Below are 144,179 nucleotides of genomic sequence, written 5' to 3' on the forward strand. Positions count from 1 at the left end.
TTTTAGAAGGCCTTTTTTTAATCGGCCTCAGGTAAACACCACTGCCAAAGACCAAATGGGGGGATTTTATCTGCAATGGTTCTTCTATACATAGCACTACTTGACAAAGGATCTATTGCACCTTAGCCTGAGATCCATGGGATCAATACCATTTTCGGGTTTCTGATCCGGTTGGAGAGGAAATAACCTTACGTCATCAGGCGGCCGGAACCAATGACCGGAACCTCCGGTGTCGTGCAAAATTATTCCCCTCAGTTTAAAATGTGTTCAGTTTGGTATAATCGTTTTGTTTCTTTTGGTATAATAATCGTTTGGTATGTCCATCTCTTATTCCAACTCGTAGCGCGACTAGTGAGACTAAACTAATTGATTCGCAGTATGTGGGGCACAAAAAAATGACACCAACACGATTACCTTTTTCCGTTTTTTTAAACCGGAAAAGAAAACGAATAAACGAATACCAGGCTTTATTCCTCTGCGGTGGAAAGGCTGGTGATGTGGTGAGCTTATAGCACCTTTATAAGATAATAGTTACTATACATTAACCAAAGAGATTCCCCTATGATTATGAGCCAAAACTAAACAAAAACACATTTTACTGGTATTTAACAGCGTCCGTAGACTGTAGAGTGGCATGTTTCATGTCTTACTGCAGGAGTCCCGGGCCATACTTACTGTAGTCTGAGTGAAGCAGACACCAAGATGATACAGCACGTGCCAACTGGACAGATGGGTTCAGTGGCTGACAGTCGAGTAGACACATGTCAAGTCGAGCTGCCATAAAAGACAATTATTTTCTAACATGACTATTGCAGTTGATAATATCTGAGCGAGCGCACCCATTCTTAATGTTGACAGACAGACTGGAAACGAGATTGAGAGAGAGAGGGGGGGGGGGGGGGGGGGATAGAGGGAGCGAGAGAGATGACTGACACATCATGAAGCAGCTGAATATTAATTGAATTAAAAGGTCTAAGGACTCAGGGGAGAGAGAGCTGTTTGCCTGCAGCAGCTTGGCATGGTGTGGCTGTACTGAATTCACCACAGTAGACTGAATCACTGCTTTAGCTCAGTGATTTGCAACCCCTTTCATATGAGGGTCCATTAATTATTCGGCATTTGAGCCACGCACCATCAGTCACCATTTGAGATTTAGCCTCACAGACCCCAAGCTTAGAATAGTATCGTTGGATACGATTTTGTCCACAATTCAATGCTGTATTGATGTTGGTACCATTAGGAGAGAGTAACAGGCAAACGTTGATCAGAATAAGAATTATTTTATTAAATCTGAACCCTATACAGTATATGGTTGACCGGAGTCCCTCAGGGGAGTTTTCTCTTTAGTAACAGACAATACATGTTTAGGCCGGGTTGCCAATGTTGTCCAATCAGAACTCAATACAGGATAAACTAGTGGCAGTGGAAGTGATGACACAAAGAAATGAGCCGACAACATTGGACCTGGAACAGTAAAACCGAAGCTGATAAATGGGTACTCTCTCTTGATTGGCTGAAAATAGCAACTTACCTGAAAATGCATTTTCCGGAGCTGGAGAGATGGGCAAACCCCTGTTACTGAACAAACTCTCTATAGCAATTATATATCAGAATGTAGTGCTGTAACCTCTTCACACACAAAAAAACTGTTTTATTTAACCAAAACATATCACTTACCCTTACCCATAGGCGTATACCTTCGATTAAGGGGGTCTTCAGTGTTTTTCAGGCTGCTGACCTGGTGACCCCTTAACTGAGGGGGATAGATGAAGCAGGTGGGTGGGACCCATTAGGGCATAAAATTGTGTTGCAGATTAAACTTGTTAGTCATAGATAGCTTCATAAACTAAACAGCAAAACCATCAGTGCTAATGGTTAGAAAAGGTTATAGAGTTCACTGCATGAATAGCAAAAAAATGGCATAATTAGTAACTGCTAGTCTAGGAACAAACTGCAGGTTGAAAAGGCCCTCAGCTCTGAACTCGGTAGAATCTGCACCTGGCTCGCTGATAACAAACTATCTTTACACCTGGGAAAAACTGAATCCATTCTCTTTGGCTCTAATAGTAATCTCAGCAAGGCAAATGGCTTCTTGGTTAGAGTGGGTGACAATGTTATCACACGTAAAGATGAAATTACCTACCTATAGTTCCATCCTGGAGGCTAATCTTTCCGGTGATAAAATGGCCACCAACGTAATCAAAAAAGTCAACCAAAGAACAAGATTCCTTTACAGGATCTCCTCACTGGTCAACAAAAACACCTTGAAGACCTTAACAGGAGCCCTCGTACAAGTTTTTTTGACTATGCATGCACCTCCTGGTACCACAGCACCTCAAAGGCCCTTAGAACTAGGCTCCAGACTTCCCAAAACAAACTGGTCAGGCTCCTACTTGGCCTCACCCCCCGAACCCACCTCACCCCTGCCCACTTTGACAGGCTGGAATGGCTTAGGGTCGACGACAGAGTACAGCATCTTGCAATGGGTCTGGTCCACAAGATTCGATACACCACCAAGATACCCATGTACCTGTCTAGATACTTCCTTAATGTTAACGAAGTCCACACCCACAACACCAGAGGGAGTGCAACGAACCATGTACAACCCAGATTCGGCACAAACAAGGGACTAAATTATTTTCGCTCCTATGCCACCAAAATGTGGAACGCCCTACCAACAGTCATTAAGACATGCGAATCCCTTGACTCCTTCAAAGCCGCTCTCAAAGGGCACCTACGGATGGCTGCAATTCGAAACTGGCCGCCGTAAAATCTGAATTTAGCTTATTTATTATATAGTTATTTACCATACTTCACAATACTACTTTTTTACCTCCAAAAACGTACGTAGAAAATAGCTAAACCTAATAATTCAATATTTCGTTCTTTCACAGAGAAGCTGAGATTTGACAGTTTGTAGCGGTCGACAGTACTTGTGCGCTCTGCTTGCGCACTAGGCCTACTTGTGTGCAACAAGCAAGTATAGGCACTCGACCGATTGCAGTTCTAGTTAATTACTGTGGTCAGTGTGAAACATGCATGTAACATGAGACCAGGCCAGGCCTAGTTAGCCTATTAATTTGCTTCATGTAAGTTCGGTGGTTAATTAATGTTGTTGATTAGAAACAGGTGCTGCCTGCCATGTGCCATCAGTGTGACTTAGCCTAGTCAGTCAGAGCAGTTGGAACCTATAACGCTATGGTTGGAGAAGCATAAGGTGCTTACCACGCTATTTTGTAACAGGTCTGTGGAATAATATATTATCTTTTTGAAAGGGGTTCATTTTTTATATCGCCTTGGACTAGGACTCTGGGAGTAGGCCTACGGATTTTTAAGAAGACAGCGACCTTTGGAACTAGGCCTATAAGTCAGTGATCGAGTATAGGCTATGCCTATAGCCACAGCCATCTGCTATATCAATTTAAACCCTCTACAATAACACTGGAAACATAGCATTAAAGTTCCACTCATTTTCAACAAATCTTCTATATTTCCACTAATCAGGAGGAATCGCCATTTCTTCTACAATAGACACGATAACATTCTGTTCCTCTGGAGCCTATGGGCTAATTGGCTGCGGACCCCCATCTGAAACTATTTTGTTCCAGGGGCGTATAGCCTATAGGTGTGTTTGTGTTGTTATATAATGTTTCGGCTAGCCTATATATTTTTTAAGTCCCAAAAATATATCACCATGGACAGCAATTCACAACATGGACAGTCACATGGTAGATAGCTGATTTAGATGCTTAACACATTTCGCATGAAGTGATCCCCTAGACCTAGATCACCCCGTGACACGCGCACAGCACTGAGCACTGTCCATGAGAGAGAGAGAGAACGGGACACACCCGCCCGCGTCCCATTGGTAGAAGTAGAACGTCACGTACGCCGAGAGAGAGAGAAAGAGACGAGGAGGATGCAGATCTGGTCCATGACACCATCATCATAATTCATAATCATCATCTCTCCAGTCTCCCCTCCAACCTCCGCATCAAAAGCTAAAGCCTCGATATAACCACCACACATCATCAGTGCAACTTCCAGTTCCTCCACCTCATCATCCTCCTCCGCGCCACGTAGCCTACGGTCGACCCAAAAAGATGTGTCCGCAAATAAAGCTTTGATTTCGAGCCCTTCTTCTACCGAGGAGGAGCGAGCATCCCCCTCTCTCCTTCCCCTCCCTCCCTTCTCACGCACCACCACCACGCACAGTTCAACCGTCCCCCCTCCCCCCCCATAACTCCTCTCCCCTCCTCCCCTACTCTCCTTTCCTCGCCTGGGCAGCTCCTCTCCTCCTCGCTCAGCTCCTCCGACACACAAACAAGCAGCAGAAGGCAGCAGGATGTCTCCTCCTCATCCCCGCTACGGGACAGCCGCCGCCGCCGCGATGGGATTTCTGTTTGTGCTCGCGATGAGCCGCCAAGCCGCCGCAAAGCAGGAGGGGAAGATACTCACCAATCACCTGCTGGTTGGGCTGCACGGCGAAGGAGGCGCAGCGCAGGACGAGGCGGCCGGCCAACTCGCCGCCGAACATGGGTTCCAGAGTGTCCGAAAGGTAGGGATGGCACTGTCTTCTATCTATAGCCTCCCCGGTCGTTCTTAAACATTTACATCACGTCGAGAACCCGTATTGATATGCAATTCAAGCTATTTGGTGGTGACCACGCAGACCCCCACCTGAAAACATTTTTTTTGTCAGTTACAAACAGAAGAATCTTTATTTTTTTTTCTTTCACATCCCCCCAAAATATCAGATCTACAAGCTCCACTGTGCTATATTTACTGGATAGCCCCAGAGTTATAAATGCATGGGCTTCAAAAGAGGTTGCACTGATTTAGATGCTAACTCATTTAGCTGAGGGACCCCCTGTGGAAACCCCTTCTTTCAAGGACCCCTGGGGGTCCCTGGATCCACTGCTGTAGCCAAGAGACACAAATACAATTGTTTGCTTACATGTCAGCAATAGTCATGGCTTGGCTACAGCCTATACAGGCTATATGTTTGATGGCATACATTTTTGTAGCCTACTATTTGTTTAATCACCGAAGCTTACAGGCTTATTATTTTATAGAATTTAATGTTAACTGTAGGCTATTAGTATTACCAAAACAAGGCTATTGTGCAACGGTTCTGCCATCCTCATAAATTGCTTGGTCGACTGTATTTAATGACGCATGACGTATGTATCATATTGATCAAAGAGTGATGGGGAAAACCTAAAGGGCAGTTGTTTCAAAAGGTTTCTTCCTCATCATTGATTTTGATTTTTGACTATTGGTATTTGACTTAATTTAAATAATTGGTTCTCAACCTTCTCTGGATCAGGGCTCACCCATCTGACCATTAACAGTTGAGTGGTCAGATCTGTTCATTAATCATCATATCAATTGATTGTGTTGCGGCTTGGAACAGTGGAACTAACATAGTAGCCTATATTCTCTGGTATTACAATGAAAAGGAAATTGCAAGTGTGGTTTCAAAGTACATATAGTATGATGATAGCCTAAGATTCTCTCGTAGAAGTCTCCTCCCCCCTGTGTACACTGTAGAGACACCATTTCAGAATTAGCAACTCCGAACAAAAATGTACAAATGCAAAATATAAGGTGCTTACCCTTTTGCCCCAAATGTTAGAGAGGTGGCCGGAGTTCTTAGTCCGTAGTTTTCAATACAGAAGTGTTTTAATCCCGTAAGTGGCCGAACACAATTTCCTCCTCCTTGTTTACTTCCTGTTCACGTTGAGTGTTTTACCGGATGCGCCTGCTCACTAGCGCCATTGGGAACGTCCGACAGAATCGGCCACTTAAGGGACTAAAACACTTCTTTATTGAAAACTACAGACCCACCTCTCTAACATTTGGGGCAAGAGGGAAAGCACCTTATATTTTGCATTTGTACATGTTCGGAGTTGTTAATTCTGGCCTGGTCAGCCTGTGGACCTTGGGGGGTCCTGCCCCCCTAGAGTCTTATTTGGATAGACAGAATTGTTTTTGTGTAGACCTTATTTGATGGACACAATGAATGCATGTGACATCACACACACACACACACACACACACACACACACACACACACACACACACACACACACACACACACACACACACACACACACACACACACACACACACGAGTTGGGAGTGGAGCTGGGTTCACTGTGTCTAGTATCTGGTAGAAATCTGCAGTAATCACCGTACCTACATCCCACCATGTTGGATGCTATGCCTTTCACTGTTCGTTGAGTAATACGCTGTGTCCTCAGACACCCCACCCACCCCCAACCCCCTGTATTACATCATTGTCTCCACCAGGCCGAAGGCATGGGGAGAGAGTATGTTTTGCACTCCGTCCGTCCGTCCGTGTGTGTGTCCATCCGTCCGTCCGTCCTTCCGTCTGTGAACAGCTAATCTCCGGCACCGTTAACCCGGTCGATGCCAAATTTTGCACACACACTCCCTGGATGCCAACGATGAACCTCTGCCCCAAAATTTCCAGAACGGCCTGTTATAGCGCCACCAGGAGGCCGCTTTGTGCAACACAAGTTTTTGGACAGTACACCTACAGATTTTGTCCAAACATCACGCAAATTGGTACATAGTCTCTCTAGAGCCATTCAACGAAACGGGTCTTTCAGATTTCTCAGACTCCACCCTGATTGGCTAAGATTGGCTTCCAAAGTTCGCAGGAGTGCTCAGTTTCAAACAAAATGCTGCAAATCATGAACACATCGTGTGATTTCCGTGAAATTGTGCACGCACATTCCCACTAGAAGAAATGCCACATGAACATTTTCAACTCGGCCTCATGGTGGCGCTATAACTAGCCGAAAAGTGTTTTTACCTCTAACTGCACGGATCTGTGGATAACTTTGTATGCCAACTCCCTAGAGGCCAAGGAAAAACCTTTGCCTGGAATTTCTCACATCTGCTCTTTATAGCGCCACCAGGAGGCCGACATATGTAAAACACATTTTCTAATATTACTCCTTCAGATTTTATCCAAATTTCACACAAATCGGTACACATGCTCTCCATAGTCATGTGATCAAGACGGGTTTGTTTGATTTCTCATAATCCACCCTCATTGGCTACAATTGGCTTCTAAACTTTTCAGGAGTAGCCCGCTTTGTACCCGTTTTGTACAAATCGCCACAACTACTCAACGCAGCGTCCGATTGTGGTGCATTGTTGTGCATGCATATTCCCACTAGGCTTTGGAAGAAATGCCACTTGACAGTTTTCAAATCAGCCTCATGGTGGCGCTACAACAGGCCAAGCCATGTCGTTTATATTGCTCCTAAACATTTTGCCAAACATCACACACACACACTCCTATCCTCCTGGTGGAGACCTGTGCCCAGAAGGGCAGTTTTTCTAGTTTCAATTTGCTTTATGGGATTCGGGGCCACTTGATGAAATTGACTGTTGTGTGTCATAGTAAATAAGTATACAGTAAAGTGCAGGTGGTTGCACACTGGACGCGTTTTTCGGAAAACCGATGGAGAAACGCAGCTAAAAAACGCGCAAGACTTGACATTCAGAAATTGGGTCTCATGATCAAAATAAGAACATTATAATGTTGTGTAAAAACGAACAGTGAAAGGCATAGCATCCAACATGGTGGGATGTAGGTACGGTGATTACTGCAGATTTCTACCAGATACTCGACACAGTGAACCCAGCTCCACTCCCAACTGTGTGTGTGTGTGTGTGTGTGTGTGTGTGTGTGTGTGTGTGTGTGTGTGTGTGTGTGTGTGTGTGTGTGTGTGTGTGTGTGTGTGTGTGTGTGTGTGTGTGTGTGTGTGTGTGTGTGTGTGTGATGTCACATGCATTCATTGTTTGGATGTTGTGTTGTCAGCGCGGTGGGGCTTCGCTGCATGAGCGCGTCTCCGCTCTCCAATCAGCCACTTGGTTTTCCTCTACACACTGGGTCGCTCCCGCCCTCCGCCCGTCTCCTTGCCTGCCTCCTAGGTTATGTAATCGGCTGCTATATTTGCCTTGATGGGGCCACGCGTCATTAAACAATGTCTGTGCGGTTTGAATTATCTTCTATCGGCGCTTAATTAACTAGACTCAGGGCACAACACTGGTACCACAAATGTGCGCTATGGTGCTCACGCACGCACGCACACACGCACACACACACACACACACACACACACACACACACACACACACACACACACACACACACACACACACACACACACACACACACACACACACACACACACACACACACACTCTGGGGTACACATAGGACAAGGAATATCAGACTCTGTTTTATTTTTGTCATAACACAGATTTGCAGAGTGACACACGTTAAAATATAGCCTATTTATATTTGATACAGAGGCCTTGTTGTTTTGTGTTCAGTAGCTCCAACACAGCCTCACTGTTTTGCCAGTGATCTACGTTGTTTTTAAGGCATATGGTGTCAGGGAATTCCAGGTCGTTGTTGTCGCTAGCCAGGTGTTGACATTAAAGTCTCAGAGGCACTTGCCCATGTACAGCTCATGTCCACTTGCCTCAAAAGTACATTCATTCAGTACATTCATTCAAAATGTTTTGCTTGTAGAACAAATTAATGTTAAAACTTTGAAAAACGGAATGAGTGAAAAATCTGTTCATGAATAGCCAATAATAATTAATGAAGACGGAATGCGCTTGCCCGTCGGGCAACCTAGCTGGAAGCAAACTCCACTTGCCCAAACGTTTTCATTAGTTTCCCCGGGCAGTCGGGGAAACGTTAGTGTCAATCTCTGCACTCCTTCTAGTGTTGTGGGTGTCACTTAGGCTACTGATAATGTCTTCATCCAGAAATGAAATAATATTTTCCCATCAGAGATTTCTCAACGTACCTGTTTACATAGACTCTAAATAAAGGTAATCCTCAATTTACATGCTTCAAAGCATTTAATCATTTAATTAATTTAACATGAACAAAGTGATTCTGCCTGTTTGTTTGTTTGTTTTCTGTCGATTTTCCAACCAGACACCAAAATGTGGCTTTTCAAAATAAGAGCTCTACTGGAAAAAATGCTGGCATGAATTAGTCAATCAATCAATAAATGATAGCGCTAAATGGGTTAAGAAGCAAAGCCCAAATTAGCAACCTCACTGTAGAAATAGCCCCCCAAAAAACGCAACCAGCAAGTACAAAGTATTTTATTTGATTATAAGTGACTTTACAGAAAAACAAAACAAAAACAAGTCACTTATAATAAGTGGACTTAGCAACAACTGGCTGTTACCAAATCACAGTGTTTGTGAGAGTGTTTAATCTTTGATCAGTGCCTCAGGCAGGGCTACTTTCTATGCTTTTGTGTGATGCTGTAGTATTATCAAGTAGGGCGTTCATTTATTTAACACAAATGTGATTCTGACATTTACTCCCCCTCCTCCTCTTCTCCTCTCTCTCTCTCTCTCTCTCTCTCTCTCTCCGTAGCTTTCCTTTGGAGACGGCCTCTATCACTTCTATCCCCAAGACACCTTTACCGGGAGGAGCAAGCGAAGTATCCGCCACAGACAGCGGCTCCAGAAAGACCACAGGGTACGCATTCTAATGTTGTGCACACGCACACACACGCACACGTTAACATAATAGCAGATCTACACGTTCACAATGTGTCATGTGTCGCATAACGCATTGTGAGGCTATAGATCGGCTGTAGATCAGTTATTTTCAAGATTGTAATACATTTTATATATTTGCAAACTTGTGAAATGGGACATTCTGCATAATGACTACTCTTGGTACTTTACGACGTACTTGTAACAGAGTATTTCTACATTGCGGTAATGATACTTTTACTTAAATATTTTACTGCAGATTCACTTTTCCCTTCTCAATGGCGCTCGCTGCGCTGTTGACATGTTTCACGTGTTTTTAGGTTTTTTATTGACTGACTTAAAAAAAGGCTGTTAAATGAAAGAATGTACATCAGTGGGCAGCAGCAGCAGCCTCGACCCTGGAGGAGACGGAGACATACCGTAAATGAAAGAGAGACAGCAGAATGAAAAGGAGGAGAGAAAGAGAGAAAGGCAGTAGCTGAAAGGAAGCTGAAGCTTTGAGGCATGGTGGTGTGGTGCTGTGAGTATAGGCACTGTTTAGAGAGGCAGTGTGGAGCGTGGCATCTGTTTGATGTGAGTGGGTGGTGGACAGTAACGAAGTACACTTGATATATCTTGCTCTTTTTTTATGTAAGTAGTAGCCTTGCCGAGCCATGAGGCCCATAGGGCAGGAGCCTATCTCCTGTTTCTGTAGCGTGAGGCAGCTAGTTGTACAAGTACACCCCCTGGACATGACGCTAGTATGTCGCAGGGATTTACCCCCAATCCAACCCTTGATGCTGAGTGTCAAGCAGGGAGGCATTGGGTCCCATTTTTACAGTCTTTGGTATGACCCGGCCGGGGATCGAACCCCGACCTCCCAGTCTCAGGGCGGACACTCTAACCACAAGGCCACGGAGCTGGTTCTTTCTTTTTTTATGAATAAACTCTAAAGCCCTAACCACACCAAAGGGTCGAGACGGTTTTAGCGTTGTCCTGTTGCGCGTCGTCCCTAGTGATTCAACGCATGGAATTCAATGGTCCAAACCACACCAAAGGGTCGAGACGGTTTTAGCGTTAACTCCTTGCAACCGTTTGGACCCAAGGAGTTGCGTGACCCTTTGGTGTGGTTAGGGCTTAATCTGTATGATAGAGAAGGCTATGCTAATATAACTTACACAATTGGGATTGTTGTGTACTTATACTGCTCTTCTATTGAGACATTTTTTTTTTAAAGATATTTTTGGGGGCTTTTTCTGCCTTTATTGATAGAGATTCGATCTTCATCAGGACATGTATATGTATATGTCCTGTCACTGTACTGTATGTATCCTGATGAAGACTGAATAAGATCGAAACGTTCACAAGCAATACAACTTCAGAAGAGCCTTTTCAGCACCACTAGTGTTCTTTTTGATATTTATTTTGTTTGTCTTGCACCCGGGCCACGGACGTGTGTGCAATACCTTGTACCTTCTTCAAGATTCAATTTATCCCCTGAGCAAGCAGGCAGGTTCTATTAGCTTAATGGTAAAATTGCAGGAAACCGGAAAGTTTTGTTTCATCAGATCATGATGAACATTGTTTTGTCCCAAACACGTCAAAAATATATTATGAATGAATCAATTAACATGTTTCAACTATAGTGACAATAGCCAAGCGTGTAGTTTTTTTTCATCCCCCAAGCATGTTAAAAATATAAATGAGAAGAAGACAAAGGAAATACAAAGGAAACATTTGATTGTTAAATAAGTAGCACCACAATGTTCTTACATATTCCTTAATAATTATGTTCTAAATGTCAATACAACGATTCATTGATATTAACAAGAAAATGCACTTCGTAATTTGTACTTGAATCGGATACTTACTATATATTCAATACTATATCATATATAATTCTATATTATATACATATACATTATAGTATATTGTCCACCACTGATCGTAAAGAGAATAAAGAAAGGCGGTTGAATCTCTTTGAATGTTGCAGAAGGGAGCTGTGAGGGCATGCTGGTGTTGTATAGACAGTGGGCAGAGAGAGGTGGGGATGGAGCGTCACATCTGTTGTGAGTGGGTGTCTTGACACACGGTGGGTGGATGTGTGTCCCTGGGGAAACACCTGCTCCACAGCCACGTGAGGGCAAAGCCCCGGAGGAAAGAAAGACACAGGCTGGGAGGAAAGACACGGCTCTATATGCTCATTAAATGTAGACGTTAAAGTACGTTTACTTGAGTACTGTACATGTAAGTACATGTTTTAAGAATCTGTACTTTACTATTCTATAGGCCTATTTGTATTTTTGGATATACTTGACATTCACTCGAAGTGCGAAGTACGAACATATTTGTACCCCCAGCTATGGGACGTTATCTGCCACGTACGAACATGTTCGTACCCCCCCGTATACTCTGTGTATATAATGGTTGATCTCCACAGCAGCTTTTAATGTTGATCCGGTTGCTATGCAACGCCTCCGTCACCACCAGCTATGGGACGTTACAACTGATCTCCGTTTACCTCAGTTCAAAGCAGGATTTTCAAACCTCCATATAGGAATCCAAAGTCTGGATGTCATTTGTGACTTTGTAGTTTGTACCGCATCACAGTGTGACTGTGCGCTAATGCCAATGATAGCCAATGTTTACAGTGTGTGTGTGCCTGGGGCTACAGGGGGGAGGAAACAGATCCTGTTAAAGTGGACGCAGCCGTGGCACAGTTTAGCAGCTTAAAATTACACAGGGGAAAGGGAAAGAATAAATCACTTGTAGATCGTCTATTTTCACTGGGCTTAACGTAAATAAAGCTGATTAGGCTTGATTAGGCTTGTCTTCCTTTCATCTCCCTGAATAACAGGGTGTTTCTGATTGTTCCATTTTAACAATGGTCTGGGTCTTGAGTGGATTTTGTCTTAAGCGTTTCCACCGGACAGTTTAAACGCTACCTCATTTAGTCACTCAATGGGCATTTAATGCAGTCCCTCAAAATGTGTGTGTGTGTGTGTGTGTGTGTGTGTGTGTGTGTGTGTGTGTGTGTGTGTGTGTGTGTGTGTGTGTGTGTGTGTGTGTGTGTGTGTGTGTGTGTGTGTGTGTGTGTGTGTGTGTGTGTGTGTGTGTGTGTGTGTGTGTGTGTGTGTGTGTGTGTGTGTGTGTGTGCGCAAGGTCATGCGTACGTGCACATGTGCACTACGGCAATAATCCAAACAGAAAAACAGGGGGAAATATAGCTGCAAGCAATTAAAAGACGGGGCCAATCAATAAGAAAAATGAGCGGTGCAGGCTGCTGAACAACACCACTGGCTGGCTACAGTTAGAGTGCTTCACTGTGAATGGGCCTTGTAGGCTGATCAACAATGCCACTTTAGGTCACCCAGCGGTGTTGCAGCTGTTCCTACCCCAAACATGTGTATTGCATATAGTCTTTTTTCTAAAAAAATTATTCACGTACAAAGTGACAGATGTGTTCCACATGAGTCAAGGCACATGTGTAAACAAGTTCCATGGCTTTTGGCCAAACGAGGCATGAGTTATGCCTGGTTTCATTTTCAAAGATTGCTATAGTATAGTCCAGATCCCAGGAGGAGATAGATCCCAGGAGTAGATAGATTTGAACTGTTTTGCATATAATTCAAAATTGTGGGTGATCAAAGGTCAAACGTCAGAACACGAAAGGTTTTCGGCATGAGGAGACGCAAACAAATGACGGTCAAACAGTTCATGAGCTATGCCTGTTCAAAGTTTGCATTTTCAATTGAGTGCTATAGCGCCACCCTTTGGCCAATGGTTGTGTGCTTCGCGTCCTCACCGTTTGGCATAGCCCTCTACCATATTACCAAAACCGATTGCACGGTTAAGCCAGAACTACTATTTTTGGCTGAAGGAGAAGAAGAAGAAGAAGAAGAAGGACCAAAGTCGCTTCGGGCTTGGCCCCTTAAAAATATCTTTCATTCATTACATACTGTAGTGCATCTATCCATCCATTAATGTATTTGCTGTTTTTACTCCATCAGGTGAAAAATGTGGTGGAGCAGGAGGGCTTTAACCGTCAGAAACGAGGCTACAATGAACTCAACACTATGCTGGAAGTGAACATGACTGACCCGCTGTTCACCAAGCAGTGGTATCTGGTGAGTAATCCGCCAGGCGACCGGTCTGACTTTTAGCATTTACACACACAATCCAAATCCCTCTGTCATTATTCATCCATTTTGTTCGAGGTCCAAGGTTTGTAGCAGATCTACGAGCTGAGCTCACACTCATCTTGGGTGTAGGGGTACCGTGAGGGACCGTGTCTACAGATAGTGCCTTTTGAGTTGGCATAGAGCCAGTCTGCCATTTATTTCTATTGTAAAGACAATTGTACAATTGCAGAGTTAAATGAAGACTCTACTGACTAATGACCTTAATGTGCAGTTATCAGTGGTTCTCAAAGTGGGATCCTTGAGGGGGTTCCAGGGGGTCCCCAGAAAATGTAGTTAACCCTTTAAAAGGCACACCAAGATGAAAAAGCTGAGTAAATAATTTTTTTCTTTGAAATTTGTATTTCTTTATTTGGGGCATTACTAACAACAACAATTCATTATATATATATTTTTTTAACAGACCCAACAGTTTTCTAAATATTCTGTAGGCCTACCAAACGGTTGAGATGTCGCTTAGTGGGAATAGTAATCAGCTTGAGCACTTTAGCCCTGTGCATAACGACTGCTGGAAAGTAGTCGATCTACAAGCTCACAATGCGTCTCATCGCAATGTGTTGTGAGCTTCCTTGACATATAGACCAGGACCAATGGCCGTAGATCTACTTTTCCTCTCGGTCTTGAGTCTGCACCTATTATTGAAGCACTGCTAGCTGGACCAATGCTATTGTTGTTGTACAGTATTTCTCTAATTGGCTCCAAAGCAACGCTGCACCACACAGCTGCCTCGTCGCTACATCGATGTCAGCTAGCCTCCGCCCCTCCTATTTACCCCGACGGGGCAAGCGAGCGTGACTTTTTGCGGCGGGCCGAGCGAGACGCCAATTATCTGGTGCATCAGATTAAACTGCACAGAGAGCCAGTGTTGACATTTACTTCGTTCCCACGTCAGGCCTCCCATCCCTTCCCTCTATGCACGCACGCACATACACACGCACACACGAACACACACATTGTATTAACATGTGCACACACGCACACACACCTTCCGTTAACACTGAATTGGCGTGAGCTAATGCAGTTGTTAACATTAATGATGTTCAAGTAGAGTACATTATTGACAGAGCATCCGGTTGCAGTGCGTTCTGGGTAGCTCAGGGTAGTACCGTACTACATTTATTTTGGTACCACAGTGTGGTACTGCGTTCTACGAGCATGACACCACTGCTGCTGAAGTTTAAACCGAGTAATAGAGGGTATGCGCATGCATAAAGTGAATGGCAGAACGAGTGGCAAATCGAGTGGCAAAGTGAGTGACAAAGTGAATTTAATGTTGTTTAAAGTAATTTCATGCAATCAAATAGGACTTTTCTGTGTGTGTATGGGCTGTCAAGGCCAGAAAGTAGTTTTTTGCCACTCAGTTCCCGCATAACTTCTGGGTATGATGATGATGTCACGCGCATACCCTCTATACACTGTCTGGATGTCATCTTGAATGGGATTAAAAACTGAGTAGTTTGTAATCAAAACCACCTGTGTTTGGAGGACGATGCAGCAATGGGAATCAAACGGATGAGCTTCATTTTTATTGCATTTATTGATGTGGGCCTCGACACATCATCACACAGGACGTTTTCGTGCTCAGACGCACCCAGCCACCCACCACTTAAAAATTCACAAAAATTAAAAACATTCTATTTTTTGGCATCCATTGTTAGGTATGCCCATATGATGACCACAGATGTGGTCTAAAAGTGTGAAAAACGTATTTTTCATTTCACTAGTTAACTGTGTAACTGTGTAAACTGTTTTTGTGAATATTCAGGTCAACACGGGCCAGGCAGACGGAACTCCAGGGCTGGACCTCAACGTGGCGGAGGCCTGGAACCTGGGCTACACCGGCAAGGGAGTGACCATCGCTATCATGGACGACGGTGGGTGTGCCATACCGTCATACTCTATCCGAATGGTTTAAAACCCATTAAGACCTGCAGGCCGATTATACAAAATACCTTCTAAATCAGTCATTCTCAATGTTTTTCTTGCCAATTAAGGCCCAAGGACCCCCAAATTGATATGGCCGCAGACCCGGACCCCCACATCTGAACATTTTTTGTGCCCAGGAGACTCAAAAATAGCACATGTAAAAGTATAGTGTATCTGCTATCTTTGAGAACCACTGTCCACACGATTTATTTATTTAGCACAGTATAAAACAATACAAAGAAATAGGAAATACATAGAAAAAGAATAACAAAGGAAAGTGCTAGGAGGAGGCAAGAAGCCCAAAGGTCTTATACGGGGCCTCAACCTGTGTACAGTAACCAGACATTAAAAAACATGATTTGAGTGCAATTAGATATACATATTATTAATAGAAAACATGATTGCATACAGAAGAAGTCTAGAACAAAACACAGTTCTTAGTTATTTACAGAATTACAGTTATTTACAGCATGGAAATTGATTGTCAATATGTTATCTATATTTATAATAATACAAAACAGGTCAAAAGTTATAAAAAGTAATTGTTGCTACATTTAAACGACACAGATACTTTCCCGCTTGAATGGGTTAAAGGCAAGCCCCATGCATTCTCCACTAGGAAAGCCGAAAAACAGATTTGGTTCGGCTCTTTCCAGACAATAATATAACGTCATTCTTGTGACTACCCGAAAACCCAGTTTGGCTGTTGCGCATTGTTTCCTCATTCATTCAGTTCATTCTGTCAGCATTAGCAAGTGAAAAGCAGGGGTAGTTTGTAAGAGACACGAGCCAACTTCCAGGAGGTACAAACTAGAGTTGTTCCGATACCAATACGAGTGTCTGGAAAAAGTGCTGATACTGCCTAAAATGCTGGTTTCTGTATTGGCGAATATGTCAGTCTATGCCATTACCAATACCATGCAATTTATGTCATTTACAGTCATCAACTGTTTTGTATTTTGGCTGCTTCAGTAGGCTACTACTGTTTTATTCTCTTACTGTAATATTTACATTATCTTACTAAAGTTGTAGCTGCACTTTAACAATTATTAATGGAATTTGGATGTATTCCTAGATATGTGGTTCTCAAACTTTTTAATTTCACGGACCCCCATTACTCAAAGTTACAGACCTCTAACGTTCCATTTGGAACCACCCTCAAGGAACCCAGAGAGTCTCTGGACCCCCATATTGAGAGCCACTGTCTGAATCCAGTTATTGGTATCGGAATCGGTATCGGCTCAGGAAGGAAATTCATGCTATCGGTACATCTCTAGTACAAACACCTGTGAAATCCATGACCTGACCAAGATGTTATAGATACATCGAAACCTTGTCGTTTTATTGCCTTCACCCTGTTGAATAAAAAGGCTTAAACTGTCCGAGTTGCTCCAGTGCCTTCCTTCATCCTGCTACCAGTCCTGCTTCTGAGATCCACCAGACCAGCCTAGCACAGGCTTGAGGCGCGGTGGAACCCCCTTGTGCTTACCCTCTGAAATCCTTATCTTGTGGCCATCCATGAACACAACCTCTCCCCACAGCGCATCTCGGTTGCAATACCTAGGTATCAATCTAACCATCTGTTCCACTTCCAGCAGTGCTGCTGGTTGTGGTGCAGCCTATGCACACACAGAGAGAGAGAGAGAGAGAATGTGACTTGAGTGATTTTAGAGGAGCCCGACCGAAACAAACCGGCTTTTCTGCTGGAGTATGCATGCAGCTACCTTGAGTTTAACTCAGAGAATGCAAAACAAAAATATAATACCCGTAAGGGGACTAAGGATATTGTGCAATACTGGTTTCATCATCATCATCAGTTTTCGACTGCGGTCGAGATCATGGATTTCACAATGCCACGCCAGACTTTCCGGTCCTTCATTGCCATCCCCAGTTCCTGCTTACTGATGCATGTGTCCCTAGTGATGACATCAAGGAACGACAGTCTTCTACCTCTGGTCTGCTTTGAGGTGGGACTCCAGAGAAGAAGGGAAGATATAACCTCATTGTCAGCTCTGTAGCAGTGGCCGGCAAACTGTGTTCTTCTGGATCGGACTAGTGAAGTAACACAGGGAAAGTTGCCGTATATTAGATTAGTCGATGGGTGGCTCTTCCAAGACAGATTTTGCGCTCTCATTAGAAGGCGGGTGTAAGTGCCATCCAACCGTTTCTCTAATTTCTTTGAAAGTGTCCATGTCTCTGAGCCATAGAGTAGTATCGGCTCAACGGTCGTCCTAAATATTTTTTACTTTTAACATTGTAGGCTGACCAGGCCATACCCTTCCTAGTTTGAAAGTCCTTTTGGGAAGAAGATATATATGAACCCAAATACTTGTAGTCATCAAGCTGTTTCAGAGGAGTGTTGTTAAGTGTTTTTATAATGTGGTTACTGGTTTAGTGTATTTCAGAATCACATTCATCTAAATAATACAATTGTATATTCAATGTATGCATACAATATCATATTCTAAACGTAATCATCAAAATATAATCATTGTAATGAAAGTGATGAATGTTTGTTCTGAAAGAGTTTGTTTAACTGAGTAAGGAAGCCATGATGTATGCACTGATGACCATGAATGCATGTAAGCATAAACATCTTTAAAGCCAAATCACGTTATGTTGTTTACTGACTTGCGCCACAATCTGATTTTCAGGCATCGACTATCTGCATCCGGACCTTGCACCGAATTATGTAAGTACAAGATTATACAAATATATGTTTTATTTTATTTGGTCACGGTGTGACGTGTTGTGAGCTTGTAGATCTGCTATTTTTTGGAAATAAGCCATTGTCCATTGGCCAACCACCAGGCTCTCGGGCCATCGGCGCCCGAGCACCTGGTAGTCTTTGCGTAAAAATAAATTACATAAATGATAAAACTGCCTCCTGTGCAGAGCCCAAATTAGGTTCTTAGAACCTTATCTGAAAGCGAAACATCTCCAGAACCTGTGAGATACGTTTTCATGGCAGCTTTCCACAGCATGTTGACCAAGTTGTGCACGTTGAGGAACATGGCGTACGAGGCCAGCGAGAGTCCAGCCACTCCATCATGACCATGCTCTTGATGGTCAGGTTGTTGTAGGAGTCCACAAGATTGCTCTGCAGCGCTGTGAGTTTGTAGATCTTGTAGATGATGAGAAGTGCACCGAGCGCAACCAAAAATAAAATGACTTGTCTTTTAGTTCTACTGGATCTGTTCTCCACTAGTCCCTCCCTAACATTTGTTTGTAGACAAAATTCTCAATATATTTAGTCTTAGTTTTAGTCATCATAGCTTAGTTTTTTATTTCGTTGCAGTGAAAAAGGCGACGACCAATTTCCATCATAGTTTTACTCGACTAAATCAACACTGTTCACCGACACCGGGCCTATCATAACCACAAAAGGCTTTGTTCTGTCAACAACAGAACGGTCGCTTCACGGCATGTTTTGAGCTCATGGATCTGCTGCTATTGATACTTGTGTGTCATCAAGTGGGGCGTTAATTTACGGAAAAACACACATAGTTAAAACATGGCGATACAGTGAGGCTTCTGCCCGACAGCAACGATATTCAGGTTTTACAACTTGAACCCTCTATAGTCGATACGTTGTAAACGAATACTTGGTTGATTGGGGTCGACTCTGTACTTTGTTCCCACCCCCCGTGAGATATTTCGAATGTTCTCCCCAAAATAGGGAAGCATACAAGTGTTTAGGTGTTTTTTTTGCAGTGATCTATCTATGACAGACGTGGGGAAGGTAGCATGGCTTCCCTGTGGCTTTTCATGCGGTACGTGGGCCCATAGCAATGGCATAAGGTGTATTCCTTCCAAGTTCCCTTCATGGCTGCCGATTCCCCCCGTATACCCAGAGGACGCAGGCAGACGGCACAGCCAAGCTGTTTAATGTTAATGCACGCTGCACCGTGACAGCTAGGCGCCAAGGCACACCCATCTGTCACCGGCACAGATAATGCCAGGTAGCTGGCGCCGCATAGATGTGAACCTATGAAGTACAAATTACAATGTACATTTTCTTTTTGATTGGTGCTATAGACAGCAATGTGTGTCCCTGGCTGGCTCTGTCTGTTCGTCCGTCCGAGCACGGAAATAGCGTTTGGTTGACCACCAAGTGTCACTGTTGCGCAGCCTAGCACGCACACACGCACACACACACGCACGCACGCACGCACGCACGCACGCACGCACGCACGCACGCACGCACGCACGCACGCACACACACACACACACACACACACACAGGCCAGGGAGGAGGGCTTGTACAGTACAATACTACAGCACGAGTACAGTACAGCACCACTCGGTTCAGACTGGTCAGATTTTTTTATATATTTATATCAATGTGTCGCTGTATTGAGATTTGGAACATTTAGCCCCCAAATTAAAAGAAGGGAAATTATCAAAATTATAATATTTCTATAGGAAATGTAGCAGGGAGGAAGCCACAAGCTTACAACTCATAAAAGATAAAAAGTCCAAAGTACAACCACTTTCCACCACTTGCCAGGTAGCTGACATCACATACTATACTGTAAAGCACTGTTTCCCAAACAGTGGAGCCAACTAGTCTGGGAACAAATGCAGTTGAAAACTTTTCCAGGAAGAAGAAAATTAAACTTTATCTGGATTCTGTTTCACCTTTGTGGGCTCTCTGTCTGTAATACGGCGGCTGGCTTAGTTCGCCAGTTTCACTTACAGACGCCGGTTGCACTACATAATGTATTGTGCTACAGCTGCTTCGTTCAAGGCTTGTCGATGTGACTTTCATTTGAATAGATAACTACGTCATGCTATGGATAACTCTGGATCATATCCTTGAACACTGTGACTCCCAAGTGTACAAAGAATACAAATAAAATAACCCTAATATCGCCCATCTCTGTTTAGTTACTCAACAGCTGTGTGGGTGTGTAACATTGACCTGAAGAAGATCCCTAGAGGGTTGAAAGGTTTTTTTTGTAAATGAAGTGGTTATTTATTTTCTATGTAGCTGGACTGAAGTACGGCCTCTACTTTACTCAATTCATCTATAATTTCCCTTTCAGAAATACTCAATGCAGTATACTGCTAGAATCAACTTTATCTCGCCACAGGTTTACGGGTGTAAAGAAGTGTTGTTGTTTTCAGAAAGAGAAAAGAAAAAGAAGAAGATATCTACACACGTACGTCCATCCAGGCATCCATCCAGGCTTAATCCATTCTGGACGAGAATCCCTTTTGGGGTTTGAAGCATAGTTATACTTTTAGCTGTTGAAAAATAGCAGACCTATAAGCGGGCTGATCTGCTATTTTTGAAAGATCGTGAAAATGTGACGCAAATCTTTGAATATATATTCTTTCAGAGCGAACGTTTGAACTCAAACCTTTGCTTCTGGGTGGGTCCCTGGAAAAACACATTTTCAGATGGGGGGCCAAATGCAGATAATTCTGGGGGTCCTTGACATGAAAATGGTTGAGCACCACTGACATAGAAACATAAGTTTTTCAGAAAACTGTCCTCACATGGGTTAAGAGCAGGATCACGCCTCAGTGGGTTGATGGATCACGCTGTGCACAGAGAGACACAAACACTCTCTATGTCATCCTCAGTGGCGCGTTGGAAACCTTGTATGTGTCTGTTGTAAATGCTGTTTGTCAGCTTTCCAACAAATCGTTGACAAACTCACTGATGCACTCATTCTGTGGTTGTAGGCTTACGCAGGCATAAAGAATTCCAATGTCCACATGCAGGTATAACTCATTTTTGCTTTGCTTTAATATAAATAAAGTGCATATGACATTCTTTCTGCTTTCTCTGTGCTGGTAAAAACTGTGTCTCCACGTAGGTGCATAATTTCCCCCCCACACCTGTCCATAATTATAGCCTAGGCCTGGGAGGCGTGCCCGTTTGTGCCCAAAACAATAATTCAATTAGCCAATACATTAAATTATCTAAATAATACTCTCAAAACTACTAAGGCTAAATAACGGAAATAAGAAAATACAAAAACAGTTAAATGGCTTCTACAGTGTCCAAAATGGAGGAAAAACAAAATAACTTGTTTTTGTAATGCTGTGGTTCTCCTTGTGAATCGTAAAACTTTAAAAAAGTTAAAAAAAGAACATTCATGAAAATAAACTAAAAACTAAATCTCTTGAAATATATAAGGTTGACTGACTGCAACAATATCACATTTCCTGTGTGTGTGTGTGTGTGTGTGTGTGTGTGTGTGTGTGTGTGTGTGTGTGTGTGTGTGTGTGTGTGTGTGTGTGTGTGTGTGTGTGTGTGTGTGTGTGTGTGTGTGTGTGTGTGTGTGTGTGTGTGTGTGTGTGTGTGTGTTCTTTAGCAGTCCCCACAAAGGTCTTCCATCAGCTGAATAATAAAAGCGCATACAAATATATAAATGAAATGCCACGGTATAGGTCACATAATAAAGCAATTTGTTCAGATGCAGTGCGATTAAATCGATTATATTGTGTGTGTGTGCGCGTGCACGTGCGCGTGTGTGTGTGTGTGTGTGTGTGTGTGTGTGTGTGTGTGTGCACACGCGTGTACTGTGCATGTGTGTGTTTCCTCATGTGTGTTTCCTCATGCTATTCTGCCAACAGAGGAGTTCATTTATTTCCCTGCAACGCTGCTCTCAGCAGGGAGGGAAATCTAAGAGTAAATTAAAAACGAGAAACATGTCAAGGAGAGAACATATCTATACAAATAGACGTAAACCAGGAGATACTGTATGTGCATGACGTTAAATATGAGGTGCAAAGTGGTAACACTGGTCATAGACATTAACCACATTAACATATTCCAACAGAAGGTTAAGGTTCATTTATCGATTTCCCTGCAATGCTATTGTCAGCCATTATGGATCATCCTGTGTCAATGGCATTTTTGAGTGGTGCAACAACTCCCTTACGGAGCTATGTGTGTGGGTGGGTGGCTGGGTGTCTGGGTATGAGCACGAAAACAGCATGGTTGTTTTTCACCACCTGTGCGCAACCTAACGCACACACAAACACACACGCACGTATTAACTGTACATATGGTGCTTTCGGGGGTGCCAGTACATTACAGTGACAGTACAGTACAGTACAGTACAGTACAGTACAGTACAGTACAGTACAGTACAGTACAGTACAGTACAGTACAGTACAGTACAGTACAGTACAGTAGAGGGACCCCCACGTGGTAACTCTGTAATTTATCTACCGTTTCGGACACGGGGAGGCTCGCCGGAACCGGGCCGGCACCCTGGGTGCGTTCCTGTGGGTCTGGAACTCTCCCCCCCCCCTGGGAACCCCCACACGGAGTTGCACCACTCACTTCACACGGGTGTGATTTTTATGTTTGTGTTGGGACAAACGCTCAAAGCTGGCCATTCATTATCAATGGCATTCAGTGTTTGTGTTCGGAATGTTTGTGTTTGCTATCGCAAACCCTAGCCCTAACCTCAGTCATAACCGGCCACGTAGGACGTTAACCATAACCTCAGTCTTAACCGGCCACGTAGGACGTTAACCATAACCTCAGTCTTAACCGGCCACGTAGGACGTTAACCATAGGTCGGCCACGCCTCAGTCTTAACCGGCCACGTAGGTCGGACTAAAGGGATGTCAGACTTATCGGCAGTCCCCCAGGTTGCGAGGGCATTCATTCACAAAAGGTTGAAATGGAGAAGATATGAGGTTTAATGAAAGAATACGTTTGCGAATACAAGCGGCCGAAATGAGTTTTCTTCGACGGGTGGCTGGCATCTCCCTTAGAGATAGGGTGAGAAGTTCAGTCACACGAGAGAAACTCAGAGTAGAGTCGCTGCTTCTTCGCCTGGAAAGGAGCCAGCTTAGGTGGTTCGGGCATCTGGTTAGGATGCCTCTCGGGCGTCTCCCTATAGGGAGGTCCTCGAGGCATGTCCCACTGGGAGGACATGAGGAGACCTCGGGGCAGACCAAGGCGCAGTTGGAGGACTCACTGGCCTTGGAACGTCTCAGAATCCCCCAGGAGGAAGTCACTAATGTTGCCCTGGAGAGGGAAGTCTGGAGCTCTCTGGTGGAGCTGTTGCCCCCGCGACCCGACTACGGATAAGCAGTTGAAGATGGAAGGATGGTTTAATTCTGCCCAACAGCAACAAAATATTACTCCCCCCTCCCCCCCATACTCCATGGGAAGTTACCATGACAACATGTTGTGATGTCACAATACCACAAAGCTCATCTCATGCCATGTCAATCTGTGTGCGTGCGTGCGTGCGTGCGTGCGTGCGTGCGTGCGTGCGTGCGTGCGTGCGTCTTAGAGACAGTCCCAAACATTATGCAGTAAACAAAGCACATACATTATGTAAGCAGCAGCAGGCATGGATTGAGGATTAAAATTTCCTTTGAAGAGACAACTGAGAGATAAATATGAATGTGTTTTAATTTGCCTCATGTCAAGCAGTATACTTCAACAAGAAATTGATTGTTTAACAGACATACCATATTTTGATGTTAGATTAGCGGTCAGTGGTTTTCAACCAGAGGTCCGGGATCTTATCCAACGATAACAACATATTATTTAGTTTTGGTTCCGCCTAAATAATCTAAATCTCATCAAATGGTGGTCTGTGTGTAAAATACCAAATCAATAACGGGCCTTGATATGAAAAAGGTTCAAAACCACTGTATTAGATAGCTCAGCATCGTATTTGAAGCTTGGTGAATGAAGCCCCATTTGCTTTCACTGAGGAGTACCGGTATAGTTGTTTTGGGGCGACGATTCTCACATGGAAGAGCATATCTAGGCTATTCATCTATTATTTTGACTATAGTGTCACTGAGCAGAGAGAAGACTGGCAGGCAGGTCAGTGTGTGATGGTTGGTATGGGAGCAGAGATGAGGTGCAGACACACTGCAGACAGTGATAAATGGATCTGTCAGAGTGAGGCCTCGCTCCCTACACCTTGTTTGATGATAAAAAAGAGTCCTACGGCAGGAACTGCGTCTGTTGCCTAGGTATATCCACTCCAGAATGTCACACAGATTCCATGACTTTAGATATTACCTCCGTTTCACAATATCGTCCCAGTTGGGTGAGGAAACCTTGCATAGGTCCAGAACCTTTACTCTTCAGGGAATGTACAAGTGGTTGTCTTCGTCCCGGCTAAATGGCTGCAGATGGCACACTGTCCATCAGGGAAATGACGCCTCCATGTCTCTTGTGATATCTAGTCGACCAAAACTGGACTAAAACTAAAACATTTCAGATGACTAAATACTAGTCTCTCGAGACAGAAAAGAGGGAACTGTTTTTCCTTTGTTTTTCCGATGCGTACCCACTACCCAGATTGATTATAGGCTAATGTTGATGACTGATGATATACGTACTGTAGGTACTGTAGGTTCTTGGTTTACCTATGATCCTAGATTACTATCGCTATGCATTTGATGTATTATTTGTATTATGTATTATCTCTGCTTATTGTAAATTGCTCTGGATTAAGAGCCTCTGCTAAATGCCTAAATTGTAATTCTGCGTATATGGTAATAATCACATTGGCAGTAAATGGTGCATTCATATAGCGGCGCTTTACATAGATTGTGCATTACATTCACCCATACATTCATACACTGATGGCGGAGGAAAAGCAAGGCACCAACCTGCACATCAGGAGTGCTATCTCTCTCTCTCTCTCTCTCTCTCTCTCTCTCTCTCTCTCTCTCTCTCTCCCCCCTCCCTCCCTCTCCTCCTATTACTTTTGGCCTGGGACTGTTTTGTCAGCCTGGAGTCCCTTCTGTCACCACGCATTAAATTAACCACTGTGTACACATGCAGTGTGTGTGTGTGTGTGTGTGTGTGTGTGTGTGTGTGTGTGTGTGTGTGTGTGTGTGTGTGTGTGTGTGTGTGTGTGTGTGTGTGTGTGTGTGTGTGTGTGTGTGTGTGTGTGTGTGTGTGTGTGTGTGTGTGTGTGTGTGTGTGTGTGTGTGTGTGTGTGTGTGTGTGTGTGTGTGTGTGTGTGTGTGTGTGTGTGTGTCTGCTCGTGGGAGCATGGTGGGGAGGCGTGAGAGGAGATTTTGTGTGACCACGTGCTGTCACGTGGCGTCTCCTACACAGAGAGGGGGTGTAGGGTCGGAGGTGCTTCATAATTTAGCCAAAATTAAAAGTTTTGGCATTAAAAAATACGATATTTGAGTTAATCAATTATTTTGGCCAACCCCTAGGGCTATAGTTTTTTAATCTCTCATCTATCACTTTCTGTATTATAGAAAGTCATCAATGTGTTTATCTTTTTTTCAAGTTGGGCACTGGCCGACTTGGAACGATGCAAGTTGAAAATGAATTCCCCACCCAGTTATTATGGCTGTGTCCCTTTTATGCCACTTCTTTGTCAGTCATGCCCAAATATGGAGTCTATGCAGATATCAAATCATCATTTTGATGTCAGAACAGGCCAGCTCCATTTAGATTTAGGGGTGATCAGGTGTGATCAATTGGCTAATTTGGGCCCTGTCCAGAGCCTGGGCAGAGGCTTTTGTGCTGGTTCTGGACAACGGTGTATCCCACCGACTCAAGGCCGGGCACTGCACTCCCTGTGGTGGTGTGGAACGTGTGCACATGTCAAATGTAAAGTCGGTGTGGCGAACGGTTCTCGAGTTACATATTACAGACGTACACACAGAGACATGGGACATTTATAGATGGATAGATTATTTATTACGTTTGTTTCTTTTCCTTGTCCTTTCAGAATGCCGACGCCAGCTATGATTTCAGCAGCAACGACCCGTACCCGTTCCCACGCTACACAGACGACTGGTTCAACAGGTGAGACACTGATTGCCAGGCTTATTGTTATAGTTAAAGGATGACTTCACCCATGTTCAACCTATATTCATATAATTGGTCCTCAGTGCTTGCTAAAAATAATAAATAGTAGCAGCTCCGCAAGCTAAGCTCGAAACGTTGCACGAAGCGACGCTTGTAGATCTGCTACTTTTGCGATATGTGCATTTTCTGTAATGGGTTTAGGGAGGGTCACAGCTTCGTTTGAATATTTGCGCGTGCGTGCGTGCGTGCGTGCGTGCGTGCGTGCGTGCGTGCGTGAGTGTGTGATTTCCTTTTCCTCCAACTGCAGAGTCAACCATTCTCTCCCAGCATGCTTTGCCACAGGCAGGCAGCTATTTATAAACAATTGGCTGATTAGCCAGGGAGTCGTGCAGCTGGCAACAGCTACACAGACCTCCCGCCTCCCCCCCACACACACACACACACACACAGGCGACAGCTACACTACCTATCCTAGCCGCACGCACGCACGCAGGCACGCAGGCACGCACGCACACACACACACACACACACACACACACACACACACACACACACACACAAAAACCCAAACAAACATGTTTATATTACTCCTAAACATTTTTCCAAACATCACACACTCCTCCTGGTGGAGACCGGTGCCCAGAAGGGCACTTTTTCTAGTCACTATTTCTGTTTCAACTGCAAAATGTCACAGAAGCATAATTCTTCTCCCTAAACAAATAAAGTGACCTTTAGCTCAGGCGCCACCGCGAATGCATGATTATATCCATGCTAATTCTCAGGGATTACCAGCTCTCCCCTGCCACCATCTCCTCTATTCCAGTGTTTTTTCTCCAAATTGATATTTGGCCGTGCATAGACCCCCATCTGAAAATGAGTTCGTATTTTATTGTTTTTGTCTTTTTCTTTGGTTATGTTTTGTCTCTTTTTATTGTAAGTCTCTTGTTTTGTTTGTTTGTTTATATGTTTCTGCTATTTTTTTCCAATCTGTAACTTACTATTATTATTAAGATTGTTAATCAATCTTGAAATGCCTGTATACCAAAAATCATAATAAACAGATGTTTGGAAAAAAAAGGGAAAAAAAAGAAAATGAGTTTGTGCCAGGCACCCCCAGAAGAGCAGATTTGAGATTAAAAAAATAAAATCGACCTTTACCACTTCAACCCTATACACATTTTGGCCATTTGAAAATAGCCGATCTACAAGCTCACAATGCGTCGCGATGTGTGGCGCATTGTGAGCTTGTAGATCTTCTATATACAGTACTTTTACTCAAGTACATTTTGAATTCCATACTTTTAGCCTACTTGTAACAGAGTGTTTCTACACACATTGCAGTATTGATACTTTTACTAAAGCAAAATAAAATGTAGTACCTTTTCCACCACTCTTGATGACATGACTCCTGTGTTCTCATCACCAGTCACGGCACGCGCTGCGCCGGGGAAGTGTCTGCCGCGGCCAACAACAACATCTGTGGCGTGGGAGTGGCGTATCATTCCAAGGTGGCAGGTATGTGTGTTGGTCATATTCACTCTGAAATGTTATTTTTTAAAGGCATAGTTTGTGACTTTGCACCACCTCAGTGGTTCTCAACCTGTGGTCTCCCCCCCCCCCCCCCCCCCCCCCCACACACACACACACACACACACATTATTTGGGGGGTCCCATATTCCAGTGAATGAAGGACTTTTGTATAGGCCTACCTTAATATTATTAATAATAATAATAATAATAATAATAATAATAAGGGTAATAATAATAATAATCATCGTTTTAAATCTGGTTTGAAATGACCAAACCTGCCTTCCGACTGGTAGACAGACAGGTTTCTGGGCTGTGCACAGCCCTCCTCTGGTAGACAGGTTTCTGGGCTGTGCACAGCCCTCCTCTGGTAGACAGGTTTCTGGGCTGTGCACAGCCCTCCTCTGGTAGACAGGTTTCTGGGCTGTGCACAGCCCTCCTCTGGTAGACAGGTTTCTGGGCTGTGCACAGCCCTCCTCTGGTAGACAGGTTTCTGGGCTGTGCACAGCCCTCCTCCGAGACCAAATGAGTAGAGACTGAGGAATGGTGCCATCTTATAATGAGCATTAGTGAGGAGTGAGGACCAATTATACGAAGATAAGGTTATAAATGGGTTGTTGACCTTTTTTATTATGCAGGGATGACCATCGAGAGCAAGCTCTCTTTTTCAAGGACGCCCCTGAGTACAACATGATCATGACATAAAAGCAATACAATTAGAAATAACCTCTATTTGTACTATACTGTAGATAGATAGAAATAACCTCTTTAATATGTAGGTCTATTTAATAACCCACAATATTGTGTCAAATGTTATTCTATGCATGTCATGTATTTACCTTACCAGACTTCACCTCTGTAATTTAGTTCATGGATCCATCAGCCAGTGCTTCAGAACATACACAATGGACCATTGCTATGCATCCAGCCAGGGTCATTCCTTTGTCAATGCATGCTGTTGACACTCGATTGCTTTTGTAAGCTTTGCTAACAATTTGCAATTTAGGCATTTAGCAGGCGCTCTTAATCCAGAGCAATTTACAATAAGCAAGAACAAAAAACATGGTAATACATCAAAACATAAAAAAGTCATCATGAATCCTACGTAAGCTAAAGAAACTAACAGTGGAATATCTATCTAAGGAATCTATGTGTATATAGAGTGCTACAGTATGTCTAGTGCTATTTAAGTTACATAAATTGAGCCTGTGCATACGCCTGTGGGAGGTCGAGGCCAGGGCAAGTACGACGGCTGTGGGCTAAGATGGAGTCTGAAGAGGTGCGTTTTCAGACTGTGGCGGAAGAATGGGAGTGAATCAGTTCAGTTCTGATTGTAATGGTTCACACGTGCATATCCATCTCTGTGCAGCGGCACTCCACCGCGCCCCACCTGCTCCAGCACAGCCTTGGCGACGTGTTGTAAGCTTGTAGTTGTATGACGGAGCATAATGCTGCTGTGGGTGATGTTTTTTAGTGTGAAATCAGGGCTTCTCAAAGTGGGTGACTTGGCACCCTAATGTGCCTTGACGCAACACGCAGGGGTGCTTCAGAATACTTTGATAATATTTGGAATGTATTCAACGTCACTTGCACTTTACTTGGTGTGTCTACAGTACACCAAGTCTCTTCACAAAAATGATAGGCAATCTAAAAAGTTATTTATAGGTGTAGGCTATACGTGCCTTTGGTCAAAAATGAGAACCACTGCTCTATATTGCCGTATAATGATTGTTGGTTCAGTAACAGAGGTCTCCTTGTCTCTCCAACTCTCGAGTAAACAGAGCAAATACAGCATGCAGGAGAAACAAGGGGAATTGGAGGTGATGAAACAAAGCAATTAGCAGACAATATTGCAGCCGGAACACTATCAAATTGAAGCTGATAAATGCCTTCTCTCTTCTCTGCACTCCTGACTGCAACAAATTGGTTTCCCCACCAGTGTTGATTTTGTCGATTTTTTTTTCGACTACCTTTTTTCACTGACAGAAACTAAATAGAAATGAAATTAAAACTAAGCTACGATGACTAAAGATACGACTACTGTAAATATACTGACAATTTTGTCAACAACTAGAAAATGTTAGGGAGGGACCAGTAGAACTAAAAGACAAGTCATTTTGTGTTCGGTAGCAGATCTACAAGCTTTGAGCTTGTGAGCTCTTATCTGCTACAGTATCTGCTATTTTCAGATAGGCCCACAACGCCTCGCAATGCTTGGAGATCAGCTATTTTCACCATTGTTGCCTCTGTTTTGTATTATTTGACAATTTGGCTAATGTTTGACCAGTTCTTATAGCACAGTTTGTTGATTACTTTTGATGCAATAATGGTATTATTTCTTTTTTCGATGAAGGAATGCAGTTCGCACACTGGTCTGTAGCTCCCAGAAGCAATTCATTAGAGATACGTTTCGACCTGTGTGGGTCTTCGTCAGGTATGGCGATGGCCCACACGGGTCTGTTTTTAGAGCTACAACGGGCTGAAACGTTGTACCCATTTAGCAATAAATTGCCACTGGGAGCTACAGACCAGTCTGCGAACTGCTTTCCTTCATTATTGTACGTATTTTTGCACATACTAGCTGCGTGACAACACCATCAATCCAGACAGCTCCAGCTTTCCACATCGTATTGATTTTCCCCCCCGGTAGTAATAGGGAAGTAGCTATTGACTGCTTAGAGGTCAGCTCCTAAGAAGCTGGCATTACTCTCTGCTATTGTCGGGAATTGAATGTTAGACTGATGATAGGTTCTCGGTTTACTTATGATCCTAGATGACTATTTATATGTATTTCCCTGTTGCTCTGGAATAAGAGCGTCTGCTAAATGACTAAATTGTAAATTGAATAGGAAATAGTGCAGTGGTGTCACTGAATGAAAAGGGGGATAAACGTGAATCTATGGGCAATGCGTTTGCCCAGTCAACATAAATGCTTGAGTAGAAGATTGTGAATGACTACGGGAAAGGCCATCTCACCTAGGAATGTGTGCAGTATATGTACCTTTAAAATGCCTGGTTATATGTCTCTTTTGCCTCCTGCTGTTTTTATATATATATATATATATATATATATATATAAACATTTCGTCTCTGAACTGCAAATTATTTCTTTGGTAAAAATAATGAAATTATGCTTTATTCTTAAAATTACACTTTTGTTAACGTCCTGAACCCCCAGCATCCCTATTCTGGGGTTCTAGAGTGAACATCCACTCTTTACCGGGTATACTATAGATGGTTTAAGTTGTACTGCACCAACAAAAGCTAATTCCTAGATAATGTCAGGACAAATTAAAATCTCCACAATGCAATTATTCCATCCCTTTCCATCCCTAATCCATTTGTGGCACCCACCCCGGCAGGTATCAGAATGTTGGACCAGCCGTTTATGACAGACATCATCGAGGCGTCCTCCATCAGCCACATGCCCCAGGTCATTGACATCTACAGCGCCAGCTGGGGGCCCACCGACGATGGCAGGACCGTGGACGGACCCCGGGAGCTCACCCTGCAGGCCATGGCCGACGGCGTCAACAAGGTACGGGCAGGGCTCTTCAACAGGGGGTCCACGCATCATCATTTTTCGACCGCAGTCGAGACCATGGACCTCACAATGCCACGCCAGACCTCCCGGTCCTTCATTGCCATCCCCAGTTCCTGCTTACTGATGCATGTGTCCCTAGCGACGATATCAGCGAACGACAGTTTTCTACCTCTGGTCTGCTTTGAGGCAGGATTCCAGAGAAGAAGGGAAGATATAACCTCATTGTCAGCTCTGTAGCAGTGGCCAGCAAACTGTTCTCTTCTGGATCGGACTAGTGAAGAAACACAGGAAATTTGCCGTATATTAGACACGCTCGACACGCTGTCAGGCGGCATTAGCAGCCTAGGTGTCCTTCCCCGATAATTTGGGGACCCCCCTCAACTCTCGCATGCACGCACCTACACAGGCAGGCGCACGCACGCACGCACGCACGCACGCACGCACGCACGCACGCACGCACGCACACACGCACACACACACACACACACACACACACACACTGAGTTAGCATGCTGGTGGTGCCATTGTAATTACCTGCTTGACTAATCGTACTGCAGCTTGCCTTCCAGGCAGGTGGTCAACATTGCTTGTGCTCTGAGCAAGGTTACTGTAGTTTTGAATTTGTCATGGGTTTTTATTCTCTATTTTGTTTGACTTTAATTGACTTGAGGGTGTGTGTGGCTGCGTGCGCGCGTGCATGCATGTGTGCGTGCCTGTGTGCGTGTCTGCGAGTTAAATTATACATACTCCAGGTCAAATATTACTCACCTACAAGTGAAAGATACTCAGTCAAATGTGTTTTCAAAAATATAAATTGCAAAATACTTTTTTAATATCAGTGCATTTCAGCAAAATTGCAACAAGAAAATATCAAAAAGCATGTAGATCCGTTATTTCCACTATTTGTAAATTAAATAAATAAATAAATAATAAATAAAGTACAACACGTGTCTGCTCTGCACAGCCAGTGGAGTCATAAGTATCCCAAAAATGCACATACTCAAGTAAAGTACAGATACAAAAAGAAAGAAAGAAAAGAAAATACTTGAGTAAAGGTACTTTGTTACTATCCACCACCTCAACTAATCAAGCAGGCGGCATGGCCGGCCTCTTGGCTCATAATCATCACTTACATAAGCCCAGTGCGTAGGCTTTGTCCACGATGAAAAAACATGGAGTGCCTTCTTTACTGGCACACGAGAGAAGAATTATTAGACAATTAGAAATGCTCCATTAAGGATGCGATGTATGTTTTGCATGATGGTTTTTTGTTTTTTTTTCTTCCACGGATGCTTGTTGCCTCCCACTCCTGGTCTCAATCACTTCCCTCTATAAACGACTCACTTACAGCTGGTCGCATCTTGAAGTGTGAGCGCTCCATTCTAGCACAAATTGCTGCTGGATAAATGGAAATGAATCACGCGCTACTGTGTGTGTGTGTGTGTGTGTGTGTGTGTGTGTGTGTGTGTGTGTGTGTGTGTGTGTGTGTGTGTGTGTGTGTGTGTGTGTGTGTGTGTGTGTGTGTGTGTGTGTGTGTGTGTGTGTGTGTGTGTGTGTGTGTGTGTGTGTGTGTGTGTGTGTGTGTGTGTGTGTGTGTGTGTGTGTGTGTGTGTGCTCTTTTTTTCCCTTTTTTTCTCCTTACTGCATGTAATACCAATAACGTAGAAAGACTCCCGGTAGCTGCAAGTACAAAACTCTGATGCTGGCATTCAAAGCCACCAAAGGTATGGCATCCCCATATCTTGCAAGTCTGATCGAACCCTACGAAACCGCCCGTGCGCTCAGATCAACCAACGCAGGAAGCTGGAAGTACCTTCACTAAAAACGCCGGGACAACGCTCCACACGTCCCAAACTCTTCTCGCTTCTAGCTCCAAAACTATATGGAATGCACTTCCCATTGCAATCAGAACTGCAGACTCACTCCCAATCTTCCGCCGTAGTCTGAAAACCCTTGTATTCGTAATTGTATGTAATCATTATCACAAAACATACATTATCAAGCCCTATTTTATAGTAGGGTCTATGTCTGTTTGAAAATAGACGATCTACAAGCTCACGACAAAAAGACCTGTGTCTTCATATTGTAGTTGCGAACGCAGTGATTGCGAACGCAGTGAGCATTTACTATGAGACCCAGCAGATCCTGTCTGTCTGTCTGTCTGTCTGTCTGTGTGTGTGTCACGCTGTAACACCAACCGCCCGCCACCAGAGGGCGCAGCTGTATCACACACAAAAACACACACACATGCATGCACACACGCACGCACGCACACACACACACACACACACAAACAACTTAACTTAATAAAAAAAAACTTAACTTAATAAAAAACTTAACTTAAAAAAAATCTTAAAACAAATTAAATAATAATGTATCACACACAAAAACACACATGCACGCACACACGCACGCACGCGCACACACACACACACACACACACACACACACACACACAAACAACTTAACTTAATACAAAAAACTTAACTTAAAAAAAACTTAACTTAAAAAAAAATCTTTAAAAAAATCTTAAAAAAAAAAAAAAAAAAAAAACCTTAAAGTACGTAATTTATTCTAATTGTTGTTATTGCAATTTACGAGCTGCGTTCGCTTCCCGCGTTCGCGCGTCTTACTTGTATATATATATTGTTACTTTTACGCAAGTAAAACAAATTGAGTACATATTCCACCACTGTCTGCACGTGGCCCTTTGTTCCATTGAGACACGAATGCACGCACGCACGCACGCGCAGGCTTTCTGGAGCAGCAGGTGCAGACACAAAATGGATGCTTAATGGGTTTTTTTCACGGATTCCCCAATAATCCACTTTAAGACAGGTCAATAACGCACAATATTGTAAAGCACTTGGAATGAAGACGCTATATACAATTTCAAACACGCGCTGCGAGATTGTACATCTGCTATTTTTGATGACCACTGTTCTAAAACACTTCTAAATACTAAGAGATTTCTGAAAAAAAGGTATGTTGCTATCTAGTTAACAAGAAGGTCTGAAGAAGATAATATATTGATATTATAGCTATTTTATTTTATTTTATTATATATATGTGACATTTTACTTGGTGAAAAACGGCTGCATATATCAGTATCGTTGATATCGGAGTCGGAAATGTATAAATAGCCAATATCGAGCAAAGCTGCTGCTGAAGGCTGAGGAGATGAGATGAAACATATCATGTTTATCCATTTATACGTACGTTGGCTATTCAAAAATGGCAGATATTCATCACTTAATGTGAGCTTGTGCATCAGGCTCCGTGATGATAAGAGACAGAGAGAGACAGAGAGAGAGAGAGAGAGAGAGAGAGAGAGAGAGAGTCATTCATCTGCCGCTGAGGGCTGAGGGCTGAGAGATTTTTTGTTGGGGAACAACAGGGAATGCCGTTAGAGAGGAGAATCCATCTCCTCTATAACACAGTTCTAAACTATTGACACGATGCAGATCTGTTTAGCACTCAACACAGAGCCAGAGATATGCATCACGTCTGAAATTGCTCCGTAGCCTGCAGGGTAGATTACTAGTATAAAATGGTTTTGGTTATTTTCTGCAGAGGAAAAACAGCACCAAAATTGCTGCACAAAACGTATAATTCTGCTTGATGAAAATGTGTTCCTGTTTGATAACATTTGCCAACAGGTGTTTTTTTTTCTTCTGTTTTTTACTGCAGTACTAACTCGCATTTCGTTGCTGTCAGGTGGAAACCTTGTACTGTATATCCAAAACGGTTCCTTTTTAACCCATTTAGGCCTGACCTCGAAATTAAAATAAATTCTTCTAAATCCTCCAGTTTTCTGAAATAACTATTTTCACGATTTTTCAAAAATAGCAGACCCACAAGCTCGTAGCGCGCCACTCGGTGGCTTGTAGATCTATTTTTCAATAGCTAAATTATAACATAATGTTTAAAACACCAAAAGGGGTTCCCGCCCAAAATGGGTTAATTATTATGATTTTAATTATTCATTTGAAATAGTGAAAATAGCTGTTCTACAAGCTCACAGCTCGTTGAATTTCAATACTTTTGTACTCTTGTATGATGAAGTAGGACATTCATTTAGAAATTAATCAAATGCAACATCGAAAGATCATTTCTATATTTTTATGCATGCTATTTTACAGACTAAACAAAATTACAGCTTAACATAGCTTGAAAAACTTGTACATCTGCAATTTAAAGGTAGGGTAAGTGCTATATTGTGATACATTGCTATAGAATGTTTGTTCAGTAACAGGAGTCTCCATGTCTCTCCAGCTTTTTATTAAACAGAAAATGCATTTTCAGGTCGGGATACCAATTGTATCCAATCAGGATAGAGAACGCAGTCAGGAGGATACAGATTAAACAAGTGGGATTGTAGGTGATGACACAAAGAAATGAAGAGACAAAATTGGATACGGAAAACTACACACATTAAGCTGATAAATGGCTACTCTCTCCTGATTGGCAAATTGTTGTCACCTGCAGTACCTGAAAATGTATTTTCTGTTTATTAAAGAGCTGAAGAGACAGGGAGATCGACCATGTTACTGAACCAACACGCAATGATTTAATACTATCAGAATATAGTGATTTAAAAAACCTTTTTGTTTTAACAAAAGGAAATATCACTTACTCTACCTATTTTAGAATTAAGTTTTGGACATACTCCAATGCGGTTTCTCCCCGACAGACGTTACACTTCATACTACATGTTTCTAAATAGGGGTTAATCGTCCCGCTCGTCCTGGTTGTGTTCTCAGGGCAGAGGAGGGAAGGGCAGCATCTACGTGTGGGCCTCGGGGGACGGCGGCAGCTTTGACGACTGCAACTGCGACGGCTACGCCTCCAGCATGTGGACCATCTCCATCAACTCGGCCATCAACGACGGACGCACCGCCCTCTACGACGAGAGCTGCTCCTCCACCCTGGCCTCCACCTTCAGCAACGGGCGCAAGAGGAACCCCGAGGCTGGCGTGGTGAGTTGATTGGTGCTGGAAATATACAGTGGTGGAAAGTAACCAAGTGCATTTACTCAAGTAGCTGTACTTAAGTAACATGTTGAGGTATTTGAGACTTGTATAGACTTTTACTTTTGGTACTTATATAGTATATTCTGATACCAATACTTTTACTCAAGTACTTTATGAATATGAGTATATTACAGTGTTAATACTTTTACTTAAGTGAAAATGGCGAGTACTTTTTCCAACACTGGGAATGTAATCTATGTGTTTTTGACTGATTGATTTTATAGACCAGATCAGAATGTTAGAATCTTTGTAAAGTTACAGGTATTTCCAGGTAAGGCTTCAGGCAGTGTGATTTTTATATAGCACAACAACAAAGGCAATTCTATGTGCTTTACACACAAAACATCAAGCAAAGGAAACACAATTATACAACGACAATAGGATGTATGGCCGGATTTAACACTGGGCTAGGGTACCCAGTGGTACTTTTTTTAAATAATGAAATTGTAAAGTTTTGCAATCCAGTTCGATTTGTGTTTAGTTATTGTATATTTAGTTTTATTAGGGTGAATTTTGCAGCTCCCCCTCCATATTTTTCAGCCAAAACAAAGCCTCTGTGCCAAAGCCACGTGCCCGGGCGGCCTCAAACATTACTGTAATCCAGGGGCCTCAACTCCTATAAATCCAGCTCTGTGCATAAAACAAAAGGAGTGCAAAATAACAGATACGGTTACAGTACAGTACAGTGCAGAACAGAATGAAAGAAGGGAAAAAAGGTCTGTGGACGTTTTCACAATATGAAATTATCGTGTCCAGAACATAAGATGATGTCTAGTTCGTCAACCTGTGGATTATTAACTTCTTTACTGCCATCTAGTGTTCAAAAACATTGACTGCTTCTCTGCCAGTCGTTGACTCCAATGCTACGGAGATTGATTTGTTTCCGGGTTAAACAGGAAGGTGGGGGCTTCTGGAAGTGGAACGACACACCACACAACACAGCCCCCAGCCTTTAGCTAGCAGTACAAGCAGCTACATTTTCTCAGTGATGTGATACAAAATCACAAATGATTTATGATCGGCGGGTGCGTGCCGGCTCACCATGGACAGCTCTCTAACCTTCGGCGATACGGCGCTTTGAAAATCTGGTTATAATGGAGGCACAACGGAGCTGGATTTATTAAAAAAACAACTGCTGGTGAATGAGGAGGGCTATACTACCCGGAGCAATGCTAAAAGGTAAACAGACGGACGGCACGTTCATACAGTAAACGTTTGTCTACGCTTATAAACGTAGCTGGTCGGGGGGGGTACGTTTATACAATTGCTCAGATGTAACGTAGATGGCAAGATAAGAATTAAGAACAAAATCATAAACTTTTCAGGTCAAGACCCAAACAAGAGATTTGACGTTTGCCCTGGACCCATACAGAAAATAACAGATCTACAAGTTCACAACACGTCGCTTCGCGCCACGTTATGAGCTTGTAGATTGGCTTTTTTCCACGACACACAAACAGGTCCCACTGGAACCACTGGACTAAATAGACAATAGCAGTAGACTAGTCGCGACCCATGGAAATAAACAGTCCCAAGGAGGAGGGTCAAATTGATTGTAAAGCATACTGGCAGCCAGGGGAGAGAGGCCAGGATTATAGGGGTAATATCATCACGGAGCCTGGCTGTCATCCTGACATAGATAAAGAAGGTCAGCGCTGTTTTCATTAACCAAATCCCGTTGAGGTGCGTGACAGTGCCTGTCACATGCATCTAAACACATACAGGCACAATGGCTCTGCCCCAGGGCCAGTGGTGGAAAAAAGTACTTTTACTTAAGTAAAAGTATCAATAATGCAATATAGAAATACTTTGTTACATGTAAAATTCCTGACAAGTTTAATCTAATAAACACAGTTTTAGACTATATGTGGGGGTCCCTGCTTCATCTCTCTCTCTCAGCTAAGGGGTCCTTGGCCTGAAAAAACATTGAAGACCCCTGGCATAGAACAATAGAGGCTATGCATGTGACATCATCGTACCTGGAAGCTAAGCGGGAACGCCTACTGAGTGACAATTGACAAGTGACAATTGACAGCCCATAGGCTACATCCAAACAGAAAAGTCCTATGTGATTGTATTAAACAATGTTAAACTCACCAACATTACAGGTGTACGGAAAGCTTGAATTATCCTCTTTCTATCTGCACAGTTTGTGTTTACTAAAAATCCACCATGGACATGTTATGAGCTATTTTCTGTCAATAAATTCCGTGCACCTGTGATTATTTTTCTGTTTTCAATAAAGCAATGTCCTTCTACCTCCTGCATTATTATGTGATATTTAGAAGCAGGTGGTTGACTGATTTTACAATGAGCGCTTCCAAACTCCAACTACGCTCCATGCTGCTCAGTTTAGATCAGGGGGCGTGTCCCGGTGGAAAAGTGATATACATAGCCTATGTCCAACTTTGAGAGTTTGTGTAAACGCAAACATTGTCTTAACACAAACATTTAATGGCCAGCTTTGAGTGTTTGTGTAAACACATACATTGAAGACGAAGGTGAGGACGCAAATTGTGATTGGCCGGAATGAGATGATGTATGATGATGTATGATAATAAGAGCGCCCCTCACTTCACACGGGTGTGATTTTTGAATATCTAAAAGAAATTGCAGATATATATTAGATGCACAAATCCCTGGAACAAAATCCCTTCAGCTGGGGTCTGTGGACAATTTGGGTGTTCTTTGGCATGAAAGGTTGAGAACCACTGGTTTAAACAAATGAACTGTGTTTGTGTGTGTGTACAGGCCACCACTGACCTGTACGGAAACTGCACCCTGCGGCACTCTGGGACATCGGCTGCTGCTCCCGAGGCTGCTGGGGTCTTTGCTCTGGCCCTTGAAGCTAAGTATGTACACGCACGCACATACACACATACACAGAGAGCACTTAAGCCCATTCAGTGTCCCTTGTTCTCCTCACATGGCATGTTTGTTTCACACACACTAAAAAGACAGGCAGCATTGTTCTGGCAGCCATTAGTCTGCAGTGTGACTGGGCTGGTGGAGTGAGTGCTGTTTGCTTTGCACACGCACGCACGCACGCACGCACGCACGCACGCACGCACGCACGCACGCACGCACGCACGCACGCACGCACGCACGCACGCACGCACGCACGCACGCACGCACGCACGCACACACACACACACACACACACACACACGCACACACACGCACGCACACACATACCATAATGCTGTGGCCGTTGCTTACTCTGTCTCTCGGTAAACACACCCAGCCACCCCGTTACTGTGCCTGGCCAAACACAATGGAACACTGCCGGCGGCTGACAGGACACCCGCCGGTGTCACTCCAGAACAGCGCCGTCGCCACATACAGCAGTGTTGACTTCCTCCACTAAAAATATGAGAAAAATGTTTGTCGACTACCTTTGTTTTCCACTGACGACAATGACTAGAAGAACTAAGGCTAAATATATTGACAATTTTGTCAACAAATAAAAACTAGACTAAAATGTTAGGGAGGGACTAGTGGAGAAGAGATCCAGTAGTTATCTAAAAGACAAGTAATTTTAATTTTGGTTGCGCTCTGAAAATAGCAGATCTAAGTTCACAACACGTCACAAACTCAAAATTTTGCTGTCAAAATCAACACAGCCCACAATAAGAATAGTGGGACATGGACACACAACAAGTGGAAGAATTTGAACCCGGTTTCCTGCGCAAGTGCAGATTTCTTTCTTTTTTTTTTTCCTCCATTGAGTAATAGAGCCTGCCTGCTTGAATTGAATCTTGACTGAATTGAATCCGTGTCAGATCCTGCATCTAGGTGAGACATACTGTAGCCTGCCCCAGCCTCTAGTGTAGAGGGACGGATTCAAATGTGCTGGCGAAAACAGCCAGTGGATCCTATTGGTTCATCGATCTGTCAATCAATAATTGAATAAGTTATATTGTATTAACACTTAGAAAGCCCGAGACGGAGGTCTCCGCCTTATTAATTCATTACGTCGGATGCCCTGGACGGAGATTAATCAAAAGAGAGAACATTAATCATTCCATAACCGAGCGCACCGCTCTACAGGCTGGGAGCGTCTATTGGGCAACATTCGATGTCATTTCTGGTTGGGACGTCATTCAAAGTGGTCCCCCTCCATTTTAATGGATGGATCGAAAATCTTAAAACGTGAATAACTATCTAAATCAATGCTTCCAATTCTAACCAAAGATTGTGTTTTTGACGGCCCATCGTGGTTTGTGTGTGTGTGTGTGTGTGTGTGTGTGTGTGTGTGTGTGTGTGTGTGTGTGTGTGTGTGTGTGTGTGTGTGTGTGTGTGTGTGTGTGTGTGTGTGTGTGTGTGTGTGTGTGTGTGTGTGTGTGTGTGTGTGTGTGTGTGTGTGTGTGTGTGCGCGCGCGCGCGTCTAGCCGTAACCTGTCATGGAGAGACATGCAGCATCTGTCAGTGCTCACATCTAAGAGGAACCAGCTGCACGACGAGGTCCACCAGTGGCGTAGGTAAGAAATAAGAATGGCCCCAAGTTCAAGGAACCCCTTTTGGTGGTTTTACCCTTCAGGACGGGAAGTGTGTTGCTTTTGGGGTTCTTGTTGCTACATGTATGTACAGTACAGTAGCAATATGACATTTTTGAATTTGATTTGAATAAATACATTTTTCAGAAAATTTGAAATGGGTTCAACTCCCCATTAAATCGAAAGCTGACCTAAAAGCACAACTCTACATACATTTGAATTGGTCTTAGCTAAAGGCCATTCCTTGACTGGCCCGCCCTCTGGGTTACAGACGACTCAGTCCCTGTGTGAAAACAATGTGTCCATAAGTGTCTAGTCTTTGAATGTCTAATGAAAATTCATAATTGCGAATGCGAAGGCTAAGTCCCCTAATTTGATTCACATTGTATTTTTTTATGTACTGTAGCCTACTGTTACAGTGGAGTCCCATTCCTTTTTGCCTCAGTCTCAAAAGGACATTTATCAGAACCCAGAGGTACCTCTGATAGACACACCCACAGACCCACCCCCAGATTCTCAGCCACACCCACAGGTTTATTTTAATATGTGGAGTGGCCATTCAACCACCAGGTGGCTTCAAGCCATGATGAGCAGAGCTGCACTGAGTATAGCTTGCAATATGCAGTGGAGTGGTGGAAAAAGTATCACATTTTGTACTTGAGTAAAAGTATCAATACTGCAATATAGAAATACATTGAAATACATACTGTTACAAGTAACAGTCCGGTATTCAACATTTACTTGAGTAAAAGTACAAAATTATTGGTATCAAAGTGTACTTAAGAATGTCCCATTTCAAGTTTTCAAATGTATACAAATCTTTTGAAAATAGCAAATCTACAAGCTCATAATCTAGCACATCACGACGTATTGTGAGCTTGTAGATCGGCTATTTTCAAATAGTCTACTATACTGAGGAAGTGGTTAATGCATGTTTTTTTATAATAATCAAAATCTCCAAAGTAACTAGTAACTAAAGTTTGCAAATAAATGTAGTGGCGTACAAATACAATATTTGCCTCTGAGATGTAGTGGAGTAGAAGTAAAAGTATTGGAAATTATGAATACTAAAGTAAAGTACAAATGCCTCAAAATTGTACAGTACAGTACTTAAGTAAATGTACTTAGTTACTTTCCACCACTGTGGAATGGTGAGTGGTGACTTTCTTAATATCATTTAAATATAAAAACTTAAATTAATTGGTTTACCATGGAGGCCAAAATAAGATTTTTTTTTGTCCTAAGTCAATGGTTTTGTTATGTCATCAGTAAGGCCAAACGGAATCTGCGGGTTTTTTTCTGTTTTTCTGCGGTGACTCCGGAGGAAAATCTGCGGGATTCTGCGGAGTGTTTTTTTTTTCTTTGAAGGTTTTAGACAGTTATCCAGGACTATAATCAATGTGTTTAGAGCAAAAATAACTCTAAATATGCCAAATAAACCTTAAAGTACCACAACAAAGTAATTAAGATCTACCGTAAATCCTCATTTATAATCCGGGGCTTTTATTTGTCTTAACCGATTCTGATACCGGGCTTTTATTGGAAGGAGGCAGCTATAAGCAGCCAGAAGGAGGCCTATATTTCTACTTTTCAAACAGATCATAATGATAAATCACATTTTGGGTCTGTTAGACAGTTAGCACCCTGTAACATGTACTGGACTCATTTATTGAAACCAAGTCCTCATAAAATATTAAAAAGTGCAGTTGCAGGTGCTCACTGGTCATTTTAACGTTTTTTTATAACAATATTGGCATATTGCCTATGGCAAATACCATAATAAAATCAACATCAATTTTAAACTATGATTCCCTGCTTTCATATGACATGAAAAGAAATCCAATGGCAGTCCCTCAGTCAAATCTGGTCACAGTACTATTTACTATCCTATTTATTATTATTCAAATAGGCTATGGTATGGTATGTATCTATGCCTACAGTTAGGCTAATGACAAGTTCAGATGCAAATACTAATAACATAAAATGTAAAATAAAAAATGTAAGGTAGGCCATTTCCTATAATATCAAAGCAGCTAATATGAACAGTGCAACACTGCAGTGATCCAACTATTGCAACTTCAACGGGGGAGAGAGAGTCGCGTTAGAGAGTTGCGTTAGAGAGAGAGACGCGCGCGCGAGAGAGAGAGAGAGAGAGAGAGAGAGAGAGAGATACGCAGAGAGAGAGAGAGAGAGAGAGAGAGAGATACGCAGAGAGAGAGAGAGAGAGAGAGAGATACGCAGAGAGAGAGAGAGAGAGAGAGAGAGAGAGATACGCAGAGAGAGAGAGAGAGAGAGAGAGGAGTGGGGTCGCGTTAGCAACAGGCTAGGCTCACAGCATATCGGTACGTTCGTTCTATAAGGCTAGATCCGTCTGGGGGGCTGCTAAGCCCCCAAACGGTAGCGATCTACCCTTTAATAGTACGGGTACATTCGTTGCATGCAGCGTCATGCCACAAACAGAAACAGTACTCTCCCTCCGCAGTTAGACTGCTGCTCTCGTTGTCCGTGGCCATGAAAAGTGCTTATAGTGGCGTTCTCTCCCGAAGTTTGTTTGTTGCGTTGTGCACGAGCGCGAGCAATATGCGACCACCGGCATTTGGACACTAGTGACAGCCAGCCATGCAGTCAGGGCAGCGAAGGTAACAGATACGGCACTTGAAAAAGACTTCCGACAGCTTTTGAAGTTTTGATATAAAGCTATATTAAATATTCTCGTCCAGAGCCTCCAACATATTAGTCAGCCGTAGAGAATGAGGGGAGGAGGGAGGGGCGGGATGCATCCACTGGTTAATATTATGCTGGCCTGGGTAAAGTAAACTACAACATGAACGGGTTAAATTTCCGCGGAAAATCTGCGGCGTTTTCATCGGAACACCGCGGCCGCGTATTCCGTTCGGGCCTGGTCATCAGGAGTAAGTCAGTAACAGTTTATATTTACCCCTGACTGTCATGTCATGAAATGTAGTGGAGTAAAAGTACAATATTTGCCTCTGAGATGTAGTGGAGTAGAAGTAAATAAAACATGAACAACTTCAGCCCTATACACAATTTGGCCATTTTATCTACAAGCTCACAATCACCACGGTGCGATGAAGTGTGAGCTTGTAGATCTGCTATTTTCGAAATATTTGTATGTATTTGAAAACTTGAAATGAAAAAAAAAAAAGTTCTCTCTCTCTCTCTCTCTCTCAACCCCCTCTCTCCGGTCTGAGAGGTGTGAAGATACGAGATCTGGAGACTGGCTAGTGGCTGGCTACCCCCTGCAGCCCACCTAGGCCTTTTCAGTGTGTATTCTTTGTCCAGACAGAGAGAGAGAGAGATAAACAAGCTTCCTTTTCAAGCAAAAAAGTAAATCAAGTAAAAAGACTTTCACTAATGCTTATTGTAGAACTTTACACAAATTATTCTTCAGTGGTGGAAAAAGTACAAATGTTTTTACTTGAGTAAAAGTATCAATACTGCAATCAGCCATTTATGCCCATTTATGCCCATCTAGTTTCCCTGTAAAGTAGCTTGAAAACTTATAGTTGCATGTTGCCGTATTGGGCTTAATTGTTTCTGAAGCTTGGTTGCTTATATAAAAAAAACCAACTTGTAGCAAGCTTCACAAGCTTTGCTTTAGAGTTGATCGATTCATATAAGAATTGAGAGTTGAGATTGAGAATAATGGTATCTATCTAGTGCTATCTGGCCCTACACAGAGAAACTGTATGGGGTTCACTCAAAAACCTGAGTAGACCCCAGACATGTTTTAAAGAGAAAACAAATACCCCTTTAAACTAACTTAAAACCAAGTAGTGGAAAAAGTACTAAATGTTTTTACTCGAGTAAAAGTATCAATACTGCAATGTAGAACTATTTTGTTACAAGTAAAAGTTTGTAATTCACCATTTACTTGAGTAAAAGTAAAAAGTATCAAAATGATTATAATAATTAAAAGTACAGCAGCAGTCTGGGGACGCATGGTCCTCCAGCCAGAGGTGCCTGCATGGTGGGGGTGGGGAAATGTGTTTTCTTTTCTTTTTCTATCAGTGGTGAGAGAGAGAGAGAGAGAGAGAGAGAGAGAGAGAATTTCCCACATTATTTTTTTTAAAGTAGCCTGTAGTGCTGGTTTGCAATAGTTTGCCAAAGTTTTAAAATCAGTGTTTTATACTATACAATTGTATAAGTACAGAACAAAGAATGTTTGTTTTTGCCATCTTTGTTGAAGAGTCTGAGAAATTATGTTTTAGTTTATTGTATGCCAGTGTTAATTTTTAGTTGGCTAAGACTAGATAGTTTAAGCAGCCTGAGACTGAGCTTAAATCAGAAATAAATTTGCTACTAAAAGTAACACTAAGACTAAGTTGCTAAAATACTTTGTCTTACTATAATTACTAGGTTCCCCCTGCCGTTTACCTGTGCCAAGCAAGTGTGTGTGTGTGTGTGTGTGTGTGTGTGTGTGTGTGTGTGTGTGTGGGGGGGGGGGGGGGGGGGGGGTGCAGGCCTAATGTCTAACACCTAATAGGTGTCTGAGCACTAGGCCTGGCCATGCTAAAGGCAGTATAACCAGTTTCCTCAGCCTACAGCCTTCCCAATGGGCTCTATGCAGCCAACACTTCCGCGTTCAGTTTGGGCCGCTTCCGGTCGGCAGAAACTCATTCACTGTGAACGTACGGTCGTGATTTTGTAGGAATAAAGTTCAGTACTTTATACAACACTATTTCATTTGATTATGTGATGGCATAGTTTTTCGTAGTTTGTATTATTTGTGTTGCGACGTTGACATGATGACATGAGTTAGAAACATCTTAAATCTCCTGTTAAAAACGAGAGCTCTTCATGGATTTCTCCGTTGTTGCCATGTCCGCTTGTTATAAGCGACTTGGGGCTTGGCTTCTTTTCATAGACCTGATTGCTTATTTCTCTCACACAATCTGGCGACATCTACCTCTCGTCTCCAGCTGTTATACACAGCAGTGTAACAACCGGTGTTGCCAGATGAAAAGAAGCCACTCCACAAATGAGTGGATATATTTATATACTAAGACTATAGGACATCGGCAGCTACTTGAGAATAGCAGATCTACAAGCTCGCAATGCGTCGTTGTGAGCTTGTAGATCAGATATTTTCTAAAATAGTTTTTGTTTTATACAAATAAAATAAAAAAACCTGGCACAAAACATTCAGATGGGGGTCTGTGTGCACAAATACATGGGGGTCCTTGGCTTTATGACAATGTTTGAGCATAATCACAGGTTTAAACAACATTAGGGAACAAGCCTAAATAAGCATACACTTCAGAAACAAGCCCCAAAAAACGCAACCTGTCCTGTGCCCTGCTGAGGACAGGCTAAATACAGGCATTTTTGGGTACAGAGCCTGCTTTTAACTAATTATAATAATATATAATGAAATTAATGTCATAAGAATACACAACTCTATTACAGATGTAATGTACTTAACATACCAAAAAAAAGTATGTATCATTTAAAGTTTTCAATCTTTTGAAAACAGCAGATCTACATTTCCACAACTATATATATATATATATATATATATATATATATATATATATATATATATATGAGATACTACGTTAAATTAAAAGGTTGAGTATGGGTATATTGTTTCACTCCTTGACAGCAGCAATGACAATCCCTAAAACTGCAGTGCAAATTACTTAGCTGGAATGTATAGTTGCTGTGGCCTCTGTCCTACTGCCACCTACTGTCCATTTATTATATTACACAGTGGGTGAAAAAAACACACCCCTTAAGGCTAAACCCCACCCAACAGAGGTGTGGCTACCAGAGGTATTTTTTGGGCTGACTGACATTGATAGGTACCTACACATGTCAGCCCGGCAAAAAGGAATGGGACTCCACTGTATGTTCAATAAAATCATTGAATTGGGCCCGGACGGTTAGCTCAACCGTCTGGGCCAAGCCAGCCGGACGGCGTGCCGCGGGCTTGACTCCCGAGCCCGACGGCCTTTGCCAGTTTGCCGCGTGTCACTCCCCATCTCTCTCCCCCTTTCCTGTCTAATTACTGTACCCTATCAATAAAGGCAAAACATGCCAAAAAATATATCATTGAATTGGATTGGATTGGATTGAACTGAGTTCAACCACCTGTTTGTCATTATGAATTGAATGTGATTGAAGGAACGTAGTAGGCCTGGATTTCGACCACCTGTTTGTCATTATGAATTGAATGTAATTGAAGGAACGGAGTGGGCCTGGAGTTCAACCACCTGTTTGGCTACGGCGTGCTGGATGCCGGAGGCATGGTGAAGATGGCCCAGGAGTGGAAGACGGTCCCCGAGCGATTCCACTGTGTGGCTGGATCTATCCAGGAGTTCCGGTACGTGGCAATGGTTTTGATCCACCAGTTAAAATGCATACTTTATAGTATACATTTTTAAAATAATGACATTTGGGGATAGACAGTGGCCTTGTGGTTAGAGTGTCCGCCCTGAAACTGGGAGGTCGGGGGTTCGATCCCCGGCCGGGTCATACCAAAGACCCAATGCCTCCCTGCTTGGCACTCAGCATCAATGGGTTGGATTGGGGGGTCAAATCAACTAATCAAATGATTCCCAAGCGCGGCACGGCTGCAGCTCACCGCTCCTTGGCTACGGCTCACCGCTCCAAGAGATGAGTCAAATGTGGAGAACAAATAATCTATAAATGTACCAAGTCTCCATGTAAGTCAAGAACCGTTCGCCCCACCAACTTCAAATTCGACACACGCGTGCCGCACCACCGCAGGGAGTGCAGTGCCTGGTGTCAAGTAAGTCGGTCCCACAACCACCAGAACCACCACAAAAAGGCCTCTGCTCTGGACCGGGCCCCTGCCCAGGGTCCATATATGGAGCTGGCCTGTTCTGACATCATGCTGACATCTGCATAGACTCCATATTTGGGCATGCCTGACAAAGAACTCCATATATGGGAATAAAAGGGACACAGACATTATATCTGGGTGGGGTGCATTTCCAACTTGCATCGTTCCAAATAGGCCAGTGCCCGATGGGCACCGATGTAGAGGCCCCACGGGCACCGCTAAACTATGCCCTTAAGTTATGATGCCCTTGATCGGAGGAAATTATTTTGGGGGATCTGATGCTTGGTTCCGGCTTGGTGGTTCTGGCCTGATGACTACAACCAGGGACTACAACATGAAATAAGTTATTTCTGCTCCCAACCGGATCAGAAACACGGAAACGGTATTGATCCCAGGCTATCTTAACGACCTTAATGCAGAGAATTACTCGAACACTTGTTTCGTTACAGTTATGCAATAATGCTAAAAGGATATCGTTTCCATTGTGGTATCAATTCATCAAGACATATAAAGACGTACAATACTAGGCTATACAAGAAATCATCAATACCTGGAGCAGTAAAAGTATATTTACAGAAAAAACGTAGAGGGGCAATTTTGTTTGGCAATTTCACAATTTTCAATGGAAGATGAAAACGAAAAGAAATTAAATGTGCTGTCCACTGTCCAGCAGCTACCAGAGGGAATTGGCACTCATCATAGACTGCACATATTTTTTTAAACAAGATCCGTCCCCAATTCAGTTTTCTCCCTCCGTAGCAATCCTTACAGACAGACAGAAGAGAAACGAGGGAAGTGAAGGCACAGTTCTGTAGATGAGAGAGAATGACATAGAGAGAGAGACAAAGAAAGAGACAGACAGACAGACAGACAGACAGACATATTGCTACCCTATTACATGAACGCTCTGATAAATGCCTTTGTGTTTTACGACTCAGTGTCTCGCTCACTCTATTGTCTTTCCTGTAAGCCATCCTCATTTGGATCACCGTTGTCTGTCAGCAGCCACTGTGTTTCCCCTTGCACGGTTGGCGTTGAGGATGGAAGGTGGGGGTGGGGGCAGGCTTGGTGCAGTGGTGGAAAGTAATGTACTCAAGTACTTTTGAGGTGACTTCCTTCAGTGTTTACAATTTCCTTCTGCTCCACTACATCTCAGAGGTAAATAGGCCTATTGTACTTTTAACTCTACTACAATTATATATGAAAACTTTAGTTACTAATTATTTCGTAGATTTTGATTATCATTACAACACACTGTACAATGAGTGAATAAATGAACAAACGAACGAATGAACGAACGAATGAATGAATATTTGTTTTACTTTTACATTTTGAACACAGGACTTTTTACTTGTAACAGAGTGCCATCTAAATTGCAGTATTGAGTAGAACACGCGAGTACTTCTTCCATCACTGGCTGGGTGGCGGGGGAGGTATTCTCACACGTTATAATTAAAGCCAAGCACCGCACGGTGCTTGGCAGCAACACTGTCAGTTAAACACACTAACAGGCATCTCATGCACACATGTCACATGGACGTGGATACGTGTCCATACATGTCCATTATATATATATATATACGGTTACTTCAAACCTTTGCCTCGATTATGATTAATGAAGGATTATACAAAATAAATGGTCAAATTAGCCGATCTTCAAGCTCACAATGCAATGTGATGCGACACATTGTGAACTTTGTGAACTAGGCTATTTTCACTCTTTTTGCACACTGCCATTGTACAACAAAGTATAATACCGGGTTAATCGATTTAGTAGGAAATGATGATTATAGGAAACACAAAAAAATAACCTTGCTCCACAATTGGTTGGTTGTAAGTCTGTTATTGTTTCAAAATATCGGTTTAAATATATTTTTGGTTAATTTGAGTAATAACACACACACACACACACACACACACACACACACACACACACACACACACACACACAGTCACACACACACACACAGTCACACACACACACACACACACACACACACACACACACACACGCACACACAGTCACACACACACACACACACACACAGTCACACACACACACACACACACACACACACACACACACACACACACACACCTTCATTTCTCCTTCTAATCAGTGGTCCATAGAGGCTTGAATCACAGCAACGCAGGAGCTTGGCAATTAGCCTTTGGCGGAAAAGAGTTCCAATTGTGTGTGTGTGTGTGTGTGTGTGTGTGTGTGTGTGTGTGCGTGTGTGCGTGTGTGTGCACGCGCGTGCGTGTGCGTGTGTGTGTGCGCGCGTGCGCTTCTGTGTGTAATTCCGGGAAAATAAGGAACATTCCTCAGTGAAATTGCTTTTCTTTTTTATACCCTTGGAGAGGGAAAAAAACATTTCCTTTATCCATCTGTTCCTACTGTACGTACAATCCCCAGGCATGTTTTATACATCTTATAACATTAGGGCAAATACAGTACACTGGACCAGCTGTGGCTGTGCCCCTTCTATGTTCATACTGTACATCTTTGTCAGGCATGCCCGAATATAGATAGAGCCCAGGCAAGTCTGTAATGTCAGTAATACTACGCCATAATATTGATGACATAATGTACTCCATTACAGTATATGGGGCACGCACGCACACACGCTCGCACGCACGCACGCACGCACGCGCGCACATTATCTGGGAAAACGCTGGCCTTGCCCCCGGGTGGCTCCTGTGTTTGTTATGAAACCTTTCACGGGCTGTGTCCCCTGCTCCTCGCTGACCCAATGCCATAATTATTATACTCCTGCCCATTATCTGATGGCAGGACCACGTGTGTACCGTACAGATAGCATTAGTCTGTGAAAAGCAGGGGAAAAAAAGTTAATTGAATTCTGCTCAAGTACTGTAGTATTGGTTTACTTAGGTATTTCCTTTTTGTTTCTACTCTGCTACAACTCTGAGCCTTTTCAGATTGTTTTGGGGGTAAATGGTAAATTATGCGCCTGTATAGCGCCTTTATCCAAGGCGCTATACAGGGATTGTGCATTAAATTCACACACCGATGCCGGAGGGAAACCATGCAAGGCATGCATGCACATCGAGAGAAATTAGGGGATCAGAGTCTTCCTCAAGGACACTTCAACACTAATTCTGGGGGAGCCTGGGTTCGAACTGGGAACCTTGTGGTTCCCATCCGGTCACTCTACCCCTGAGCCACCACCGTCCATGGCACAAAAATGTTCGAGAACTACTGATTTAGAAGGGATTTGGTTAGAATCGGCCTCGGCTCTTAATGGGCTAAACCCTTTTTTATAATTTGGCAGTTCAAAAATAGCCGATTCACCGGATCCAGTGGAACACAGGTTATTTCGTTCCCCCATTCCCCCAAAAAGTTACCATTTTGGACATACAAGGTTTTCACCTGACAAGCAGTGACAATAACAATGCTGTGAAGGATGGATAGTGTATGTATTTAGTACAAAGGGAGTCTACCAGCGCGCCTCAGCCTAATATGGCTAGTCCGGTGTGTCACAGGAGCAGGGACTAGTCCAGTGTGTCACAGGAGCAGGGACTAGTCCGGTGTGTCACAGGAGCAGGGAGTCCGGTGTGTCACAGGAGCAGGGACTAGTCCGGTGTGTCACAGGGGCAGGGACAGTTGGCTAGTCCGGTGTGTCACAGGAGCAGGGACAGTTGGCTAGTCCGGTGTGTCACAGGAGCAGGGACTAGTCCGGTGTGTCACAGGAGCAGGGACTAGTCTGGTGTGTCACAGGAGCAGGGAAAGCTAGTCCGGTGTGTCACAGGAGCAGGGACTAGTCCGGTGTGTCACAGGAGCAGGGACTAGTCCGGTGTGTCACAGGAGCAGGGACAGCTAGTCCGGTGTGTCACAGGAGCAGGGACAGCTAGTCCGGTGTGTCACAGGAGCAGGGACAGCTAGTCCGGTGTGTCACAGCAGCAGGGACAGTTAGTCCGGTGTGTCACAGGAGCAGGGACAGCTAGTCCGGTGTGTCACAGGAGCAGGGACAGCTAGTCCGGTGTGTCACAGCAGCATGCAGGGACAGCTAGTCCGGTGTGTCACAGGAGCAGGGACAGTTAGTCCGGTGTGTCACAGGAGCAGGGACTAGTCCGGTGTGTCACAGGAGCAGGGACAGCTAGTCCGGTGTGTCACAGCAGCAGGGACAGTTAGTCCGGTGTGTCACAGGAGCAGGGACAGCTAGTCCGGTGTGTCACAGCAGCAGGGACAGTTAGTCCGGTGTGTCACAGGAGCAGGGACAGTTAGTCCGGTGTGTCACAGGAGCAGGGACAGCTAGTCCGGTGTGTCACAGGAGCAGGGACAGTTAGTCCGGTGTGTCACAGGAGCAGGGACAGTTAGTCCGGTGTGTCACAGGAGCAGGGACAGCTAGTCCGGTGTGTCACAGGAGCAGGGACAGTTGCAGAAGAAGGGACAGTTGCAGAAGAAGGGACAGTTGCAGAAGAAGGGATAGACACTGGAGCAGCTTGGACAGTGAAAGCCTCTTTATTCAGGTGCTAGTATAACAAGAAACGACTAGGTGACTAAGGGGGGATTTACAGTATATGCACAGAGGCAGCGAGGGCTGTGCTCTCAGAGCCAATGGTAGTTGGCTCTCTTTAATATGCTAATATAAAGTGTTTTATTTAGTGCCTGACTGGCAGACGTGCACAACAAGGCCTTTGGCGTGTAGTTTAGTGTTTTATGCATCTCTGCATGCTGTTCTTTATTCTGAATGCATTACAGTGAATCAGCCCTATAAGAAGCTCAGAATCAGCACTGTCTCTCTCACTCTGTGTGTGTGTGTGTGTGTGTGTGTGTGTGTGTGTGTGTGTGCGTGTGCGTGTGCGTGTGCGCGTGCACGTGCGCGTGAGAGGGGTGTGGGTGTGTTTGTGTGTGTAAAGTGTGTTAAGTAAGAGATAGTCACACTCTATCAATACCGCAATATAGAAATACTAGTCTAGAATAGAATAAAAATATACTTGAGTAAAACTACGAATGTATTGGCATCAAAATGTAGGCTACTTATAGTAGTAGTATGTATAGTATGTATAATAATAAATAATAATAAATCACACGTGTGAAGTGAGGGGCGCTCTTATTATCGTACGTCATACAAAATTTGCGTCCTCACCTTCATCTTTAATGTTTGTGTTACGCAATGTTTGTGTTTACACAAACACTCAAAAATGGCCAGTCATTATCAATGGCATTTAATCTTTGTGTTAGGACAATGTTTGTGTTTACACACACACTAAACTTTCGGGGGCCTTCGCGGCGACATTTCTGGTGAGATGTCCGCACTTTTCGCGAAAACCGGCGAGTTCTCCGGTTACCCTCTCCACCACTGGTAACGCTTGGGTGATTCCCCAGGATGAGATGGATAATGTTGCCCAGGGAAAGGGAAGTCTGGAGCTGTCTGCTACTGGATGAGATGGATAATGTTGCCCAGGGAAAGGGAAGTCTGGAGCTGTCTGCTAGCTGCTGCCCCTGCAACCCCAATGTATGGATAAGCGCTGTTAAAGATGGATGGAATTTGTTTTGGAAATGTTCACCCGCCAATGACACAAACGATAAACATAATATAAACATCTGCGATGATAAACATTTCTACTTAAAGTGACACGTGCGCCCCAAAATGGAGGGTGCCGGTGATCAATCTGAGAAGGCGGTAATGGTTCTGAGAATGCGGGGCTGTGTGACTAATAATGCTATTAAGTCCACTCGTGGCCTCTCAGCCTCCGTTATGCACTGTGAAAATCCTCGGTGCTACTTGAACTCGGAATAGCGTAAAAATGGACCCGCAGAGGTCCATTTCACCCTCTCTCTGAGTCAAATGAACACAGAGGTTTTGTGCAGTGTGTCCACTGCTGCCCCGCTGTGTTTCTCCATCTCGCTTTCCATCAACGACACAGATGGGATCAGCGGCACCTCCTCTCTAAGCCATTCAGGACGGGAACCCTTTTGGTGTTTTAAGCATTATGTTATTTATACTTAATACTAACTATTTTTGAGAAATTGTGAAAATGTGGCACAAATCTTTGAATATATATTCTTTCAGAGCAAACGTTTTTAACTCAAATATTTGCATCAGGGGGGGGGGGGGGGGGGGGGGTCCCTGGAACAACATATTTTCAGATGGGGGTCGGTGGCCAATTAGGTACATATCATTTTTGAGGTCCTTGACATGACATAGTTTGAGAACCACTGACATAGAAACATAGGTTTTTCAGAAAACTGGTTTAGAAGACATTTTATTAGAATGGGCCTCAGGTCTAAATGGGCTAAACACAACAGCACAGCGGTAACATGCTTGAGGAGTACTGCATGTACTTATAAGTACTGACTATCTGTACTTTACTAGGGTTGTCACCATTACAACATTTAAGTTGGCTATTAATCATGGCTTTAATTGTGTTTTTGTGGCATTGAACACTGTTTGGAACATGCGAATGGAACTGTTTCTCTTTGCCTTTTAGGCTTCGTAATAAAATAATTCAAAAATCCTACTATAAATGCACCACGTCTCTGTGTGTGTGATGTTGTAATGCACGTAACTCGAGAACCGTTTACCCCACCGACTTCTAATTCGACACACACGTTCCACACCCCCGCAGGGAGTGCAGTGCCCGGTATCGAGTCGGTCAGACCCACGGTTCTCCAGAACCACCACAAAAGGCTCTGCTCAGGCTCTGCCAGTGGGCCTAATCAGCCTAAATCCCCTCACCTGTGCAATTTCCAGCCTCTGCCTCAGCCAAATGATTGCCATGGCAACCCCACACCTGACAATCGATTACTTAACCAGTCCACTTTTCACAGTCAGTCAGTTTGCCCTCTTCAGACACAGGCAGACAGGCAGATACAACAGAGATAGACAGTTAAAACAGGTTATATGACAAGGTTGACAACAGGTATTATTACTGTAGGTTCCAAAGTTGCATCGTTCTCAAGTAGGCCGGTGGCCGACGGGCACGTACAGGTCTAGTCTATATAAATAAGCAAAAATAGCAAATCTACACACTTACAACGCGTGCGCTCTGGATGGAATTATGTAATGTTCCACAGGTCTGTACCATTGGATATAATAAGATTGAGGAAAGAACCACGCAGCAATACGAGTCACAGACCCAATGTTCTGTTCTCGGCACAGTTTCTCCAAAAGCTATTTCTCAGAAGAAGCTGTACTTGTACACTGAGATGGTCCAATTTGTGACAATTGTGAGTTATACAGCCAGTGGTGGGAACTGGTTAGTATATCTAAGTATTGTACTGTACTTACATATAATTACTCCACTGCATCTCTGAGGCAAATAATTTTGCTCCACTAAAATAATTGGCTTTAGTTACTAGTCACTAATTTTGATTATTGTTACAAAACCAACACTAACCGCTACTGCCCTACTTTGGCTATTTGAAAATATCACAATGTGACACGTTGAGAGCTAGTAGTCCTGCAGTCTGCCAGCAATGAGGCGGATGCGTGCACGCGACCTCGCCGCGTCTCACCCTTAGTTACTTTGTTGCACAACCATGATGCTCGACAAATAATTATGTATTTTCAACAGGGTAAAAGTGTCAACAGGGCACATTAAAAGTACATTCAAAATTATTAAACCATAATAAAAATAGACAATATAATTTCTTTATTATTATAAAATTTGGTGCTTTGTATTATTCATCCATATTTGTCCTTAACTATTCAAAATCTCTGCTCTCTCATGCAGTGAAGTACCCTGACCTGTTGGCCTTCTGGCCTCTGCAACCCTTTGCCCGCTAAGTCCCGGAAAATTATGAATCACTAAATTATTCATATTTCCACCTCATGGCGTTTGTATTCAAATGGATTCCAGATGATAGCTGGATGGGATTGCCAGTGAATGGCCTTTCACAGTGATGAGAGCAGAGGGGAATTCATTGTAGTGGTTGAATCATGATGCACCCAACATTCTCCCCATAGCAATGATGACTTTGCAGACAGAATACCCAGGCTTTTCGTGTTTCAGATCTACAGTATAAAGCTCAATTGTTTGCCCAGTTGTGCACAAATATGGTCACGCATAATATGTCGCTGATGACAAATTTCATTGTTGAAAATATTTGAGGGCTGTGGGTGGGAGAGGGAGAGCGAGCTAACTGTACTTGTACGAGTGTGCATAGAGTGTACTGTATGCAATGTTTTATCTATGTGTATAGCAGTAACAGGCTGCAGGATACAGATTAAATAAGTGAAATTGTATGCCACAAAGACACGAGCAGACATATGGAACTGGATCAGTTTAGTGAAATATTAAATTGTTATGTGGTGTCATAATTAATATTTACACGCTCGATTAACGCCAATTAATCAATTCTCCTTCTCTCGGGCATGGCTACCTGGACAAAGGTAGATTCATCTCATTATCTCGGGCATGGCTTTGAAACAGTTAAACGTAATGTTGATATGGCATACTGACTATCAAGAAAATGACAAAAAGGTTGCCGACCCCCTCTCAATAAATCCTCTGTGTTGCCCTTTCTCTCCAGTAAGATCCAGTCCGGAGACAAGCTTGTGCTCGCCATCACCACGGACGCCTGCCAGGGCAAGGACAACTTTGTCCGCTACCTGGAGCACGTCCAGGCCGTGGTCACGGTCAACTCCACCCGCCGGGGCGACCTCAACATCAACATGACGTCGCCCATGGGCACCAAGTCCATCCTGCTCAGCCGGAGGTCCCGCGACGACGACTCCAAGGTGGGCTTCGACAAGTGGCCCTTCATGACCACCCACACCTGGGGCGAGGACCCGCGCGGCACCTGGCTCCTGGAGGTGGGCTTCAGCGGCAACGAGCCGCAGCGCGGCATGCTGAAGGAATGGACCCTCATGCTGCACGGAACACAAAGTGCCCCTTACATAGAACAGATAGTGCGTGACTACCAGTCCAAACTGGCCATGTCCAAGAAGGAGGAGCTGGAGGAGGAGCTCGATGAGGCTGTGGAGAGGAGTCTCAAGAGTCTGATGAGTAAAAATTAGACAGCGGAATGCATGTTGGCCAAGTCTCCTCTCCTCTCCTCTCCTCTCCTCTCCTCTCCTCTCCTCTCCTCTCCTCTCCTCTCCTCTCCTCTCCTCTCCTCTCCTCTCCTCTTCTCTTCTCTTCTCTTCTCTTCTCCTCTCCTCTCCTCTCCTCTCCTCTCCTCTCAGCACTCGTTTCTTGGGCTCTGTGCATGACTTGTAGTTCCCTTTTCCAGTAGGGGGACAGCGCATTAGTCTGACATAGGGTAACATGGCCGGTTAAGACTTACCCTGTGGCTTCCGCGTGCGGTCAATGGTTAGGGTTAGTAATGTTGGAATAACGAGCCGTCGGACTAATGACACGGACCCTTCCAGAAGGTGGCATTCCAGTTTCCTGTTCCGGGGCCGTTTCTCATAGCTTCATTTAATTAGCTCAGCTGCAAATTTGAAACGGAAATAACTTTGTAAATGAACCATCTTAGTTTATAACCACCTTGTGGAAAAGGGAACTACAGTCATGAACGAAACCAATTCCCATTCAGCTCTCCTTTTCTCTCCCCTCGTCCAACCATTTGTCGACCCCCTTCCTCCCTCCTCTTGTTCCGGTTTCAGTTAGCCTCCTACTCCCTCCACCTGCAGTGAATGTTTCTTGTAATCCGATCATGGTAAAAGTGTAACCTTCAAATAATGTTCTAGATAGAGAAGACAAATGTCTGTCTGTCTTTCTTTCTTTCTTTCTTTCTTTCTCTTTCTTTCTTTCTTTCTTTCTTTCTTTCTTTCTTTCTTTCCATCCATTTTTACACTCTACTAAATTGTACATAGAACCAGAATATAATCCACACTCTATCATGCTTTTCCTGCCCTGCACCTGTTTAGCCGACTGTTGTACAGTTTGTGACTGTAAATGATTTCTTCTGTGTCATTCTACTTAAAGTTTAATATCTCGCAAAACAGAGCAGTGATACTTGTTTCTGTTTATATTTTTGTGACATGCACCGTTTATAAAAGACAAAATGGAAAGGAATGTGACATTCATTTTGCAGCCTATATGTAGTCCTATCAAGAGCATATTTCATAATCTTTGGCGTATACAATATAATAAATCTATTCAGCTATTTGTTAAAGCACTCGAGTGATTTGCACCTGTTTGAAAAGATGGGCTAAAGGTTGAATGGGAATAGAGAGAGAGAGAGAGAGAGAGGATGTTATTGTGGTCTGAGTTATCGGTTTAGAAGAACATTAGCAAATGTAAGTCGACATCCATCACAGCTTACATCTTAACAGACAGACCACACGCTCCTCATGAATCGTGGGGACCAGAGTTCAAAACCATAATCTTTTGTGCGTGTGTGTGTGTGCGTGTGCACGTGTGCGTGCGTGCCCTGCTAGTGTTTTATAAAAGAAAAACTAACACAAAACTTGTGTTCTACTTTAAAGATGGAGTGCTGTGATTTATTTCCACCCTAAAACATGATCATCAGGTCTTATTGTTATATAAAGAGGTATAAATTTTTTCAAAAACGTGTACAGTATTTGTTAAAATGTTGTTTTTATGTGGGCACGCCCACCAGTTCATTAAGTATGCCTGGTGGGTGGTGATGGGTGGTGATCCACCTGAACTGAAGCTGCACCCACAGCTGTAGTTTTATGATAAAGGGGGAGGGGTTAAGGGAGGGGCTGATAGTGTGATGTCACTATTACTGTTTATTTCATTGGCCCGTTTGACTGTCAAGGGTTCAGCCTCCAGGAAGAAACCCTAAATACAAAGGTAATACACCATTGCACATAAAAACGACTCCAGGGTGTCTACTGTCACCTCATAGATACATGAAAAACTGTAAAAATACAAAAATTGTGGCACAAATTGTGAACTCTCCATTGGAATTAGAACCGCAGACTCAATTCCCAATCTTCTGCCGTACTCTGAAGACTCAGCTGTTTAGACTTATCTCTTCAGACTTACCTCTTCAAACTCAGCAAGTAGCACTTGCCGTAGCACTTATGCAAAGGCTAAAAATGTAATTTAGATTTTACAGATGCAAGGTCATTGAGCTGCCATCCTATTGTGTTTACCGTTTCAATGTACAGATTATTAATTGTCTTTGGATATTCTACTGTTAGACTGATGATAGGTTCTTGGTTTACTCATGATCCTAGATGACTATTTCTTAGCCGCAATTTGCAACTCTAGATTTTTTTATAATTGGATGAATCTAGAGTTGCAATACCCTCCATTGACTCCCCACTCATCATTTTGCGTTTGCGATCTGCTTGTCTTAAACGACGTTAAACTCACCAACATTGCAGCTGTAGTCCAAGCTTGAATTATTCTCTTTCAATCTGCAAAGCTTGTTTTTCATAAAAATCCCCCGTAGACATGTTATGAGCTACTTTCTGTCAAGAAGAAGAAATGTTGGAGTTTGGAAGCGCTCGTTTGTATTAAGGGGTCGCGCTGCTGCCTCCTGCATTATGTGCAAATGCGAATCAGATGCATGCAGGGACGTTCAGTGACTTACGACGAGCGCTTCCAAACTCCAGCACTTAGAAAAATAATCACTTGCACAGAATTTCTTGACAGAAAGTAGCTCATAACATGTCTACGGGGGATTTTTATGAAAAACAAGCTTTGCAGATTGAAAGAGAATAATTCAAGCTTGGACTACAGCTGCAATGTTGGTGAGTTTAACGTCGTTTAAGACAAGCAGATCGCAAACGCAAAATGATGAGTGGGAAGTCAATGGAGGGTATTGCAACTCTAGATTCATCCCATTGTAAAAAAATCTAGAGTTGCAAATTGCGGCTAACTATTTCTGTGCATTTGATGTTTGATGTGTTCTTACTGTAAGAACTGTTCTTACTGTAAATTGTTCTGGATTAAGAGCATCTGCTAGATGCCTAAATTGCAAATTGTTATACTACCTTTAATGTTTTTAGCTGGTTTTATATAGTGAAAACATGTTTTATATGGCTTCCCCTAATCCCCTATCTCCTCCAGTAACGTCTGCCACGCTACCCCCTTATCTGTCATGTTTTTCACTCCTCCGTCGAAACGGCTCTGTGCATCCTCCTCCTCCTCCTCCTCCTCTTCCCTCCTTCCTCCCTGGACAGGAGAGTGGATTACTCAGAGTGCAGACGACAGAGAGAGTGAGGCCCTTCAGGTCACAACACACACCTGATGAAGGATGGATGAGTACTCAGCCTGCCTGTCTGTCGCAGCACTCCACATAACACCTCTTCACCCGGGGGGGGGGGGGGGGGGGGGGGGGGGGGGCATGACGCACCCTGCGTCATGCAGACTGACCTGTCCAAGAGCCAGGGGAAATTACTATAAGGGTTGAAGCAGGTTAAAGCATCTGTGTAATTTTCGATTTTATAGCTATAATGAATAACATGGGGTGGGAACCGCAAGGTGATAAATGCTGTATGAAAAGCAATATTGTTGTGGGGCACAGTGGCGTAGTCTGTAGCGCTGTCACCTCACAGCTAGAAGGTCCTGGGTTTGATTCCCGCTGTGGGCGCTATAGCGGCGTGTTCTCTCCTCCGCGTCATCAGTGCCCATACCCTAGGTGGGGTTAGCAAAAGGGCATTTCTGTGTGGAGTTTGCATGTTCTCCCACGCGCTACGTCCAACTGGGGAAACGCCCCCCTGTCAGGTGAAAAGAAGCGGCTTGGACTCCTCATGCATTGGAGGAAACATGAGGTCAGTATGTTGCTCTCTCCGGGTTGGCAGAAGGAGTGTAGCGCCCAGGATTACATTAGACAATTGATACTGGGTGAAACAAATGGGTTACAAAGATCGTGGGATAAAAGAAAAAGAAAGCCATATTGTATGTGATGATGAAGCAGAACAAACTGAGGCATCACCAGATTTTTTATCTTTTTTTTATTGCTTTATTGATCAATACTATTTCAAGGCAAATTGATAACACAGCAAAACTGTGTGAAGGGGCTGGCAGTGGCATCCAAGGCAGAGTTGGAAGGGTGGCACAACTTTTCTTTTTTTCTTTTTATAGAATTTTTATAGTTTGTAGCATTTAATCATGGCATGTAGCTTCATTATCTTCCAGGTTTCCAGACAGTAAAGGTCCTATGGCATGAGCGTGAGTAGTACTTGAGGGCAGGAAACCGCCTTGAAAATAAAAAATAAATAAAATAAACAGAATCCCGGATGTGAAGTCCGGTGAAGTGCAAGCAAAAAAGGCGCGCTGGAAAAAACAGAGTAGGAATGTGCGTTTTGGTCGTTAATAATAAGCGTTGGCTGATCTGATCTCCGTCGCAGACCCGGCTGATCATCACCTAACAGCAGCATGTCAGTGTGCTTGTGTGCACTGCAGTGGTTCTCAAAGTGGGGCTCCAAGGGTCCTTGAGGGGGTCCCCCAGCTAAAATGGTCGCTAGTTAGGAACGGAATGGACCCTTATACGGGTCCATTTGGTTACTGTGATTGGTCCAAAGTTAGTGAGACATTTCCGCATTGGTACACTTTCAGAGTTATGGGGGTCCGTGGCCTTATATATAGCAAATTGGGGGTCCTTGTTTGAGAAGCACTGGTTTACTAACTATTGTGGTCAGTGGAGCCAGACCAGGGGTGGGGTTGAGGGGGTTTGGGGAGGGGTTCCGATCGTCGTTCAGGGCTTATTTTTTGCTGGTCTTCTCGATCATGGTCTCCACCACCATGGCGGTCTCCTCGTAACCCTTGACCCTGCGGTCCTTGGAGATCTTCTCCACGTGCTCGTGCACCTCCACCTTCTCATAGAAACAGTCCTTGTCCCTGTGTCCTCTGGCGGGATGGCAGGGGGAGGGCTCTCCACCGCTGTCGTCCCTGCTGGGGCCCGCAGGGGGACAAGAAGGACTCGGGCCGGGGCTGGGATCTTTAGGTTTCGATGGGGTGGGATCTCCGTTTTTACCTGTGGTGGGGAAATAATCATAACAATCATTGTGGTATTGAATAATTGAATGCGTTAATTATTAGATAGATGTCACCCTCTGCAAGGGAGCTGATCATCACCTGTTCTTCCCTGACAAACTCCTTACCGACAGCCGACTCACGCAAACCTATTTCAAACATGTCGACTGTGTGCGAGTCAGCTATAGAATTAAGCCCATGTAAGGATTGACCACCTGTGTACTTCTGCTAATATAAATATGTGGGGGGACAACTCTGTCTCTATGCTGTGATGACATCTACAATAAAGAATGAAGATTGAATCGTGACAAACTGCAGTCCTGCAGCTTCCTGAACTGTTTCACATAATTATAGCAACATGAAAAACTCCCATTTACATACCTTACATACCTTTACCTTTACCTCCTCCACCGCCTGCAGGGTCCTTTCCTTTGCCTCCCTTCTTTCCTCCCCCACCTCCGGGGTTGGGGTCCGGCATGGGCGCGGGCATGGGCGCGGGCATGGGCGCGGGCATGGGTGCGGGCATGGGATCCGGCATGGGCGCGGGCATGGGCTCCGGCATGGGCACGGGCATGGGCATGGGCTGGGGTGGAGGGGTGGGCGTGTCGAACCCGTACGGGTCATAGGGTGGCATCATGCCGCCGTTGCAGATGGTGACGTAGATGTGGCCCGCGGATGGCGTGGAGGTGTAGAAGCACGGGTGCAGGAAGCTGCTGTCGCCTGTCACCAGGACATAGCGGCCCTTGGTGTAGAAGTCGGCGATGGGCTCGGGCTTGTTCTTGTACTTGCGCATGCGGTCCCGCACGATGTTGCACAGCGTGTCGAAGGCCTTGCTGATCTGAGCACCGTCGGGCACGTCCTGTGAGGAATAAAGGTTATAATAGTTTGGGATTTTTCACTATAGGTTAGTTTTAGTTAGTTTTGACTTCTTTCCCCCTAATTGTTAATATTATCCTTTTTTTATATTATAGTTTTTTAGTATTTTAACCCCAATTTAGTTTTTTGTTATTGTGTTAGTTTTCTATTTAGATTGACTGACTGACTGACTGACTGACTGACTGACTGACTGACTGACTGATTGATTGATTGATTGAATACTCGATGGTTAACAGTCCCATTCCTACCTGGGGGGACAGGGCTCCAAGGGATCTGTGCTCGGTTCTGCTCACACTCTCCCCGTCGCCCTCGCCTCCTCCTGCTCCTCTGTCCTCATGGCTGCTGTCCAGCACGTCCCTGGGGCTGAGCTCCTTCTTCTTCTGGTGGACCTTCTTGGCCAGGATCTTCTGGCGAGGCTTGATGCTGGTGATGTCCTGGATGGCCTGCTGGGTGATGTCTGGGAACGCAAACCGTTCATTTTGACAAGCAAGTTTAGATTTTGTTTTACTCATAGTCATTGGCGATTCTATAGGCGGCGGCAAGGGAGGCAAATGATGGGCAATTGTAACTCAATTACAATGAGTCACGATGCGACTCATTGTGATCTTGTAGCATTAACATTTTATGGATTTGAAAACTTGGAAACGGGATATTCTGCATAATGAGTACATTTTGACACCTATACTTTGGTACTTTTAGGAAAGTACATTTTTAATTCTGGACTTCTATTTGTAACAGAGTATTCTTACATTGCAGTATTGCTACTTTTAAAGTAAAGAATGTGAAGAACTTTTTTTTCACCACTGCGTGCGTGCGTGCGTGCGTGCGTGCGTGTGTGCAGAGATTATAAATGTGAAGCAGCTGTGTGATGTCTCACCTCTTCCCCTGCTTGTGACAGTGGGTGTGTGAGTGTAGCGGTAATTGGTGGTGAACAGGGTGATGGGAGTTCCAATTATCGCTGAATTCAACCTGCGAGGAGAGGGAGAATACATTATAAAAAGAGGCTTACCTTTCAAGAACAGAAGGACAGCATATACTTACAGGTGACTTTCTATCTGGTGGTGGAACCCAAGTTCATCTGTTAACATTTTTTGCCACTAAAGGTTCTTTCAGACAGAGAGCGAGTGACGCAGGCGTTGAAAAAACAAAAGGTCGCCACAATCCAGGTGTAGTCACCCGTGGGGCGTGTGCACGAAACGAGCACGTGCGCACGACAATTTCAAGGACCACGCCCATGACATCGCCCCGCCACTTCTCCGTGCGTCCAAAATAAGCACATGACTTTCATTGAAAATAAATTACTAGGCGAGTCAGAAAAGGCCTTAAAACCTGTCATGGTCACGGCCGCCTCCCTGTTTGCCGATGATTTTCCTCTGCCTCTCCCATGTCTTGCTCCTCTGAGCCTGCTGGGTGATGAGCTCCAGTGACTATTACCCTGTCCTTGTGTTTGCTCAGTGCTGGATCTTAAGTTAGTGTCTGCTTCTATGGTCGGTGTACATGTAGGCCTATATAATTCTGTTATTCTATGTCATTTACCAAGTAAAGTCACGTTTATATGATCTTCTTCTCCTGCCTTTGTTTGAGTTCCTGCACTTGGGTTCTAACACCAGTTCCTGACAAAAGGAAAATGTTTTGAAGTAATGTAAAGTATAATTGATTTGAACTTGCATGAACATGAACAGCCTAATATTTCTTTCCACCATTGCTATAAATTGCTACAAAATCTGTGGAAAGCCAGTCGTTGTGGGCATTTAAACAAGAAGTTGAAGGGTACATTTTGGTCTGATAATGATGCACTGTGCAATTTCAAATGATCAATACTTTACATTACTTAGATACCTCTATTGAGATTTTTTAAATACATTGTCAATTTAATTGGCAATTTCTTGTTTAATTCAATTGCCCACTCTTCCTGCAACCATAATGGCAGTGCTGATGTCAAAAGATTATATATAATGTCAAGCAGCGCCATCCTGTGGATGATGCAGTGCAGAGTTTTCATTTTTAAAAACTGTGTGTCTGACTGTAGTCACTGACAGGGATGAATTTTGTTTTGAGTGGTGCAACCACTGCTACAACCAGCAATGTCCCTATGTCCCAACCTATGTCCTAACTCCTAACCTATGTCCCGATGTTACCAATAGGTGCTGTTGCACCACTCGCTTCAGACTGGTCTGATTCTTTTTTAAGCCGCTGTATTTTAGACTAGTCCACATTTATTTATGTATTTCCAGTATTAACTGTCTTAGAAGTCAAACACTTAAATCAATCTCAGACATAGATATTACCCTCTGTTTAAAGTAAGTAAAACAGTAAGTATGGCTCAATATTATGCTCTCATGCTTGTATTCCTTGCTCCATTTCATGGTCTTGATAAGTAACCTACTGGTGAGTATGGGATAACATTCGAGAGTGTGTGTGTGTGTGTGTGTGTGTGTGTGTGTGTGTGTGTGTGTGTGTGTGTGTGTGTGTGTGTGTGTGTGTGTGTGTGTGTGTGTGTGTGTGTGTGTGTGTGTGTGTGTGTGTGTGTGTGTGTGTGTGTGTGTGTGTGTGTGTGTAGGCCTACCTGTTGTCCTCGTTCTCGATGATCCTCTTGTACCTGAAATTTACAATTTAGAAGTTATCCACAACACACGACTTACAATAAGCATGATAATCACATACGGTAGCCTACATAGAATGCAGAGAGACAGTGTGGTGCCTCAGTATATCTAAACGTCTAACAGCTACAGTATAGCATCTACATTTAATTCTTAACATTGTGGGCGAAGATACAAGTAACAAAAACATGTCTGCCACTGCCAGGCAGTGTTAATTTTGATGACAAACTGTGGGGAAACATGTTTGTCAACTACCTTTTTCACTGATCAAAACTAAATAAAAACGCTATGATGACTAAGACATAATTATCAACAAATTATCAAGACAATTTCATCAACAAATTAAAAACTAGACTAAAATGTTAAGGAGAGACTAGTGTAGAAGAGATCCAGTAGAAGTAATCTTATGTTTGGTTGTGCTCAGGTGTTTCGCTCATAAAATAGCCAAGCTACTGTGAGCTTGTAGATCAGCTATTTTCAGCACACAACCAAGTGTACAATCAGCCATTAGGACACCGTCAAGGCCTGTCACGATACTTTCTAGCCGACGAAACTAACCATAAGTTGAAATTGAATCGAAAGCGTATTATATTCAACTAAAACTAGACTGAAACTAAAACTTTTTCAGATGACAAAAATATGACTAAAACTAAATCAAAAACATCACTGCTGCTATCTCGGGTAGTTGCTATAGCCTCACCTGTCCAGCTCGTTCTCCAGGGAGGTCTGGTACATGGCCAGGTGTCTGCACTCGTTAGTGATCCTCTCCAGCGTCCGCTCGGCCTCCTCGATCTCCCGGCGCAGCGACTCGATCTGCTCGGTGTACCCCTGGATCTCGTTGTCGTAGCCGCCCTGCGTGCTCTTGATGGTCTGCTCCATCCCTGTGGTCTGTGGAAGAGAATGGAGAGTCAGTGTGCACATGGGTCACCCCCCCCACACCCCCCCGCATCTACACTGAGTGGCAAAACATTTAATTTTGGAAGCGCTCGTTGGAAATCACTCAGCGGTCCTGCGTACCACCATAGACATATATACATAGACGCCCCTTCCGGCTCTGAGGCGTGTGTCAAAATTGAAGGCACTATTTTCCCGACATTCCTTGCGACAAATAGCGGAAGCAAAGCGGAAGCTTGTCAAGCTTCCGCGTGCGTAACATAAGTCCCGGAAAAGACGCGCTGTGATTGGCCAGTAGTCACTTGAGTGACAGCGAGAGACATGGAGGATTCACATGAGTGACGTCACTCGGGCAGCGACGCAGTCGCTTTCAGCAAATGCCTTCAGCACTTCTAAATAAGAAAGCTGCGGAGAACTGTTGCTTTGTGTTCACTCTTTTAATGTTTTCTGTTAGTAATCTAATCCCCCCTGGCTCTGATGTTGTATTGTTAATAACTTTGTTGTTTGTGTTTGTTTGTTTGTCTTGTTTTGTAATGTATATTGTCATGACTGTTATAAAGATTTGTTTAAAAAAAAGAAAAGCCTTCAGCACTGCACTTCCGCCTTCATTGGGATACACGTCGCTCCAATGAACTGCAGCGGCAAATGAGGCGTCTATGTATATATGTCTATGCGTACCACCACCTGTCTCTAAATTATACATGATGCAGGAGGCAGCAGTGCTTCCAAACTCAGAAACACAAAAATAATCACTTGCACTCATGACATCATGTCTATGGTGGGTTTTTAATTCAACAAAAAACTTTGCAGATAAAATAGGATAATTCAAGCTTTCCGTTCTCACTGCGATATGGTGACTTTAACATTGTTTAATACAATCAGACAGGCCTTTTCGGTTTGGATGTATGGGCAGTCAAGGCCAGAAAATAGTTTTATTTTGCCACTCAGTAGGCGTTCCCGCATAACTTCCGGGTATGATGATGATGTCACGCACATAGCCGTTATAGCATACTTTGTAGAAAAAATAGAGAATGGGGTGCATCTGTTTGGCTGGAGTAGAAATCTCCAACAAGGTGCTCTTTGGTACAACTGGGTGACAGAATTGATGTAAAAAGGATGAGACCAAGGCACTCTTGTGGAAAAGTTCAAAAGCCTTTAATAAAGTGGCTAATGCTTTAGTGTAGGTGCAGCTATAAGACAAAATGTATCATATATATATATAAACAGTGGTGAAAAGTAACTAAGTACATTTACTTAAGTAATTAAATGTACAATTTTGTACTTCTACTCCACTATATTTTGGATCGAAACATTGTACTTTTTACTCCAATACATGCATTTGAAAACTTTAGTTACTAGTTACTTTGTAGCCTATTGATTAGCCCTATATACATTTGGGCCATTTGGGGCGGGGGGCACCCACTGCCGTTATAGGAACCTTCCGCCACTGGTATAGCATCTAAATGTAATTCTTAACATTGTGGCGAAGATACAAGTAACAAAAATATGTCTGTCAGGCAGTGTTAATTTTGATGACTAAAACTGTGGGGAAACATGTTTGTCAACTACCTTTTTCACTGGAAATGCATTGGGGCAAGCTGTGTCACACCCTTTGTATACAGCAAGCATGCATCAATCTGTTCTAAAGGTCTGAGTGAGGCCTAGAACATTTATTTCTATATTGCAAGTATTGGTACTTTTACTGAAGTAAAACCTAATACATTTTCCACCACTGTATATATTCACACAGATAAGCGTAGTGTAGCTATACTAGGGAATGCAGGCAGAGAAACAATACATGACAGCGAGCATGAGCAGAGTGCACAGCCAGATTTGGGCAGACAGCTGAGGTATGTCTTTAGTGAAAACCTGTAGGAAGACAAAACAAATGTCCCACGTCATAAAAAAACACGTCATCTTAGGGAATGCATTATGATTACGTCACTGTATTGTCTATTTGTCTTACGGTACATGTGCACTACATCAATTTGAGCAGTGGTTCTCAACCTGTGGTCGGGACCCTTTTTGGGGGGACTTTTTTTAAGGACTTTTAAGACCTTACTGCCTCAAAAAGAAAGAAAAAGAAAGAAAGACAAACTATACTATATAAGAAAAAGAAATAAAAAAGCAGGTGCACTTCCCCTGGAAACTGCCCTTTGTTTAAGGTTAATGTTCCAAGTTTAGTTTCCCTATACAGTATGTGCTGTGAGTCATGAGAATGCTGTGGCTGCCATCTGGTGGCACCACTGTGCCACGAATCATTCACGGGATGTACACTCATCAGCCACTTTAATTTATTACTATTAGACTATTTATTGTCTATCCTCTGTTTCCTGTTCTTAGCCGACACCAGTGGCACCTGGTGTAGTGTTACGAGCAGAGCCGGATTTACCTTGCTGAGGGCCCCCGGGCTGGAGCAAATTTGAGGGCCCCCCTTGGGGCGCGCGGCATTGAATCGAAATTTGGATTTCACTTTACAATTTTAAAGGGGGGGGGGGGGGGGGGGGGGGGCGGGCTTCAGCCCACCCTAGCCCAACGGTAAGTCCGGCTCTGGTTACGAGTGGTGGGTTTCAGTTACTGTTGCCTTTCTATCAGCTCGAACCAGTCTGGCATGCTGGATTTCTACACCGATTGGGACCCTCAGTGTTAATGTTTGTGTAAAAATCTATAAATTTTTACACACACTGCATTACAGACCTATAAGGGTCCATTTTGGTTCCTAACTACCAATCATTTAGCTACATGGGAACCCGGGATTTAAAGTTCCCAAACTTTTCAGCTCAAGATCTAAAAGATATACAGTATGTATCAATTGATACTAGCAAAAATAGCAGATCTGCAATCCCATGGCGTAAAATGGAGCTTAAGTGGTCAAAATTGTATACTTGTTCCCTTCCTAGGAAGGTATAGTGGAGTCGAAAGTGCACTATTTGTCTTTGAAATGTGAAAATGTAAGTATCAAAAAATACAAATACAATACAATACATTTATATTTTTGTACAGATACGTGCCATTGATCTGCTATTTTCAAAAGATTCTTTTATAGGCCTACATTCCAAAACTTGAAATGGGCCATTTCTGCATGATGAGTATAGGCTACTTTTACTTTAGGTACTTTAAGTGCATTTTGATGCCAATACTTTTGCCCTTTTACTCAAGTACATGTTGAATTCCGGGCTTTCCCTTATAACAAGACTAAGAGTCTTTCTATTGTTGCAGTATGTACAGTATTGGTACTTCTACTTGGGTAAACCATTTGAGAATCCTCATCACCAGACAGCACCCACCTCGTTCTGCAGACGTTGCTTCTGCCCTTGCAGCTGACAGAGGGCGGTCTTGTACTCCTCCAGCTGACTCTGCAGCCCCGGCAGTCTCCTCTGGGCCAGCTGCTTCTCCTGTTCCTTCATAATAATAATAATACATTGTATTTGTTACGCACATTATATTTGAAGCCAAATTTGTGCTACATTGAAAAATAATACATACATTCTAGGGTTGTCCCAATCGGATCATGTGATCGGAAATCGGGGCTGATTATGTCATTTTTTAAAGGTGTAGTGAAATGGCTATTTTGGGCATTTTAGTTTCAGCCTCAGACGGCAGGATCTAAGTTTCTGAACCAATCAGAGCGTCGCATCCCTCCAGGCTATGGGCCCGTAGGTCCACGCGTATGCAGAGTGGTTTGTTTACAAAGTGACAGAGAGGCGGCAGAGAAGCCAGGGGATTATTTTAAACCTGTACACAACCTATATACATATTTTAGCGTGATGATTAAGTTGAAAACGAGTAATACAGTGTCTGGATGTCATCTTGAATTGGATCAAAAACAGAGGATTTCTGTAATCAGTAGCAGCTGTGTTTGGAGGACGTCTAGCAATGGGAATCAAATGGGTGAGCTTAATTTTTATCATTTTCATGTGTAAAATCATGAAGATTATGAGTTAGGCTCCGCTATATGGTCAGTACGCACGCACGCACGCACGCACGCACACACGTACACACGTACACACGTACACACACACACACACACACACACACACACACACACACACACAAACACACAAACAAACACGGACGAAACAGCTGTTAGGCTGGAGAAAGATACAGTGTTCCGGTGTGAGAAGGTAGAAGTGCGGACATCAGTCATCCAGTGACTGAGGGGGTCGATAAGTAATCTTGTCGGGATATCTCATTAAGTGTACTAAATGTTAAAACTTTCTTCAGGTGTCACTGGCCTACAGTCGTTTTGTCGGGACATTATTTTATTGTTGTGATCTTTGAAGCGAGGGATGAGATGCTTCGGACCATGGAGCAGGTGTGGGTTGTTTTTTATCAGAGGACACAAATTGTTCTGACAACTCTTGACCTACAGAATAGTCCAAGGTGTGTGTGCGTGCACACTTGTATTACTATACTTGTGAGGACCAAATGTGTCCACAAGTATAGTTGAATTATTTTCAGAAATAGACATTGTGAGAAGGACCATTTTCCTGGTCCTCACAAGACAAAGAGATTCAGCTTGAGGTTAGGGAGGGTTAGGATCAGGCATTTAGAGGTTAGGTTCAGGGGGTTAGGTGTTTTCGCTATTTTATACTAGACGCGTTTTGGAACTTGTAGATCTGCATTTGTCCCGGCTGTTGTTCGGCTATTTCCAATGCTGTCCTAAAAGGTTGAGGTCCTCACGAGTTTAGTAATGTGTGCATGCGTGAGTGTGTGGCGTGCGCGTGCGTGATCTTACATCGGAGATGCCCACAGACGAGTTGGGGAGCAGCGGCATGGTCTGGTTGATCTGGTGCAGGATGTTCACGTAGGTCTGGATCTCTGCAAGGTTCTTGTGGAGGGGGACAGGACAATCACATCATTCAGTGACAAGGTTCTTGTGGAGGGGGACGGACACGTCGGACAGGACAATCACATTATTCAGTGACGGCAGTGGGAGTCGACGAAAACATTACACACCTTCCCTAGCCTGGGGGACCCTGATGTGAACATATTGCACTGATTTACAGACCGGGAAAGCATCCGTGTCACTTTAGATTTTAACTAAAAAGTATACTTTGGCTATTCAAAAATAAAAGAATAGAGTTCATAGCACATCACTTCGTGCACTGCCACACTATGATCTTGTCTTGTCTATTTTAGAAAAAATGGGAATATGTGTGACAAATCATTGAATATATACATTTACAAACATATACAACATTTGTAACTCAAATCTTTGCTTCTGATTTGTATGGAACCTTGTGTGACACAATATATTGACCCCGGGCTGCCATGCTTCACTACGTCGGTACAGTGTGTTTTATGATGAACACATCCCTGACCTTCTTGTGTCTGTCTTTGGTGCCGTTGACGTCATCCTGCAGGAACTGAGACTCGATCTGACACTCCAGGTTTCTGAGCAGAGCGTTGTCAGCCTCCTGCCAGAGAGAGAGGGAGGGAGAGAGAGAGAGAGGAAGGGAAGAGAGAGAATCAGAATCAGCTTTATTGTCACATCACAGATTTATTTAAAGAGTGAGTGAAATGGGTTGTTTTTGTGCACAGTTCCCATCGAATCGTTTTTCCATAGAAAACGAAAGAGACCAATACCGGTCGAAACGTTGTATGTCCTGCCTGCTGTGATTGTGAATAAAATACGTGGAGCATTACAAAAGGCCTTTGCTTTTCTTCACTGTTACTATATACCATGGCCTTGAGTGAGTTATTGGTTTTAGCAAGTTATTATGTATATTGACATATACATGATAATAATATAATGTCTGCGATTTCTAAGAAAGTACTCCCCGACTGATACACATCATGCTATCTCCTATCCCCTACAGCTCCCGAATATTGATTCACCTTTTCAACTAGCTATTGTAAACTTCCTGCCCCCTTTGTCACGTAAAGTTTAATTCGACCATATAATAGGTGAAAGATTGTTTCCACACAAGCTGGCTTCCTCAAAATTAGCAACACACCAAAGCTGCCTGCAACCTAGGCGTCGCCGTCAGCGATACAGATAATCAAGCAATATTATGACAGTAACGCACACCCTCTTGTGTAATATTGCGATTATACAACACAACAGTTACCCTTAGAAAAAGCATGTAAACTCAATTTCATTATAACTAAGATATTCATTAAGAAAAAAAGAATATATATATTTTAATGACAGATGTAGCCACTATGACCGAAAATGTCCAATGCAAATGCCTAGCTTAGCTAGTAGCCACTGCCTGCGGGAACTGCCCAGCACAGCTGTTTTTGAGGGGCGCTATAGCCCCTCTGCCCAGCTTTCCAGGTTTGTGTGAACTGAGCAAAGTACATATTGAAGATAAATGAGAGGGCAGAAAAGTGAAGACGCCAAAAGTGATTGGCCGGAATGACTTTTGTGATGATTTGATTGGCTGAGCACAGAATGTGATGTATGATGACGTATGATGATAAGAGCGCCCCTCACTTCACACAAATGTGATTTTTTAACGTTTTGATTAGGCGTCCCATCATGCTCGTTTGAAGCACGGGTAGAGAGCTACTTCAACCGATCAGATTGCTTCCTCTGAACTACCTATTTAATTACAGTTTGCCAATTAACGCTCAAGCCTGAGACCTGAATGTTGCCCAGAGGACACGACTAGGGTTAAAAGAAACAATGAAAAACGAATTCAAAGCGAACACTTGAAATAATCGTTAGATCCACAGTGCTGTGGATCTGACGGCATTTCTATCAGTGAGTTGACAGTGCTGTGGATATGATAAAAAGAGAGAGGATCCGGGCGCTCAAAGTTAAAAACGAAGAAAGCCTTTATTGAATTAAAAAGGCAACTGCCAACACTGACTAACACGGTCTTCATCAGCGAAGCATTCTTTTTAACTTTGAGTGCCCGGATCCTCTCTCTTTTTATCTCTCTCTCTCTTGATCCCGTTTTTGATCTGTGTGAGCACCTTTTTATCATCACGTTTTGCTATCTCCGTTGAGCACCTGGTTAGTTCCTCTTTTTCTCTAATGTGGATATGATGTTTGTACTTTTGTATCTTATTCTACTGTCTGAATATGTGATGTGAATATGTGTCTGTTTTTAGAGCACTGAAACAAACTTCAATCAACTCTGTTGACATGGCAATAAAGTATTGAATGTTGATCTCACAATAAGTTGACGTCCATACCTTGTTGAGCTGATCCAGGGTTCCTCTCAGATGTTCCTGATACTCACATTCATTTCTGTATCTGAAACACAGAGTACCACAGATTAGAGTAGAGCCCTGCCGTAACAAGCACCTCACTGGCTACCCACTTTCTCATTACTGGAAGCATAGATAGTGTAAATTTCCATTCAGCATTCATGTGGATTCACATGAACACTTTCCATCGTGACTCATTCTTAGCATCTCCTGTAGGCGTGATTGTTTCTGACCAGACGTCCCACCCCAGCACGGCCCCCTTGTTAGGCTATAGTTGCGTCAAGACCCCGGTCTTGTTGCATCAAGACCCTATTATTGTTGCATCAAGCGCCCCCATCAGTGCTATACAGTAATTTTACAGTGGTTAAATGCAGGTCTATTCCACGATAGCTGTATCTGTGGTTTTCAAACATTTTCATGTCAAGGACCCCCATGCCCACATTGATATGTATTTGGCTGCATGACCCACATCTGAAAATATTTTGTGCCAGGGACATTTTCGGCTGATTCGCGTCTGGCTTATTAGCCAGGCCAGGCTACCCCCACTGCAGTCAGTATAACTATAGATATATACGTATTATAAATGTATAACTGTACTCTACCATGCAGATTTCTTTCAACTAAAACTAACTTCATCAAAATATGTTCCAGATTTCAGATTTCAACTCCTCATCATATAATACATATACTGTATAATACATCGCAACCAGTCAGGTCATCAAGATGTCCGTACACGGACAGAAATGTGTCCGTGGCAAAGACTTTAATTGTCTTGTCCGTGGCGGTAGTAGGAGTCCACTACTACTACTGGTTCTCAAGTGTCGTCTCAAGGACCACCATGGACCCATTTGGTTGGATACAAAATAACCTGTTATGGTCATTCAGACTTATATACAGTATTCAGTTTCACAAGACATAGTACTTGTAAGTTGTAACAAGTATTACGTTTATATTCAAGACGTGCTTCAGTTGTTTCAGCCGGAGGTCAATTCCCCATTCTATTAGTGAAGCCTAGGGGGCTGATCTCACCACCCCAAGAAATCGATTCTCCGGTTCAAGGCAACAAAGGGGAGGGGCGTTCTTATTATATGACTAAACTAAGGTTATATAATTGACATACTTGAATGTCAAAAAGGAGTGGTTTTACATGCCATTTACATGAGTACTGTAATTGGTTACTTGTCCACCACTGCAAGCAACCTGCAAGAAATGTAGTTACACATGCAGGCATGTGTTGTGCACTCATAATAATGTGCACCCTTAATACCTTAAAAGTTTTAAGGTATTAAGGGCGGGGGCTCAGCGGGGGCTCAAGGGGGGCTGTGTTCACAGCACGTGCTGTGAACACACTGAGAAGAGATGCATTAAGAGATTGTTTAAATGCATTTTATTGCTTTGCTGCTTCATGATTCTGTCATTTAATGTCATCTTAATTCTTCATTTTCTTGTAATTTATGATAATTGTTGTTGTTGTCTTTGGTATGAATGTGAATGTGTATATTGTATTGTCTCTTTAATTGCTATTTTATTTTTGTTTGTCAATTTTGGGATTGCACTGTAATTACTTTATTGTAGGCTACTGTGTTACCCCATGATGAATGCTCACTGCTGTGCTGAGGCAGAGACTAATGGGGATAAACAATAAACAGCATTTAATAGAGGAAGAAATGCAAATGGTCCCCGGTCCTTTCCATGCCAGACCCGAAGGCAGCATTCAACATTAGAATTAATTGCCTTTTCTGAAATCTCTCATGAACTTGAATGCAGCATTTTATTAGCATTTTATGCCCTCTGTGTAGAAAATCATGTCGTACATGACAACTCCAATAGTTTAGGCTTGATTGGTGTGGTGTCGCACACATAGATCAGCTATTTTCGGTCTAGAAATTCCCTCCCCTACCACTCTAACATTCTCTAGTCCATTGGTGCTCAATGTCCGGGGACCCCCAGACGTCCTTGGGGGGGTTCCAGGGGCCCCCCAGCAATATTTGTTCATACATTTGAAACCCCTTTTTCCATATTGTATACGCTGACTATTCAAAAATAGCAGATCTGCAAGCTTACAGGGGGGATCCTTTTCATAGAAGGATTTTCAGCAGGGGGTCAGCGCCAGCGGCCACATACATATCAATTTGCGAGTCCGTGACACAAAAGCGTTTGAAACCCCTCTAGTCTGCACGTCCCTGGCTGCAGTCACCACTTACAATACACAACAAACAAAATGCCAAAAAACATTTTGAAGCATGAACAGGGTGTTAGAAGGTGAATGAAGATAGATTCTTTAAAAACATCGAAGGAAGTGAGCTTGGTAGGTCATTCCAATGGGCTATATGCACAAAGAATGACTCTTCCTACTTCCAGGCCGCTTCCCCACTTCCTTCACAGTTGTCTCCACCAGGCCGAAGGCATGGGGAGAGTATGTTTTGCACTCCGTCGGCGTGTCCGTCCGTACCAGCTAATCTCTGTTATCATAATCCGGTCGATGCCAAACTTTGCACAGACACTCCCTGTATGCCAACAACGAACCTCTGCCCCAAATTTTCCAGAACGGCCTGTTATAGCGCCACCATGAGGCACATTTTCACCTATAACTGCACCGATCTGCGTGAAACGTTGCATGCACACTCCCTAGAGGCCAAGGAAAAAAACCTTTGACCTGCATTTTTCACATCTGCCTTTTATAGCCACCAGGAGGCCAACTTTTGTAAAACACATTTTTTGATATTACTCCTCCAGATTCTGTCCAAAAATCCCGCAAATCATTAGACAGTATGTCAGTCATGTGCTCAAGACAGATATGTCCCATATTCCATCCTAACATTGGCTTCCAAAGTTGCAGGATTGGCCCATTATGAACAAAAAAGCCTAAAATCATGAACGCAGCGTGCAATTTACGTGACATTTTTCACACACTTTCCTAATAGGCTGAGGAAAAAATCCCACCCTTTTCACATTGGCCTGTTATAGTGCCACCAACAGGTGTATTTTTGTAAAACACATTTTTGGAACAAAATGCCTCAAATCATCCAATTGCCATCAACAGTGTAAGAAGAAATGGCACCCTCTTCACATTGGGCTATTAAAGCGCCACCAGGAGGCCACAATAACGTGACCTGGAATGGTCACTTTTTCTAGTTATGGCTCTGTTCCATTTAGTGTGCAGTGGTTCTCAAACTTTTTTTTATTTCAAGGACCTCCATAACTCTGAGAGTGTACAAATGGAACCAAATGGACGGAGCTTCATAAACTTACTTGCTGGTGAACTCGTCCAGCATGCGGCAGGCCTCCTTCAGCTCGCGCTCCAGCTTGGCGTGGTCAGTGTTGAGCTCACGGATGCGCTGGCGGTTGCCGGTGATCTGCTCTGTGAAGGCCTCCTCCAGGCCGCTGGCCTCCTCCATGCGCTGCAGCGTCTCCAGCTGCTTGCGGAACACGGCGTTGCGCTGCTCCAGCACGCGCGCCCTGTTGATGTAGCGGGCGAAGCGACTGTTGAGCTCCTGCGGGCATAGGGAGGGATGGGGGGAGGGATGGGGGACGATAATCGTTATCGTTTATTGCGAAAATAAATAAATAGGGCTGGGACTTTAACTGATTAATTTTGTTAAATGAATATAAGATTAATAGATTAATATAATATAATAAATTAATAGAAGAATAGTGCGATTAAAAAACATTACGCATTTTAATCGCGACGTTTTTCACCGAGTTTCAGGCGTAGCGATCGTACCGGTGCACCAACCAACAAACTACAAATCCCAGTGCACGCAATGGGAGAAGAGGCCGATCAGACCGCTTTGCTTAGCCCAGTGGATGGGAAATCGAAATCGGTTATAATTTAAAAAATAAATAGCTTCTCAGGTCAAATATTGACATGCAATTAAACATGCGATTAATTTAGATTAATTCATTACAAAGCTTCTAATTAATGTGATAATGTTTTTTTAATCGACTCCCAGTCCTATAAATAAATAAAAACAAAACCGCTCACAATAATCATATTGCAGCTTCTTCTTCTTCTTTTCGTGTCTTTGAAGCATGTGGTTAGATGACAGTTTCCCATTTCTTTACACAGTCTTTTGCATTATTGTTGTACTCTGCGAGATCTTTTAAGCTGCACGGGTTGGGTAGTAGAGGGCAGACAAGGCAGTGCTGCATCGTATGGTGACGCTGGGATCAAGGTAGAAGCGTTCACGTCGCGATCCCTGTCAAGTAATACCTATTGCTATTACTTGCGAATTCTACCAAACACTTTAAAGCCGAGCCGAAAGACAAGCCTGTCCAAAAGCTCAATGAATGCCAGTAGCCCATATTGCAGCTGATCATGTTTCATGTATCATGTATCATGTATCATCATCATACACTTAAAGGGCATTAGCACGTTGGTAGAGGTTTGGGTTGCGTACAGTAGTTACCTTGCCATGATGTAATTCCAAAGGTGGACAATACATCTAAAATAATTGCTCCATTGATTAGAAATTCATCATTAAAAATATGCTCCTCATTGACTTTCATTGTATGATCAACCAGCTCTCAAAGTCAATCTTTTAGCACATGAACAAATACAAACAAAGTTGATTCAGGCAATATAACAAAACCCAGTCCTGCTTTTCATTTTAATCAAAATGTCAACTTCCTGTTGTTTTTGCTATTTTTATTAAGAAGATCTGAATCTTCAAATAGTAAATAATTTACTTTAGACTATTGCAGTGGTCCATTTTTTTATTTGAATCCTGAAATGTTTTGGACATACTGTATATTGGGGTTTCCACCTGACGATATGATATGGATGATTGATAAGACACCCTTTTCGAAGAATAAAACATAAAAACTACAACAGTTTGATCAACTAAAAGAGCAACTAAAAGAGTGACTTTGAGAGCTGTTTCACAGAAAATAGTAAAAGTCACTGAGGAACATAATTTGAATGATGAATGTCTAATCAATGGAGCATTTATTTAGATTTCTTGTCCACATTTGGAGTTACATCATGCTAAGGCAACTACACAACCCAAACCTCTACCAACGTGTTCTTGCCCTTCTACATAGTTTATTGTTGTGCTGTGGACGCAACCTTAACATTAAAATAGGCGTTCTACATCGACACCTTGTGAGCTTGTAGATCGGCTATTTGAATTTAAAGAATGCCAAAAATGTTTAGGCATCGAGGGTAAGGGCAAGATACAGTGACAGAAAAACACTGCAAGAAGTGGGGACCAAATTGTTATGATGTTTTTATTATATTTTATATTTATAGTGGTCATTGTGCATGGCCATTTAGAACTGTGTTGGCTCTGCACTCTCTCTCTCTCTCTCTCTCTCTCTCTCTCTCTCTCTCTCTCTCTAAAAAAAAAATGTTTTTGGAGTTAAAGGAGAATTCCATAATAGAAGGCTTTCTTACTTTTATTTGTAGTTGTTACGTCCCCACCTAAGAGGTCCAGGTGTTATTTTTGGCAAAAGCGCATTATTGGCTATTTCCCCTACCATAAGCCCTCATTGAATTGCATTTAATTGAATGGGGCTATGGGGTGTTGTGCTAATTCGCTTATTTCCATCGCTCAAAAATCTATTATTTTTTAATATATCCTCCCTTCATAATGTAAATAGTATCCCAAGCGGCACACTTTACTACTTATTTCGATGGAAATAAGCGAATTAGCACAAAAACCCAACCCCCATTGAGGGCTAGGGGAAATGGCCAATAATGCACTTTTGCACAAAATAACACCTGGACCTCTTTGGTGGGGACGTAACAACTACAAATAAAGGTAAGAAAGCCTTCTGGTATGGAATTCTCCTTTAATGTACCCCACAGAAAATGGATGCTGGGCTGCAAGTGGTCAATACAATAATGACATTTAAGAGTTTTAAGCATAATTATGTATGGATTATCCAGATAATTACCGTTAACCGCAATGATTTTCAGGCACAATAATCGTAACATAATGATGTATTGATTATCCAGATAATTACTGTTAACCGCAATTATTTTCAGGCACAATAATCGTAACATGAAAATGTCACCATTATACTTTTTTCTACTAATATTTACTTTTTCTTTTTCATTCTGTGTATCCATTGTTGTATTATTTATGTTGCCAAATTAACAGCATGTTTTACTGTTGTTAACTTATTTCAAATGTATGTTTTTTTTTTTTTTTTTTTTTTTTTAATAAATAAAATAAAATCAAGATAATATGGTCCCATAATGATCCCTACCTGCAGGCTCTCCCAGCCCTGGATGGCTGAGGCTCCGGCGGAGGATTCCGCGCCCTCTGCATCCTCATCGCGGTAATCGGAGTGCTCGTATTTCTCCTTGCGCACCTCGCGCAGGTAGCTGGTCTTAAACATGGCCCTGTTCCGTCTCTCTCCCCCCTGCTCGACCTGGGTTGGTGGTATCTCCCCGGAGTGGCACGGTCCCCCTTCAAGCGCCTTTAGTGTGTGAAACTCGGGTGCTCACCCGTGGCTGTCTCATACTAGACTAAACGATGGCCGACACTAGCTGCCGGCGAAATAGCGCCCGAAAACCTCCCCCCCCTCCACTGGCCATGACCAGAGCTCACGCCCGCGTGCCTGGGGCCTTCCAGAGTTTGTTGACTGCCCTTTGTGACACGAGATCACAAAAGCCCTGGTCGAATGATGACCCAAGCAGAAAGATCAAAACAAACAAACGCTGTGGCCTAGAGAAAACAATGCTGTGTCACATTTGGGCCATTAGAGCACGCCCGTTTGGTTTCAATCAGGGATACTTTTTCTCGATCTCTGTTTTGATCAGTGAAATTTGGACGGCATGGTACATTATGCCCACATGACAGCCGAGGGAGTTGCACGCAGTGCACTTTCCATGGAGTGCAGACAATTACTTGTGAGCCAGAAGCTACCCGTGGTGGAACATCATTCCCCACTGAGCCAAAAAACAAACAAGCTTTCATGGGCTAGATGAACTGATGAACACCTGTAGAGTCAGTGGTGTGATAGCAGTCACATTGGGTGGATGGATGGATGGATGGATAGTACAGAGCCTTGGCTTTAGAGTGAAGCCGCTGAAATATGCACCACTTTTCTATGAAGTGTAACACAATGGTCAGAAAGTAATAATGTGTAATGGTTCGACTGGAAAAAAAGACAGGATAAGGGTGAGGATCCAACGGCAGAATAAATGACAATATCTGCAGTAATATGAACTGTAAATGATGTGGTGTCTAAAATGTGTTTTGTGATGTATCGTGTGCATTCATCGTCTGCTAAACCCTGAGGAAGACCCATATACAAGACAGCATTGTGTATGTGCTAATTGTGGCTTGTTAAGCCAAAGCAAGGACATTGACATGTTTTATTTTGCCAGGTTTTTGTGACATTTGTTATTTTAGCCCACAGGACTGACAGGAGACATATAAAAGGAGAGTTATAATGATGACGCACACTGTGGTCGATCTGCTCGCTCGTTAGACTAATTAGTTCTGAAGTAACAACAGTTCATTAAAGTAAGGACACTATATCTGACATGATTACTGTGTACTCTTACTATTTAAGCATTGTTGAGCATGGGTACTGTTGTTGTAAATAATATATGTTGTTAATGATTTATTTTATGTAACTATCTTAAAGGGAAACTTCACCCTTTTTGCAAAAAAATATATGTTAATTAATGACGTTTAGAAGATTTAGAACACTTTCCTGGGGTCTTTATGTGTGTAATGTGTGGTTTTAGATATTTTAGATTTTAGCAGTGAGCCCAGTGTCTCTGATGTCATGGACACTGGGCTCACTTACTTCCTGGACTATTGTCTGAGTAAGGGTCTGAGCACACTTTAGATTCCATGCGCGGACAGAAGAAGCATGTGTTTTGCGTCATTTCCGTTTTTTTTGACAGCTGGTGGTTGGAAAAGAAGCTCCACCCACGCGGCAGATTGCCACGACGGCCAGATTCCCGGAAAGCATTCTGCCGGTGGAGCTTAATTTCCATCCACCAGCTGTCTAAAAAAACGGAAATTACGCAAAACACAGCTTCTTCTGTCCGCGCATGGAAGTTCAAGTGTGCCCAGGCTAAAAGACAGCCCTCCCCCTATCCTCAAGGAGGAGCAGTGCACCAAAGCATTATGGGAATTGTAGTTCAGTTAAAGTGTCCCTTTAACTGAATGTTTTGGGAAATCTTTGAAAACGCTCCGCCTCACGTTTCCATGTAAACGGGCAATAGCTGCGGGGGAAACCGTAAAACGTGTGGCGTCATGGTAGCACTTTGTCATTTTCTGATCGTTACCGTGTAAATGTGGCATAAGTCGGTTATTGGTCTTTAAATTATCTTGTTTCATCTGATTTTCCCATGCAGCCCCACATGCAGTACATGGGACTGACTGAGACCTGAGGCAGAGATGTCTTTTTGAGCACCTTCACCTTTTGCTGCACGCAAGCTTACAGAACCAGGCTGGTGACAATCATCTGTCGCTGGTCTGTCTGTATAGGCAGGCTGAATGCAGCTCAGGCCACATGGCTTGCACAGCAGCATTCAGCATGTTTCAGGCCCTGGAAAGGCCCAGGACCAACCCTCTGTCTGTGACAAATAACGCTATCAGCAGCCAGTGGGGGGAAGTAACTAAGTGCATTTACTCAAGTACTTCACTTAAATACAATTTTGAGGTATTTACTATTTGTACCTTACTTGAGTATTTCCAATTTCCAATACGTTTACTCCTACTCCACTATACACATCGGATGCAAATATTATACTTTTACTCCACTACAATCATTTGAAAACTTTAGTTACGAGTTACCTTTGATTATTATTACAAAACATACATTTACCTCAGCCCTATACAGTTCAGTTATTTGAGAATAGCTGATCTACAAAGCTCACAATGTGTTGCGATGCGACACATTGTGAGCTTATAGATCTGCTATTTTCAAAAGATTTTTTACATTTGAAAACTTGAATTGAAATGGGACCTTCTGCATGAGTACTTTTGGTACTTGACCGCCTATCCCTCATCTGAAATACTATATTTTTTATACCAGGGATAGACCCTCATACCAGATTTGTGATGTTAAATAGTTATAACATATTCCACATTTTTCAAATATTTTCAATATATTTATTTTTTATAGACAATCTACAAGCTGACAATGTGTCTCATCACGATGCGATGCAGCACATTGTCAGCTTCTAGATTGGTTATTTTCAAATAGCCAACATACGCATAGGGTTAAAGTGGTTATACTGAGTTTCATGCTATACGTTTTTGCTGGTGACCCCCTGGAACATCTTCTAGGACCCCTGGGAGTCCCCACACACCATTTTGAGAACCACTGACCTACAGTGGACAGAGACATATTTGCACCAACTATGGTGAGTACATTTTTATTCACAACAAAATGTATTCATTCATACACATTTTTCTTCATAGCCTACATCTAAAAGTGTTGACCAAAGTGTTCAGTGTACAGAAATAAGTTGTTTATTATGTTGGAACTTGGGAGAAGGGGGATATTCACAACACAAATACAGCAATGATTGACAAAGTAAAATATAATCTCTCAAGACTAATAGCTCTGCAGCTGATCAATCAACGTTGTTGATGTCCTGAGACCCAGAACTGATCGAGCTGTCCACCCGGACCCGGCCAGAAAAGGTGGAAAGATGACATAGGAGCTAATTTTAATGCGCATAAATTATTAAATAAATCTATTGAAGCGTATGTGCTTGGAAACTGGAGTCAAAACTCAGGAATGGAGAATTATTGCCAAGCATCTGCTATAGGCCTATGATCAACATTACATCTCAACTACACTTCCCAGAGTTCCCAGAGTGCAGCAGCAGCGAAATGGCTGCTGCTCGTTAGGAGCACCTGGAAAGGTAAACAAACACCAGAGAGAAGATCAAGCTCCAAGAACTACTTGCAGGTTCAATCCAAACATGGTTGGTGAAATTGTTTTTTTAATTTACATGCTTGTTGTTTGAAATGCTTTTGAAATGATTTTAACTGATACAGTTTTAAGTTGGTTGTGTGTGCCCATGTGCATGTGTACGCACACTTGACAGTGTTTGAAAATTGCTAGTTTAAAAGTAGGCTATAAATGACAGAGGAATAGGACAAAGTTAGAAAGTATTTAAGAATTTTAAACTCTACTAAAATGTGGACAATCATGAAATTGCTATGTTTAAAAGGTTTTTAAAAAATTGGCCCACCAAGTGGAAAAAGAGAATAGAACTAGAAAAAGTGCCCTTCTGGGCACAGGTGTCCACCAGGAGGATATGAGTGTGTGTGAGATGTTTGGCAAAATTTCTTCCACAGCCTAGTGGGGATATGCATGCACAGTTTCACCGCAAACGGACGCTCCGTTGAGTAGTTGTGGCAATTTGTACAAAACGGGTACAAAGCGGGCTACTCCTGAAAAGTTTAGAAGCCAATCGTAGGCAATGAAGGTGGATTATGAGAAATCAAACAAACCCGTCTTGATCACATGACTATAGAGAGAATGTGTACCGATTTGCGTGAAATTTGGATAAAATCTGAAGGAGTAATATTAGAAAATGTGTTTTACATATGTCGGCCTCCTGGTGGCGCTATAAAGAGCAGATGTGAAAAATTCCAGGCAAAAGTTTTTCCGTGGCCTCTAGGGAGTTGGCATACAAAGTTATCCACAGATCCGTACAGTTAGAGGTAAAAACACTTTTCGGCCAGTTATAGCGCCACCATGAGGCTGAGTTGAAAATGTTCACGTGGCATTTCTTCCTCGGCCCAGTGGAAATGTGCGTGCACAATTTCATGGGAATCACACAATGTGATTTGCAGCATTTTGTTTGAAACTGAGCACTCCTGCGAACTTTGGAAGCCAATCTTAGCCAATCAGGATGGAGTCTGAGAAATCTGAAAGACGTTGAATGGCTCTAGAGAGACTGTGTACCAATTTGCGTGTTGTTTGGACAAAATCTGTAGGTGTACTGTCCAAAAAGTTGTTTTGCACAAAGCGGCCTCCTGGTGGCGCTATAACAGGCCGTTCTGGAAATTGTGGGGCAGAGGTTCATCGTTGGCATCCAGGGAGTGTGTGTGCAAAATTTGGCATTGACCGGGTTAAAATGTTAAAAATGTTGACTTTAATAATTCAGTTGTTTAAAATACATTTAAATGTTTTAAATCAGGAATTGTTTGCAAAACATCAATTAAGTTGTTTAAAAGGAATAAAGTCCATCTACTTAGTTCTAATGTCCTCGTCCACATGAGACATTGCACTTTTTCTGCACATTCAGTGTGAAGAGCACTAGGTTCAATTTGTTACCTAGCTGACCGGGATCCACCAAAGGAATCCCACAACATACAAGCCTTTTTCCGAGACATAGGAGGCGGAGCTAATTTTAATGCTAACAAATACAGTAGTAGGGGGGCGCACAAGGCGCAAGTTGGCACCTCACTCGAGTGCTGTCTAGTTTCTGACTGCAGTGGTTCTCAAAGTGGGGTCCCCCAAGGGTCCTTGAGGTGGTGGGGTCCGTGGCCAAAATGAATGTGGGGGTCCTCCTTGGCATGAAGTTTGAGAACCACTGTGTATAATAACGTGTTCAAACCTGAATGTTTAAGCAAATGACCAGTGGTGGAAAGTATCTGTGTATTCCTCAAGTACTATACTTATAAGCACATCTTGAGATACTTTTACTTCAATGAAGGAGTATTTCCAATTTTCAAAATATACTTACTCCAATACAATTATTTGAAAACTTTCGTTACTAGTTACTTTGTAGATTTTGATTATTATTACAAAATGTGTCTCATCGGGATTTTTATACATTTGAAAACTTGTGAAATAGGACATTGGACATTGTGCCAACTTTCTACTTTTCTTACTTTAAGTACATTTTGATACCAATACATTTACTCGGGTAAATTTTTTATTTCCGACTTTTACTAGGAGTATTTCTACATTGCCGTATTGATACTTTGTTTCCACCACTGCAAATGACATTTCTTGGAATCCACGACACGTCTCTGAAAACCATTATAGGGTCTCCCTCCCTCCCTCCAGGTAAAATAAAGACATGTCTAGACACCACATGCTGAGATTGCTAATCTTCGCCGCACATAGGCACCGGTGATGCAGGGACCCACCGCCACACATTCACGTTATTATTGTCTCCACCAGGCCGAAGTCATGGGGAGAGAGTATATTTTTCACTCCGTCCGTGTGTGTGTGAGTCCCTGTGTGTGTGTGCGTGTGTGTGTGTCCGTCCGTCTGTCTGTCTGTTACCAGCTCATCTCCGGCACCGTTAACCTGATTGACGCCAAATGTTGCACGCACACTCCCTGGATGCCAACGATGAACCTCTGCCCCAAATTATCAGCCTGTTATAGCGCCACCAGGAGGCTGACTTTTGAAAAACATTTTTTTTTACATTACTCCTCCAGATTCTGTCCAAAAATCCCGCAATTCGTGCATTTTATATAATATTTTAATGCACCTGTGTATTTTTTGTAATGTTTTATTGTTGTAACTGACTGCCGGTGTGTCAAAGATGAATTTCCATTTTATGTCAATTTAATGGACAATAACGTTTTCTTTATCTTTATCTTTATCTATCTCTATAGTCATGTGTTCAAGACGGATGTGTCCGATATTTCATATTCCATCCTAATTAGCTAACATTGGCTTTCAAAATTTGCAGGATTGGCCTGTTTTGAACAAAAAGCCTCAAATCATGAACGCAGCGTGCAATTTACGTGGAATCTTTCACAGACTTTCCTACTAGACTGAGGAATATCCCACCCTTTTCACAGTGGCCTGTTATAGCACCACCAACAGGAGGATTTTTGCAAAACACATTTTTAGAACAAAATGCCTCAAATCATCAAATTGCCACCCTTTTCACATTGGCCTATTATAGCACCACCAGGAGGCCACAACCTGACCTGCCCTGTGGAGACCTGTGCCCCGAGGGGCACTTGATCTAGTTTCCATTATTTTCATAGGCACTTTCCAATAGACGCCTTCCTAGACTACAGTAGACGGTAGTCACGGTACTTTGACATCCAACCAAGTGTAAAATTAGGTATTATACAACGCTATCAATGGTCGTCAAAAATCATCGACTAGAGTTACTAAAACTAGACTAAAACTAAAACCTTTCAGATGACTAAAATATGGCTAAAACCTAATTAAAATGTATTCAAAAGACTTACTAAAACTAAATCAAAAATGTCTGTCAAAATCAACACTGCCCATATCTTGCAAGCCTTACCCCTTTATGCCTAAACTTCTTTTTTTTCTGTTTGACGACCGGCGGCCATGTTTTGTTTCAGTTCTGAAACAACTTTTAGGGTTCTCAATCAATTCATTTTCAGTGGAAACACTCTAGACTGCATGGTTCAATATTGGGTGGCAAAAGTTTCAGTGGTGGAAAGTAACTAAGTACATACTTAAGTACTACTGTACTTAAGCACAATTTTGAGGTATTTGTACTTTACTTGAGTATTTCCAATTTCCAGTAGCCTATACTTTTACTTGTACTCTCCTACATCTCAAAGGCAAATATTATGCACTACATTTATTTGAAAGTAGTTCTACATATTGATCCAGTATTGATACTTTTACTTAAGTAAAACATTGTAGTACTTTTTCCACCACTGAGAAGGGATAAGAGATTTCTGCCCTACAGACAACGACAGCATGCTGTGGTGGAACTGAAGAGCGTGTATGGTTACGAGGGAGAGTAAATCCTTAAGCCTAGCTGAGATTACAGGCCTGTCCACTGATGGAAATGAAAGACTAGCATTTAGCCCTACCAAGGGGGTTCCCTGGCCGGCTCCAGCTATCCACTGGGTGTCTCTCTCTCTCTCTCTCTCTCTCTCTCTCTCTCTCTCTCACACACACACACACACACACACACACACACACACACACACACACACACACACACACACACACACACACACACACACACAGCCACTGATATTTAGAGGGTGATAAAATGAACAGAAACTTGGAAAGACCAACTCTCTTATCATCAGCTGTCGTAGTTTAAAAATTGCATGTCCAAAACAGTTGTCAAACCAAAATACTTGGCAAACTTCTACAGAAGTATAAATTAACGTATAGAACTGCAAATCACAGAATATGCTGTATCACCATATATATATATATGATATCTCTGAAAGGCATATTGTGGAGACATTGTATCATCTCAACAATATTTATCACCATATCACAAACCCCTACGTTATTATTTAGGCACACGCTTGAATTTAAAACGTGTCATTGGTTCCGTATGGATATAAACCCATACCACTTTCACTTTAGAATTTTACAAAAATAGCATATCTACACAAGGCACTGAAGGCAGTGTTGATTTTGTCGACGGAAAATGTTTGTCAACTGCCTTTTTTCACAGACAAAAACTAAATAAATATATAACAAATGACGCTATGATGACTAAGACTAAAACTAATTGACAATTTTGTCAACCATTAAAAACTATAAAAAGGCTTTAATTTGCACACCTACAGGCGACAGGTGCGTAGGAGAGGGTAAAGTGCCCGACAATGAAAAAGAACGGAACGGCTATCTAAAGATAGCCTGATGAAAGTCGCATAGGCCGAAACGTTGCTATGTTTCCCTATTAACGTTTTTGAGTGGTGCAACCACTACCTTACAGAGCTATGTGTGTGGGTGGCTGGGCGGCTGGCTGGGTGGGTGGGTATGAGCACGAAAACAGCATGGTTGTTTTTCACCACCTGTGCGCAACCTAACAAACACACACGCACGTATTAACTATGATGCTTTCGGGTGTGCCAGTACAGTACAGTACAGTACAGTACAGTACAGGTTACAGTAGAGGGACCGCCACATGGTAACTGTCATTTCTCAACCGTTTCGGATGTGGAGCGGCACGCCGGAACCGGCCCGGCCCCCTGGGCGCGTTCCTGGGGGTCTGGAGCTCCCCCCCACAATCTTATATTTAGCTTTTTAACTAAAACTAGACTAAAACTGTAAAACTTTCAGACGACTAAAATATGACTAAAACTAAATGATGTTTTTCCCCAAAAGAATATGACTAAAACTACATAAAAAATTGCTGTCAGAATCAACACTGCTAGGTGTTCCCAATGATACAAAATAAATTCCATTCCGGTCAATCAGGGTGCTGCTATTGTGCACGTTGGTGGCTCACTGAAAAGGTTCATGAATGGAAACTTAATTCGCATAATTGGGAACACCTGTGTTTAATCATGTTTTTTCCTGTCAAATTATGGTTGGTTGTCGTAGGCTACGATAACTTGCCACTAGCCCAGCTGTATGACTGAAAGTAACCTGCTAGCTATGTCGCTGTAACTATAGTAGGCTACTCAGATTCTTGTTTTATTTTATCTTTTTTAACTATAAGTAAAAGTAGCAATACCAAAATGTAGAAATAAAAGTCCTGGATTCAGAATCTTACTTAAATCAAAGAACAATTGGCATCAAATAAAGTGGCAAAAGTAAAAGTACTCAAACACTCATTAAGCAGAATGTACCATTTCAGAGCTACAGTGGTAGCGTTACAACTGTACTTTGTTTTTATTTTATTTTTTATTTTTTTTACCTCTTTTTCTGTCTATACTGTACACCAAATCTTGATATTTGGTTCGTGGTCATTAAAGTGAAATATCCCTTTTAAGAACCACTGGACACTAAAAAAGGCTGCTGCTATACTGACATAGAGTATGACATGCACATTTTGGAGAAGAAACACCAGCTGTCTCCCAGTGAGGTATTGATCCTGCTACTGCACGTAATGGCTGCTGCCACTGCCCCTGCTGTGGCCGTATATCCTCCATTCAGGATGGATGGGCGCAATTCTGTCTTTAAACGGACTGCAGGACAGTAAGAGAACAGAATGTGAGAAATCCGGTCGCAGCAGTTTAGCTGCTGTTGCCTGAAAATTGGAACTAATCAGTTAAGGGGGAAGTAACTACAGTACTAGGTATTGTATTTTTACTGATGGCAAGGGTGGGCGGTCGTGGGCCCCAAATACCTTTGGCCCCAACGCAATTGCGATGGTACTGCGTCATGGTAGTTACGCCCCTGATGATGGTGTTGTGAATGTCACTGTGTGTGTATCTGCTGCCTTTTAGAAGGACTGCCAATGGTCTGCAATTCTCTTTCCAGTGAGTGTGTCTGCTAGAAAGACCAACGGCAAGAAGCCTGTATGTGAAACGAAGAGCTAAAATTTCATCAGTAGGCCAAACCAAGCACTGACATGAGAAACTACAACCTGCTGACATGATGAGAAACTATAGGCCTACTGCGGAGCAGAGAGAGATTAGCAATCCCACGTACCCCGAGCCCCGAGGTAATCGTGAGGTTAAAACAGCCACAGTTCCTGATGGGATCGCGTTTGAAAAATGTCATCTAGATCAATTCAGGCCGGGCAGGAATATTGATTATACAATCATTAGAACAGTGGTTCTCAAACTTGTCCATATCCAAAGCCAAATTAATATAGATTTGACCACGGACCATAGAAAGGAATACCATTCACTTTGTCTTGTTTATTACAGGTTCACCCCCAGAATCAGAACATAAATTTCGGCCCACTGGCCTTCCTGCAGCCTGCATATTTCATATGTACAGAATTCATTCCATTATGTTGATCTGACCCCCCATGCCAAAGCGCCAGCGCTCACCCAGCAGTTCCTATGAAATGGTGCAAAGCCATGTCTATGACATGAAACCATTTTGTTAAGTTAAATAAAAATAGAAGGACGAAAATAAACACTTCAGCAAACACTAATGAACAAAACCCAACTGGATAAGAACTCTCTTCAGTCTATCTATACCTTGATCACACAAGGCCTATATCTATGCTCAAACTGAGTGGAAGTGTGTAGGGCGAGTGACGAGGAGCCCATTTCTAAAAGGGCCAAGAGTACCTTGACTTGCTCTATTAGAGTCGACAGCACAGCCATCACTCTAGCCTGCTGGTGTTGGAGAGATTCCCTTTATTTATATTTTTCTCCCAGCAGCACCCAGATTTTCATGCATGTAATTCCCTAGTAATATGCCACCACTGTCTTCCATCTTGCACTTAAGTAACTTGCCCTGGAAAACACTGTCTGCTAAAGTCCCTAAATTGAAATTAAGGTATAACAACCTTTGTGAAAGGCGCTTTATAATGTGCATTACATTCTAGCCTGGGTTCCAGCCTGATTCACTACGTTTGGTGGATTTGTCTTTTGTCACGTTGCTACGAAGTGACAAAAAAGGTGTCTGCTAAAGTGCCTAAATCGAGAAAAAAAAAAAACCCCACAGCCAATTATATCTGACTCGTCATCTGCGACACTGAATGTGCATGTGACCCGTGGCCGACTCAGTCACATAGAATCTAGCAATTATAAAAACTCTTTAAGAGAACACAAACATATATTTAAAGTGCACTGTTTAAAAGTGCAGGTGCATATTCAATAAAAGTTGCTTGTAGCCAACCCTTTGATGATCAACAGAGTAAAGGGAGCTCTGACACTCTTAACATTAGCTTTTGGTCAACACAGGTTCGAGTTTAAAACCAGGTAAAAAAGAGCATAAATAGCTTAAACCTCAGGGAAGGACTGAAACAGAAACGGGGGGGGGGGGGGGGGTGGTGTGTTACAAAAGTATAAGAATTTTATTGACCTAATACACGGGGGCCAGTGAAATAAACAGTAATATGATGTCACTATCAGCCCCTCCCCTAACCCCTCCCCCTTTATCATACAACTACAGCTGTGGGTGCGGCTTCAGTTCAGGTGGATCACCACCCATCACCACCCACCAGGCAAACCAGGCATACTTAATGAACTGGTGGGCGTGTCCACATAAAAGCATGTTTTTGACAAATACTTTACACTTTTTGGGAAAAGTTCTTCCTCCTTATATTATAATAATACCTGATGATCATTCATCGTTCTAGGGTTGAAAGAAATCGTGGCACTCCATCTTTAATGCAATCAGTTGGTTAGTGCCAGTCAGTGGAAAGATAAAAGGTTATACAAAATCATGCAACTCAAACACAATTAAAAAAGCAATAAAGTAAAATCACTCGACAATAATCTCACTCTACAGCATGCAAAATTATAAAATTTTGGTTTATGAGGGTCCAGTACTTAGAGATTACAACAGGGTCTTTGCACATCGATCCATCATCCATCCTTTCATTTCTCGAGGACAGCTGCTATCAGTATCTTTTATGACTCCCGAGCCCGACGACCTTTGCCGCATGTCACTCCCCATCTCTCTCCCCCTTTCCTGCAGTCTGTATACTGTTCCCTAACCAGTAAGGCGCCTTAAGGCGAAGGGCGACCGAAGGGCTGACACAGTGTACCGGAATAATGTCACTTCATTATGTCAGCACTGTCATAGAAGTTTCATTATAAAGTGCAGATTAATATTTTGGGCTAGTTCTCAAAGTAGCACCTGTACATGTAAGTTGTTGCGCACAGCGGTGGGGGGGAGGGGGGGTCGTGGGGTTACGGACGTTTCTATTCTGCCACAATGTTATGCTGCCCACACGGGCAGATGCAAAAGATACAAAGACTCTAAGCTACACAGAGTCAGACACTGTATTTGTGGTCGTTAAGCACAGGAGGACGGGGATACGGACGTTTCTACTCTGCCACAATGTTATGCATTATTATTATTATTGTTATTATTAGTGGTAGTGGTATTATTATTATTGTTGTTGTTATTATTATTGTGAGTATTGTTTTTATTATTATTATTAGTAGTGGTAGTATAATGGGATAAAATAATAGTCATGCTAATGGGGGGGGGGGGGGGGGGGGGCAACGGAGACGGTGCACGAAAACGGCGAAGCGCAAGATTGTGACACAAACACACGTTACTGAAATAATAATCATACTAATGTTGTCATAGTTATGTTTACCTTGTAATGTGAAAGAACCGAAGGCAGGCGATGTCCGTCTGAAGTTTTAATCGGCAGCACGTGCGTGCGTGCGTGCGTGCGTACGTGCGTGCGTGCGTGCGTGCGTGCGTAACTTCCGTGAGTGCTCATGGAAGTCGTCTAAACTCGTGGGGCATGTGGAGCCAATGGAAAGACGGGACGTAATGTTGGCAAATTCTCATTTCTTTTTTTTTTTTATATCAAAAATATTTTTTTAATGACTTCCTCAAAACGAAAACGTGCTACGTGATGACGTGTAGAGATACACATCTCTATTGTTCTCACTGCACACTGGATAGTATGATTCAACAGTCAGATAAACACCTTTCTTCAACCACGACACTGGAGGCGTTGTTTGTAGTCAACAGGTTTTATGGCTTCAAAAGGGTGAAACTACAACACAACAAAAACATACGAGACAGTGCTTAAACTCTTTTCTATCATAATCATAATCATAATCATAAATTATTATGTATCATAAAGTACAGTATGTAGACAGCTAGAATCACTACACAGACAATAATATGCAGTAACCAGCTACAAGCTACACAGTGTTAGCAATAGCAACAACAGTCACATGTTATGCAGTTGACTCAAACACACTACAAAGTGCTAACTCTAAACATCAGCCACTGGGGGGCTCCAAATGCAAATACACTAACAAACTCAAACCATTACTACAAAATTAAAGTTACAGGACATCTGTAACAGAACAACATCAATAAAACCCATAGCCTGGAGGGATGCGACGCTCTGATTGGTTCAGGAACTTCAGAGCCAGCGTTTCAAGCTGAAACTTAATTTTAATAAAATGTCCACCATTTCCGTTTCCCTACACCTTTAAATATATTAAAGTCTAACTCATGTTGATTAGGTGATGTAATACTAATGGTGATGTAAAACAAACGGTGCCAACACAAACATTAAATGCCATTAACAATAAAGAGACAATATGATGTAAATTTTCCCTTCATTGTCAATAGCGTTTTTAAAACAAACATTGAACTAAAAACAAGCATTAAATCTGTATATAGGAGGGGCTAGCGGCCCAAAAAAAAGGGATATTTGAATTAAGTGAAATCACTGAATATACCTTTAAGTTTTGTGGCGTCTCGCGCGCCGTGCGACCACCTTCCCGGAGAGAGACAGTGTTTCCACACCTAAGCGGAAAACAGCCGCGGACAGAAGAAGCAAAATCTAGGACAAATAAAGAGGATGGTGCACGGAGGTGCGGCCCACTCTCCTGCGGGAGGTTTGCACATGCTCAGTGTAAACGGGAACTGCGATGATGGAGTATTCCAGCAGAGGTGCTAGAGGTGCATGAAAGTTGCTGACCCTGAACTGAAATAATAAAAAGGATATCACAAAAAAGAGAATAGTACAGTTGATTTTGTTTTTTATTTTAAAAAGTATATCAATTTCATAACTGTGGAAAAAATGTTGTGTATAACAGACTGAAAGATAAAGGACAAGTACATTTACTAAATGTTAATGTTTTTGTATATTTTCTTTTGTGGATTTTCCATGTTCTTTAATTAGTACATGTGTCAAACTTTTATTTTTGTGAAATGACAAAGAAACATGGATACTGTTCATTCAAGTGCTCTGGATGATATAAAACATTTGAAAAGGGAAGGGTGACTGCTGTTTAATTCTCAACTGTTCTGGATCTCATTATTTACATGAAAGTTATATGAGCTTTCTATCTAGCACCTCTGCTGGAACACTCCATCATCGCAGTTCCTGTTTACACTGAGCATGTGCAAACCTCCCGCAGGAGAGTGGGCCGCACCTCCGTGCACCATCCTCTTTATTTGTCCTAGCCCAAAATGCGGAAGTGCAAACGCGCTCAACGTTAAAGCCCAGCTGCACGGGGTTTCCCAATCATACTTCCACGGGTCCGCCTGCAGTCCCTCCTCTTACCACTAGGGCCCAGTGCTAATCAGAGCGTCGCATCCCTTCAGGGGATGGGACGGTAGCTAGGGACGAGTAGCTATCGGTAGCTATGCTACGCAGGACAGCGTGTGGATGTTTGTTTACAAATCAGATAGTCAGCCAGCTTTACCAGTTTACACTTAATGTGGCTTATTTCTACCTATAATGTTTTCAGATACATTTTTAGCGTGATGATTAAGTTGAAACCGAGTAATACACTCTCTGGATGTTATCTTGAATGGGAATAAAAACGGAAGATGTCTGTAATCAGTAGCAGCTGTGCAGCCTGTGCTGGACGGATGCGGAGATATGGGGAATTAAACTGGTGAGCTTCATTTTTATTGGCTTTTATCGATGTTGGCCTCGACACGTCATCACGCAGCACGTTTTCGTTTTCAGGAAGTAATAATTTATGGACTTTTGATATAAAAACACACACAAATGAGAATTTTCACATTTTTTTGGCATCCATTGTTAGGTATGCCCATATGATGACCATGGATATGGTCTAAAAACCCGAAAAATAAGCTGTCCGACAGCCGAAAACCCCCGCGGCTCAGAGAGCGTGGGGGTCGGAGTAGAGCGCAACAGGCTGGGCTGCGTAATAGGAGGCAGGTATTATCATGATTACCTGCTGGAGAGCTTCAGATGAGAAACACCGGGAGGCATGGTTCGACATGCGTCCGCACCTCGGACTAGCGCCTGCTCCCGTGCTTGCGGTTATGGTTAGGTTAGGGGTTAGGGGTATCGGATCAATGAATCGTCGGACTCCCCGCACTCGCTCTTAGCTCTCTCCGTGGCAGGTTGGCGGGCGGTCTAGCGGTAAGCGAACACACACTCCCTCACAAATATAATGCAATCGAAATACGTCAGACTGACTGTATCTTTCTCACCTCATAGGCTGCATACTGATGCCCGGTTCCCCGTTGGGCTCGGCTGGAAACGAGGCTTAATTGCAAGTATGGCTTGGAGAATGGAGAACTCCCTTTAAATCCCCCCATGTGTGGAAATGACATTAAAGTAAGACAAAGACTGTTATGTGAAGCTCCGGATGGTCCCACTTAGGCTACCCTTACTCACCCATCCCATGATGTCATAGAAGGGAGGAAGATTTTGAGTTTAATATTTAAATCTGAACTTTTAAATTGACTAACCTGGAGCCTGAGATTATTATTTAAGATTTCAAAACCTGTGAATATAATTTTGGTTTCAATAAATGGGCGCCAAATTCTGGGCTCAATACTGTTTCCTGCCTGTCTGTCTCTTGCTATTGGTATCAATCCTCACAGTTTATGTCTTGATCTTTTTGTTGTATGTGTTGTTGTTTTTGTTGGCGATAATTTGTGTAACCCCGTGTTAACCCTTGACCTTTTTACAGGGGCCAGTTCCCAGTTGCAGCCACCTGTAAGTGCATGGTCTTTTAGAACGGCTTTGAAGAATAATAACTAGATAAAAGGCAAAAAAAAGAGAATTTTAAAGGCCATGAAGGGGGATTAGAAATATAGGTGCATGGGGAATGAGGGAGGCTTTGAACAGGGCATGGCTTTGATGTGAGGTGGGAGTGTGTTTCAAAGCCAAGGGGGTTGCACACTGACAGTCTGACTCATAGCACTCATCGTTGGCTATTTCTCAATTGATTTATATATTTTGCTTGTCATCTCCTATGGTACGGGCCTTGATATGAAATAGGTTTGACAACCACTGCATTAGAGATATAGGCTAGTTGTTTTTGTTAAATGGTTAAAACACTTCTGGGAGCCTGGGCCATGGCTCAGTGGTCCAGGCACCTTGGCTGGTAATCCAGTCTGGCAGTGTGCCGCGGGTTCGACTCCCGATCAAGACGGCCTTTACTGCATGTCTTCCCCCCATCTCTCTCCCCATTTCCTGTCAGCCTACTGTCTGTCCCTCCATAAAAAATGTAAAATAAAGGCGAAAGCCACAAAAAAATATATATATATAAAATAAAAATAAAACACTTCTGGGTATACCCATTTTATCAGCTTCAATTTGGCATTGTTCTGGTTCCAATTTCGACTGCTTGACTGTCATCATCACTCAGCACTGTCCGCATTAGTTCTCTATCCTGACTGGATCACATTGGTATGAGCATCAAAACAATATTTAATATTTTAAATATATTTTTATTAGGGCATACCACCGGGCTGCACTAGGACAAAAGTTAAAATATGAACTATTTCTAAAATAAAACATTTAAGGTGTTCTTAATAATGTTAATAATGTATTATGGAATGCAAGGCTTATTAGCCAGGGAATTTTTCAACACGTGTTCATGTTCTGTGCAGGTGCTATCATGGATTTATGGTAATGAGATTACATGTCGCTGACATGCATGGCCATGCAGCCGTGTGAAATTCCTTAGATCCTCCACCACTGTACAATTCAGTTACAAGTACAAGTCAGGTATTCAATCTTTACTTGAGTAAAAATACAATTATTGGCATCACAAATTATACTTAGTACCACAAGTAAAAGTATAAATATTTTGAAAAAAATGTCAGATCTACAAGCTCACTGTGAGCTGGTATCAGCTGTTTTCAAATAGCTGATGTATATCTGGCTGAAGTGGGTAATGTATGATTAAAACATATATTTATATCAAAAGCTACAAAGAGCATGTAACTGAAGGTTTCAAATAAGGCCTACAATATTTGCCTCTGATGTAGTGTAGAAGTAAAAGTAGTGCGAATTGGAAATACCTCAAAAGTAGAGTAAGCTACTTTCGTAAATGTACTTACGTTACTTTACACCACTGTGTTAACAGCTATGGCTGGGATGTAGATTTATCCATCCATCTTCAAACGCTTATCCATAGTCGGGTCGTGGGGGTAATGGCTCCACCAGAGAGCTCCAGACTTCCCTTTCCAGAGAAACAGTAACTTCATTCTGGGGGGTCCCGAGGCGTTCCCGGACCATGTTGAAGATATGATCCCTCCATCTGATCCTTGGGCTGAGCTCACACCTTTCATGCAATTCTGTGCTCGTTGGATGCTCGTTGGATGCATGTTGTGTTGTGTCATGGCCGCCCAATGTATTGCCAATGGAGGTCACATGGTTTGACCCAACATTGTGTTGTGTGAGGGGGAGGGGCGCAGTCGTGTGCCCCTCCCCCTCACACAACACAATGTTGGGTCAAACCATGTGACCTCCATTGGAAATGCATTGGGCCGCTGGGCGGCCATGACACAACACCCAACGAGCACAGAGAATTGCATGAACCGTGTGAGTGCACCCTTAGTCTGCCCGGCCCGGGGGTCTCCTTCCAGAGGTCCTCCCTATAAGGAGACGCTCGAAAGGCATCCTTACCAGATGCCCGAACCTATGCTGGCTCCTTTCCAAGCGAAGAAGCAGAAATTCTACTCCAACTCTCTCTCGGGTGACTGAACTTCTCACCCTATCTCTAAGGGAACTCGAAAACTCATTGTGGCCGCTTGTATCCGCAACCTCATTCTTTCGGTCATGACCCACACTTCATGACCATAGTTGAGAGTAGGAACGAAGATTGCTCAGTTACCGGTACAGCGACTGCAATACTGCCCCTGCCGCTCCGATTCCCCGGCTGATCTCCATCTCTGTGACGTCCTCCCCTCACTTGTGAACAAGAAAAGACCCCGAGATAGTTAAACTCCTTCACCGAGGCATTGTCTCATTTATGTATTATTATTGTTGTACTAATGAGTGGATGATGATTGTATAGCGGGAGCTATACTTGCTCAGTTGCACCCCCAGAGGTCCTTATAGGAGATTCCTGAAAATATAGCCAACCTACAAGCTCACAATGTGTGATGCGTTGTGAACAATTTGGAGAATTTTTAAATCATTTTGACAACCCAAATCTTTTATAGGGGTCCTTACGCTGGCACAAAGTAGTTTTGGTCTACAGTCCGCGGTCAAATACAAATTAAATCAATTTAGGGGTCCTTGACTTGAAACTGTTTCACATGTCTGCAAGACTCGACTCTGCATCTTCTTAATCCCCCCTCTTAGTACAGGAAATCTATGGAAAATACAGGATCAACCTCTAACTAATTGCAAAAAAACAGAACTCAGCTGATTTTGCATCTTCAATATATCCTGAATAACAGAAAAAAAGTTGCCTGGAATTGTCTGAGGGGAAAGTGTTGAAAATGGCCTGTACAGTATGGCCACCATTGACATCCTATTATAAGGCAATATTTTCCATTCCAAGCATTAGTTTTGCATAAAAACACTAATTGGGCTAAATTTGGCCATAGCAACTTGCCCAAATGTGCTGACCTAATTACATTTTGGCAAGTTGCTATGGCCAAATTTAGCCCAATGAGTGTTTTTATGCAAAACTAATGCTTGGAATGGCTTCAGCATCATGACAACAACCTAGTTTGATATGTCACATGCTACTTAAAGCATAAGGAAATTTAGAAAATATTGCCTTATAATAGGATGTCAATGGTGGCCATACTGTACAGGCCATTTTCAACACTTTCCCCTCAGACAATTCCAGGCAACTTTCTTTCTGTTATTCAGGATATATTGAAGATGCAAAATCAGTTGAGTTTGTTTTTTTTGCAATTAGTTAGAGGTCAAATTACATTATTACTGGACTATCTCCCTCTCTCCCCACTCTCTCCACCCTTTTGCTCTCTCCTCTCTCTCTCTCTCTCTCTCTCTCTCTCTCTCTCTCCCTCCCGCTCTACCTATCTCGCCCCTCTCACCCCCCGCCCCCCCCCCCCCCCCCCCCCCCACACACACACACACACACACACACACACACACCCTCTCCCTTTCTGCTGAGTCCTGCCACTCTGATTTTCTCATTTTATTTCTTCCGTTCTTCAATCATGACTTGTTCCATTTCGAGGATCTGGAATAGATACCTATAGTCTAAGGTAGACTATATCTATAGCTTACCTATATCACGACGGTGACACGTCACGCAAGGAGGTTCCGTGCATGTCGTCCATTCTTTCACCACAAGAGGGGAGAAAGAGACAGACTTTGTATTTTCTTTCAAAGCAGCAGCAGTTTGATAGGAGATCAGCGGACCATATGCTATCAGCGCACTGAGCGCAGCAGAAGTGATGGTGAAGATAAAAAAGGAGTGATCGTTTTGTTTTTCATAGCACTCTGACACGGTAAGACAAAGGTTAATTAATTCAGTTCAATTCAAAGTAGCTTTATTGGCCTGAAAAAAATATATAGGCCCTACGTTTACAATAATAGCTTTAAATGTAGGTAAAAGGGCTCACAGAACCTAACATTGCATTAGAAATAGTATACTAGCTTACAAAACCGGAATAATTGTGCATTTATTGTTAGTACGTATAAGCACTGAGCAGCTACAGCCTATGAGCCTATAACATGCAGTGGTGGAAACAAGACATTTATTTTTTACTTATGTAAAAGTACCTTTCTACTGCAATGTAGAAATAATGTATTAAAACTAAGTCAAAGTCCAAATTCAGAATTTAGGCAACTTGAGTAAATGTACAAAGTACAAACGTATTGGTATAAAAATGTAGGCTATACTTAAAGTAGAAAGTACTAATTTTGCAGAATGTCCCATTTCACAAGTTTTCAAAATGTTTACATCTTTTGAAAATAGCAGATCTACAAGCTCACAATGCATCGCGACTCACTGTGAGCTTGTAGATCTGCTATTTTCAAAAGGCTGAAATGTATGGGCTGAAGTGGTTAATGTATGTTTTGTAATAATTCATAATCAGAATCTACAAGTAACTATAGTAACTAAGTTTTCAAATAATTGAATAAATAATAAATAATTAAAAGTACAATATTTGACTTTGACATGGAATGGAGTAGAAGTAAAGGCCTACTGACAATTGGAAATACTCCAGTAAAGTAAAAAAATAAACAAATAAATGAATCAATAAAAGCTTTTGGAACAGTTAAAGTGTATTTAACCCAGAGGTTAATTAGACCCTTTCGTTGGGGATAATGTATTGCAATACTAGGCCTACTTTGCATTCAGTTTGGCAGTGTGACTCCTGTGATGGCCTAAGCACGACAGAGAATATCTGAGATCAAAAACCCCATACAAAGCCCCATGTAATTGTATAACATGAACCCTTCAATATACAGATTAACATAAAATCTACAGAAACATATAGAATCCACAGAACAAACATTTAAATATTGAACCCTTCAAGCCTAAATTAAGATACACATAATATAATAACATCATACAACCCGCATAATCCTACATTTGACTTAGATCAGCTAGGAGGAGGCTGGGGAGGTGAACGGTATTCTGCTTAAATATACAGCGCATGAATGAACCATTTAGATTGAGGGCGTATGTTAGCTTGTTAGCGAATGAGGGGAGATGAGTATAGAGACCATCTGACTTGCGTCACGCATTTGCTAGTAGCTTGATTGACTTAGCCTGAAAGAGCCCTATGCTTTTCTGGGCATACTGTAGAGGGGCCAGACAAACATGCATGCCTACCTCAACCAAGGGGCCAGTGAGGCACTCCAACGTTGAAGCACTGGGCCCTAGTGGTAAGAGGAGGGACTACAGGCGGACCCGTGGATTCATGACCGGGAAACCCCGTGCAGCGCGCTTTAACATTGAGCGCCCGGTTGCACTTCCGCATTTGCCAACCACAATTATGCGGAAGTAGACGTTTTGAGACGGTCCTTCCGGGTGCTTCAAAACGCCACTGAGCAACTTCCACTGACATGAATAGGGGAGGGTGCGGAGCTTCGCGCCAGATTAGTCTCTATCCTGGGCGCCCTACAGTGGGCGCCCCTTACTTCACAAGTGTGATTTTTATTTTTACTATAATTAATTGATGAACTTAGACACTGATTTGTGTCAGATGTTGTCTATAGACCAGCAGCTGCAGTAGTGGCCAAATTCATATTTGGTTGCGGACCCCTGGGGGTCCCTGGACCCCACTTTGAGAACTGCTGGCCTAGATTAAATTGGCTGTTATAAAAGTAGGATTGTCTTTCACACCTTATTTGAAGTTAAAAGTCTCCGATTGGGTCCTTAATGTGATATCTGTACACTGAGCCTCTCATCAGTGTAAATGGTGAACATCTTAAAGGGCCACTTCAGCCCTTTTGCAACCAGATCTTATTTTAATGATGTTTGGGAGACAAATGTCACGTGCGGCCACCATTGATGAGGAGGTCCTGCACAGGATAGCCCATGGAAGCGCTGCCTTCGGTAGACTCCACACCTCTGTGTGGGAGCGTAGAGGGATCAGCCTACAGACTAAATGTATCCCGTCCCTGCTGTAATATGAATATGATATCAACTATAGCCTTTTTTTTTTGGCTTTCACGTTTATTTTATATTTTTTATGGATGGACAGACAGTAGGCTGACAGGAAATGGGGAGAGAGATGGGGGGGTGACATGCAGTAAGGGCCGTCAGGATCGGGAGTCGAGCCCGCAGCACACTGCCAGACTGGATTACCAGCCAAGGTGCCTGGACCGCTGAGCCACGGCCCAGGCCTACTATAGCCTATATCTTCACAGTCAGAATAGTATAACTCATATACATGAAACATGACTTTGAAGCTGGTGCTATAAGGAAGATAACAGACAGAATATTAAAGCCACCCTTGAACAGGAAATGATGGCTTTTTTTCTTACATCCTCATCGAGTCATGCCACTTTTACATAGAAGTAAAAGTGCCACAGTCACTTTTACTTCTATTCCACTACAGCTCAAAGCCAAATATTGTGCTCCATCCAATACCATTATTTGAAAACTTTAGCTACTACTTATTTTTGACTATTATTTAAAAACGTACAATAACATCCACTTCAGTCTTATATTATACTGAATGATTTTCAAACTTGTAGATCTGCTATTCTCAAAACAACTTTTCATACATTTTGAAAACCTGTGAAATGGGATATTCTGCACAATGAGCACTTTTACTTTTCCTACTTATGGACGGGTGTATATATATTTTTAACGTTCTGTTTATTAATTATTTTTTTTACAAATGCAAAAAGTAAATTGAGAAATACAAACAGAGTAACCTACTTATTTTATACACATATATTTCTACACTGGATAATATCCTGCTGACGTATCAAATGACAAATATTGTACTTTTACTCCACTGTGTTTCTATGAAGGGAAAAAAGTACATTACAAATCTGGAAAATCTTAGATTATATATATATATATATATATATATATATATATACACATACACACACACACGTGTACACACACGTGTACACACTTGACCAGGAGGAGCCCTATCTTTGACTCAAGTGGGGTCGAGTACCACCAACTCATTGCCGCACAGGCCTGCAAGTCCAGGGGTCAAGAGCTCAGACTACTCAGAGCCAGAGCCATTGTATGAATTGTCACTGTTATTAACAAAAGACTTAGTGAAGGTGCAGCCACTGTGTGCGGCTGAGTCAGTTGCCCAACACACGGCTGCAACCACGATCTTCAGCTATAGTACGTCATTGTGGCAGGGGGCATGATCTAGGTGCCGCCTGAGTGGAGAGAAAGGTCTGGCTCTGCCAGCTCTGACCACTGGCTCTGCCAGCTCTGCAGCACATTGTGTTAATTAAATGAAGGACAGGTGCTGTGTACAGTATATAAGAGACCTAAAGTGCTTGTTTTCTCTATTGCAGTGAGAGGCTGGGTCCAGAGTGAGAGTCACACGCATGCTGTCCACATTCCCATGCTTTATTGCTAATTGCGAACGAAGTGAGCACTAACTATAGAAGCTGGCCGAAACTGTCTGTCTGTGTGTCAGTCTGTCTGTCTGTGTGTCACGCTGTAACACCACCCGCCCGCCACCAGAGGGCAACTACGAACTGAAATTGGAACGATGCAGAGGTCTGTGTGTGTGTGTGTCAGACTGCCACAACATCTTCGTTCGCTTCCCGCGTTTACGCGTCTTGCTTGTGTGTTATACTGTAGGTTTAATGTCACTCTGTGACTGTTTGAGTTCCATGCTACTGGACTTTTGTTATAAAGACTTTTACTTAGTAGTGACTATTGTGACTTTGTTTTTGCACCTGTGGATGACCGTTCATGTTGATGCCTGGCTTGGAGGAAAAATCTACAAACTTAAAGGGTCAGCGCCCCCGGGCATGGGGTGTTTGAGCTACGGGGACAGCACTCTCTGTCTACAGAGCAATCTTCGTTCCTACTATCACCGGTCACGAAATGAGTTTTCTTCAACGGGTGGCTGGCATCTCCCTTGGGGATAGGGTGAGAAGTTCAGTCACACGAGAGAGACTCGGAGTAGAAGCGACTCTACTAATAATCTCTCTCGTGTGACTGAACTTCTCACCCTATCTCTAGGGGAGATGCCAGCCACCCGTCGAAGAAAACTAATTTCGTCTGCTTGCAAGTCGCGACATTTTTCTTTCGGTCATGATCCACACTTCATTCATGACCATCGGTGAGAGGGTTATACCCCGTCACTCCGAACCACCGCTGTTCCGATCGTCCACTTCAATTGATTGGACTGGCGGGGTTTCTCCATGTTTCTAAAGACCCCGGCACTCTGACGTTCACAATATGTTATTTTAAACACAATAATTTCATAGACAAATGACCGAAAAAAACTAATGTGTGAGTGCGACCATATGGGCAACGTGGCCAGACAACCGGAATCTAATTTTATTTTATTTCATATGAAAAATTAATGACTGTGATGTACTGACACCACGAACTATAGCCTCCTCCTTTCTCTTCCAGGTGCAGAGGTGTGCCCTAAACTGTCTCCAAAGGCGAATCATCCCGGTCCAAAATCTTCCATCCTGTCCATAACGTGCGTCATTATTAGGCTGTGTTCCTGCCAACCTGTCGCCATGTACAAAAACACTTCAACATTATTGTACTTACCTTGACAAATTGCACTGATATACCCGGAGTCTGTCTACATAAACCAGGCCTTTTGTCTGCTTACTGTATTAAGTCATGGGGGATTCCAACATCAGCCAGCTGGCAGCAGCCGTTTACACAGAGACGCGGAACCGCTTCTCAGCGAGCGAGATGGATCACCTCATGGACACGTACGACATGCACCTGGACTATGGCGTCCCCCCAGATGAGCTGCCCGACACCACGCAGGGCCAGGCCTTCTTCGTGGCTACCATCGTCATCGGCGTGGTCCTGGTGTGCATATAGTGCTGTCACGTTTACACGTTTAAGTTGACGATTAATTGTCACAAATAATTGCGATTAACGATTTTATTGTGTTTTTTGCATTGGAAATTGTAACATTTATGAATAGAAATTACATTTCTGTTTGCCTTTTAGGTTTCATAATAAAATAAAGTGGGGCAGATATGACAAATAACTAAAATAGGAATAGGAATCTTGAAGGAACAAGAAAGTGGCCACACACTGATAGCCAAAGTGCAAGTTTAGGATGCAGATTTCTGGAAAGCAACGAAATATTTGAAATAAATTGCTGGCATTTTTATACATTGTTTTATACATTTCATAGAAAAGGGTTTAAAAAAATAGCAGAAATAGCAGATCTACAAGCTGCTATTCTGAAATATCCATGTATCTTTCAGCATGGAAACGATTATGACGATCATGACGAAATAATTGTGATTATCTCAAATAATTGCGATTAGACGATTGTGTAACAACCGTGACTGCACCCCCTGTAGGTGTGCATCATGCTGGTGTGCGGCGTGGGCAACTTCCTGTTCATCGCCACGCTGGCGCGCTACAAGAAACAGCGCAACGTCACCAACTTGCTCATCGGCAACCTGGCCGTGTCCGACTTCATTGTGGCGGTGGTGTGCTGCCCCTTCCTCGTGGACTACTACGTGGTCAAGAGGCTGTCCTGGGACCACGGCCTGGTGCTCTGCGCGTCCGTCAACTACCTCAGGACCGTGTCGCTCTACGTGTCCACCAACGCGCTGCTGGCCATCGCCATAGACCGGTAGGTTCCACCTCTACGATTCATTTGTGTGCACGTGCGTGTGTGTCTGCATGCGTGTTCAATTCAAGATGATGTGTGTTTGTTTCATATTATTGTCGCTGCTGGGTGGAAATGGATCCCACACGTAACACTTTCACGTCACACAATTAAATAAATAAATAAAACATAGCATATCTACAAGTTTGCATTGTGACAATTTAAGGTAAATGAAGTACCTCCAAATCGTACCTAAGTAGTATACAGTACTCGAATAAATGTATTAAGTTACTTTCCACCACTGCCAATAGGAACTTGGTGATTCAGTTGACTGACACTAACTGCCATAACATTCAGAGATAATTAAATGGAGTGCAATGCAATGAAATACCCTTGACGGCTTCTGTGACACTTTCATTATCTTTGTTTTGTGGAGTGAGATTCATTTTTCTTGAGAGTCTTTTATCTAGCTAATGGTGTTTTCAACATGTCAACAGAGATGCTTGGCGATGTAATCAATAGCACACGGGCCTATTAGCCGCTGTGACATGGCATCTTATCATATAGCCTAGTCTGCAGTCTCGATGACAATATGAATACAAAGTGTTGGACTTTTACAGAGAATTGTTCAGTTGAAAGTCTGTTATTTGCCATAAATGGTTGCACTGTGTAAAAGCAATTCAGAATTGTCATCAGACTGGGAGCACATCAGAGAACGGTCTGTAGCCATTCCCTTAGCCTATAGAAACTTACTTTTCAGCGCTATCATTTATTGAAAAATTAAACACACTACACAATCGGCCTGGGGTTTCATGGCCCTTCAAAGGACCTATAACATAAAATTCAACTTTCTCCATTTCTTTTGTGTTTTTGGGTCTCCCATATGTGTTTTCTATCCACACAAATAACCAATTTTGAACAATCAGGCTTTCATATCATATAGGTGCTTTAATGGAAATTGCTCTCAGGAACAGCTCAACTGATTATGTCACATTGATGTCATCCTACTTTGTATAATTCCTCCTCTTCTTCAGTCTTCAGTTCCAAATGTGCATTTCCACTTTGTTTGTATGGAATGGAAACAAGCCTGGTTTTATCTAGCATCAGTATTATAATGACTAAAATATTAAATAATCTGCATATCAGCACCCCCACCACCTCAGGACATTGTGGTACTGCAGCTAAAACTGCTTTCAAAGTCCAGAAAGAATGACAAGGACTGGTTATATCAGAGTGGTGATTGAGGCTCAAACCATTAGAAATAACTTTGAGGGACATAGACCATATGATATTAAATATTAAAAGCCGTTTTAAAATTAGTTATTTGCGCTTTAAAGCAACCAAGCAAACAAACAACTTTCCAGGAAGAGAAATTACATGGTTTCTAGCTTGGATCTCCATTGATGATGTCATTGGTAGCCCACTAATGAGACGCAGAGTGAGTAGATGGAAATTGTACCATCTTGTAAGGACCAATTTACAATTTAGGCATTTAGCAGACGCTCTTAATCCAGAGCGATTTACATTCAGCAAGAACAAAAAGCATGGCAATACATCACATACATAAAAAAGTAGTTATCATGAATCATACGTAAGCTAAGAACGTAACAGTGGAATATCTATATAATGAAACTATGCATGTATTGTATACTTCATCTCATCCCGACTGGACTACTTGTATGCCTTCATCTCATCCCGACTGGACTACTGCAACAGCATCCTCTATGGAACCACTGCAAAAACCCTCAACAAACTACAATACGTCCAAAACTCAGCTGCCCGCCTGCTCACCTCCACCCGCTCCAGAGACCATATCACCCCAGTCCTCCGTGACCTCCATTGGCTCCCCATCAAACACAGAATTGATTTCAAAGTACTTCTCACCACCTACAAGTCTCTGCACAACCTGGCTCCCCCCTACCTCTCCGCCCTCCTCGAACCACACGCACCATCCCGCTCCCTCAGGTCCAGCGATGCCGGCCTCCTGGTGATTCCCAAGAAGATCAGGCTCAAAACCTGGGGCGACAGGGCCTTCTCTGTGGCCGCCCCTACCCTCTGGAATGCCCTCCCCAAACAGATCCGGGATGCCCCCTCACTCCCCACCTTCAAAACCGCACTAAAAACCCACCTGTTCAGACTAGCATTCCCCAGCTGATGTGTTTTTAACTTGTTACTTGTAATGTTTTACTGGTTTTATTCTTATTTTCTTTCTTCTAATAAAGTTGTCCTTTTCTCTTGTTCCCCCCCCCCCCCCGCCCCCACACATGTAAAGCGTCTTTGGGTATTAGAAAAGTGCTATAGAAGTCCCAGATATTATTATTATTATTATTATACTTTATAGTGCTATGTCTACATAAAATGCTATCTAAGTTACATAAGTTGGGCCTTTGCATACGCCTGTAAGATCGTCGGGCAAGTGCTACCAATTATCTGAAGTAATGTTGAAAATTGGCAAAGTGCCCCTTTAAGCACATATCTTTAATCAAAAATGTATATCTTATTAACGGCATCAATAAAAAATAAAAAAAATAAAAATCACAGCGTTTCTCACTCAGAATGTCAGTATAATGAATAATGCATCACCCAATATCAAGCTTAAATGTGACTGAAAGCCGATGGCCAATCATTATTACATTATGTGGCACAGTGCACCATATGAGACTACTAAGTGGGCTGTTTGATTGCACTATAAATTAAATAAGTTCTTGGCTGCAGTGCACGATGTCTAGAGGGGTATTAAAAGTTGTTCAGGCAAAGAACACCTCAGCTGAGACAGAGATGAATGTGCGGACCCAAAGTCCCAAACTATTATTGTATAGCCTAATAATAGTTATTATACAATAATAGTTTCCCCTTGCCAGTGGCAGGGGGAAAGGGGGGCTAACATTTTGTTGCCCCTTAATTGCATACGGGGCTACCTCGCCCCATATCAATGTTTTTTGTCTATATCTGCATTCCACTGATGCAGGTAACTGTATGTACTCAAATGGTAAATAAAATATAAAATGTTAATAAGTATGAAACACCATTGCATTATTGAACATAATGCAATGCAGGTGTCTCATCAGTGGCCTATGAAGTGGTGCATATATCAGACAACTGGCAAGATATAAATGACTATTCTAGTGTTAGGGTTTAATGTGCACATTTCGTCCATTTTCTCATTTTCTCAAGGTCAGTAGGGTATTGGAAAACAATACGCTGCCCAGCCGTGGTTTGGAATAATCTCTCTATATTCCCTTCAGGTACATGGCAATAGTCCACCCTTTGAGGCCTCGCATGAAATACCAAACGGCGTACGGTTTGATCACAGGCGTGTGGATCATACCGGTCCTCATCTCCATCCCATCCGCCTACTACTCTGAGACCATGCACCTGTACCCCCACGATGGCACCGGTAGGCATAGATGGGACCATACTCGTTATTATCGTTTATTGTGATTACAAAACGCTCACAATAATCATATCACAGAGATTTAAATTAATCAGGAAATTGCCCTCCGTCACATACACTAGGATGAATTTGCTTTTGTTTTGCTGCAAATGTAGTACCACCCTCTATACTTGACAAAGCGGACATGTAAAGAGTACATTTTATACTCCGTTATTTCCCTTTACACAAATCGATTCACCAAAAATTGCAGATCTACAAGCTTGCAACGCGTTGTGAGCTTGCAGATCGGCTATTTTAACAGAATAGGGATGCTGAGGGTTCAAGTGGTTAACAAAAGTGGCATTTAATTACAATAAACTTTTCCACGATAATTGTGTGATTTTTCGTGACTTCTCATTTTTCGTCCCATCCCTAGGCAACGCCGTGCCGGCGCCCGCCAACAAGGTGTTCTGCGGCCAGATCTGGCCCGTGGAGCAGCAGGCCTACTACCGCTCCTACTTCCTGTTTGTGTTCGCCGTGGAGTTCGTGGTGCCCACCGTCGTCATGGTGGCGTGCTACGCCCGGATCTCCCGCGAGCTCTGGTTCAAGAGCGTGCCGGGCTTCCAGACGGAGCAGATCCGGAAGAGGCTGCGCTGCAGGCGGAAGACGGTTAGTCAGGGAATATTGTCAGAAATACTTCCAATCTGGGAATAAATGCCTTACCAAGAAATGTCTTCACCAATGTGTTTGTAAAGGTGTCTAGTAACACATCTCACAAAGACTGGAATTCAGTTACCCTAGTGAAATCTGTGACAGCTGCTGAAAGTACCATTAATAACCTATATGAAATGTGATTACCTGGAAAAGTGGCTGTTTTTATCCCAAGGAGTGTTTTTCGTGCTTGCAATGGATTCAGAATCCTGAATAAAAGCCCTAGTGTGACCACTCATATTCTATACTTAAAGCTGAAGTAATGGTAACCCTACTTTCAGCAGCTGTCACATATATTTCCCCTAGGGAAACAAAATGTCAAACTTTGTGAGATGCGTTACTTACTAGACAACTTAACAAACACATTGGTGAGGAAATGTATTGGTATGGAATGTATTCTCAGATTGTTTCTTAATATCCCCTGACTAGGTGATGGTGCTGATCGGCATCCTGACGGCGTACGTGCTCTGCTGGGCACCGTACTACGGCTACACCATCCTGCGAGACTTCCACCCCACACTCATCACGCGCCAGCGGAACTCGCTGGTGGCCTTCTACGTGGTGGAGTGCATCGCCATGAGCAACAGCATGATCAACACCTTCTGCTTCGTCAGCGTCAAGAACAACACGGTCAAGTACCTGAAGAGGATCGTGCTGCTGCGTTGGAAGTCCACCTACTACGCCCCGACGAGCAAGACGACGGTGGACGAGACGGACGTGAGGACGTCCAACATGCCCGTGACGGAGGAGATGGAATGTATAGTTTAGTTTAGTTTATTTGATCATCCTTCAGTTTCAGATACAATATTTAAAGACAATGAATGGAAGCTGTTACAAAAACAAAACAAAACATGAAGATGATCAAAAGGAGTAGGCAGAAGCTAAAAGCTTTTAAATGCCTATATCCTACTTACAACAGAACATGATTCGTAATACTCATTACATTAACATTAACAGATTCACAAAACAAAAGTCAGATACGAGAATTCCACCCTACACCCTACACCAACCCCTATCGGTCCGTCGACTTAGGCTCTATTGTAGCCTGACGAGTTTGAGTCCCGATCCTGACGGCCTTTGCTGTGTATCTCTCTCCCCGTTTACTCTCTAACTTACTCATGATATTTTATGAGGGAAGGAACTACTTCTTCCATGAGTCATATTGCGCGTACCTTTCCAAAGACTCCAGTCAAAACGATTGTTTAGCTTGATTCTTTTTAACTTAAATTGTTGTCTTTATTATAACTGTGTTTATTGTTAATAGTGTTGTATAATATTGTAGTTGACTGGGAGCAATTTTCGTGACATTCGCATGGGGGTAACGGGGGTGCAGGCATTTGTTCCGACATACCAAGAGTCTGACAGTCTTTAGTCCTAACCCTAACCATAACCAAACACTAACCTAACCCTAACCCTAACCAAACACTAACCTACAACCCTAACCGCACGCGGATGCCACGGGTGATTTGTAACCGGCAGCACGGGTGATTTGTAACCCGCAGCACATGTCAGACTTTTGGTATGTCGGATAAACGTCTGCACCCCGGGGAACGTTAACGTTTCCACAGTAACGTGAGCTCCACCAATCAGATGTCGACTTCACCGGATTTGATTGATTGCATACAGATGTGTGCCTTCAAGCTTCTATACAGTAGTATATATAATAGCCTCACATTACAACCAGGAGCCTAGTGGTTAGTCTACGTTGGATTGATAAGATAAGGATGGCAAAGGGATTGCATTGTTACTTCCGGAACCTTGCTGCGATGCTATATTTAGGGCCAGGCCGATGTGTCGGCCATTAAAAAACGGAAATTATGCAGCCATTGAGTCACGATTTTGAACCACTTTATTCCCGATGTCCCTAATGTGTTTATAGATAGGCTATTGGCTCCCATTGTTTTGATTCTAGGTTTGTCGATCGGCTAATTGTTTTAAACATGTTTGAATAGGGCCTAAGTGGTTAAATAAATTAAGCATACTTTTTTATTCATTCATTATGTTCTTAAAAATACATATTAATCCAATGTAATTGATACAAAAAAATTACAATACCGGTCAAAACATCGGTATTCGGTTACCAAAGATTTTTTCAGGTCAAGGACCCCCAAAATTATACAAATTTGACCGCGGACCCTCCCCATTTGCTCTATGCCACTGTCTACTCTATACAATAGGTCAAGTGTCATGGGTCATGGGGGGAACATATTGTGAAAAGAGCCGATCTACAAGCTCACAATGTCACAATGCCTCGTTGTGAGCTTGTAGATCATCTATTTTCAAAATATTTGCCTTTTAGGTAATAAGTAATATTTGACAATCTTTTATAGTATACTTTGTTCGTTACTTTTGACGTAGTATAAATTACCTTATTATTAGTTTCTCTTTTTTATTTTAGTCATTTAAAAGGTCTTCAATAATGAGTACCACAGACGAATAACAGTCTAAGTCCACACTATTGATCCATAATATATAAATGATAGATAAGGGTTCAGGACAACAAGGCCTTTTCGTGGAGGGGTCAGTCTGAAATTTGGACTTAGACTGTTTTTCGTCTGTGGTACTCATGAAATGTGTAGATACCCTGTATACACATTGTATGTTGGTTTATTTACTGTTTGTTTGTATATGGGTAGATTGTGCCCACATTGTTCATATGCATCGTTTATTAACAGCTGTGGATATCATGCCCACAGCGTCACATGCATGTATCGGTAAATGGTGCATGCACAAGTGCAGTAGAGTAGAGTTCTACAAACTGGGTTATTTGGTATTTTTTATTTATACGATATTCACAATGCAGAATAGTTAGAGAAAACTTGTGACAGGTAAAGAAATATATATGTGATGTATATTTATTTTAGTTTTTTGGGCTTATTAACAAAGTATTTTCTTTTTGTGCACTTCCTGATTGAATGTGAACGTGATATTGTTTATGTTTTTGGTGTATTATAATCCCGTAAGGGATGGGATGGATCGTTTATTAACGGCTGTGGATATCATGTCCATATCATGCTCACATGGCAGTGTTTATTGATGTGGGTATCGTTATTTGTTAGCGTAACTGTTCCTCATTTTGCTGGGGACCCCACTCAAAGACCACACTTTTCAGAAGCGCTGGTCTCTGACCCAAAGATCTGGCATCCTTCGTCAGACTCTATTGAGAGAGATGTTGGTGCATGGAATTGGTTTTGACTTTTGAGTATTTGGAGAGCACAAGGAAGCACAATGGATTATGAGAATACGGATGGAATTTGATAAGGAATATGTGTTACTAGTATATCAAAGAAAGATGTTAGTTAAACTTATGTTCAAGGAACGGCTGTACGTGAATGTAATGGTTTTGTTATTCACATTTGCATTTCTAGTTACTTGCGTGTCCCTTTTATGCCCATATATGGAGTTCTTTGTCAGGCATGCCCATACTGTATATGGATGTCATCTGTATATGTCATCTGTATATGCAGATGTCAGAACATCATTGTGATCTCAGAACAGGCCAGCTCCATATATGGAGATCTAGGGGTGATCAGATGTGACTAATTGGCTAATTTGGGCCCTGTCCAGCCTGGGCAGAGGCCTTTTGTGGTGGTTCTGGACAACCGCTTGTCCGACTGTCCGGCCTTGCACTCCCTGCAAGGCCGGGCACTGCACTCCCTGTAGTGGTGTGGAAGGCGTGTGTCAAATTTGAAGTCGGTTCTCGAGTTATCTGGATTACAGACGTACGTACAGATGTACAGAGATGGTATAGAGAGGTGCCCGTGGGGCCTCTACGGCAGTGGCCTACTTGGAATGATGGAAGTTGAAAATGCATGCCCCATCCGCATATATTATGTCTGTGTCCCTTTTATGCCCGACGTCAGAATGATGGCAGATTTCTGTATGTGTCTCTCTGTCCCTTTATTCCTATAGGAGTTCTGTGTCAGCCATGCCCAAATATGGAGTGTTGGTTGGAGTGTTGTGAGGTCAGAACAGGCAAGCTCTGTGTCAGGCATGCCCAAATATGGAGTGTTGTGAGGTCAGAACAGGCCAGCTCCATATAAGGACCCTGGGCAGGGGCCCGGTCCAGAGCCCGGGAAGAGGCCTTTTTGGGGCGGTTCTGGACAACCGTGGGTCCGACCGACTCGACACCGGGCACTGCACTCCCTGTGGTGGTATGGAACGTGTGTGTCGAATTTGAAGTCGGTGGGGCTAATGGTTCTCGAGTTACGTGGATTACAGATGTACAGACGTACACACAGAGACTTGATGCATTTATAGTTAGAAAAGATAGACTACAGCGGTGCCCGTTGGGCACTGGCCTACTTGGAACGATGCAAGTTGTAAATGCATGCCCCAACCAGTTATTATGTCTGTCACTTTTATGCCTTAATATGCCCCTGTCCAGAGTCTGGGCAGAGGCCTTTTGTGGCGGTTCTGGACAACTGACTAGGCCGGGCACTGTGGTGGTGTGGAATGCGTGTGTCGAATTTGAAGTTGGTGGTGCTCGAGTCGAGTTACGTGGATTACAGACGTAGATTATGTATTTTTCTGGGGAGAGAAGAGCAGACCAAGTACAGAACCAAAGGTCAAGTTTACAAAGTATTGAGGGTTTAAGTGGTTAAATGAAAATACCCAATAACATTAATCCATCATAGAAAAGTTAATGTGCAAACAAATAAACAAAAGTTTAATCTGCAACACAATTTTCTACATTATATAACTTCATCTCTCTTTCTCAGCTAAGGGGTCCTGGGCCTGAAAAACGTTGGAGACCCCTGATAAGTTGTGAGCTGTAAATATTAGCTCTCTTTCTGATGGCTTTAAAGAATGTATGGAATTGCTTGCATGGCGTTTGATTTTGTTGAGTCCTTTTGTTCCTTGACTCGTCTCGAGTCCATGCAGTCTCGAGTCCACATTTTCATTTACACGGTTTCGTCTCGGTCTCGCCCTTAATTTTACTTGGACTTGACTCAGTCTCGGACCAAGGGACTCGGGACTCTCCCCCACCGAGTCCACTCGAGTCACGAGTCACTACAATACAATGACATAATTTTATTATAGGCTACCCATATTATGAGGCGCCCATTACATTAACATAATACAAGAGCTGTCTGGTGCTTATGGTATTGGTCTCGACTCGGACTCGACCCCCTCCCATACTCGGTCTTGACTCGGTCTCTTGACTCGGACTTGGTCTTGACTTTTGTGCGTTATCTTTCACCGCAAGCTTCTGATAAAAGCTTCTGGCTTTTGTAAATTTTGTGATTTTAACGAGGTTTTGTAGCTTTAATAGGACAATGTTTGTATATCGTTACAGCAGCAGCAGCATCTTCACATTGAATACTTAATGTGTTGTGGATGAATGTCCATGTCGGTGTGTTCAATAAAACATAACACTTTAAACTGTTCTGAGATGTCTATTAAACAATGATTAACAAATTTAGCTGGGAACCCCCTGCAAAAAAATAAAATAAAATAAAAGGTTATAGAGCCCTGGGAGACCTTCTACCGGTAAGTATAATGTCATGTTGTTTTGTTGTTGTTCTTTGTTATTTTGTGTTTTACTTTTGAATTTTGTTCCTTTAATTTTAAAGTAATGTGTCTTCCTTGTTTCTGTGTTTTACTTTTATTTTGTAGTGAATGTCTAGTGTTTCCTGTCTTCCTTAGTTGTTAATTGCATGTCTTGTCTCACCATGTCCTGTCGGTCCGCTGCACACAGTGCTGTTTGACATCATCAGGAATCATCAGAGGATGAAAGAAGTGATTTTGAGGATCCGAGAGCTTATGGAAATACAAAGAAAAGAAAGAAAGAAGGAGTTTCAGAGAGAGACGAAGATATCGGAAGATATGTGGTCGGGATGAGTTCGGACACACAAACCGACGGGCTTTTTAGTGAGCCTCAAGCGGTGGGAAAGTTTGTGGAGGAAATGGTTGGCAGGGTGAAGGCTGTGAGGATTACTAGGAGTGGTTTGGTGGTGATTGAGTGCAGGAACCGAGACCAAGCAGGGAAAGCAGTACAGATCATGTACTTTAATGATAGCTCAGTGAATGTTTTTTACCTGAGAGGAAAGAAAACAAGGGGAGTAATTAGTGGCGTGCCATTATCGATGAAGCCGGAGGATATGGATATTGAAGGAGTTGGTGCGATAAGGAGGATGACACGATTCAGGGAGGGGAAACGGGAGGACAGCTCGTCAGTTTGTCTGACATTTCAGGGTGATGTTTTGCCAGATCGTGTATATGTAGGGTACACTAGCTTCCGTGTTAGGCCTTTTGAAAGAGCACCACTAAGATGCTATTGCTGCCAAGAATATGGGCACGTAGCATCTGTGTGCAGGGGAAAGAAAAGATGTGGGAGGTGTGGGAAAGAGAATTGTAAAGGAGAGTGTGAAGGGAAAGAACAGGCAAAGTGCATGCACTGTGGAGGAGAGCATTATGCTGGGTCAGAGAAGTGTACGAGGAAAGTGAAGGAGGTTAAGATACACAAGATGAAGGCAGAAATGAAAGAAATGTCTTATGCAGAGGTGGTAAAGAGAGTGGAGAAGCACAATGAAAAGAGGGAAACAGAAAAAGAGGGAAGGGAAAATGGACATGGCAATGATGGCATCTGTATATGTATGGATAAGACCCGGTTCCTGGCTTTTATAGCTATGGTGATAAACTGTGCTGTCGAAATCTCAAGCAAGTCGGAAAGAATAAAGATGGTGCTGGAAGCAGCCAGAAGATTCTTGAGGGTGGTGGATGTCACTGGGCAAGATCTGGACGGTGTGCTGAGGGAGGATTTCTCAGTGCCTGAGGGTCTGAGTAACTGAATGGAATAAAGGATGGGGTGGGATCACAATGGGTGGACATTAACCTTTTTATTTTAGTCGTGTTTTGATATGGCAGTTATAGTTAAATTTGATCCATAATTTGGGTCAGAAGGTGGCGGTAATGCTCCAAAAACTGGAAGCCAACCGCCGTTAAACAACAAAAAGAAGAAGAAGAAGACCATGTCCTGCTCCTGTCATCATTAGCAACCAACTTAGCAAGTAGTTGCTCACCTGTGTCTTTTGTTTAGTTCTAGCCACTAGCTGCTTGTCTGTTTAGTTCACCTAGCTGCATCTAGCAAGTTTGAAACACCGGATTCACCACCACCACCTGCAAACACACTCTCTGTGTGGACCGATGGATGTTTGGACGGTCAGTAGATTTACTTTCTTCCAATCGGTTCATGGCAGTTTGTTGGTGCCTAGTTCCCTGTCAGTGTCTTGTTGGTTCATAAGTTATTCCAGTGAAACTTCCCAGCCTTCCTATTTTATGTTTTGCCATGTGACATGTGGGTATCCAAACTATTTTGGGAGGTCCCCCAGATGATTAGCTTAACAGATAAAAACTGATGACTTATTTGTAATTTAACTATTTTTAAACATGCGATTGGAATATTTAATTAGCACTAGTATATTTTAGTAATATACAAAATCTTCAAAGTAAGTGATAACTAACACTTTGTGGTAACTAAAGTTTTGAATTGGAAATACTCTGACCACTAACCTGGACAGATTGTTTGATTGACTCGGTCTTGCTTGCTTGATCTATGAAAGGGCCTGGGGGACTGCCTCGAACAACCCCATTTTCTGACTACGTGGCTTAGCGTGCACTTAGGGATAGGGGATGTAATGATGATGGAATATGCACGGAACAATGACACGCACAGCACCCATCTTTTAATCTCAAAGTGGCACACACCACATTGTTCTCTGAGCCATATAGCTTAATTCTCACTTTGGTGTGATAATTAAGCTTTGGAGCTCAGTCCAGTGTGCAGACCTTAATACTTTCTTTTCTACTTTTCAAAAGCTCCCAATCAATAGAGTAACTACACACAAGGTTTTATTGATCCAACGTTTCAACACACATGCAGTCGTCGTCTTGTTCTACGTGTGGTACACACAGTCTACTGTGTTAAACCTTAATTCAGAGCTTTTGGAAAGTCTCAATATGTAGTTCAGCGGATGTGCCCGTTGCCTTTTGTAGAAGTACTCGCATGTTTTTGCTTAATTGTATCAATACTGCAATGCGGATATACAAGCTGAAGTTCCAGAATTCAATATGGTCTTGAGTAAAAGTACAACAATATATACTTTAAATACCCAAAGGAAAAGTACTTATTGTGCAGAATTTCACAAGTACAAATGTATACACATCTTTTGAAAATAGCAGATCTACAAGCTCAAGCTCACAATGCATCATCGCAACGCATTGTAGATCGTCATTATAGAGCTTGTAGATCGTCTATTTTCAAATGGCAGAAATAAATGGGTATAGGGCTGAAGTGGTTAATGTATGTTTTGTGATGAATAGTCTAAATCTGCAACATAACTAGTACTAAAGCTAAAATAATTGTAGTGTAGTGTAGTTAAAAGTACAATATTTGCCTCTGAGGTGTAGTGCGGTAGAAGTAAAATTATTGGAAATTGGAAATACTCAAGTACAAATTCCTCAAAATTGTACTTAAGTACAGTACTTGAGTAAATTTACTTAATTAGGCTACTATTTACACCAGATTCTTTCTTAGTGTTAAATAAACATGTCATACATTCTGAATGGCTGCTATCCCTATTAAAGGGCTTTTGCATACCACACCACTACACAATAATTGATTAAAAAACAATCCCACCGTCAGTGAGACTGTGCAAACATTCCTGTGTCAAACCTTCCATGTTTCATTCTGAAACCTATGCACAGCTTTCTGCTAATGCACCAAATGATGTTGTCCCCAAATCAGTTCATGTCCTTGAAGTGGCCTGCACCTTCGACTCTAGCTTAGAGCAATATGTTGTCTAAAGTCATATCCAGCCACCCCCTATGGGGTGCATACGTAGTTTAGACTAGTCATTGGTTAGACATGGGTTAAGGTTAGGCTTAGGTGAGCTCAGGATCATGTCCATAGGTTGGTGGTCCTAAGAGAATTCCAATAACTTGCGTTGCGGCCATAAGCAGCTAAACGTCTTGTAAAATTCTCCATTGTCATGAACATAGAAATGAGTGGACTATAATGTCACAGGAAATGCATAAAGAGCTATACCCTTAAACAACCTTTACAGGTCTGTAACTCTCAGAGTTATGGGGGTCCTTGAAAATAAAATAAAAAGGTTGGAGAACCAGTGTCATAGTAAATGATTTTCATAGCCTACATATTCTGAGGAAGATCTTGAGAGTAACAGTCACTAATTGGGTCTTATGATCATAATAAGAACATTATAATGTTATGTGAAATTTTCCAGGGACATGCATGGACAAGTGACCTCTGACCCCCTGGAACCCAACCTCTTGGGTGTCCCCAGATCCTACTTTGAGAAACACTGCGCTGCCGTAGATTTGGTGTTTAGTCTGTTGACAGCTACCTGGGGATTGCCACTTCTCATGCTAAACCTTTTACACGGTTGCTGTTCGACACAGGGATCTGTTTTAATCCGGCGAGATCATGAGGCCCTGCTTTATTACAGACATTAGTCTCTGTTGTCTGACCGCCTGTGGGCAGCATGTCAGTTTAGCACAGCAGCTCTAATGGAGGCTGCTACCTTTTTCTTTCCTGGAGAACTAAGCCACAAACAAACAAACTAAACACGCTGCTGTTGTCGGACATGTTGGGACTTTGCGTGCTGTTAGGGTTACGGATAGGGTTAGTAATCGGGGACGACTTAATTTACCCATTGCGTGCTATTAGGGTTACGGATAGGGTTAGTAATCGGGGACGACTTAATTCACATTTTAAAGCCATCTGCATGTAATTGGTCTTCACTAAACACAGTTTTTAATATAAAGTGTCACTCAGCCTCTTACATGCTAAATAAATATATTCTTTCTCAAATAAATAAATATAAACCCAGCCAAATCCTCATGATGCACCTCTACCAAGACAGAGTGAAATCGCACTGCAAACTGATCAGTTTGCAGTATAAGATAATGTTAAGAATTAATGTACAAGAGGTGTACAAGAACATTACATGACATACAGTATCTCCTTAATGATGCAGGCTATGCGATATTATCCACAGGCCCATTGCCATTAAAGGAACTAGAACATGCATTTTAAAACTGTTTTCAATATTTAATATCATATTGTTTATGTTCCTCAAACGTATTTCCAATTGTTTGAGCCTAATCACCACTCTGATATAACCAGTTCATGTAATTTCTGTCTGGCTTCTTCCCCTCCCACAGTCTCCAAATGCAAATTCGGAACTGAAGGGGGAAGGATTATACAAAGTAGGGATACCTACAGTATGACATCACGATTATTAGGTTTATATCAATTCCAAGCAGCCGATGCTCAAAACAAACCTGTCATGCTGTCCAGGTTGCTAGGCAACGCCTTCGTAATTCCCAGCATAACTTTGAATGCGCACGCACGCCATAGGAATCCATTAATTGTAGATTCTTTGCTGCTTGTTTTCTCAGAAAAATACTCAAGTTGTTGTTTTTGTCCAATCCGTCCAACGTTTTTGATCGCATTGCGCCCGACAAATTACCATTTCTGGTGAAAGCTAAACCATGTCGGCTGCTGCTCAAACAACTTTTAGCTCCTGCTCTCGCTATGCGAGGCTGTGTGACCCAGAAGTACACAGAAAAACACAGAGAAAACACAGAAAAGGGCTGGCCACCTGTGGTACCTTCAAATGAACATTAGATTGCAATCAAAGTGTTAAAGCAGTGGTTCTCAACCTTCTCAGGCCATGACCCACCCAAAATTAGAATTATTTGAACTGGGGACCCAGCCCCACCCTTACAAGAATTTGGAATTGTAGGAGTTGCAATTTACAATTTAGGCATTTAGCAGACGCTCTTAATCCAGAGCGATTTACATTAAGAGTTGAGGCATTACATTTAGTTTACGGTAAAATCTGATTAAAAATACATCTTCAAGTCTTACAAGTCCTTAAATTGTCACTTCGCTGTCACCTGGGGACCCCCCAAAAATCATGTGGGGAATGATGTGGTCCTGACCCACAGGTTGAGAACTACTGGGTTAAAGGGCTTTGTTGAACTGGAACAGCCAGCTTTCAATAGAAAGGTTAGATACCCACGATAACATCACTGGTACATTAGCAGCGTCGGAAACAATGACCTGGGGGCAGGCTATAAAGGGTTAATTTAACAGCGTGTGCCTTTGTGCACATGCGTTTTACTTAAATGGCTGATGCAATGAACAAGGTCTTTCTGTGTTTTCAACTCAATTTCTCTGGTCTACAAAAGTCACAAAGTGCCTTCATTTTAATTAGGGGCCAAGCCCGAAGGGCCTATGGTCCCTTATTAATAAGGGTACCAATTGTATTTGTATTTTAAGTAACTATACACTAGTCATTTTGCGGACAGCAAAACATATTTGTAATTGTGGAATAATTGTGAACTTTTTTCACGCCACAGGTTTACAGGTATAAAGAATGGGATTGGTTGTTTTTTTAAAGATCTTAACAAAATGATTTCCTCCTTTTTATGGCAGAGCAAAACGCTGCGGGTCAAATTATAAGTACGCTCCAAGCCCCTTACAATAAGGGTGGCCTTAATCTCCCTAATTTTAGATGTTACTATTTGGCCTCGCAATTCCGTCCTTTATGGATATGGTTGCACCCTGAGATTGGTAAGGTTAGGTGGCTACGTATAGAACAACTAGACCTGGGCCTAACTCCCCTGAAAATCGTACCTTTATAGGTGCAAAGAAGAACCTCTCTTTGCTTACAAAAAATCCTATTATCTTGAGCGCTTTTGAAGCATGGCAGGAATCTCATAAATTATTGAGGATAGATACATCTCTAATGAGAAAGACACCATTATGGGAAAATCCTAATATTCCTTATCCCATAGCTGATGGAGTATTGCAGAGATGGGTTAATAATGGCATCAGGACTGTGGGTGATTTATACAGCAACAATGTAGTATAAAATTTTCAACATTGTCAACCACATTTCATTTACGTAACCATGACCTCTTTAAATATCTTCAAATTAGACATTGGATTCAAGCAAAATCTATAGATTTCCCGAATACTTCCGGAAAAATCCCCCCTGGGGGATCACATGTTTTGTACTCTTGTCACCTCAACTAAAGGATTAACTTCCTCCATATATAGTATTCTAAACAATAACTTACCAATTTACAATACATTGAACATTAAACATAAATGGGAGACAGACTTTGGATGCACTTATGATGATGTGGATTGGGAAATCATTTTAGAGAGGGCTCAGAGGGTTCTGATTTCCACCAAACATAGACAGATGCAATTTAACATTTTTCACAGAACTTACTTTACCCCGCTCAGGTTACACAAGATTGATAGCAGCATTTCCCCTATGTGCCAAAGATGTAAGATAACAGAAGGCTGCCTATTACATATGTTATGGAGCTGCCCACTTCTGATTGATTACTGGAAGTTCATCATGTCTACTGTCTGTCTCTGATATCATAGAGGTTGAAATACCACATAATCCAAGAATTTGGTTACTGGGTGACATTACATTGAGCAACACAAATTTTAACAAAGAGTATTTTGTGTTACTCGCCAGTACAGCTGCGAAGAAAATCATCTTGGTTAATTAGCCCTTCACTAAATCCCACCCCAAAAAGTGATTGTCCAATGGCAATCCAAATAGCTTAGCAACGGTTGCTATGCAGGTCAAGCTTTCTTCACTGCTAACGTGCCTATTGGACAAGGATGGGTTGGGGAGGGACTTAGTGAAGGGCTAATTGGAAATCTGAAAACTCACCTTCACAGAGACACTGGCTGAATGAGCTTTCATCATACTGTACTCCTGAAAAGATACTGTACAATCTTGTAAGGAGAAAGCCTGCTACTTTTGAAAAGATATGGGGTAGGTTCTTTGAGGTTCTACCTTCAATATCTCCTCTGGGTTGATTTTGCTTTAGTTTTATTTATATTGTTATTTTTATTTATTTATCCGAGTTGATGTTTGTTTTTGCTGTTTTTTGTCTTTTTTTTGTTTGTTTTGTCTTGTTTAAAAAAAAAAATCTTGATTCTGTAATTCATTGTTTTAAAATGATGATGTCTGTATTATCATTAAATACATCTTTTTTTTAAAAAGAATGGGATTGGTTCACGAGTTCACTATAATATTTTACTCCGTAAATGAATGCCGTACTTCGTCATACTAAACTACAGTGCCACACAAAAATAGCCGACTCGTTGTGAGCTCGTAGATCTGCAATTTGTTGAAAGTGAAAGTGGTTTGTTTGTAAAGTTTAGGTGAAGTCTGTCTGTGGATTTTATAAATATTGAACCCATAAAGTATTAACAAGAGCTTGTGAATAAATAATACACTAATAACTACATTGGATCAGATGAAAATTGTCCGACTACCTTTTTTTACTGACGGAAACTAAATAAAAACCATAAATAAAAAGCGCTTTTCGGGCCGAATATTGGAGCGAATGTCGGAGCACGGAAAAGTATAATCGACCTCATGTAATGTCAATCACGTTTGCACACCACCGCAGAATATTCCGTCTGTATAAAATGTTTTCGGACCAAGGTCGATTTTATCAGTTTTCGCAGCTGTACAGTTTTCGATAGCTATACATGGTCTTTCACCCTTTGAGTAGTGCTGTCTTTCCAGACCAACATGATCTCCGCATAAAGTTGATCATCTCATTGTTGTTGAAGAGCACAAAGTAGGCCTACTTCATGAAAAGCCAGAGTGGGTGTGAAATAGAAAACAATGGATTCTCCCTTTGTGTACTGTACTGTACATTAATCACAATGAGGAAGCACACACACACAAAGCAGTGGAAGAATGCAGAATGAGAGAAATCTGCCAATACGACGTCTTCAACGAGGCTAGACAACTTTTCTTTTCTTCTGAAAAGTTACCACCCGACCGAGACGGTCACCAGAGATTTCGACCCAGGACAACATACAGCATTCACTCATCAGAATGCGTTCACCGGTAACCACAGCAACCGTTTTCTCTTCCTATCTGGCTGTAATTCAGATCCAGTGACATGCTGCTGCACATGTAACCAGTGGTTTGGGGCTCCTTGACATGAACACACTGAAGCACTGATGGGGTTCTCAAAACCTTTGTCATGTCAAGAACGCCCAAATGAACAGACATACAAGAATACAAGATGTGTGCCGGCTGTAGATTGTCCCCAAATGATTTTTTATGACAGTGAAGTGACAATTAAGGGCTTTTGAGAACTTTTTTTTTAATACAAAAAATATATAAATAAATGAAAAAAGAAAAAAAAAGGCCATTACGTCAGCAAAAGTAATCAAAAACCGAACATTGGCCAAATTGTTAAATGATCAGTGAAAGAGGCAATCATTTTGAAAATGGCTACGGTATTTTCATATAGTATCTGTGGAACTGAGTGAAATTAACTGCTATGCTTCCAAGTGCTTGTCAGGGCGAGGGGTCCCCAAGTTCAAATATGATTATTTTCGTGGGGGTCGCGTCGTGGCTTGGACTTCTACACAGGCTATTTTGAACTGGTTAAATGCTCTTAGTGGCATTAAAGGGAAATGGCAAAATGGAGAGACAAATGGCTGTGGGGAACACAACCCAGGTGTTGATGACCCATTTAGTCCAATGCTTGTTGCACTTTCCTTATGTCTAGCTGTAAATGTGTTTTTTTTTGCGTAAAAAAACCCCATCTCCCCGCAAATCACGTGTCACCAGTGTCACCAGCGAAATGCATGTTTGGACGGGCACAGATTAATACTTATTATTAAACAGACCCACACGGGTAAACCCCCCCCCCCCCCCCCCAAATCACATTACCCACACTGAACATCATTTGCTGTTCATATATTCAGAAACGGGTAAGGACTTGTGTGTGTGTGTGTGTGTGTGTGTGTGTGTGTGTGTGTGTGTGTGTGTGTGTGTGTGTGTGTGTGTGTGTGTGTGTGTGTGTGGTTTCATTATATAGATATTCCACTGTTACGTTCTTAGCTTACGTATGATTCATGATAACTACTTTTCATGTATATGATGTATTGCCATGCTTTTTGTTCTTGCTTAATGCAAGTCGCTCTGGATTAAGAGCGTCTGTTAAATGCCTAAATTGTACAGTACTTGTACTACACCACTGTATGGTAGATGAAGTTGGATTGCACTGAAATTGGTATGTAAATGAATTAACAAGTTCAAACAGTATACTAACTGGGTGTAGAGCACAGGACTGTGATGTTCCAATCATATGTAAATAATAATAACATACAGTACATTTATGAGCTACACTCTGGCAAGCAGCAGTGTCAATGATACCATTTATTGGAACACAACATTGCTATGTTGATTAGCATAGACTAGTATAGCCATTGTAGTTGAACAGAAACTGAATTTGTAATCACAGTTTACCACGCACGCACACACTTGTGCACAGTATAGTCCTACATTGTATGTGTTTATAGTGTTATTATTATTATTATTATTTTATTTTTTTAAATCTAGAAAAAAAGGCCATTACGTCAGCAAAAGTAATCAAAAACCGAACATTGGCCAAATTGTTAAATGATCAGTGAAAGAGGCAATCATTTTGAAAATGGCTACGGTATTTTCATATAGTATCTGTGGAACCGAGTGAAATTAAATGTAATGCCTCAACTGCTACGCTTCCAAGTCCAAGTGCTTGTCAGGGCGAGGGGTCCCCAAGTTCAAATATGATTATTTTCGTGGAGGTCGCGTCATGGCTTGGACTTCTACACAGGCTATTTTGACATTAAAAGGGCAACAGAAGCCTCTCAGAAGAAGAACTGGTTAAATGCTCCATTAAAGGGAAATGGCAAAATTGAGAGACGAATGGCTGTGGGCAACACAACCCAGGTGTTGATGACCCATTTAGTCCAATGCTTGTTGCACTTTCCCACACCGATAGCCAACAGCCTCTGAAAGCCAAAGACGTTGTGTTGTTGTGACAACAAATCAATGTGTGGTCATGAATAATGCTTCATGGTTTTTAAGACTCTGTTAGTCCTAACTATAGGGACCAATGACATCAATAATGTTCTTTCAACAGATTAAATTAAGAAACGTCCATTTCTCATCATTGTGATTCATGTGTGCATATCGACAGTACACAAAGGGTGAATTCACAATTTAGGCTCTGTACAGTATAAATAATTTCTAAATCAAATGCCATCTAAATCAGTAGTTCTCAAACTTTCTAGATCTTTCAAAAATAACAGATGTATAAGCTGCGAGCTTGATCTTCTATTTTTGAATAACCAACATCTAAAATTACAGCTTTCCTGGTTTTAATGGGTTAATGAAAACATTTAAATATTAATAAAAGAGGTGTTCATTGATGACGTGACGAGAACCGGTTCATTATGTTTGAACCCCTTCCCTAGGCGACCCCCTCGATCCATGAGCCAAGTAAACGGGAACCCTAAATGGCTATACTTTGCCCAGTAGTTTGCAAGTGAAGTGTGCAAATGTATTTAGCATTTAGGGCTTCAGTAGTTACTGCTGCCAGTATCCTATCTCAGGGGTTCTCAACATCTTTTTTTGTCCGGGGACCCCCGGAAATGTCTTGGGACCCCCGCCAATACAATACACCATAAATAAATACTGAAACCAGATATAATCATTAGGGAAGGTGTATGCATGTACTATGTGTACTATATGTAAACTCTTCATTTCCATTTTTCCAGCTGTCCTATCTGCACGCAACAATAATGCCTCAACCACCTCTGTGGAAGAAGAGAAAGATACTCTTCCAGGGAAAACTTTTTGTTTACACCTCTGGCCTTTCCAAAAGAGCCTTCATCTCGTTCCACTAACGGTCCTGGAATCAATAAAGCTGTCAGGTTGACCCAACCCTCCCTCCCTCCCCCTGAAGACAGCTGCATATTGCTGACAGTCTGTCAAAGCTGCCGTTTGATCAACCTTGGCCCCCGAGAGAAAAACACATTTACAGCTAGACATCAATTAAGTTCCTGTTGTTCCATCTAGTATACTGTACCAGTGTCAGTTCAGCCATGCATGAGTCATGACATGACCTTCATCAATCACTGTTGAACCGGGAAAAATAAAATAATAGTATTTTGGCGGGCTTTGATGGCGTAATTTCACACTTTTTCCACATGTATACAATGTATAGAAATCTTTGGAAAATAGCAGATCTACAAGCTTGTAGATTGGCTATTTTCAAATAGCTGAAGTATTGAAGTATATCCTATTAATAATTTAGCGGACTGTCTGTCAGTCAGTCAGTCAGAGTACTTCCTTAGCATAGAGCAAGACAGCTGCTCGCATTCTCCACCATCTCACAACGCCACGACCGCCTCACGGAACCTAGCGCCGCACAGCCCTGTCCTCCAACCTCAATCTGCCCTGCATTACACACGCCAAACATTCTAACAATACATTAATTTAAAAAAAGCCATCTCCCCGGAGTCCCCGCAAATCACGTGTCACCAGTGTCACCAGCGAAATGCATGTTGGGACGGGCACAGATTAATACTGGGACACACTTTTCCGCGCAACAGACCCACACGGGTAAACAATTCCCCCCTATCACATTACGCACACTGAACATCATTTGCTGTTCATATATTCAGAACGGGTAAGGACTAGTGTGTGTGTGTGTGTATATATATATATATATATATATATATATATATATATATATATATATATCTATATATATATATCTATATCTATATATGCATAGTTTATTATATATATATATTATTATATAGATATTCCACTGTTACGTTCTTAGCTTACGTATGATTCATGATAACTACTTGTCATGTATATGATGTATTGCCATGCTTTTTATTCTTGCTTAATGTAAATCGCTCTGGATTAAGAGCGTCTGTTAAATGCCTAAATTGTACAGTACTTGTACTACACCACTGTATGGTAGATGAAGTTGGATTGCACTGAAATTGGTATGTAAATGAATGAACAGGTTCAAACAGTTAAGTATACTAACTGGGTGTAGAGCACAGGACTGTGATGTTCCAATAATAATATGTAAATGTGTATGTATGTAGATTTATGAGCTACACTCTGGCAAGCAGCAGTGTCAACATTGCAGATGAGAGCTTTGGGTCAATGGTCATTGTGTTGATTTCGACTAAAACTGACAAATGTTCTTCGACTTTGAATGTTCTTTTCACTGACTTAAACGAAATAAAAACTATGACTAAATATACTGACATTTCCATCAACAAATAGAAACTAAAATTGACAAACTAGTGGAGAAGAGATCCTGTAGAACTAAAAGACAAATCCTTTTGTCTGGTTGCATGCTGAAAATAGATCTACAAGCTCACAACACGTCACAGTATGCAATCAAGTGTAAAATCAGGCATTATGACACCATCAAGGAGGGCCTGTCAAAATATTTGTTTTCTCGACAAAATCAACTGAAGTCGACTAAAATCTTCTACCTGGAAGTGGTAACCAGTGTGTGGAGTGGGGTATAGGGTGGAGCGTCTTCCATCAAATCAAATCAAATCAAATCAAATCAAATCAAATCAAATCAAACTTTATTTATAAAGCACGTTTTAAAACAACCAAGGTTGACCAAAGTGCTGTACAGATCAGTGGAAAAAACATAGACAGGCAAGAGAACACAGAATGTAAACGAGAAAACACAATCAGTAATCCATGGCCTACTGGGAGAATACTATAGGCCTGTCACAGTTGGTAGCATACATAAATCACCTCATTGCAATTATTTGAGATATCCACAGTTATTTTGCATAATCGTCATAGATGTTTGTTTGTTTGAAACATTTTTGAAATGTTTTCCCAAAAAATGTTTAGCAGATATGCAAGTCACAACACGTTGTGAGCTTGTTGATCGGCTATGTCCACAGTTAATGTATTAAATATAAATATGACATTTCTTAGTAGTGAAGTTATTTGTGAAACAAAGGTTTACAAAGTCTAAACGCCAAACAAAAATACATATTTTTAATGTCTCCTACAGTAAATGCACGGAAGTCCATTAGTAGTTCATGTATCTCTGATATCAGTCCGATGTTTCATATTCCAATCTCATTGGCTATGACTGACATCCACATTTGCGAGTTTTTGTATGGATAGTTTTATTGTATGTGTTTTTGTATGGATAGTTTTATCATTTTAAGAGCATGCTCAGGGACTACAGATGGAAATTAGCTTCTGGCTAACTCTGGCCCATTTACATGGATGTGAAAACTGACGTGTTGATTAATGAGCATTGTCCCTGTCAAATAAATAAATGGACCTTTTATAAATCTCTTGAGAGTTAAATTATTGTTCAAATCTGCATTACTCAATTTACAAGAAGTCTACACTAGTAGAGAATGTAGAATAATTGTTATTTTGATCACCGTTTTGCCTGTTCTCTCATGGTACCACATCAATGCAGCATGAAATTGTAGACCAAATCATATCCAACGATAACAAAGTTTTGGGTCCGAGAGGCTAAATCTCATCAGATGGTGGTCCGTGGCTCAAATACCGACTACATATGGACCTCGATATGAAAAAGGTTGAAAACCATTTAGTGAGAAGGGAGTAAGTAGCGTGTTAATTTATGAAACAACATGGTTTCTGCCCGACAGCAAGGATGTCTGTATTCTTAAAAGGATTGCATTTTTCTACTTATCTCTGTCAGACCACGCATTTCCAGGATAACACTCAGTTGTTACTTTGAGAGCGAATTCATGAATACATTTGTATAATCACGATTACCATCAGCGGTGTGCTTTCCTGTAATGATGGGTACTGAAGTGTGTGAGAAACACTTGACTTGATGAAGTTTGACTAGATTATGGCCTCAATCGTTTGAAGCATAATTCCTAATTTATGCTCTGCATTAATGTCTGATCTGACTTTTGTGTGCACCCGGTTTTTAATTTAGATATTTGACATTCAATATGCAGTTTAAAGTCCGCTTTTTCCCAGCACTATTGGGCAGTAATTACATTTCTAGTACTGTACTTCAGAACAATTTTGAGGTACTTTTACTTTACCGTACTATTTTCAATACTTTTTACTTCTAAAAAGAAGTAACAGGTAGGCCTGTTGAGGTCGTGTTACATTCATTTCAAGAAGCCCAGACCAAGAGCATGCTGCTTAGACTAGCGAAGAGTATCTCCTCTGACCCCTTACATGTTTTAAACTATGAATATCAACTGTTGCCCTCCATGAGGCGGTTTAGAGTCCCGAAATATAAGAAAAACAGGCTAAAGAACTATTTTGTACACCAGTCTGTTCTGCTTTTAAACCAAAATCGGCAAACCAAGAGGATATGTTCTATTGTTCCTGTCTGCTTCTGTGATTTGTGTCCTGTAATGTATTGTGTATGTCGTCATGGACGCAAAACAAATTTCAGTGAAAGCTGACAAAGTTGTATCGTATTCTACTCCACTACATCTAGTGGGCAAATATTGTACTTTTGACTCCACTACTAGTTACATTGTAGATTTTGATTATTATTAGACACTTGAGCCTTATACATTTTGGCCATTATAAAATAGCAGATCTACAAACTCACAATGCATGAACTTGTGAAATGGTTAATCAACAATGCTTTCAGTCATTATCTTCTTTCCACTACGTGTCCATACCATCGCAGTCTGCCTCTCCTCACTCCCCACATCCACTATGGCCTCCACTCCCATCCTCTGCACTGGTCTTTCTCTCCCTCAATGACACACCACACGGCACATCCATCTGATCACCCTCATCTCTGCTTCTCTCCATGCTCTGTCACCCTTGGGGCCCATGTCTCGCTTCCATGAGTCATGCCACTTTTTTTTCTTATCCCACAATTTTGCAACCCATTTTTTTTCACCCAGTGACGATGTCCTCCTGGGTGCTAGACCAATGTTGATTTCGGCGACTAATACTATGACGTAAAATGTTCGTCGACTTTTTTCACAGACGAAAACTAAATGGAAACTAAATGAAAACTAAGCTATGATGACAAATGTCATCGAAAAAATGGCACAAAATGTCAAAAAAAAATTCACAAAATATATCGACAGTTTCGTCAACAAATTAAAACTAGACTAAAATGTTAGGAAGGGACTAGTGGACAAGATATCCAGTATAAGTTAAAAAAAAGTAATTTTGCACTTGGTTGCATGCTGAAAATGGCAGATCTACAAGCTTACAACACGTCGCACTGTGAACTATTTTTTAGCAAGTGTAAAATCAGCCATTACGACGGCATCAAGGCCCATAGAAATACATTTTAGTTAGTCGACTAAAATCTTATGATATTTAGCCGACTAAAACTAGTCTTCCAGGTGATTAAAACTAAATAAGCTATGACTTAAACTAAAATCATAATTTGCTGTCAAAATCAACACTGCGCTAGACTCTCTCTGCCAACCTGGGGAGAGCAACGGACTGATCTCAAACTTGCTTCTGGATGAGGAGTCCAAGCCGCTTCTTTTCACCTGACAGGGGGGAGTTTCCCCGGTTGGACGTATAGCAGCGTTATTGCAGTTCCTTTCCCCTATATCAGGCGCCCCGGCTGACCAGTGGGAGGCGGTTTAGAGACCAGGATTACTGCATGTTTTTTTTTATGAGTATCAACCCAATCTGACACTTCTGACCCGTACACTTTCATCTTCATCTCCCCTGAACCTATGTGACATAGAATGGGATGGGATGGACACAGAAGCCAGATGGACACAGAAGCCAGTGTAAATGTTAATTACCTCAATAGTGTTTTAAATTTGAACTGCTCTAGAAGGGACCTCCCATCATCCATCATCCCATATCTGTGTACCAGTACATTGGGTTAATGGAAGGCCAGTAAGGCTGCGTTGACCTTGGCCTTCCTTGGTGTTGGTTTGATAGATGTGTAATGTGTTACATGACTCTACCGTTATTATTGTGTCTGCTCATCCCTGACCCTGAAAAGCACACACAATCACACCTGACCACCCACCCGACCAGCAATGTATATACCATGCCCTTCCTATGGCCATACGTACAATACAGTGGTAAATGGTGTATTTATCTAGCGCCTTTTATCCAAGGCGCTTTACATGTATTGTGCATTATACATTCACCCATTCACACACACACACAAACACACACATTCACACACCGATGGCATGCAAGGCACCAACCTGCACATCGGGAGCAATTAGGAGTTCAAAGTCTTGCTCACCGACACTTGACATTTACTCTGGTGGAGTCCGGGATCAAACAGGGAACCTGGAAACCTGCAGATTACATGTTTTCATAGATGCCATATATTTTACTATATAAGTCACACCAGTGTGAAGTGAGGGGCGCTAATATATTAAAGTCTAACTCATGTTGATTAGGTGATGTAATGGTAAAATAAATGGTGCAAACACAAACATTAAATGCCATTAACAATAAAGAGACAATATGACGTAATGAGGCACATTGTGACGTACATTTTCCCTTCATTGTCAATGGTGTTTACAAAACAAACATTGAACTAAAGACAAACATTAAACTGTGTATAGGAGGGGCTCAAAAAAAGTAAATATATATATATATTTACATATTATCCATAGAATTTGGGGTCCACTTGCAGTAATTATAGACTACTTCGTCATATGTCACAAGTAGCAAATTGTTCATGTGCTATTTTTGAATTGGAATCCTGAAAAGTACCCTATTGGCCTGAATTTAAGCCTACGTTTTTTTCCAATAGAAATATCCAAAAAAACAGTGTCGTATTATAATCTGGGGCTAGACAATTTGACATTCAATGTTCTTTTTCCACAAATGAGTCATGAAAAATGGGGGTCGTCTTATAATCAGTCGTCTTATATTCGGGACAATAGAGTATGCGCGTGACATCATCATCAAACCCGGAATTATGCAGGAATGCCTACTAAGTGGCAAAAAACTACTTTCTGGCCTTGACAGCCCATGCATCCAAACAGAAAAGTCCTATCTGATTGCATTAAACAATGTTAAACTCACTTTGCCTGTTGCTTTGCCACTCTATTTGCCACTCGATGTGCCATTCACTTTAAGCATGCGCATACCCTCTATATGGGTATATATTTTTTTCTCAACTGCATTTAGTTATATAACTTATAACTTAAATATATTGGACATAAAAAAACATTTTAATACTAAGCTACATAACCATTTAGCTACTAATAAAGTAATTAAAGTCAGTTATGTTTGCCTGCTTGGAATTGCAACAGCTGCACTCAATAATATATCAGTATTCGGATATTGACCTGCAGGCCACATTAAGTTAAAGGAGAATTCAGTGATTTGGGTGATTTGGAAAACCCCCCGGTCTGCCACGGTAACAAGATGTGCACATGCACGCACTACAGTGGGGGGACACGCGACAGGCCAACAGCACACACACCAAGGCCCGCCCCCACTCAATCATGATTGGTGGAAGGCCCTTCTCTATCCTGATTGGATGAAGGCTGGGCCACCTAGCCAAAAACGAGGAACTCCTTTTATGGTCAGCACACTCTATAGTAGGGAGGATTTTCACAACAAAACAAAAAAAGAAGTGATATTTGAATTAAGTGAAATCACTGAATAGACCTTTAAGGTGGGGGCTGCATGTGGCCCCCAGTTGACCACGTATATCAGAGGGTGGTTAACTAACCATTATGAATGACCTAAAGGCAATCTCAGCCATGATCCCTGCGCTCAGGCAGTCAGACGATGTGTTATTTGCATCGTGCTTATGTCTTCTAATTGAATGCTCGCATTTCATTTATGCACAGCCCTTTGTTTGCAGTGTCATCGACATTTCCGATTTTATATGCCCTCAACCCATCCGTTCGAGTACAGAAGGGCTTATCGCCGTCGCCTGCAAACAACGTAGAACCAGATGCAATTAGATTGTGCATGGATGACATTTTGCAGATGGGCCCATGTATTAGACTTATAGCCTACGATGAAATGGTCAGAGGTTTATGGAATCAATCTGTTTACAACCAGAGGCTTAGCTAGGTTACAAGCCTTTCAGTTCCACTGGAGAAGTGGCCTTTTTTATTTCTCAGCCATTAACCCAGAGGCAAATTCAAAAAAAAAAAAAACTCTTCTAAACCAGTATAACACGGTTTTCTGGAGGAAAAGAAAGAAAAAAAAATGTTGCTATGCAGTGCTGCACAAACCTTTTCATGTCAAGGACCCCCAAAATATTTCGTATTTGGCCACATACGCCCATCTACAAATATTTTGCCAGGGACCCCGGAAGAAAAAGATTTGAGTTAAACATTTTCGTTTAAAAAAAAAAAAAAGAAAAGAAAAAGAAGAAATACAAATAATTAAATAAAGCAGATCTGCAAGTTCGTAGCACGGCCCAGTAAGGCATGTGCAAGTGACTAAACCTAGACTGAAACTAAAATATTAAAGATGACTAAAATATGACAAACTAAATTAAGCTTTATTCAAAAGACGACTAAAACTAAATCAAAATGTGATGTCACTATCAAGTATCAACACAGTTCCCTGCTTCATCTCTGTCTCAGCTAAGAGCTAAGTCTTTGGACTGGAAACCTTTAAGACCCCTGGCATAGCTTATTCAGTGATGGAAAAAGTACTCGCATGTTTTACTTATATGTAAAAGTATCAATGCAGCAATCCAGAAATACTCCGTTACAAGTCCAGAATTCAAAATGTACTAAAGTAAAAAGTTCCGAAGTAAAAAGTACTCATTACTCATTTCACAAGTTTTCATCAAATATCTTTTGAAAATAGCAGATCTACAAGCTCACTATGCGTTGTGATGCTTGTAGATTGGCTATTTTCAAATGGCCAAAATATATGGGCTGAAGTGATTAATGTACAGTATGTTTTGTAACTAATCAAAATCTACAAAGTAACCTTTTCAAAATATTGTAGTGGATTACAGTATAAGTACAATATTTGGATCTGAGATGTAGTGGAGTACAAGTGAAAGCATTGGAAATACTCCAGCAAAGTAAATACCAAAATTGTACCTAAAGTACAGTACTTGAGTAAATGCACTTGGTTACTTTATACCACTGAACTTATTACATGAATTACTCATGCAGGGCTATTGGCTGTGATGGGCTCTGCAGGCTTAGTGCACACAGTGACTGTGACCAAGCTGTCATGTTCGCCTTTTGACCAGAGCGGATCCATCCATCCCCTCCGCCAGGGGAAATGTGCACTGTGTTTTATACTGTCTGTGCATGCAGACAGATGCAGTGGTGGAAGAAATTCAAGACGGGTGGTGTTGCTGCTATGTACAGTCTGTCTGTCCTGTCTGTCCTGTCTGTCTGTCTGTCTGTAATTTTTGAATGAAGTTTTTCAGAAGACTTGTGTCAGGATTAGAAGGCGTGTTTAGAATCGGCCGCAGTTCTAAATGGATTAAAGGGATATAGTTCACAGACTTCACACTCACCCATGGAGACAAAAACATTAAATAAAATAAATGGAAAAAGTAATTGAAAAAACACACCCCGCCTCACGCATTAGAAGGACAATATCTGTGACCAGAACCAAGGACATGTGTTCGATTAATCCATCATGGTTAAAATGGAGTTTGAAGTTTGTATAGGAAGGGGGCGGGGCAGCTAAATGAAATATCTAAATACTGAATCAAGCAACTTAAAAACCATCTGGGGTGTTCACAAAGCTCAGAGTAGATGGAAAAATGACAACGTATGCTTGAAAGTGAAATTCCCCTTCAAGAGCAGTACTTTTGATGAAATGTACCACCACCGCTGTGCACAAGTGCACAAAGGAGTTTCCCCGGTAGGATGTAGCACGTGTGGAAGGAACACATACAGTATGATGATGCCACTAAGTACTTTTCTGTAGTTTACTTTGTAGAGCCCAACAGATGCCAGGTTTTTGGGTCCGATCCTAATAGATAAGATGTTTTGATATTTTGATAGGATTTTGGCAGGATAATAACCTGTAGATTTTTTGAAAAATGTTAAGTTTATATTTGAGAATAATTGACCCGTTTTTCACCCCTGTGTCAATTATCTAATGTAATCCTGGGCTCTACACACCCTCCGCCAACCTGGTGAGAGCAATGGACTTGAACTCATGCTTCCTTCATGCAAGAATGTCCAAGTCGCTCCTTTACACCTGACAGGGGGGAGTTTCCCTGGTTGGACATAGCGTGTGGAAGGAACACGTTATTCCAACAAGTTCCTTTCCGCCCCGGCTGGCCAGGGGGAGGCAGTTTAGAGACCAGGATTACTGCATGTTTTTTGTGAGGATACCTACTACCTACTATAGGGGACACGGGGAGAACATGTGAGGATACCTACTACCTACTATAGGGGACACAGGGAGAACATGCAAACTCCACACAGAATGGCCCTTTTGCCCTTTTCGCCGCCAGCACCCACAGCATCCCCAGCGGGAATCGAACCCAGGACCTTTTAGCTGTGAGGCAACAGCACCGTGTGCCACCGTGCCCCTTAGAATTGACTTCTAATTTCTAATACCGATGTCATCAAAGAAGTAAAAAATATTGTATATCGTCTCTAGGACCCCCCGGCCAAACCTAACCAGTGGCAGTCATGACATGTGCAGCCACATGTGGCCATTCTGCAGTAATTGGTGGCAGTGCCTTAGGGGTAGAGTGGCAGCTTGGGAACCGGAAGGTTCCCATTTCAATGCTGTGCTCCCCCAGAGTTGGTGTCGAAGCAAGACGTCTTTAGCAAGACTCTGAACCCCTAATTGCTCCCGATGAGCAGGTCGGTGTGTTTTGTGCTGTGCAGCAAGCATGATTCAATTCTACGTCCGTCTCGAGACATGGTAACGCCCCTATTGGCTTATTGCCTACCGACACTGCCCGTCTTACCAGACTTGCCTCCGAGCTGGGAAATAAATAATAATACAAGTACGGTATAATACAAGGGACAAAGAATGACAGCTTGGCAGGCGGGCTGTTACCAAGGGCGGGTCTTTGTCTTAGAGACAGACGTAGTTTAAAATCATGCGGAAGGGAAGGGTAGAGGAGGGAGATATTGTGTGGAGAATGTGGTGAATACGCATCAACAGGTAGGCTATAGAAGCCTAAATGAGCACAGAGGGGCTATTGGCAGTTTGTTCAATTAAAGGAGCCTATCATTTACCACAGATTGGCTACAGTATTTGTATATACAAAGTATCGTCTGTCGTTGGATCCTGCGAGTGAAAATTAATTCTGAAGTTATTGACTCTAAATTTGTAATTGCATTGTTTTGCCTGCGCTCTTGGCTCCTACCAGCGCTGTATAGATGAGAGAGTTACGACGGCTCCGTTCACTTCGGCTCTTCTACATACTGTATACTTCTATGGGCGAAGAGCATGGCGAAGAGTCCTGGACCGGAAGTTGAAAGAATGCACTGGACTCAGGCAACAGCCCACGTTTAATGATCATAAATCCCTTTATTTTAGATAGTTTTTTTTTAATAATAGTACAACATAAACATTACAGAGACTGTATACAATACTCCTACTTTAAAACAGTTGGCATGTTGCACACATGCCTCAATTGCTGATATTTGTGCCGCTCTCATTGAAAACAATGTATTTAAAACTCCAGCACCAAAGGCCAAGGCCAAATATAATGTCACCACTGATACAGCAACATGTGTTTTTCATAAATCTGTGGAGGAGGATTGAAAAGACCTTTGTAAAATAGCCCTCTGGTCCAAATGGGTTAAACTACTCCTCCAATGTCCTTCAGTTGACCTTTGGTTTCCCTCAGACTGATTCTGTTTACTGTGAACAGCTGGTGCAGAAGATAAGGGACAACAACTCGTGTGTGAATGGAACCACATGTAGCTATACGTTTCCTGTCTCTCCATATCTCTACACTGTACCTCAATGAGTATCTTTTTTCTTCTTCTGACGTTCTTCAGTATTTATAATTTTATACTTTTACTTCTAACCCACTACATTTCAGAGGAAAATGCTGTACCTAAACGTTAGATACTCTAGTTACTCTAGTTATATTTAGACTAAAACTAGACGAACACTGAAACATTTCACTTTAATAATATATGACATCTACTAAATTACATTTTTATTCAAAAGACTAAGCTAAATCAAAATTTGGTGTCAAAATCAACAATTGAGTGAGTCTGCGCCGGTTCTGGGGTTCTGCAGTGGGGTTTGGGTAGTTTGGGAGCCAGCAGGAAGAAGACTGACATTGGTTTTGCCAAGGGCGAACAGAGTGTTTGTTCCCTTCTTACTTTTGATGAATGCCATTGTTGTATGAACCATTACTTATTTTGCTCCATCGACCGGTCTGATTGAGTAACTCTGAATAATCGCGGAAACAGATGGCTGTTTATTGCCATTGCATTTAATCCATTAAAACCGGGAAAGCATGGGTGTAATTTATGTTTTATTTTATAGCATATTTTATAGCATACTTTGGCTCTTCAAAAATATCATACAAGCTGAAGTTCTGCTATTTCTACTTTTACTTTTTCTTTTTGGTGCAAAATTTCATGATTTTGCAAACGCATATTTTGTTTAACTCAAATCTTTGTTTCTGGGGGTCCCTGCAAAATATGTTCAGATGGGATATCCATGGCCAAAAACATATCATTGGGGGGGGGGTCTCGGGTCTAAATGGTTTAAGAAACACAGACTGTGCTAATAACTCAACTCCGCTGTCAAAACATCCCTGTGAGATAAGATATCATGTCTAATGACATCTCAAAGTCATAACTCCAAACAATTAAACACTTGGTAAAACGTAGGTGGCCAATCCATATGGCCACCATTAACAACCGTCCTATATAAAGCAACATTTTCCAAATTTCATTATGCTTTTGGTAGCATGTGACATGTCAAACTAGGGGGTTTTCATGATTTCTGAATCCATTCCAAGCACTAGTTTTGCATGAAAAACACTTGAAAACTACAATCACGAAAACCCCCCACACCCCGAAGGTCGCCCCAAAGAGAGGTCATCAGGTGGTCTCCAGAGGCGCAACCAGCACCAGCTATAGCATTGGCCGCACCCGGCCAACAGGGAACACAGTGTCCTGCTGGCCAGGTGCAACAAACGAGTGCTGACCACACCCCACTGCCGCGCCCAGGTCACCCACCCGTGGACCCGCCCATTGTCTGCTAAAGCATCTACTAAATGCCTAAATTGTAATTGTAAATTGTCCTTTCTCTCATGCCAGAACTAACAGGAGGCTCTCTCTGCCTTTATATATTCTTGGGGCAGGCACTGAGAGGTCTCTAGGACTATGGTTTGCCTCCTGCCTAGTGTCCTATGTCTCATCAGACTGTTCGTCTGTGCACGTCCGTCCTTGTCCACACTTGGCCTGGTGTATTTGAGTCAAGGAAGCCTTCTCTGCGTCTGTGTCACTGTTGTTGTCGTTGAATCGAGTCTCTCTTCCTCCCCTCCTCTCGGGAGACTCTGGGGGTATTGCTCATTTGTACGTTCTAAATCTTGAACATATTTTGGAAACAATTGAGAATATATATATATTTTTAAAACTAACAATGACAAAAATCTTGTATGGGGGTCCCTGGAACACAATATACAGCCACACACCCAACGGACTTGAACTCATGCTTTGGGGATCACCGATGGGAAAAGGTTTGAGAACCACTGTGGTCAACACTGCAGTGTTGATTTTGACAGCAAATTGTACTTTTTAGCCAGTCTTTTGAATACAATTCCATTTAGTTTTAGTCAGTCAATGATTGTTTTAGTCGACTAAATATTGCGAGATTTTAGTCGACTAAATCTACAGTTTATTTTGCAAACGCAATGTATTTTGGCAGTGGCAGGCCTTGATGCTATCAAACATAAAATTACTTGTCTTTTATAGTTTTTATTGCTTGACAATATTACTTTCTTATAGTACTTACTTACTTATTGACAATATATTGTCAATTATTCAATTTTAGTTTCAGTCATCATAGCTTAGTTTTTATTTACCGTAGCTTTCGTCTGTGAAAAAGGGTATAGCCGACGAACAGTTTCCATCACAGTTTTAGTCCACAAAATAATCACTGGTTACACAAACCAGCTATATCATAGCTGACACTGTGGGGCCCTTAATGACAAATGTTGACACAACATTTGTGTTGTACGGCTTTCGGCTGTGTTTCGACTGCCCCCCACCCCCTCATACAACACAAATGTTGTGTCAAACCATGTGACTCCCATTGGAAATGCATCAGTCAATAAGTCTCATGCATCAGCCATACATCAATCTGCTGTGCACGTGCAATCCATCCATCCATCCATCTTTTTGTCTCCACCAGGCCGAAGGCATGGGGAGAGAGTATGTTTTGCACTCCGTCCGTGTGTGTGTGTGTGCGTCCGTCCTTCCGTCCGTCCGTTACCAGCTAATCTCCGGCACCGTTAACCCGGTCGATGCCAAACTTTGCACACACTCCCTGGATGCCAACGATGAACCTCTGCCCCACATTTTCCAGAACGACCTGTTATAGCGCCACCATGAGGCAGCTTTTCACATTTTGTACCTAAAACTGCACCGATCTGCGTGAAACGTTGCATGCACACTCCCTAGAGGCCAAGGACAAACCTTTGACCTGCATTTTCCGCATCTGCCTTTTATAGCGCCACCAGGAGGCCGACTTTTGTAAAACACATTTTTTGATATTACTCCTTCAGATTCTGTCCAAAAATCTCACAAATCGTTACACAGTATCATAGTAGTCATGTGCTCAAGTCGGATCTGTCCAATATTTCATATTCCATCCTAATTGGCTATAATTGGCTTTCATAGTTTGCAAGATTGCCCCGTTTTGAACAAAAGCCTCAAATCATGAACGCAGCGTGCAATTTACGTGAAATCTTTCACACATTTTCTTACTAGGCTGAGGAATATATCCCACCCTTTTCACATTGGCCTGTTATAGCGCCACCAACAGGTTGATTTTTGTAAAACACATTTTTGGAACAAAATGCCTCAAATCATCCAATTGCCATCAAAGGCGTATGAAGAAATGGCACCCTTTTCACATTGGCCTATTATAGTGCCACCAGGAGGCCACAACCTGACCTGGCTTGGTGGAGACCTGTGCCCCGAGGGGCACTTTTTCTAGTTTTTTATGTTTTTTTTGCGGCTTTTGCCTTTTTATGTTATATTTTTTTATATAGAGGGACAGACAGTAGGCTGACAGGAGATGGGGGAGTGACATACAGTAAAGGCCGTCGGGATCGGGAGTTGAACCCACGGCACACTGCCAGACTGGACTACCGGCCAAGGTGCCTGGACTGCTCAGCCACTCTTTAACCGCTTCTCCGGAGTCAGGTCCAGTACAGTAAAATTGTACTTAAGTACGGTACAAAGTAAGTGTGTGTGTGTGTGTGTGTGTGTGTGTGTGTGTGTGTGTGTGTGTGTGTGTGTGTGTGTGTGTGTGTGTGTGTGTGTGTGTGTGTGTGTGTGTGTGTGTGTGTGTGTGTGTGTGTGTGTGTGTGTGTGTGTGTGTGTGTGTGTGTGTGTGTGTGTGTGTGTGGGGGGCAAAAATAATTGTGATTATGTAATAATTTTGACAGGCCTAGAAGGTAGGCTATACTGTACATGTTGCCATGTTGAACAAACATGGCTGTTTTATAGGTATCAATATGATATATTGATTTTATATCCAATACGTCAGATAGCCAACTAAGGGGCGACTCACACCTTTACATCTAGCATACAACATTGATGCATGCTTGTTGTATGAGATGTATAGCTGATGCAAGCTCGCAATGCATTTCCAATGGGAGTCACATGGTTTGACACAACATTTGTGTTGTATGGCTTTCGGCTGTGTTTCGACTGCCCCCCTCCCCCTCATACAACACAAAAATGTTGTGTCAAACCATGTGACTCCCATTGGAAATGCATTGCGAGCTTGCATCAGCTATACATCTCATACAACAAGCATACATCAGTCTGTTGTAAAGGTGTGAGTCGGGCCTTACTGGACACATCCAAGTGGTTTGCCTGTCAATGGCAGTGTTTTGAGAACCCCTGCTTTAGTATGACGAAGTATGAAAAGTACTCCAGTAAATGTACTTTGTTGTGGGTAATTTCACAGCATATTTGTACTGCACGGTTGTATGTATTGGTCTGACCTGCTACTCTTCACCACTCTGTATTGGTCTGACCTGCTACTCTTCACCACTCTGTATTGGTCTGACCTGCTACTCTTCACCACTCTGTATTGGTCTGACCTGCTACTCTTCACCACTCTGTATTGGTCTGACCTGCTACTCTTCACCACTCTGTATTGGTCTGACCTGCTACTCTTCACCACTCGGCATTAGAGAACACTGTCTATTGTGTCTTTACTGTGGAACCTGCAGTATGAGCTGTGTGCTTCTAGAATGAAAAGAAAAGTAAGCATAGTTGACCTATACTGCCCTCTTGTGGGTGTGTGTGTCACTGCCATTACAGTTGCGAAACAGAATGGTTTCTCTGCAGATCTACAAGCCGTGTGTGTGTGTGTGTGTGTGTGTGTGTGTGTGTGTGTGTGTGTGTGTGTGTGTGTGTGTGTGTGTGTGTGTGTGTGTGTGTGTGTGTGTGTGTGTGTGTGTGTGTGTGTGTGTGTGTGTGTGTGTGTGTGTGTGTGTGTGTGTGTGTGTGTGTGTGTGTGTGTGTGTGTGTGTGTGTGTGTGTGTGTGTGTGTGTGTGTGTGTGTGTGTGTTTTTCAAGGTTCACAGAATTATATTATCATTCCATACAAGCAATATAACAGCATGTGTTGCCCAGGGACACAGACAGAAAGGTACAATGGGTCCTTGTTAGTGTCCTTGTTATGTCACCACTCGCCATCTCCACGGCGGGAGGGAAAACGAGAAAATGCTGCACCAACCATTTTTTGATTGATTGAAGAATTTATTAACAGTTTGCAGAATTACAGTACATTTCAAGCACAAACTCAATACAAAGGCTGTTAACTGTGAGTGGACGACCCAATTAAGCATTACACTTGTTTCCAACAGGGTCCACCATGTTCAAATCATCAAAACATTTAGAGACGTACAAATAGACACTTCTATAGACAGAACAGGAATTCATCAAAAAAGAATTCATCAAAAAGGAGGTAAAAAGGGAAAAGAAATATATACAGTGAGGGGAAAAAAGGGGGGGGCGGGGGGGGGGGGGATTCAGATTTTACGGGGGCCAGTTTCGAATTGCAGCCATCCGTAGGTGCCCTTTGAGAGCGGTTTTGAAGGAGTCAAGGGATTCGCATGTCTTAATGACAGTTGGTAGGGCGTTCCACATTTTGGTGGCATAGGAGCGAAAAGAATTTAGTCCCTTGTTTGTGCCGAATCTGGGTTGTACATGGTTCGTTGCACTCCCTCTGGTGTTGTGGGTGTGGACTTCGTTAACATTAAGGAAGTATCTAGACAGGTACATGGGTATCTTGGTGGTGTATCGAATCTTGTGGACCAGACCCATTGCAAGATGCTGTACTCTGTCGTCGACCCTAAGCCATTCCAGCCTGTCGAAGTGGGCAGGGGTGAGGTGGGTTCGGGGGGCTAGATCAAGTAGGAGCCTGACCAGTTTGTTTTGGGAAGTCTGGAGCCTGGTTTTAAGGGCCTTTGAGGTGCTGTGGTACCAGGAGGTGCATGCATAGTCAAAGAAACCCTGTACAAGGGCTCCTGTTAAGGTCTTCAAGGTGTTTTTGTTGACCAGTGAGGAGATCCTGTAGAGGAATCTTGTTCTATGGTTGACTTTTTTGATTACGTTGGTGGCCATTTTATCACCGGAAAGATTAGCCTCCAGGATGGAACCTAGGTAGGTAATTTCATCTTTACGTGTGATAACATTGTCACCCACTCTAACCAAGAAGCCATTTGCCTTGCTGAGATTACTAATAGAGCCAAAGAGAATGGATTCAGTTTTTCCCAGGTGTAAAGATAGTTTGTTATCAGCGAGCCAGGTGCAGATTCTACCGAGTTCAGAGCTGAGGGCATTTTCAACCTGCAGTTTGTCCCTGTCCGAGACCAGCAGTGCTGAGTCATCTGCGAACAGGAACAAGTTGCAGTCACAGGCTGAAGTCATGTCGTTTACATATATTAGGAACAGTAGAGGCCCTAGTATGCTTCCTTGTGGAACGCCACAGCTCACTGGGAGGGGGGGGGACAGTGTTCCGTTCACTTCCACCATCTGTTCTCTCCCCTCCAGGTAGGATTGCATCCAGCTCACTGATGTGCTATCGAAACCAATTGCTTTTAGCTTGTTAACCAGTATGGAGTGGTTCACGGTGTCAAAAGCCTTTTGGAGGTCCAGCATGACCATGCCGCAGTATTTGCCAGCGTCCACCTCTTGTTTGATGTGGTCGCTCAAATAGAGGAGGCATGTGTCAGTGGAGTGGGATGTTCTGAAGCCAGATTGGAACTCGTACAATAATTTATTAGTGGCTAGATACTTTTCAACCTGTTCATAGACTATTTTTTCCATCACTTTCGAGATGGAACTAAGAATAGAAATAGGGCGGTAGTTGCCGGGGTCTAATTTACTCCCTTTCTTGTGCAAGGGGGTTACTTTGGCCAGTTTGAGATCTTGGGGGACCTGTCCCTGTTTGATGGAGAGGTTTACTATGTGGGTGATGATTGGAGCTATAGAGATGGCTGAGTCTCTGAGAAATTTGGAGGGAATGTTGTCATGGCCTGTGGCCTTGTGGGGTTGGAGGGCACTCAGTTTCTTAATTACCTCATCAGTTGTTACCATAACTAGTTTAAAATCGTCTTTACAAACACCTAGGTTTTTGTAGAAGGTTGTAATGTGCTCTACACCAAAGAGCCCAGAGTGGGAGGGCAGTTTGTTAACCAGAGTTGTTGATATGTTTGTAAAGAAGATATTCAAGTAGTTGGCCACATCAAGGTTGTCAGTGATGAGAGTGTTGTCAGATTTGATGTTTATGTTCGAAAATCTGGTTTTTAGTTTCTGACCATAGCTTAGTTGATTGTTTAGTAGCTTCCAGAGCTCATGAGGATTGTTTTTGTTTTCCTCAGCTTTATCATTAATGAAGTTACTTTTAGCTGATTTGGTCATGGCAGTTACATTGTTTCGTAGTTTGATTCGTTGTGTATTTAGGTTGTTCAAACGAGCTTGGCGAACACTGTCGAAGCGCTTGGCTAGCTTTGACTTGCATTTTAGAACTTCAGAGCATTTTTTGTCTCTGGCTTTCATTGCAGCCAGTATGTCC

At 42.4% G+C, this 144,179-nt stretch overlaps 3 protein-coding genes and 1 long non-coding RNA gene across 4 annotated transcripts; 3 read left to right on the forward strand and 1 right to left on the reverse strand.

Annotated features, from left to right (window-relative positions):
- Positions 1-4,345: 4,345 nt before the first annotated feature.
- Positions 4,346-56,894, forward strand: pcsk2 (proprotein convertase subtilisin/kexin type 2; the record flags this gene model as incomplete). Its single annotated transcript, XM_079511845.1, has 13 exons — positions 4,346-4,558; positions 9,452-9,556; positions 13,566-13,682; positions 15,520-15,628; positions 18,335-18,372; positions 26,381-26,457; positions 27,887-27,975; positions 31,350-31,525; positions 36,295-36,510; positions 39,316-39,416; positions 40,956-41,045; positions 47,269-47,406; positions 56,390-56,894. 13 exons carry the CDS (start codon positions 4,346-4,348, stop codon positions 56,874-56,876), a joined length of 1,956 nt encoding a protein of 651 aa, XP_079367971.1. The 3' UTR covers positions 56,877-56,894.
- A 3,890-nt stretch (positions 56,895-60,784) lies between these two features.
- Positions 60,785-79,637, reverse strand: bfsp1 (beaded filament structural protein 1; the record flags this gene model as incomplete). Its single annotated transcript, XM_079513262.1, has 12 exons — positions 60,785-61,759; positions 62,149-62,617; positions 62,883-63,091; positions 63,512-63,603; positions 65,201-65,233; positions 65,935-66,122; positions 69,416-69,529; positions 70,867-70,959; positions 71,453-71,548; positions 73,278-73,338; positions 76,545-76,786; positions 79,506-79,637. The coding sequence occupies 12 exons, from the start codon at positions 79,635-79,637 to the stop codon at positions 61,488-61,490; spliced, it is 2,001 nt and encodes a 666-aa protein (XP_079369388.1). The 3' UTR covers positions 60,785-61,487.
- A 3,427-nt stretch (positions 79,638-83,064) lies between these two features.
- LOC306931276 lies at positions 83,065-95,366 on the forward strand. The gene is made up of 2 exons (XR_013790998.1): positions 83,065-83,199; positions 95,020-95,366. It is a non-coding gene; the product is annotated as an uncharacterized lncRNA (long non-coding RNA).
- An 8,771-nt stretch (positions 95,367-104,137) lies between these two features.
- prokr1b (prokineticin receptor 1b) lies at positions 104,138-109,860 on the forward strand (the record flags this gene model as incomplete). Its single annotated transcript, XM_079511846.1, has 5 exons — positions 104,138-104,248; positions 104,755-105,032; positions 108,254-108,405; positions 108,818-109,050; positions 109,522-109,860. 5 exons carry the CDS (start codon positions 104,138-104,140, stop codon positions 109,858-109,860), a joined length of 1,113 nt encoding a protein of 370 aa, XP_079367972.1.
- Between the last annotated feature and the right edge of the window lie 34,319 nt (positions 109,861-144,179).

This window comes from Electrona antarctica (genome assembly GCF_951216825.1).
Source record: "Electrona antarctica genome assembly, chromosome: 10".
Classification (NCBI taxonomy): Eukaryota; Metazoa; Chordata; class Actinopteri; order Myctophiformes; family Myctophidae; genus Electrona; species Electrona antarctica.